Source organism: Saccopteryx bilineata, chromosome 4 (assembly GCF_036850765.1).
Source record: "Saccopteryx bilineata isolate mSacBil1 chromosome 4, mSacBil1_pri_phased_curated, whole genome shotgun sequence".
In the NCBI taxonomy this organism is placed as follows: Eukaryota; Metazoa; Chordata; class Mammalia; order Chiroptera; family Emballonuridae; genus Saccopteryx; species Saccopteryx bilineata.
Genome location: NC_089493.1, coordinates 20,018,496 through 20,162,674, shown reverse-complemented (window position 1 = coordinate 20,162,674; position 144,179 = coordinate 20,018,496). Strand labels below are relative to the sequence as shown.

Genomic DNA, 144,179 nt, shown 5'->3' with positions numbered 1-144,179 from the left:
TAGAGAGGGAAAATATGGTAGATTGAAAGGTGATAGAATTTATAGTATTTGATAACATATTAAATGTAAGTGGTGGTATGTAAGGAAAAGTGAAGTCTTTAGCTTGTGTGGCTGGGTAATATGATCAAGTGAAAAGGATTATGAACCTCCAAGCTGGTGAAATATAATATGCTGATAATAAATATATATATATATATGTAAAAAATACACTGAAAGGAAATATTTCAGATATTAACAGTGGTAGTCAGTAAGTGATACAATTATAGATTATATCACTTGTTTCATTGTGTTGTACAATGTTTTCCAAATTAAAGAAGTAACATGAATCACTTTTGAAATAGGGAAAAAATGCAATAAATGTTCCTTTAATAATTACAATTTGGATTAAAAAAAAGTGTCTAAGAAATACTTTGGAGGCTTGTCTTTGATATTGTTATGCTGTAAATGTACTGAAATATATGAAAACATATCAACACCTGACCTTAATATATTCCTACTTCAAAGAGGCAATGGACATTTTTTGCACTATTTATTTGCGAACATATGTTGCCATCTGAGAGTTATGGCTTTCACTTAGCAAGTCTTCTTCTGTTTCCTGGTTATCCTTTACCATGCTTCTGTCCATAAGTAAAGCAATTCATTCCCTGGAGATGGTTTCAAATTTGAATTACTAAAAACTTGAATCAGCGCTGCACATTCAACTGGATCATGCTCTTGCGTTCCCTCCTAAAAGTTCAATCCTTTCTGATTTTGATATCCGTTTCCTTTAGTTAGAGAAGGCCACCCCTCCCTGTTCCTTTTCACTCCTAAAAGGTAAGCAGAGGAAGAACTCAGGTACTTAGATTCCCACTGGCAGGCTAAATGATGTAGATATGAGCTGCATACCACAAAGTAGCCCTTCCCATCTTATCTCCTTTTATTTCTAGTACCTCAGTCATTTTCTTTCTTGGCTCAATGCCTGTTTCAATGTTGGGATTCCTGAGTTCTGCTGGGACTCAGAGATTATAGAATATGATCATACTCTAGTGGCAAGTAGACAGATAAAACTACTCACACATTTGCTAGGAGGAATAAGAAGGAAAGATGCACTTTGAGAATGTATTTGACCCAGGGGAATCATAATGATGAGCCATCTCTGGCAATGGATGACTTCTGATGAACCATTTGTCTCTGTAGAAGGCATTGCAATGTGATGAGGCCAGTAGCTAAGAGATCAACTAAACTTTTGAAACAGTGAACAGCATGCATCTGGGCCTTATATTCTATGTCCTTATTTTATAATTTCCCATCCAAGATCAAAGTGCAGAACACATATTTTATTATATTTAAAGAGAAAAAAAAGTCGACTGAGACTTAGGCTAAAAGAATTTGAGTTGTGTAAGAAAACGAGCAGAGGAGACAAAGATCAGAAAGCCTCCCTTTATGTCTCAGTTAATCAGCACATTCCATTATATCCTGAAAATTCATGAGGTTCTTCTTTGCCTGTAATTGCAGTGAACTTATATCTGAATTGATGGCTTGACTTCTCCAAAGTACAGATCAAGAAGACAAGCACTTTGGCATAAAGGAGAAATTGTCTGCATGATGAAAATGGGGCACAAGTTAGGTTGAGAATGCTTGGCTTTGAATTTTGTCTCTGCCACTTATTGGCTGTGTATTTCTAACCAAGTCACTTACCTTGAGTGACACTATAATGCAGGCGTAGAATAGAGACAATGTTTTCATGAGGTTGAAACGAAGCATTTAAAAATATATTAAAATTGAGGATAACATTGCATACCTTAGGATTTAAGACATAACATAGTTCAATGAGTCTTGTCATAGCCATGGTTATAACATTATAAAGAAACAGATGTGATCTTAATAAATCAAACTCAATAAACTCTACTTTTTCAACTTCAACCAATCTGAGGTTATATCGCCTCTATTTTCCTGAGTGGTCACTTGTTATTGATATTTTAGGAGAGTTTTGAACTGTTGACATACTTCAGAAAGTTTCTCAGAGATGTCTAATCTATGACTAGTTATCAGTACAGGTTGTGATTAAGTTGTTTTTGTGATGGCTGAAACAAAACACCTCTGGATTGCCCCCATCATAAATATTGTTGCTCATTGATAGCAATCTCAATGTTTACACATGTCACCTAAATGCATTTTTTTAAAAACTTAAGTGAGAAGAGGGGAGATAGAAAGGCAGACTCCCACATCTGGGATCCACCTAATGACCCCTGTCTGGGACCAAAGATCTGCCCATCTGGGGCCATGCTTGCAACCAAGCTATTTTTACCACCTGAGGCGGAGGCTCCAAGGAGCCATCCTCAGTGCGTGGGGCAATACACTAGAACCAAATGAGCCATGGCTGCTGGAGGAGAGGGCAGAGGGAAGAGAGACAGAGAAGGGGAAATGGGGAAGGGAGAGAAACAGATGGTCACTTCTTTTGTGCCCTGACTGGGAATCAAACCCAGTACTTCTACATGCCAGATAAACACTCTACCACTGAGCCAACTGGCCAGGACCTCCTAAATGCATTTTTTAAAAACTTCTCCAGATCAGACAAAACTTGTTTCAAGGAAAATGTGGAAATAATAAATTAGCAAGTGTTTAGCTCTTGTCTAGAAGTAGAAAACACTGTTGCGTAAGGATTAAAAGCTCAAAACTTTTCTTGCTCACCTGGCTGAATTCCACTGAATCATGATAGGGGAAAGGTAAGAGGTTGTCTCTTCGGATGCAGAAAACATGTGGTTAAATGTAAAATATATGGACTGCATAATAAAGAAATAATTATAAACCTATCAAAGAATACATTAAGAATTGCTGAATCTGCAGGGCACAATTTAAATCAGCTCCCTAGAGGATAGTGAATATCCCCTGACTTGGCCATCATTTTTATAGTATTTCCTCTACTTCTTGGTGGTTTACTCAGGCAATTCCCCAGTTCCCGTATTTTTGGCTACTCCAAACTGCACATCTCACACATTCCAATTTGCACCTCCACGAGCTGGCATAAGCCTTCACCTTCTGGCTACAGCTTTCCTATGAATAACTCCCCAGAGTGCTCTTAAAAGAGGTTGTGCATAATGAATGGCATGCAACTTCTATTAAATAGTCTTAGGAGATTGTGGATCAGTATGCACATAAACTTTCATTAATCCTTTCACTGTGTGATTGGAGTGGCATTTTCAAAAACTGAAGACTTTTCTATTGTTTTAGAAAATATGAAAGGTAAAGCCCAAGATTCTAGGACCAGGGGGGAAGAGAATAATTCAGACTTTTGTTTCTGGTTTACACGTTTCAAGTCCAATCCTGAGGACTTGTCTAGAGCCTAGCAGCTTGTATGACTGTAGACCTTAATTAAGTGCACTAGACAGCTTTGAAGAATGGCTTCTCAAGCTTCCACAGTCTGTTTTCATTTTCTGAGGGCAGAGCGTCTCTCTTTCCTTTACTCAATGAAGCCTATCACCATAGTACTGGTTTGCCACTCAGGCAGGGTCCTAGCAGGAAATATGAATGGACCTCTAATTGGGTCTTTTGGTGAAACTGTATGAAATGGGCCATTTACAAAAATGTTGACTGAATATAGGGGAGCAATACAGGATAGGGAAAGCACTCAGGAGAGTAACAGGGCAACATGAATATTATTTCTGAAAGAGTAATTATCAGCTGAGAGAGAGAGAGATCAGGCTATATGCAAAGGTCCGACTGAAGTGTACAGTATACAGAAGATAGGAGCCAAGGTGATACATGCACTGCATTTACTCTACTCCCTCTTTTCCTCTAATTCCTACAGGTGCCACCCATCAGCAGAACCTACCAGAAGCTAGTGACAGATGAGACTGTCACTGCAGCCCATGTCGATCTGCTTCCCAAGGCAGAGCAAGTTGGAGAGTGGAGCCAAAGGGGTCAACTGAAGACACTCTGCCTATTGGGTGAGTATGCTTTGTTTTCCACAGCCACTGCTGACAAGACTGGGAGTACCAGAAGTGTCTTGGTTACTGGGCTAAGGAGATCTCCAATTCTGAACTCATTACTCGTCCACTAGAACAGCAAAGGTTTGGGTAAGCTAGTCTCTTGGAGTCAAAAAGAAAGAGTTTGGACTAGTGTTCTTAGTCCCTGTCCGATGGTAGTGCGCTGGTTACTGATAGAGACCTTGCCCTCCCCTGGCCCATTCTTTTTTTTTTTTTTTTGTATTTTTCTGAAGCTAGAAACCGGGAGAGACAGTCAGACAGACTCCCGCATGTGCCCGACCGACCGGGATCCACCCGGCACGCCCACCAGGGGGCGACGCTCTGCCCACCAGGGGGCGATGCTCTGCCCCTCCGGGGCGTCGCTGCCGGGACCAGAGCCACTCTAGCGCCTGGGGCCATCTTTGCTCCAATGGAGCCTCGGCTGCTGGAGGGGAAGAGAGAGACAGAGAGGAAGGAGAGGGGGAGGGGTGGAGAAGCAAATGGGCGCTTCTCCTGTGTGCCCTGGCCGGGAATCGAACCCGGGACTTCTACACGCCAGGCCAACGCTCTACCACTGAGCCAACCGGCCAGGGCCTCCCCTGACCCATTCTTAACAGAGCTCTGTCCTGTTCTGTGTTCTGGGAGACTGACCTCTGCTGAGTGTGTCTTAGGACTTCTGGCTTCTGGTTGAAGTTTGGTGAAGAGGAGCTCTGGTTATACATAAAATGTTTGTTTGTTTTCTATTATCTAGTAAACTCCAAAAGATTAATGATTGTGTTTCTTCCTCTTTGGTTTTCTTCTTTTAAGAAAGTCCAGCAGAATAAGGCGATATATGTTACAATGAATAAGAACTAAATAATTGATTGGCTGGAGGTTCATAAATCTGTCTGAGCTTACATCCCAAAGCAAATTCCAAAGTCAGTTATGAATGGTGTTGCGGGGAGGGATTTATTTTCCACAGTTATTTATTCATTCAACAAATATTGACACCCCCACCCACTTTGTGCCATTTCGAGTAGGAATTGCAGGTGTGGTGAGAATGAGGGAAACAGAGCACTTGGCTTAAAGGCATTTAGAGAATAACATGGTGATTGAGAGCTCGGGTTTTCAAACCCCAGCAAATGTGAACCTGATTTTATATGACACTGCTATATGTATATATATTTAGCTTAAATAACTTTATCATACTTAGTTTTCTCATCTGTAAAAAGTGGAGATATTAATATTTTATGTTTTATGAGAATTAAATGAAATAAGCTAAATAAATCACTTATGACAGTTCCGGGTGTATAGCAAGAGGTCAATAAATATTAACTGCTATGATGACTCTAGGGCAGCAATTTTCAACCTTTTCCATCTCAGGGCACACATAATTACTAAAATTTTGCAGCACACTGAATATATATATATTTCTTTTTTGCTGATCTGACACAAAAAGGTGTAATTTTATTTATTCACACCAGATGGCTGTTGTTGTGTTAGCTGTTGTTATTTTTTTATTTGACAATCCAAGGGAAAAGAGGTCAGTGCCCCTGACTAACTAGTGAAGTATTGATTGCATGTTTTAAAAATTCTTGCAAGTTGAAAGTTGCTGCTCAGGTGTACTTCCTGGGAGGGTAGAGGGAATGGGGGTACTGATGATGCCAATAGAAGGGCACTTGCCTCACAGTTGAATGATTTCAAGGTTCAAGAAGCCATTTGGAAAAAAATTATACCAAGAGAAGGGATAATCAAAAACGCTTCTTGGGCTAATCAAAAAATCTCATTTTCAGGCCCTGGCTGGTTGGCTCAGTGGTAGAGCGTCGGCCTGGCGTGCAGAAGTCCCGGGTTCGATTCCGGGCCAGGGCACACAGGAGAAGCGCCCATCTGCTTCTCCACCCCTCCCCCTCTCCTTCCTCTCTGTCTCTTCCCCTCCTGCAGATAAGGCTCCATTGGAGCAAAGATGGCCCGGGTGCTGGGGATGGCTCCTTGGCCTCTGCCCCAGGCGCTAGAGTGGCTCTGGTCGCAACAGAGTGATGCCCCGGATGGGCAGAGCATCGCCCCGTGGTGGGCATGCCGGGTGGATCCCGGTCGAGCGCATGCGGGAGTCTGTCTGACTGCCTCCCTGTTTCCAGCTTCAGAAAAATACAAAAAAAAAAAAAAAAAAAAAAAAAAAAAAGCTCATGTTCAGAGTACATGGCAATATTGAGTATGTCATGATGTCTGTCTCTGAGATTTGCCTGTCATCCCAACCTTTAAGGCTCCATGAAGGATTCCTGTGGTATACATGGATGGGGGAGTGAGGTAGCAGAACCTTTGCTACCTCTCTAATAGAATGAACTCAAGTGAGGGAGAGAGACAGTCTTCCCAGTTCCCATACTTCACAGTTGGAGTCAATTACCAATGCTTAGGAGAAGCAATGGTCATGAATCAAGGAGCCCAGCTGAAGGGTCAAAAAGCAAGAGGAGAGAGAATAAACACCAATTATCATTTGGTACCTGTAGTAGACTATCCTGTTAATGCAGAAAAACCCCCAGGTGTGCACAGAAACAACCAACAGGGTAGAAATTACTAGGAGATTGGGATCAGGAACTCTCAGAGGTCAGAGATGCCCATTCTATTTCCCCTTTGGTGGATTCTGGTCATCTAAAAAGAATGTTTTAATGCCAAAATGTACCTCAGAAGTTGTAAAATACAAATATTACTTTTAGCATAGTAATAATAATGTAAGAACAATTCTGGTATCCATATGTTAATTATAAGGTTTATGAAAAGCAATATTTTAAAGTGTAGAGTGACAATAGGTCCCAATATTGGGATACAGTTATAAAGTATTCTTATTTTAGTCCCGTGAGTCTCTCTCTGATTGTAGTAAATCTTTATTCAGAGTTAGCATCAAAAGTCAGAGTTGGAATTCCTTTATAAATATAAAATGCACACTAAATGGTCCTCCTCCCATTCACTTCCCCGATGCAAGAAATGAGCCCTGTTTGTGGTGCTGCAGTAGATGATGGCAGCAAGAGCAGCCATTGTCATATGTGATTACCGTTTTACCCACAGACGTTAGCCTGTGAAATCTCCTGTTCCATGTGTGGTACCTATAATACAGTAAGTGTTTAATATCTCTACTCTTTTACTCCCATTTATTTCCCACTTAGCATTGGCTTTTTTGCCAATCGTTCTCCTGAAACTATGAATATCGTCAGAAACCAATTAATTGGCAAGCTAATGGTATATAATACTTGATCATTTTAGTCTACTTTTTAATGGTCCACTTTACTTTGGCTTCCTGGACACCTTTTTCTATTTATAACCACTGACCTTTCGATTTAATTTGTCCTACTTCCTCCTTTACCATCTCACTACAAATTTGTGTTTCCCGGAAGTCCATCCTGGGTCTTACATTGTTCCAAATTTCTGCTGTTTCCCTAGGTACATATTTAACCAATCCCTACAATTCTTTAATATCTGACTCACAAATCCACCTTATATCTCAAAACCCATTTTTTTCCTGAGCCTCATACTCATACATCTAACTATCTTTGCCTACTGAGTACTTTTATTTATTTTTTACTAGAGTGTAGCATACTCTACAAATATTTAACAAAAAAACCCCTCCTTATATTCACATTTTTCTTCATATACATGGAGGCATGTTTGAGTCTTTGCTCTCACACCCCACAGCAAGTTGCAACTATTGATATAAGTGAGTCTATTTCTCAATGACTTTCAAATATGATACTGTTACTGCTATTGTTAACTTTTGAAAATTTGCACAGGTTTCTATTTGGTTTCTTCTAACACTCACTGTACTGTCTCTGGAATGATTTTCAAATAAATATGATCATGCAATTTTCTGTCTTCAAAGACCATTGTTGACTCACAGTTGCCTTCAAAATTACATTCCAACTTTTTCGGGATATAAGAACCTTGGCATGCTGTTCCTTGAAGATATAGTGTTTTTAGTACTTTTATTCATCGAAGAAATTGCCCAATTGTTCTTCAATAGACAGATCTATTACCAAATTTTGGTGAAAACTTTCTGGAGTACTTCAAAAATGGTTGTTTTTATATCTTTTTGAATTCTTCCACACATTTCTTTATACCATTACTTTGAAATCTCACGGAGTGTAATTTGTTGGTTTTCATTTTTGAATTGCCTGTTTATCTGAACCCGGTGAGTCAAAGAGGCTCAGGATGCAGTTGAGTAATAAATGGATGAATGAAAAATAGTAAAATGCAGGGGCTGGTAGTAATTTTCTGCTCCTATGCTAGTTTTATGGGCTGATGGGCTTGGTATGTGACACCCCAATAGCTTCAGTTTCTCCTGACAGAAAATGTAGGGAACAAGGATTTATAAGGAAACGGTGTTCCTCTTTGTCAGGGCAAGAGGTAAAGAAAGCAATGGCATTTATCAGGGAGACAGTATGGTGCAGTAAATCCTTGTGTCAGGGGAGAATTGTGCCTGATAAGGCAGTTGAGGATAGTTTAGTCAATAACCCCAGAATGTAGGGTCGATTCACACTGAGATTCTCAATCCTCTTTGACCAAGGAACTGCTGCTTATCTTCAGAATATTTCTGATTTAGTTAAAATGTTAGAAACTATTTATTTTGATAAGGATTTCACAATATATGTAAAGGAAACCATCCTTTTGTATGCATTCAACTTCTACAGTGATATACATCATTCATTTCTCATAAAACTGAGGGGGAAAATGCAAATGTCTATTCATGTAGCAATCACATGACAATGCCTCTATTTACAATAACAAAGGAAGGTAGTTGATCAAGACTATACATTGTTATCTCTTTGTGATTTTTCTGGTTTGTTTTCCTGACAATGCCTGCTATTTACAATAACAAATAAAGGCAGTTGATCAAGACTATACATTGTTATCTCTTTGTGATTTTTCTGGTTTGTTTTCCAAAGACAATATGCTATTAAAAAGAAAGGCATTCCTGTGTACACACAGACATTCTGGTCTAAGTTGTTGTGGATGGATAAGAAATGACTGTAAACAAAGATAGTTTCTTCCTCTAAAACTTTGACCCATGACGGCAGAGATAAGTATAGTTCATTTAAATGAAATTCATTTTGCTGTCATACCAGTTATACTCAAAAATTGTATATCCAGCAGAGATTTTCAGGGACATGCTGTTTCTGGAACAGTGAACATTCTAATGCAAGCAGATATTGGAACTGTAGAACCAACTTCAACCAACACAGACAATATAGTCCAATAGAAGGAAGAAGGAAAAGTGAGAGAAAGAGAGAGAGAGAGAGAGAGAGAGAGAGAGAGAGAGAGAGAAAAGGGAGAAATAAGGAAGGAACGAGGGAGAAAAGATTAAAAAATAGTTTAGGACATCAACCCTTATGGAAGATTACATTATTATTATTATTATTTTAATTTAAAAATTTTATTAAGAAAATTATCTTTAATACCGTGACATTGATCAGGTATTAAGAGTACATAGGTTTCAGGTTAACATTTCTATAGTATTTGAACTGTTCATTATGTTGTATACTCATCACCCAAAATCAAATCATTTTCTGTCACCTTATATTTGTTCTTCTTTACACCCTTCACTCCACCCCCTCCTCCTTCCTGACAGCAAAACAAATAGGCAGCCAACTAAATGGGAGATGATATTTGCAAACAACAGCTCCAATAAGGGGTTAATATCCAAAATATATATATAGAACTCACAAAGCTCAGCAACAAACAAGCAAATAATCCAATTGAAAAATGGGGAGAGGACCTGAACAGATACTTCTCCCAAGAGGTTGTATAAATGGCCCAACAGATGTATGAAAAGATGCTCATCTTCACTAGCTATTCGAGAAATACAAATCAAAACTACAATGAGATACCACCTCATACCTGTTCAATTGGCTATTATCAACAAGACGGTTAATAACGAGTGTTCTATAGTCTGTGGAGAAAAAGGAACCCTCATTCACTGCTGGTGGGAATGTAAAGTAGTACAACCATTATGGAAGAAAGGATGGTGGTTCCTCAAAAAATTAAGAATATTATTATTATTATTATTTTTAATTGTGGCCATATCCAAAACTCCTTTCTCTGTCCTGTAAGAGGATGATACATCTACACCCTGTCAAGAACTATGAATGGTCTGAGGCTTTGCCCTGCTTTCAACCTTGCAGTTAGTTACCCCATTACAGTTTCATGGATGCTGGCAGAAGACAATTCCTGGGTCAGAGACAGAGGGCTTTATTACTAACAGCACACCAGGCAGCAGGCGCTTCACGTTTATATCAGTTCTGCTTCTCACCCCCTCTAAGTTTGACAGAGGAAAAAAAGAAGAGGTACTAGTAGATGGTGCACATATAGTGGATTTATATTCTAGATGAGAAACCCTGACATTAGCGAACCCCTAATTTTATATAGGACTAACAGCATATTTGCCCCTTTTCTGCCTAGAGGGTGATATCTTTACTGTTCGGCACAGTAAACAAATCTTTCCACTATCTGAGAGGGAGATAGGCCCACTCTCCATCTTTCAAGAATGTTTACTATACAAATATACTTTAAAAAAAAACTAGTCCTCACCTATACAAGAGTTTTCACAATTGTTTTTTCCAGAGCTTTAAGGCTTCAAAGTTGTAAAAATTTGTTCAAGCAATAATGTTCTAACATGCATTAATAAAAGATAAGAGCGACATATATCATGTGATCCCTTTCAATTTACAAAATACTTTCCTATGCATTATTGTGCTCAGTCATGTGCAGGATCAATGATAATGAAGCTAAATTTGTTTTAGATTTGTAGGTAATGATCCATGTTGGTAGGAAGGGGGTCTACAATTTTTATGGCAGTGAAGGTTGTAGGAATCGTAATAAAGTGTGTGTGTGAGTGTGTGTGTGTGTGTGTGTGTGTGCATGCCTGTTTCATGGTTTCTAACCAGGTCATTGTAAAACAAATATTTTAAAATAAGAATCACAATAATAACAGTAACAATGTGGATAATAACAAATTACTCACACACAAGCACCATTGGCTTTCTGGAAATGTCCCTAATCAGCATTATTAACACAGCATAATGACAGGATAAGAATATAGGTGTAACTTAGAATTTAAAAATAGAGGTGCTGGCCCTGGCTGGTTGGCTTAGTGGTAGAGTGTTGGCCCAGCATGTGGAAGTCCCGGGTTAATTCCCAGTCAGCACACACAGGAGAGCGACTATCTGCTTCTCTACCCTCCATATCTCTCTCTCTTCCCCTCCTACAGCCATGGCTTGAATGGTTTGAGCAAAGTTGGTCCCATTTCTACAGCATTTGAACTGTTCATTATGTTGTATACCCATCCTCAGTTGGGTGCTGAGGATGGCTCTGTGGCCTTGCCTCAGGCGCTAAAATATATAGCTTAGTTTCCAAGCAATAAAGCAGTGGTCCCAGACGAGCAGATTATCACCTGGTAGGGGGCTTGCCAGGTGGATCCCAGTCAGGGTAAATGCAGGAGTCTGTCTTTCTGCCTTTCTGCCTCTCACTTAATAAAATAAATCGGAGGTGCTAAATTTAAAAACATAAATATGAAACATTATAAATATAATGTAGGATTAAAAATTACTAAAATACTATCTGTACAGATGAAATTCTAGAAAGAGAACTTTTGCATGCTAGATGAATTTCATAAAGATCCTTAGTAGTTGTTCTTAGTTGTTAGAAGTTCAATATTATTTTTAAGATTTTTCTTTCCACTTCCTTGTAATTGAATCAAATCAATTATGAATCAGACACGTATACTGTCAGTGTTGAAAGGACCCTAAAGAATCTTCCAACTTAGTGAATCTCAAACATTAGTGCATGCCCCTGGAATCATTTGGGAATCATTGGGATCAGTAAAAATACGGAAGCCCAGGACCTCACTAATCAAAGGTCTGATTTCTTTGATCTAGTAATTATGATGAGAACCACTGTTCTAACTTAATTTTATAGGTAAAGACAACCTCTAGTCTTTATTTGTTCCTATTGGTTTCCATTGCTATTATCTTAACCTCAAATTTTGTTACCTCAGTTTCTAAAATAGTACCTGACAGTAGATTAACCTTACAGGATAAATAAGTTTTAAATTAATGAATCTTTACCTTTTGCTTGGAGATAATTTTTAATGCTGATAATTATTGTATTTTCAACCAATCCATGGAATTCTGTTGATTAATATTGTTTTAAAAGTAAAAGAAAATCTTAAATGAGAAAGGCATTATTTATCCATTTGACAGATGAGAAAACTGAGGAAGGAGGTGAGTGATCTTCATTGTTTCTTTTTACAGAGCATCATGAAAGAGCTATTGCTTAAATTAAAAAATAGTATGCTCATGAATACATTAATTCTTGAGCACTTTGTATAATTGGATATGTCACCACTATTATGCAACAAGAAATATGATATAACACAGAGAGAGTCGAAGAGAGAAGGATTGGGCAGTAATACATTATATCAAATAAGCAGAGATTAGAGCTAGACTCATGGGTTCAAATCCCCCCTATACCATGTGTGACCTTTAGTTGTATGCTTTGGTATGTTTACTCTTCCCTCTAAACCACATTTCTGTTATCCATAAAGTGATGATAGCAATATTTTATTTCAGCATTATTATCATACTCAAATGAAGATTAAGTATAAATGCTTAATAGATGACCTGGCAAATAGTAAACAGTCAATAAATGTTACTTATTAAGCTTACCATCATCATCATTAACATGAAAGTATTTTAGGAGATCAGGTTTTGCTAATCTCAAGATCAAAGAAAGATATTTATTAATTTATTAATTGTATTTTGAGCTCTTATAACAGATTATAATTTTAATGAAAGATTAGAGAAAAAAAGATTATCCAAATATATATAACAAAGAACAGGGTGACCAGTTCAAATTGCCTAAACCTATTTAAACAAGTGGTTTTCTTTCTGCTGAAGTAGATTCTAATATGTTTAGACTCTGTTCTCTTGCCCATGGGTATCTAAAAGGAATGAAGAAATACCTGGAGTTGTTCTTAAATCCATACATTTAAATATCTGCCCATTTTTAAAGTATAACAGTGAGACCATTTGCATACACAGTCTGAGATTCTTTGAGTTGGAAATCCGGATCCATCTTTTCTGCATTATGAGTACAGTATAATTGCATGCAACACAGTCAAGCATTTAAGAAAATGTTATATTCATAAGCTCTTATTATATTAGCCTTGTGAACACTTGAATTGTTTCTTTTGCCCTTCCCTGTCATGGTGAGCAATTTCATTGACTCAAGTATACAAATTAAGAGGCATCAGTAGGACTGGAAACTGGTTTACTGAGGTTGTAAATAGGCATTGCCACTGACCATAAAACTTCATTGGCATTAGAAGGATTTCACCATTTATTTAGGGCACTGCTTGGCTGCCCAGGTAAGGTCTCAGCAGCAGCATGGTCAAACACTTTCAAGAAGATTCAGGGCTCAGGAAAAGAAACATCCCTCTCTTGTCACATGATGATACATTTCAGCTCTCCTCTATCGAGACTATTGTAAAGGACACCTAAACATTATGGTCAATTGTATGAATAGTAACTTACATTTAGAAAGCATGAACCTTCAAAACTATGTAAATATTATAACAATAACATTAATAAATATGTATTAATAGAATTTGCAATGTACTGGGGACCATGGTAGATTCTGTATAGGAATTATTTTATTTACTCTTTATAGCAGTATCTGAGGTAGGTAGTGATAATATTTCCATTTTACAGATAAAGAAGATTAAACAATTTGTCCCAAATCATCCACCTAATAAAAGACAGTCAGAATTTGAAGTGAGGCCAATTGTCGTCAGAGCCTTAGTGCTTAAATATTCACCCGAGTCTATGCAGTATTTTCACTCATATTAGCTGTGTGCAGTTGATAAAGCATCTATAGTTTTTTTTATATTCTTTGTTTCACTTAGGAGAAATATTGATTGGCTTCTTATAGCATTAGGTTTGTCAGGAGAGGCTAAGGTATCCTAAGAAAACAAACAAATCCTCCAATCTCAGTGGCTTATGGCTTATTTTTTGCTTATATTATAGGTCAGGTGGTTCTCCTTTACTGTTCTCTTCAAATTATGGCTCAGGGTCTGAGCCTCTTCTGTCCTACAACTCCACCATGAGTCCATGTCCAGTGCACATATGTGAGAAGGATACCATGAAGAACACATATCAAATTTTAACTGTCTTTTTTCTTGCTGGTATTCCCATTGACAAAATTTTAGACACACAGTGTCAATACAATATAACTTCAAGAAGCCTTGGAAGTACAGTTTTCCTGGGTGATGAGGAAGAAAAGAGATGGTGATAAATACTTGGCTAAATGTGTTTCTCCCTAAGTATCAAATCACAGCTCTCTCTTACGTCTTTAATGTTTTTTCTTCAAGCCTGCTTCATGGCCCAGAAGAAAACCATAGAAGAATATGACTTCTCAAGGTGCTATTTAATGAAATTTTAAATCAATAGATTTCTTAAATTATACTCAGACCATAAATGGATATGCCAATTTGCACACGTAAACAGCCATACCTCAGAGATATTGTGGGTTTGGTTCCAGACCACTAAATAATGTGAATTTTGCAATAAACTAAGTCACAGAAAATTTTTTTTTGGGTTTCCCACTGCATATAAAAGGTATGTTTACACTATACCATAGTCTATTAAGTATGCAATAGCATTACATCTAAAAAGACAGGGTACATAACTTAATTAAAAATACTTCAGTGCTGAAAATTGCTAACCATCATCTGGGCCTTTGGAGGGTCATAATCTCTTTGCTAGGGGAGGGTCTTGCCTGCAATTTGTAAAAAATGCTACATCTGCCAAGTGTAATTAAATGAGGTAGGCCTCTTATAGAGGGCCAAGGATTCTCAATAGCATTATGTGTATATATTAAAACTTCTGTGTATATTTTAAATATGATAATTGGAACTCACTAAAGCCTTGGTTAGGGGAGGAGTGGCTTGGTTTTAGTTACTAGTTTCTACTTAATTATTTGTGTGTGTGTGTGTGTGTGTGTGTGTGTCCTTGTCTCGCAAGTGTAGTTAATTGAAGCTGGCATGTGCACTCTCTTTTCATTTACCCCCACACAGTGCTTTCTTTCATTAAGGTAGTTGTGGTTACTAGAGCAGGGAGGGATGGAAGTTAAGCTGTGTATGAAGAAATCTATTTCTGTAACCATCCTTCCTTCCTACCTGCATTCTAAACCAGGCGGAATTTACTATTTTTTTTTATTTTTGTGTCTTCACTGTATCCTGCTCAATCTTCTAGTAGAGCATAGTTTCTGTAGGGACAGTGAATAAATTAAAGCACACAAGAAGAGGTGTATATTTAAGTACAGTGTAGGTGGCTGTATGTTGAAGTATGGATGACACTGAGGTATGGATTAGGAGTCATCAATTTATCTGTGATGGTTGAAGTCATGTGTGTGAGTGAACCCAGGCACACAAGTACATGCATGAATATCACAGGTTCAGGTTGATGTCAAGACTAGTCTAAATTCCCACCAAAAAAAAAAAAGAAGCAGTCGAGATGAAGAAGTAGAGCTCTATAAAAATAAAAAATTTGAGGGAAGATAAGTTGGGCGTGTAACTAACACAGAATGACAAAAAACCAAGACAGCTCTTTGAAAACAAAAAACCTATATTGAGGAAAAGCACTCTTCGGAAATTAGTTAAGACTGTTTTATTTATTTATTTTTCTGCACAGTAATAATGAACTATCAAGACAGATTTTGTAAATTCTCTTTTCTTTAGAAATCTATCTTCCTTAAAAAAATACATAGAGAGTCTTTCCTTGCTTAAAATTCATCTTGTTGCTTTTCATTAGAATGTTTTCCTCTCCCATGTTGCTCCAGAAATGCAGGCACTTGGATGTATCGCCTCTGCCTGGTAGGGCTTATTTTTCAATTTACATAAATAAATAACCTGCCAAAACTAATTACTTCTCTTCAAAATCTAAATACATTATTTCTCCTCTTTTTCCAGTCTGCCTTGTTTTAATTATTTTCACATCAGTTGTCATTTTAGGAGCTGGTTTAGACTAAAAAGAGATAATCGGATGTGTCTCACTGTTTTAATTTGGCTAATTAAGATTGCTGCTTTTGTCTGGGTGTCTGGAGGCAGACATTTACAGCCTGTTCACAGTTTGGGGTGTTGGAGGGGGGAAGTGCAATCAAGGAAAAGAAGTAGTCATATATATTTATTTATATTTATGTTTAAATATTAAGTTCAATCTACTGTTTTTACTTACTCCCCTTGCTTCCCCGACCTTGTTCTCCAATGCTCAAAGAACTTTACAAGCAAATCAAGTAAGGCAGGTCAAAATCTTCACCCTTATAGTTCATTATTCCCGAATACAGAACACCTCAACTATTGCACCTGCGATTTCTACATCCTTCTTGTGTTTTGAATCAAGAAAATTGTGAACATAGCACATGACTGCTCCTGAAAAGCAGATGGTTAGCTGACTAACCACACAATTCATGGGGTGTAATTGCCTGGTTGGGAGAAAAATTATGCAGCAGCACCTGGAAAGTGAGTGGGAAGAAAGAGCAGGTGGGAAAATCATCTTTGCATCAACAATCCAGTTACTACATCCGAAGTACTTAAATCGGTGTTCTTCAGAGTAGTGAGTGCCAGCTTGGATTTACACAGCACACTGTCTTCCAAACCGATCACAGATTTTTTTTCATGCTTTGTCTCATTTATCTTTACTATATGATTGTATAAAACCAATTGACCATCTTAGAGTCCTTATTACAAATGGGGCATCTAAAATAGAGTAAATTTGTTACTGACCTCAAATTGTACAATTAGACCTTACGGTCTACCTGTGAAACTATGCTATGCCTTACATTTAAAAAATATTGTTGATTGATTTTAGAGAGAGAGGAAGGGGGGGGGGAGAGAGAGAGAAGCATCAATTTGTTGTTCCACTAATTCTGCATTTGTTGGTTGATTCTTGTATGTGCCCTGACTGGAGATCAAACCCACAACCTTGGTTTATCAGAACAATATTGTGATCAACTGAGCTACATGGCTAAAGCATATGCCTTACATTTTTTAATGATTTAAAGAGGTAGATGTCTGTTTCCAATGGTGCTATTATATATAAATATATATTTTATTATATTATATATTTATAATACACATATAAATATATACATACACATGTATATATCCATACACTTATATATATACATACATATACACATTCTATTTACTTATACACATATATACATACATATATGCTTTTTAATAGGAAACATGCATACACATGTTAAGTATATATGTACATATATACAAGCATACATGTGTGTATATACTTTTTTCTACTTAAGTGCAATGAAAGGGTTTAGGAAGAGGAAGCTATATTTAGCTTATTTCCTGAATTAACACAAGTAGTTTACTGTCTACTTTTTAGGTGAGATTTCTTTAACTATTACAACAGTTGCTATAGTAGTCCACCATAATAGTCAATTTGAAAAGTTATAGGCTCAGGGCAAGTCCTTTCTTAACACAATCAGAAAAGAATGGCTTCTGGCCCCTTTTTTAATCCATAATTTTAAAAAGTGTCCTTCCTATCATCTTTTCATAGTCTGTGGCTTCAAGTTGCACACTGTTAGTGAATCCCAGAGTTCAGGAATTAAAAAAAATATAGTGAGTTTCATACAAATATAAAAAACCCACAAATTAAAGATTTTACTTAATCATTATTAATGAGGGACTCAGACAAATGTTCTAAAAGGTCAAAGATGCACAAAATTATATGAAGGTAAGCAATGTTGAAATAGCTTTATGAATAAAGGAAACTGGCTTTTTCCACAAGAGGATAGAAAGAGAAATTAATTTAATTTCTCCCCTAGACAGAATTGATTTGCATTTCTATAGACAAGGGTTATTATTTTGTTTTGCTATCCATTATTCACAATTTATAGAGTTGCAAAGCATTTCAAAAGCAATGAAAAGCTTAAATCAGATCATTAAGCAAGGTGTACCCTAGACAATTCATAGTTTACCTACACTGAATGAACCTGAATATCGAGACACCTGAGTTGTCCACAAGCAACAGGCAGAGAGATTACTGGTACGAATCTCATCTAACTGAGACTGCTGCCTAAGCCATTCTTGCTCTGTTCAGTACACTATAAACACAGTTTCAAATACATGGCAAGATTTATCAGTTTTGCTATCAGTTATATCTGAAAATAATTGTATAAAAGGAAAAATGTAAGGATTTAGAAATTTGTAAGGAGTATGTCCACAGGAGGAAAAACAATAATAAAAGAGATTGCTGAAAAATAAGAGAGTTCTCATACAGAACTTTTTGTTCTCTTGCATATGAAAAATGCAAGAGAAAAAAATTGTCAATGTAGTTTGGATGAGAGACATCATCAAGGCTTACACGAGACCTAATTGCTTCCGTGGGCTTTTGAAACAGTCATCCAAGAATGAAAGATGTCGGTAATGTTTTCAGAAATTTATCTTTAGCATTTTTTTTTTTTTTGGCATACTGTTACTTGTTAGAAGATTATCAGGTAAGTCATTTGAGAGCATCTAGCAAGTAGGAGAGACAAGGGGCTATCTGATGTGGGGTCACATGTTGCTGAGGACTCTGAAATATGAAATCAACAGCTGACAGCCTTAGTGATATTTGCAGCTTACACTAGTAAATATAAAATGGCGATTCCTGTGCTATATATTTTTGAATGTGTCACATGATGAAAAAGAATGGCAAAGTTTGAAATCCGTACTACTTATCTATCACCAGCTTTAACAGAAAGACTTTATTTTTTTATTTTTATTATTTTTTTTCTGAAGCTGGAAACGGGGAGAGACAGTCAGACAGACTCCTGCATGCGCCAGACGGGGATCCACCCGGCACGCCCACCAGGGGCAACGCTCTGCCCACCAGGGGGCGTCACTCTGCCGCGACCAGAGCCACTCTTAGCGCCTGGGGCAGAGGCCAAGGAGCCATCCCCAGCACCCGGGCCATCTTTGCTCCAATGGAGCCCTGGCTGCGGGAGGAGAAGAGAGAGACAGAGAGGAAGGGGGGTGGTGAAGAAGCAAATGGGCACTTCTCCTATGTGCCCTGGCCGGGAATCGAACCCGGGTCCCCCGCACGCCAGGCCGACGCTCTACCACTGAGCCAACAGGCCAGGGCCCAGAAAGACTTTATTTTAATGTACAGGGGGTCAGGGTGGGGGCGGCTCTGTCAAAGAATTCCACACGGACCAAATTTGATTTTATGGACCTGTCACTCCACCGACAAGATTGTCCAGTGTATCACTCATGGACACAGAATCAATTTCCTGGAGAAGTGAGACAGGATTTTGGTCATATAGCTCCTCTTTTTTTTTTTTTAAAGAAGAAAATGGATATCTTTTTTTTTTTAAAGGATATAAATATAATAAAAATATATAGACAAATATAATTTACATGCTATGTTGCTAAGGAATATTTATTAGTAACTTTAAAATAGCTGCTGATAAATATATTGGTTTAATAGATTGAACATCTTACACTCCTTTTTAAGAAGCAATATACATTTGCAATTTAAATGAGGTTTACAGGACAAAGTAATTTTTTTAGTGTCAAGGCATGGCAAACTGGGTTTGTTTTTGAGACAGTTTGTGCCGACTCTGATGGGATAAACAAAGCAAAGAAATTTTTGGTATCAAGAGCCACACTAGTCTCTTTTTGATTCAGTTTGGGTGCAGAAGGGATGACATCTGACCATCTCCTTCCATTTCACTCTTCTGGAATTATGTGGGGTAGGCTTTAGAAATTGAAATCGTGTATTAGCACGCTTCCAGCATATTCTCTCCTTCTCTGAGGACAACGGCAAAAGGAGAAAAATCTGTCTCCATGCACTTAAGGATGTAAATATTTTAGCCATTCTCCAGTGTGCTAATATCACCTTAGTTAAAAACTGAAAGCTCTTACACCATTTGAGTTCTCTCCATGGTGTTCAGTGAAAGCAGCATTATTTTTTAATTACTTCCGTCTCCAGATTGCTTCTTTCCTCCATAGGCTCACACTTCAAAGTATCCTTCAGCATATAGACATTTCACAGAGGCATCTCATCCACTCCACTCTACATCTGTTCTACCAAGAAAGGGGGTGAACTGAGGAGGAGACGGGGAAAGTGGAAAATTCCAGGCTTGGCCATTAAGAGATAGGGCAAGGTCAAGTTGGCTAAACTGGGCCGTCTTCAATACAAGCTGTTTGCAGTATATCCTCTCTTGGATTTTTGTATCAAATAAAAAACGTTTTCACCTTTCACTAGCTATGCGAGTCACCTTTGAGTCGCATCTGAAACCTGTTTTGCTTACTTCGTTTTTCTTGTAAATGGATTTGATTGCACTTGTCATGTTTGAAAATGCATTGTGATTGTTCAAAGCTTTTAGACTATGCACAGAAAGGTTTCTAAAATGAAATTGTAGCTGTTTTGTAGGCATTCAATCTTTGGGATTTTATACTGGCTTTTAGAAATCTGGCTATTGACTAGCCTTCTAAGATAAAATATTCACCTAAACTCACTGACTAAACACAATTCACACAATATAAGCAAGGTTTTATAATATGAGTAATATCTCACTCACTAAACACAGTTCTCACAACCAGGCTATTAAGAAGATTTCTTATGGTTTCCTAAAATTCCTAGTCATGTCAAAATATTCTTCAAGGTTCTTATCATTTCTGGCTTGTGAGACAAAGAATTCTATAGATAAAAATATCAGTTTTGTTAAGCGTTATGAGTCATAGTATTGCCATTACAATTTTCTTAGTTTTCTTCCTTAGAAGACATTTTAACCTCTTTGCATGAACTAATTGAAGGTAAAATGGCATTTTTGTAAATAGGAACCCTCATGAGGTATTTAAGAAAATATTAAAATGAAAAGCATGAAATACGGATCTATGTATTTCACCTAGATCCTCCCTCGTGTGAATACATAGTAACCAGGTAATACCATTTGGATTCAGGAAGATGTGAGTGGGAAATCTTGGCTTTGTAGCTTTTATTGATAGAATTACATGAACTTCAGCTGAATTTACTATATGACTTTACTTTTTAAAATGTTCCCTTTTGCATAAGATGGGAAGAATCGTGTAGTTTCCCATGTCCTTGATGTTGGTAGAGGTAAACTGCTAGCATATATTAGCTCAATACCCAAGAGGAAGTGTGTACGCAATAAAAGTCTGGCCAGTTGGTGTAGGGATGGCCACCCACCTCCTGAAGCAGAGTGTAAAGTTTCCCATGTTTCTAATTAAAATAAAATTTACCTTAGCATTGTTATGAGGAAGTATTTTTTAGACATGTTCCAAGATGATATTACTATATATAGTTGTTACTATTTTTACATTATGAATTTTATTCTACTTCTTACCTAAATGTTACATTACAGATATCCCAGGAAAGAATCCAATGAGTGCATTTACCACATAAAGCTTTAAATCCACTGGGTCTTTGAAGACTGGTTGATGGAACACTGGAAATTCTAAACGGCCTCTAGGTGTTGTGAGTGGTTCTGGTGATAGAAAGAGAGGAGATGAAAATCGTAGTAGGAGCCAAAGCTCAAAATTTATCCTTATTATAAAAAAAAAAAACCTATTAAAATGGATGTGGAGGTGGGAACTTGGTTATGAGTGGGGAAGGCCCTACGGATTAAGATGTTTTCCTTCTTCACGGATCCTGCGGTGGATGCTGTTCCCTCCCTAATAGCCACGCCCCTTGTCTCTGCTGACAGCATCTTGCTTTTGAAGGAGATGGAAATGTCCTAGGTGCAGGCACTAGGCAAGACTTTATCTTTGTCACTTTCTCAGCAGGTTTATTTACAGATGGGTGTGTGACACTGTTGTGATCAGTGAGACCTAATCCTGTAGTGTTAGAGGGGGGATGGGGAGGGCTTTTGTCTTTCTGATAGAAGAATTAGGGGGCTGGCACCGCCCCTTCCCCCTTTTTTCCTGCCTTGAACAGTGATGCAAAAAATTATTTTGGAGCTGTGGCTATTTTGCAGCCTCCCTTCATGAGTCTGATGCTAATAGCCAGCCTGTGGAGGGTGACAAAGTGCAGAGAAACGGTCTCAGTGCTACATGGCTTCGCAGACCTACCGAATCAATGCCACCAGCTGCCTACTCATAGGATGATGCTGTTTGAGGGCAAAAAAAATTCTCGTTTTAAAAGCCCTGTTAGTTAGGTTGCCTGTTATGTGTACATCAAAGTAATCCTATATTATATTACATTATTATATTATATTATATTATTATATTATATTATATTTTCTGATTTTTAATCAAAATAAAAAACATTTTATAATTAGGTGAAATTCATAAACTATACTTATACTGAGAAACTGATTTGATTATCACAATAGACCTCAGGAAAAAGTAATTCTGTTCAATTTTTGAAATAGGAAATGTAAAATGTATGAAGTTTAGGAAATTGCTCAAGTGTTCCCAACCTAACAATGTCAGAGGTGGGCTAAAACTTGGCTTTTCTGATGCCAAGACTAGTATTTTTTTATCTACTGAGTACCCTACTCTATTCTCACCATTATTGGGATGTCATCGTAATACAGAGAAAACAAGAATCTTATGTCCGATTCTCTCCTGGTTTTTATTCATTTATTTATATTTCTAGTTATATATATGCAGAGAATGAAATGCTACCTTAGGCTTTCTGAATGCCTTTTTATGAAATATGTTAAGGAAAATAAAATTCTACGTTTTAGGTTATAAGCAACATTTTTTTGTAATATTTTTGTCTTGTACATTTGAAAGTCAAGGGACCCAAAGAAAAAAAAATGAAATGTAGATGAGCCATCCTAAAAGACTGAAAAATCTTTTGTTTTTGTCCTTCAAAGAATTTGCACTAACTTAAGTGATACAAGCTCCATGAGCAAAATAACTTATTTATATCATAAAGCTAGTGGGATATACCCGTTTATCCACAACAAAAGTTTGAGGAAAGACATCCCAGAAACTCTGAAGTCCAGAGCGAGCTCATTTAAAATTAGAAGCATCTTAAATCTGAACAAAAATGTTAAATTAATGAAGGTACATTGAAAGTTAATAAGGCATGTTAATGGCTATTTACTCTGTACGAGGCAGTGTGCCCGGATTTGGTAGTGATAAAGGTAGAACTGGTCGTTATAGAGTCTATAGTTCATGAATTTTTTTGCTATTAGGTGCATGCTATTTAGGGGTTATTGTCATTTATTATCCTTTTTATCATTTTCAATGTTCCTCTTTACCTTATTATGATGGGAGGGTGGGGTGCTGCTACTGATGTCTAGTTGTTGGGGGCCCGGGATGATGCTAAAAATCCAGTAATGTTGGAAAAGAGCTCCACAACCAAGAATGATCCCACCCACATTGGCAGCTCTGCCAAGGCTGAGAAGCTCGGCTAACAGTATTCACTCTGCTCTCTAAAATGATCAAAGCCTATTTATAGTCGACTGCGTACCATTTATACTTCCAGTTTAATACCTGGGCCCCTCACAGTTCCTATATAATCTGTCTTTCTTTGACTGCTGTTAAATTTGCTCTTGGTTTTTCATTCTTAGCAGTTGGATTAACTTAGTTTGAAGTTACAGTGTATAATATAGTACATAGTATATAACATACTACAGTACATGCTACATACACCAATGTACTTGTTTTCTAAAGCTTGATATATAAGAACCTAGATTACTAGGCAAGGACCTCTCTCTATGATGCTTTTGTCAATTTCCCTTTGTATTTTTAATGGTGTTTACCTTGGGGGAAGATGATAGATTGTAGTGCTTAGAATTAAATAGAAAAACATGTTTTCAAGACTTTTATATTACTTGAATTTTTGTGTTAATAAGAATGCATAGAAATATTCATTCCATATTTAAAATTTAGTAATCCAGCAAAGCAAACACACACACAAAAAATGATAAATTCCCAAAGTTTGTGATGCAAACACCTAAGTCGTTAGTTACATTGACTGTGCAAAGTTCAGGCCATTGGCTTCATCTTTTAGGGTTTCCTCAGGACTGCTTCACCTTGCTCTGTATTCTAATTGGGATAAATGCATTTTCTTTTCAGTCGCCTTTTGTGGAATTGGAGACTGAGCACATTTATATTATTACACTAACATAGTCTCTTAGACAAAAGTGTGTTCAAATTCCTCCAATATTATAGAGAACAAAGACATTTTTTTTTTGTTATTCCACTTTCTCCTGCTGCTCATGGGCCTTGGGGAGCTGCTTTTTGTTTTGTTTTATGTCAGATAATGTTTCTATTATGTCACTTTTTTTCCTGCCTTTGGTCTTCTTCCCCAGCCCACTCTGATCCTGCAGAATAATCTACAGTGAGTGTTTTAACTGCGCCTACTTCAAAAACGGAGCCCTCTGTGTGAAGATCTGAGCCGTCAGCATCGGGCTGCCATTGTAAGTGTTGATTTGCCTGCTTGAATTTCTTTTTATGATATTATTAACAAGTACATGATGTCTATGTTGTAATTGCACTTCTTCTGTGCCCATTCTGTTCGTTTACATCCCAGATTAACAAAATGGGTGAGTCCCCCCTTCTAATTTTCTTTCTCCTTCATATTTCCACCTTTTCTCATTATGTGTGCTCTTTTCATTAGCATGTCTGATTCTTACCTGAGTGCTAGGATGATGCACTCTGCAAGTTAAGAGCCTGGAAATATTCACTAGTCAAAGGACCGTCATCACCAGTTATTTTATCTATTAATTTAATAAATGCTGAGAGCTTGGTGTTCTATTAAGTGACCCATTCACAAATTCCCCACGACTATATTAATGCCACCTGCTTTCTTTCTCCCTTCCAATGAGACATTCATCTGTGGTCCCATCATCCTGTTTCCTACTGGTCCCGTGCTGCTCTTCTAGACGATGCAGCCAGTCAAGTTTAATTATTGTTCTCAGACCCTCTTTCCGTATCCATGATGCTTCAGTGATTTCACTAGCATACCATCTTCTTTCAACAATGTATGTGTTGCATCCTGTCTCTCTTCTTATGATTCTGCTTCTTTGATCTTGCCCATCTCCCTTCCCTTTTTTGTGAAGACTGATGCTAGTAAAAAATGAGACCATTGTACATGTCTTCTTGTGCATCTTTTTGTACAATATAGTTTATAGACTTAGTGACTTTTTTATTAAATTTTGTTTATTAATTTAAGAGAGAAGAGAGAGAGACAGGGAGAGAGAGAGAGAGAGAGAGAAAGAGAGAAGTGGGAAGGAGCAGGAAGCATCAACTCCCATATGTGCCTTCACCAGGCAAGCCCAGGGTTTTGAACCTGTGACCTCAGCATTCCAGGTTGACACTCTATCCACTGTGCCACCACAGGTCAGGCTAGCCTTGACGACTTTTTAATAGCTTCGAGATCCACAAAATAACTGGAATGGTGGCTCTCTTGCCCTTTAAGTAAAACTGTTATTGCCTAAATACTGATGACTGTCTTTATTTCTGCTAATGAGACACAAAGCAGAAAATGCACAGATAGACTTTAAAATGATTATTTATACCTGCAAAATTTGATAATGCTTAACTCCTCATCAACCTGTTTACTGTGGAACATACATATTCAAGTAAAAATCTAAAACATATGACTTTTCTGTGGCATGCATAATAATGGTCCCCAAAGATGTCCATGCCCTAACTCAAGGAACCTTTTGATATGTTTCTTTACATGCCAAAAGAGAGTTAGCAGGTGTGATTAAGGTAAGGTCCTTGAGGTGGGAAGATTATTTTATACTATCTTGCTAAGCCCAATGCAATGGAAATGATTGTTACCTGTGAGAGAGGGAGACAGGATCATGAGTGTCTCAGTATTTGATGTGCAAAAACCAATTCTGACTATTGTCAACTTTGAAGGTGGAGAAAAGGGCATGAGCAGACAGATGCAGGCAGTCCTGAGAAACTAGAAAAGACAAAGGTAATGGATTTCCTCTGAGAGTCTTCAGAAGCCTGGCCAACACCTTGATTTAGCCCAGTGAAACCCATTTGGAATTCTGACATCCAGGACAGTAAGAGAATAAATGCGTGTTGTGTTAAGCCACTAAGTTTGTGGTAATCTGTCTCAGCAGCAATAGGAAATGAACATACTGCCAAAGAGGCAGTTTCAACAAGTGATTTACTGGAGCAGTAGAAACTGTAGCTAAGTTCCTATAGAGTAATAGACTGAAATTACTTCCTGCTTTCACCTTCCCAAATGAGGTTCATTTTTATTTCAACAATCCAAATGTCCATCCCCTATTTTTCCCTTTAGGCTGGACTTCTGTTAATATCTTCAGCTACTCGCTGCCTCTGTCCACATTTGCTACAATGACCAACTCTCATAATAACAGAAAAGTCCCTAAGCTTTACTTTCTCTTTCTTCAGTAAAGCGGAGTTGGTGAACCTTGGGGCCTTTCCTTTCATTGGAGCAATAAATTCTTCCATTGAGATGAAGGCCTATTTTTATAGTCAGCCCCTTCTTTAATGATAGGACAACCTACCACAGGGCCAGTTGGGGCTGTTGCCAGAAGTACAACATCTGCATCTTCAAGCAAAAAGCATTTCATTAAATACACTGATTACTGTAGGAAGAAATATTTTTATTGCCCATTAAAACAAAGATATTTTGGAAATAAAGCCCTACATACACTTTATAGATATCATTAATTTTTCCATCTTAGCAGTTTTGTAATTTCCTCATGTCCTTTCAGACCAGGTCCCCATTCTAATATCCTGTGTCTTTGTGTAGTAGGCTGTTTAGTTGCCTTGTGCCATACAAAATAGAAAGCATGCCATTGATCTCACCTCTTCCCCCCAAAAAAACTTAGAGAAATCATCCTTACTGTAATGCCTGTCTAGCCCTTTCCTTTAGGATTGGCCAATAAAATACAAGCTGAACCTTTAAATTTGAATATCTGATAAGCAAGACTTAGTTATGTTAACATAAGTATGTCCCATGGCTCAGAGTGTAATTTTATTGGCTCAATCTGTCAACTGTAGGCTGGTGGTTCTCAACCTTCAGTGTGCATCAAAATTCCTGGGGGGCTTGTTAAGAAACAGACAGCTGGGCCTTACTCCTGGATTTTCTGATTCAATAGATTTGGGTGGGTTCTAATGCTGACAAATTAGAAATTTATTGGCATGTCTAACAAATGCCCAGTTAATGCTAAAGAGACCAGCACTTAGAGCAGTGGTTCTCAACCTTTCTAATGCCGTGACCCCGCAATACAGTTCCTCATGTTGCGGTGACCCAAAACCAAAAAATAATTTTGGTGGCTACTTTATAACTGTAATTTTGCTACAGTTATGATTCAGAATGTAAATACCTGATATGCATTATGTATTTTCCGATGGCTTTAGGCGACCCTGCCGGGGTCGCAACCCACAGGTTGAGAACCGCTGAGTTAGAGCATCACGGACTCAATTTAATTCCTCAGATTATTAGCTGTGGTTGTCCACCCTGGTTGTATATTAGAACCAACTGGAAACGCTTTTAAAAATTTCTAACACGTGGTCCCTATGTCAGATGCTCTGTCTACTTGAATTGATTTAAGGTGTGGTCTAGGCTTGGGGTTCTTAAACACTTCCAAGGTCATCTGAACATGCAGCCAAGGTTATTGTCATCAAGTGGGCATACTCTACCTCTGCTGATTCTCTCTTCAAAGTTTTTGGTAATCCAAACCTTATGACTTCCTGTCTTAAATGTCTTCCCAGCCTACCCTCTGATTCTCATACCTTCACTACCTAATTCATCTTGCACACAACTGTAAGTAAATCTTCCAGAACCTATCTCTGATTTGTGATTGTCTTTTTAAGATATCTTCAACATCACACTTTGACAATTGAATAATATCGTGTGTGTGTGTGTGTGTGTGTGTGTGTGTGTGTGTAGTTCTATCTTGGAATTTAAGATGCTGCACAACTTGTTTTTAGCCAACTTTGAAAGCATTGTTAAACTTGTTCCTTTCTACAAACCTGACACCTTGGAGAACCCAAGCTACACTCATTCTCATTCGTCTCCCTTTGTTCTCAAGTATGTCTCTTGCTTGCCTTTGCTCAGTGACCCTCCGTTTGTCTTCATCTGTCTCTCACAGGTAAAGCACACTATCTGCAGTTCTTCCTTTATCCCTCTCTTTACCTACCTGGAAGTGCCCTATTTTCTCAGAGCCCTCCTCTCTTAACAATCCTAAAACACTTGCACCAGCTGGGATTATTCAGTCATTCACTCAGTAGATTCACATACAACCAATATTTATAGAGTGCTCTTTCTGTGTGCTGCACTGCTTCAGTGCATGGGGAGCCCCTGCCTTTCTTTAAGTCCTAATATTCACGTGGGAGAGACACATAATCAACAACTAGATATATGTTAAGTGGTGATAAGTAATAAGAAAAACAAAGAAGGGAAAAGAGGCTGAGAGACGGCGGTCCTATAGAAGAGTTCTGAATCAAGTATTTTGGTCTCGAGATGCTTCTCTCATAGTTGACATTTTATGTGAGGCCCAAGGAAGTGGGGGAACGAGTCCCACTGCTGCCTAGGGGAAAGCATCAAGTCTTAAATACTTGAAGAGTGAACGCTTGGAGCAGCAACAAGGTTGATGTAAAAACTTCGGGGTCCATTCCAAGTGCAATGTGAAACCACTGGAGTGTTGGGCGAACAGAAGTGATTCCATATGATCTACATGCTTACAGGACATCTGGGCTGCTCTGTGCAGAATAGAAGTTGGGAGCAAGTCTGACAGCAGAGACAGCATTTAGGAAGCTAGGACAGTGATCCAGGTGCTCAGGAGAATAGTGTCAGTAAGGACAGGACAGTCAAGGGAGCTGGTTTTGTCAGATAGTGAAAAGAGGGTAAAACCGTCAGGTCTGTAATGAAGGCAAGTTGTAATGATTTGGTTGTTTGAATATTTATTTTGTTTGTTTACCTAGTGATCCACTCATTGTTAAATGAAAAGAAAGCATGGGGTTATTTTAAATGGAGAAAATGTTACCGTTTCAGTAGATATCCATGTGTGTATATTTTACATCATATAGAAGTACATTGCCTTGAAGGCTATGAAGCATAGTGCCTGAGTCCTTCCTACCCACCCCTTCCCGCAAACTTGGCTCGCTGAATGCTTTGCAGAGTGAGCCGTGAGGAAGTAAAGCAGGTTGCACTTAGGAAACATGTCTCATACATTGCCTACGGGGAATCTAAAACACCCCCAAAAAACTGACTTGAGTCATTAGTTGGGATTTCTTTTTTTCAGTCTCAATATTAAATTGTATACCTGAGTTACCAGTTTTCACTTAGAATTTTGTATCTTTTTCTTTAAAAGGCCCCAGGTATTATATAGTAAACTATATAAATATGTGCCTGTGTATTTAAAGTTATATGAATCATGTATTTCCTTCATGTCCCTAATTTATACTATATTTATGACATGCATCTGTGTGCACATGTAGATCTGTTTTGTCTTTTGTTACATAACATATTGCTATATGACTGTGCCACAATTTACTCATTCTTTTCTTGATCCAATTAGCTCATTTTTTTTTTTATCATTTTTGACTGTTCAAAGAAAGGAATATGATAATAGATGCCTTGTATCCACTTACTTAAGTTTTTCTATCTAGAAATAGGATGCTGTCTTAAAATTACAATTGAAAGACTCAGTCTTTCAACCAGTTTTTATTCCCTTTGGCAGTTTATGAGAGTACGTGAGCCTTGTTTCAGTCTAGTTCTCACGATTATGAACAGTGGTAAGCAGAATATGGACCACCAGCCACCTCCCCGGATGCACACCTCCTCCTAATCACCCGAACCTGTGACTATGTTAAATTGTACAGCAAAGAGGAATCACGGTAGCAGGTGAAATTACTGTAATCAGCTGACACTGTCCAAATAGATCCAATTTAATCACAAGTGTTTTTAACAGGACAAGAAAGAGGCAGAAGAGGAGTGGGGGATGGCTGTGTGGGGAGCCCTTTTCCTGCCATTGCTGGCTTTGAAGACCGGTGCAAGGAGGTCGGCCAAGGGGGCACAGGCGACCTCTAACAGCTAAGGTAAGGACTGTTTTCAGGGAGCATTGTACCCTGTGGCCACCTTGATCCTGACCCAGCGAGGTTCCTGCCAGACTTCTTCTTCTGAATTGTAAGGTAAGAATTTTCTCTTATTTTAAGCCACTAAGTTTGTGCTAATTATTAAAAGGACCCACAAAAAAAAAAAGGAATGTGCTAGTGAAGGTAAACATCTTTTGATGTATGCATGGGCAGAGGCGGATTTAATGGGTGGTGCACTGGGTGTGCACCCTGGGCCCCGACTTCTTAAGGGCTCCACAAAACCCCAACTTTACATTGTTTTCTAGTTACACCAAGTTTGGTTTTATATGTGCAATTTTAACATTAATAGTACATAATATTTTTTATTTATGTAAAAATATGGTTAACATGTATTTTTATTTTCCCTGTCTTTCTCTCTTTTCTTTAAGGGGCCCAATATTTTCTTCTGCGCCCGGTGTCTCAATCGACCTTAACCCGCCTCTGTGTATGGGGCATTCATGTTTCTTTCTCCGTTACCCATTGTTCATTCTGCTGTCAGAGAGCTTTGTCTTTTTCTTTTTCTTAATTAATATACAGCACTTTTAGAAATATTTCAGATAGGGATGGTCTGTCAGTTAATGTGCATTGTGTTTTAGGGTGCTTTTGAGATTTTTTTTTAATATGTAAAAAAAAACTATTAAAGCATTAATTTGGGGATTTAACTATTGATCATCAATTTTATAAAATTAAAAGTTAAAAAAAACACTGAGTTACCCATTGGATGTTTAGGTAAGTTTGGAATTGTCATCAATCTTATCAATCTGCCTAAAATGTATTTTATGTGTCATCTGAAGGAGGGATTTATTTACCCCATATTGACAGCCATGTGTTTAAGCACATTAACTGTAGTCCATTCTTCCTCACTCATATGCATTTGTGTTTCTAGATTGTGAGCACATTGAGGGAGGTGGTGTTTTGTCCATTTAATTTACTGCTATATCTGTAGTACCTAAAACAATGGGTGCTACTCACTCATTATTTGTTGAATGACTATTTTCTATATGAATTTGCATGTATTTCTCCCTTTTTTTTTTTTTTTTTTAACAGAGGCAGAGATAGACAGGGACAGACAGACAGGAATGGAGAGAGATGAGAAGCATCAATCATCAGTTTCTCTTTGCGCGTTGCGACTTCTTAGTTGTTCATTGATTGCTTTCTCACATGTGCCTTGACCGTGGGCCTTCAGCAGACCAAGTAACCCCCTGCTGGAGCCAGCGACCTTGGGTCCAAGCTAGTGAGCTCTTTGCTCATGCCAGATGAGCCCGCACTCAAGCTGGTGACCTCGGGGTCTCGAACCTGGGTCCTTCCGCATCGCAGTCTGATGCTCTATCCACTGCGCCACCACCTGGTCAGGCCATGTATTTCTCCCTTTAAAATACCCTAACTTCATGTTAATTAATTCAGTTTTCTAAGTACTTCTTTAAGACTTCGTTAATGCTTCATTCCTCCTTTTCACATGCATAAATCTGCAATATTGTTTAATGCTCAAACAAAACCTAACATTCTTCATGAATTTAATTTGGATCAGTCCAGACCACAGCTTTTTCAGATTTCTTACCCCCCCCCCCCCATAGCTAATAAGGATACTGTGACTTTAATTTTTTTACATTCCTGACATCAATTAGACAGCCGGATATAAAAGTATGTGAAAGTAGAAGTTCAGTTCATATCTCACTTTATTATGTCCTTTTCTGCCTCATCGAGCAACTTCTTTTCCTAAATTTGTATTACTCTGTCAAAGCTTTTGGAATTTTTGAGAAAATGAGATAAAGCATGGATGAGACTTAACGTGTCATACAAAGGCACTTGTTGAATGTTAATTTTATCTCATTATAAAGTGCAGATGCCAGGAACTGATGCTTGTGTATTTGTGCTCAACCAAGGTCACTTTAGGGTGATGCAAGGGGAGGCTTCCTGTGCTCTAGGCCCAGGGGAAAGAACGTGGGTTATGGATGCGTTTGTTCTGGTCACAATCTTGCTGTCCCCACCGTGTGTGGCGAGGTGTGTTCACCGTTTGAACTTCGGTCTTATTTCTTATGCGACAGTAACAATAATGTCAACCTTTCAAGATTATTCTGAAAAGTTGAGATAGTATTTGTCAAGTTGCTACTACCTGTTAGGGCATCTGGTAAAAGTTTATTCTCTCTGCTGTTTTGAGAGACCAAGATGTAATCATCTGCTATGGCACTGCTGCTTTATTGTTTGTGTGAAATTTATTTTAAGGTATGTGGGTATTAACAGTGTGATGTATGCTTGTATATGCAAGTTAACTCCAATTTACACCCTGGTGTAAGTTGGTTTTTACAGTACCTCTTTGAAAATCCACACTTCAGAGTTGGTTAAATAGCATATCATCTGAAGCATTCCAATCGATCATAAATCAACACCTTCAGAGGTAATAGCTTAGCACTCTTTTATGGAAATTTGCACAAGAGACGTTGTTTGTTATTTACACAGCAGCATTAGAATCAATTTTCCATGGGGAAATAAATGTATTAAACATGGGCAGTTACTTAAGATGTTTGTGTATCCCTTATGATAATTGCATAAATGAAGTGTAAAAACTTCTCAAACTTGACAGTGGAGTAATATTAATGCCACTTTGGGGATCCTGTGACTTTACTTCATGGAGAACTGACATCCCAGCTTACTAAGGAATAACTGGGTCTGTACCAGAGTCTCCCGGGGTCTGCCTCCTGCAATCTTCTCAAGAACCGGCAGGTCAGGAGACCATCACCCCTGACCATGTGGTATGACTCTTTTTGGTGTCCACTTGCCACAAATGCTTATATGGTTTCTAGAGGGACTTAGACTTGCTTTGATTTATTTAACTTACATGCAGCAAAGTTGTAAGAAAGAAATATTAGTTTGCATTTATCTATCAGAGAGAAGCTCCTCATATTTATTTGAAGAAACTTTGCTGCTACTAAGAGATATACTTTTTTTAAACGGTAAAAATATAATTTATATACTTAAAATGAATGTATATTGAAGACTTTATTTAACTCACTTATAAAAGAATCAGGATGATGTTATAACTGGTTCAAAGGAAAATCCAGAGAACGGACACATTTGTAGATATGGAATATTGAAAAGAACGTACAGACGGAGGTGGGCTGGGGGTTCCCATGACCACCCTGAGGCTCAGTGCTTTGCTGGGAACTCGGAAGCTGTTATTCACATGGTTACGAATTATTACAGCAGAAGAGGCATGATTAAACTCAGCGGAGGTGAAGGGCATTTAGGGCTGAGTCAGAAGAACCCAGGCATATGCTTCCAGGTGTCTCCTCTCGGTGGAATCAACTCACCTGAGCTTCGTCCATGATTTTATTGCGAGTCAGTCATGTAAACATGCAGTGCCCACATGACTGACAGCTGCTTAGACTCCAGGCCACGCCCTCAGCACAAAAATGTTTTCGCCCAAAAGTCATATTGTTAGCATATACTTATCTGCTTACACTGCTACACAGAGACCCAAAGAATAAAAAAAGCTTAGGAAATATTCTTATTGAGCAGAACATTCTAAACGTTCAGAGGTTATCTCCCTGGAGTTGACCAAGAGCCAGTGCTGAAAACAGGCCTTGGGAATGTGCAGGGTTTGAGCAACACAGGCCTTCTGAGTTAACCTTTCCAGCCCAAGTGTCAAAACAATCTTCTTCATGGGGGTGGGGAGAGAATATATTTCCACCAAACAGGACTTATTTTCATGCCTATACATAGTGATTATTCTCCACTGCTATCAGTTATCTACAACTTAGTGCTGCTATAAAATAGCTCCCATAAGATTAGACAACATCGAAGGCTATGTCAGCGATAATGCGAAGTCTTCTACTTAAGCACAACTTTATCCCTATAGCTCAAGTGCAAACTGGTTTCACTTGATCTATCCCTTTTAATATGTCTTGTGCTGTTATTATTTTTATGTATTAATGCATGCCTCTGCTTTCAGAATGAGTAGACTAGACCATCACTCAGCTATGCGAGAGAGCATATTCCAGAAACGTCTATGGCCGTATTCACATCAGAAAGGGAAACCATGGTTTGTAAACCAGGGCTTTTTCTGTGTGACTGAACTCTTGACAGGCACTTGGGGAAGTAGGTGCTAATACCTTTCAAAATAAGAGAAAAAATAGAAAGGCTAGTAGTTTACATTCCGGCTGGATTAAGCGCAGTTTTCCCCTTTTGTTCCACTGACACAACACATTCAGGTGAGCTTTTAGGAAGGCCCACCCAAGTCCTCTTCTGTAAGGCCTGAGCACACAGGTGTAGCACCTCTCGCACGCAGCCCAGCAAGGAACCCGGCTGCCTCTCCCGGGCTCTGCAGCCCAGCAGACCCGCTGAAGTCCTCCTCCCCTGGGGAGTTCATGCAAAATATTTTGGAACATGATGTTAATTTACAAAATTACAGATTTTGAACCTTATGATTTTTTTAAAAAGAAACTTGTCAGTGTTTGTAAGTGCCAATTATCCCCTAGCCTCCCATCTCTGCGGGCAAGGCGGCTGTTCTCTTAAGCCAGTAGTCGGCAAACCATGGCTCGTGCAGCTCAATCAGATTGAGGACGTTTTTAGCAAAGGCCAGTTTAGGAGTACCTTAAGTAAGTTAATAACAATGTATAGGTAGCTATATAGTTTAAGTTTAAAAAATTTGGTTCTCAAAAGAAATTTCAGTCGTTGTACCGTTGATACTTAACTCTGTTGACTAATGAGTTTGCCTCCAATTGTCCTAAGCCATCTCTTTTAACAGCCTTCAATTTATTCTTTGAATTAGAAGTAAACTGGGAGGTTCTTTCTCTATTTGAGGCTTTGCTTATATATTTTAAGGTATATCTTTTCACAGGCTTCAGTGGGAAACATAGTAAGTGTAAAACCTAAAATAGTTTTCTATCTAAAAAGTTAATGTGCGTATATCGGGAGGGCGCATGTGTTAGGGAGTGTGTGTTTGAGGGAGATCGATGGATAGATTGTGTAATTTCCAAAGCAACAGACGGTGCTACATACAATATAGGAACAATGGCCTTGCTTGCTTATTGTATGAGGAAAATTGTCTGTGCTTTTAGGAAAGAATCCTCTAAACAAAATAAATCTGTGTGTAGCTCTGTCATTTAGAAATGTGACAAGTTGTTTTTCCCTTTTAAAAGGGGGAAGAGGCTCTGGGCTTTTGAAAAACAGATGGATAATTGTTGAAACAAAAAGGCAGATATTTCTCAATGTGAGGAAAGGGGGCTGGTTATAAACAATAGGTAGATATGGTTCCATTTATGTGGTAATATATGTGCCTAGAGAAAAAAGATCTGGAAGCATATGAATTGTGGAGTTAATAGTTTTTCTGGAATTATGAATGGTGGTAATTTTCTTCTCTTTCCTCAATAATAATGATTTCTAAATGTTTTATGATTATTTTCTATTTTTTAATAAAGTAAACAGACAATATTTTTAAGGCTTAATGAAGTGCAGGGAGAACAATTGAATAGGTGTTGCATCACCTCCGTGGTGGCAGATGTCTTCAGCTATAGAAAGAAAACAATAAAGTGGGTGGATTCGGGTTATACATGGCATTTTATCCAGTTGCTCTAAAATCGACTTTTAACTTTGCTCTGTTGTTTGTCATCGAGATGTATCTAAAGTTTTAAAAAAAAATGTCAGGATCAGTGGTAGAGCGTCGGCCTAGCGTGCGGAGGACCCAGGTTCGATTCCCGGCCAGGGCACATAGGAGAAGCGCCCATTTGCTTCTCCACCCCTCCACCGCACTTTCCTCTCTGTCTCTCTCTTCCCCTCCCGCAGCCAAGGCTCCATTGGAGCAAAGATGGCCCGGGCGCTGGGCATGGCTCTGTGGCCTCTGCCTCAGGCGCTAGAGTGGCTCTGGTCGCAATATGGCGACGCCCAGGATGGGCAGAGCATCGCCCCCTGGGGGGCAGAGCACCGCCCCTGGTGGGCGTGCCGGGTGGATCCCGGTCGGGCGCATGCGGGAGTCTGTCTGACTGTCTCTCCCTGTTTCCAGCTTAAGAAAAATGAAAAAAAAAAAAAAAAATGTCAGGAGAATGTTCTTTTGGCATCGGAAACATGAAATCCTGCTATACTGAGGAGAAAAAAGTGACACCAGTCAGACTAAGAACAAAGGAGATGAACAACAACAAAAAAAGCAACATGGGTTTATTTTAAGACTACACAGGCAACTTCTTGTAGAGACTAATCCATTCATACTGAGAGGAGGGGATGAATAGGCTTAAAGGGTATACTTTGACATTTTGGGCAAGGCAGTTCTCTGTTGTATGGAGCATTCTGTGTGCCATAGGGACTTAGCATCGTCTCTGGCCTCTACTTACAAGACACCAGTAACAACAGTCAAGTTAGGACAATCAAAGGTGTGATTGTCAATTTCCAAATGTTCCTTGGAACGTGTCACTGTTAATGACAACCATTGCCTTAATGAACAGTTCTATAATGTCCGTATGTTCAGTTTTAGAAGTCAGGATTACTCTTGGCTGTGTCTGAGAGACAGACCCCAAATAATGGTTACTCAAGGGAATACAGTGCCCTATCTTTTTATGTAACTGAAGCTGGAAAGTAGGTAATTCAGAGCTGACCTCCTCCTGCATGTCCTTCACTTGGTTTCCTTTTTCAGCGTCCCCTCACCATTCAGACTGCTGCTGGACACCCAGTCATCACAGCCATTTTTTGGAGAAGAAAGGCAAATAATTCTGAGAAACCCGTATCCCCTTAAGGAGAACTTCTGGAAGTCCTGTACTCTTCTGCTTCCATCTTGTTGGGCAGAACGTAGCCACACAGCCCCACTGAGTTGCATGGAGGTCAATCATCATCCTACGGCTGAGCTCAGCTGCTGCCCAAGGCTCCATATGGGGTTGTTAGAACAGAAAATGGGTAAATGTTGCTGGAGTCGTATTCCCTTAAGACTCTGTGTAACATTACAAATGCACTTTTCTAGAAAAAGTTTCAATTCCAAATAAAATATTACCAAATTGCTACAGAATATCTGCTGCAAAATAAACATTTTTGACAGTGAAAATAATCTAATTGAATTAAGTGCTTTACAGAAGAGACTAAAAAACATTGGTTTTGTTGGATCTCTTCATATTTGAAAACCATCCTAAAGTGTTTATACCACTGCCGGGTAAGTATAATACGGTTAGTATTATTAGGTCTTTCTTCAACATTTGGTATTATAACAAAAGCTTACTTCTTAGCCAATGCTCTCCTGAGAGCAATGCCCGGGACAAAAGCTTCCCTGCAGACAGTTCATTTAGGAAGGCATTTTGGGGAACAGGGGTGAGAAGATGAGGTAGGGGAGAAAGGTAAGCCAATATAAGGATGTGTTTTTTGAGTTGATCACTGTTGTATGGGACAGGTGTCAGATTCTGCAGGACCTCCTGAAATCTTATGAAAGGTACTTCAAAACTGTTTGCATGGAGAACAGGAAAGGAAAACATTTATCCAATGGTTTCATCTTCATTGGTCAGCAGTAGCTTCAAAGGTGTTGACTTTCCTACACTCCTGGCTTGCTCATTCATGTCTTCCAGGTGCTTGCCACATCTCCCACTCTGTGGAGTCAAAGAAAAAAGTGAGAGCCTTATTGTGTGGGTGGGAAGTACCTCCAGACATCTCATGCGAAGCTGGATGGAAGGTGTCCTGAAACTGAGCCTTGGGCTCAGTGTCTGGAGTGACAGGTGGGACACAGAGAACTCGGGTGGTGCACACGGGCGGGGAAAGGGAGGCACTTACAATGATGATGAATTTCACTGTTTAATAGAACAGATGGGCCTTGATGACAGACCACACCTCAATTACCACTGCCCTGGAGAGAAGTTATTGGGTATATTGTTAATTTGGAAATAGTATATGGGAGATACCTATATACACACATATGCACACAAAAATTATATACCTATACATGTATATACCTGTATATTTCTCATTTTGATGTTAAATAGTCTTATTATAACATGTATTCTTTTCAAAGCCTTTAAGCCAGGAGAGTAGGAGCCATCACATATAAGTGCTCTGTATTTCTGCATTGGAGTCACTGTCAATGTACTACAGAACTTCACTCTGCTGTAGGGTCTCTTTTTGCCATTACCTGATCTCATGAACATATATGACTCATAATGGCCGAGAAAGCGTTGTGTGCTATAGAGTGTCAAGGCAGCATAAAAGTTTTCAAGGAGGAGTAAGTAGCATGCTCGTTGTTGGTTGGAGAGCTGTCAGCACCTTGAATGAGCGGGTGGCAGAAATAAATAGAAAAGAGCATCATTGATGGCGTGGAAATCCATTAGCCTTATAAAGCCATATTCCCTAGCAATGAACCTTGGGAGAAAGTTACTAATAAGTGTACATATACAGTAACTAGGAAGAATTATTCTTGGGAATATACCCAACTTCATAATATTTGAGAAAAATAATTCCAATATATAATATTGGAAATGCATTTGTATGGAAATAGATCTCTTACAACAATTGTTTGGAGCTGAATCCTTTAAGCTCCTGCTTATAGGAACATATCCCAGAAGTTGATTAAGATGTGAATATAGTTTGTTCTGACTGTAAGCTTCCCACTGGACTATGACTTAGAAAAAGTTTTTGACACAAGTCTATGATCTTAGCCACGTGATTTATAGGTTTAGCCTAAATTCTAATTAAGCGTGGGTAGTTTGAGTTCCTATAACTGAAGATTTCACTGAAATTAGAGTGAGTTTGGTTCAGCATTATTGCTTGTAGTCCAAAAGGAAACATTACCAGTGAATAGTTAACTGAACAGGACATTTTGAGTTGAAAGGCCTTTAGTTTCTATTAAACTTCCTTCCCCAAATTTTACAGCACAGAACACATACCATTCTCTAGATGCTTAGTAATGGTTGCTTAGCTTTCTGTGGAAGTTTTGGCTTTGAAGGAAGAAACAGTTTGGTTGAGCTAAAAGGAAGGGCAGGCAGAGAAACATCTGGATGTCACTTCAAAGAGCATTAGTAAAGCGAACAGGAGAGATCATGGTCACCAGAATTCTCATAGCAAACAGAGGAGGCGACAGGGGCGGTTTGCAGAAAACAGTGGGCTAAAGAGAACCAGTAACTAAGAACTTTGCATTAAACCCACCAAGTGCTGAGTCTGTAAATCTGAAGATCTAGTTTGTGTAGTAAGTACTTAAATAAGGGGGTGCGCTCTGCCAACAAATGCCTTCCAGCCTCTCGGAATTACTTCATTAACATGTGTCAGAACAGTCTAAGCCGTAGCAATAAAGAATGTTCATCTAATTCTGACTACCGGCCTGTATTCGTTCAGGAGTGGTGGGTGGTCACTTCATCCTGTATCTTTTCAGTTTTATTTCTCCATACCTCTGGAGCCTCATACACAACAGGCATACACAACATCTGCTGGCCTGTCTTTTTTCACTTTCATTGTGATGGACTCCCTGAGCTCTCAGCAGTCTCACTTTCCTTTGGATCCGGTGACTTCTCCATGTACAGTGGTGGTGGGGGTGGTGGATGAGTGAAGAAAATATTGGAGCTTAGTATCTAGAATCAGAGGGGCCTCTGCAAAGCTTTTAATGGGCCCCAATTTATCTTCTTGAAGAAAAGTGAGTGGCAGCTGGGAGTCCTTGGTGTCTATTTTATATTGGATCAATTAATTGTTCAGAAACATTCATTTCCTTTGGACCTCCGTGACCAAAGTATGTAGTTGATGTCAGCCTTGGTTGTGCGACTTATTTGATGGGATGTTAGCAAATGAAGGTTGAGTTGAGGCTTGAAATAGACTGGTACATTTGGTCTTGTCCTTTTGTGTTCCTGCCTTTCTGAAGATGCACTTGGTTAGCCTTAGTCTGAGGAACAAGAGAAAGATTCTTGGAGCTGACCTGAGCCAGACCCATGTCCTCGGATTAAGCTCAGACTAAATGAACAAAACTATAGCCAAAGGCAGGATTAACAAATAAATGCTTGTCTGTAAACCACAAAAATTATATGATGCTTAAGCGTATTTTAGCTGAGCATTTCAGCTGCGTTGTATCTACTAGGTTGAGTGCACAGCAGGAAATCTCCCTCCCATCTCCCAAGTATTTGTTTAAGGATATAAAGTTGAAAGTACGTAATGATTTGCTTTGTTCTACTAGTCGGAAGGAGAATTTTTCCATTTTTTTTGTGAGATGCCAAAAGAACGAAGAGTTGCTTATGAGTGCATTTCTGAAAGGGAATTACTAGCATGATTGAATCCTGGAGTCAGAAATGCCGCTCTGAGATGGCTGGGCCGTGACCAGGTTCACTCCTTCCTGGGGTGTAGGATATGGGGTCTTGTGGAGACTGTATTTGGCGTCAGAGCCTAATGGTTCTGAATGTCTATAAATATTTCTTACTGAATATAAGTTGCATGTGGAAATTCTTTCTAAATAATAATGGAGCTGCTACATTTTAAAGTTCTGAAGCATACAGCAAAGTTAATGTTCCTAGATTTGATCTTAACTTGTTGAAACATTATTACTGGACCAAAGTAAGAGCTGCCTCTTTTTCTTGTGGTAGATTTGTAAGCCTATCTGGAAGACCCTCATTCTGCTTCCCAGAAAAATATCTTTTTGGTCCCTGGCCCTGTCTTCTTGGAAGTTCTTTATTATGTCTCTTTCTTCCTGACTATACATGCAGTGGGCATTAAACATTTTGTCTCTCTCAGAAACTACATAGGTTCTCATAACCTGCTTTCTGATTATGCAGGTTAGAGGGACCAGTGGTAGTGTTAGGAATGGAACATTGGAAGAATTTTTTAAGGTTTATATTGGTTTCCTTGGGGGAAAAAAATCCAACTTATGTTTTCACATTAACCAGAGCCAAACCATGTCTGTACATAGTTTTTAATATGATTTTCTAGCATCTGAGCTTTGCTCATTCCCCTTCATCTTTATGTAATCTTCTTTGAAGATCTCTATATCATTCGGCATAAGGCAGGAACAAATAACCCTAAAGTCTCAGCAATTTAGAAAAACAAAGGTTTGGCAGAAACCTCTTACCACAGTAGTCGCTCAGGGCCACGGGCTGGCAGAGTTTATTGTTAATACATGCTCCCAGGTTCATTAAAGAAGGAAGAAGGAATTATGCTGAGCCATTGGATGGTTTTAATGCTTTTGTCAGGAAATGACATGTCAATTCCACTCACATTTCACTGACCACAGAAAGCTATCTGTCCACATTTAGCTTCAGAAAGAATGGAGAAGAGAAATCCTACTATGTGCATTTAAAGGTGACTAGCCCTAATGGCTGTTATTCTATCTGCCATCATGGATTTAGGTGGTACGGCAATTTCCTCAATCTAATCTTTGCAATGGAGCTGGCTTCCATCGTCTGGCGAAGAATTCTTAATGGAAAATGCTTGAAACATTGGGGGCCACAGAAGAACTTTTATCTTCTGTTCAATCTACTTCTTCAAGGTACTCTGTTGAAACTGTTTCAGCTTTGGTTGACAATGAAACTGACCTTTACAATACCAGGAGGCTCCAAATTAATGGATTCTCAGTTAACTCAGATTGGAGGTCAAATACGTACGTACAATTCTGTTCCCTTTTGCAGACTGGCTGGCTCAAGTCAGTGTTTCTATGTCTCATGTGGTGGCAAGTAGCAGTAAACTCACATCAACTCTTACTAATTTTTCCCATCACTTACTCTAATGTCACAGCCTTGGCTAGTTACCTTATCTTCTCCTTTGCAGTGTTGGGCAAATAAGTTTAATGTGATTTTTATGCTCACTTTTATTGTTAAAGATGGTTTTGCCCATAGGGAGTAGCTGAGTACCTGCATACTTGGGAAGGGGTTTGGTTATGCTAATGGGTGCTAGAGGAGGGGCTGTCCTGGGGAAAAGTTTTAAAAGGAGGAGCTAGGAGGCCATTTTAGAGAGGAGGAGAGACCACATTGCAGGGAGGAGAGAGAGGCCACATGGGTGGCAGAGGAGGCAGGCAGCCAAGATGGAGGCCTGCAGAGAGAAGGCGATGGGGAACAAAAGTGAATAAGGCTGGTGAGACCTTTGATTCTAGGAAAAAAAACAGAAAGAATGGGTTTTGGTGCCCATGTGTTTGTTCTTACTTGTTGGCCGGTACAAGCCTAGAATAAAGGGAAATAGACCACCCTTTCTTGGCTCTGTTGCTTCATTACCATCTACCCGAATCAAATGGAAACCTGCACAGGCCAGGCGGCTGTGATGGTGGCTGTGGCTACTGGCCTTACAGCAAGGATAGTTAATCATGTAAAAAATAATGGTTTGCTAGTGCATAATGTGCATAATAAGTCACCGGTTTCTCTGCCTGCAATATCTGAGTCCTTGATGTCTACCTCTTTGTAACTCCCAATAAGGAAACTCGATGTATTTTTGGTTTCATTATATGAGCACTCCACTTACAAGTGTTAAATTATACATATTAAAGAATTATTTTTTCTTGAAATGGATGGAAAACACAAATTACCATGATGTAAATAAGACAATTACTTCTCTCTCACATAAATGCAAAACAAATGTACATAACTTAGGGCTGGTCTCTTAGTCCATGTAGGCTGCTGGAACAGAATAGTCTAGATAGGATGATTTAGAAACAAGAAACGTATTTCTCATTCCTGGGAACTGGAAAGACTGAGATCAAGTCACCAGAAAATTCAGTGTCTGGTGAGTGACCACTTCCTAGTCTTAGATGGCCATCTTTTTGCTGTGTCCTCACATGGTAAAAAGGAGGGATCTCTCTGGTCACTTTTATAAAGACACAAATTCCATGTCTCAAGAGCTAATCAACTCCCAAAGACCTCCTCCCTTCAAATAGCCTCACATTGGGGATTAGGTTTCAACATATAAATTTGGGAGGGACACATTTAGTCTACATCAGCTAGTACAATATTTCTGTTCCACAAAGTCCTCTGGGACCCAGATTTCTAGATCATCACTTTACCTTCCCTAGGTGGTGGACTTCATATTTACAGTTCAGGACTATATCTTCCACTGACCAAGCAGCAAAGTGGAGAAGAGGGAGAAGCAAGAAAAGGACAAACAGCATGCACCAGGGTTTTGTAAAGAAGGCTCTCAGAAGGTGCACATGCCATGCTATTTATGCACTGTTGTGCAGAAGTTTGTCACAACAGAGACAAGGAAAGCTCTTCTCTTGGCTGTAAACATGCCTATTTGATTTCTTATGTGATGAAGTGAAATGGGCCACTAGTGTGGTCTGTACCTCAGATACCTTGATACTTCTCTGAGGTATATCTTTACTATCATCTATCATTATACAGGTGAGGAAACTAAGATTCAGAAACACACAATTAACTTGCTTAAGGTCATATAGCAACTAAAAACTAAGGATGCAACCCAAGTCCTCTTGAGACACAGTATAGTTCATGTAATTACTTAATGCAGTCTCAGTCAAGTGTATTCCTCACTGAAATAAGAGTAGGTGTGATCCCCTTCTGTACAGAACCCATCACAGAAGTACCTGAAACCCTTTTTCTGTATTCATCTTTGTTGGCTTCAAATTCATGTGTTGACTGATATTCTAATTCCCAAAGCTGATGGTCTCAGTAGGTGGGGCACTTGAGAGGTGCTTAGATCATGATGGTGGAGCTTTGGATGATGGGTTTAGTACCTTATTCAAGAGGCTCCAGAAAGACCCCTAACTCCCTTCTGCCACAAGAGGATACAATGGGAAATCTGCAACATGGAAGAGAGCCCTCAAATGACAGTGCAAGAGCTATGATCCTGGGTTTCCCAACATCTAGAACTGTGAGAAATAAATGTTTGCTGTTTATAAAGCTCTCCAGTCTATAGTACTTTGTTATAGCAACCTGACCAGACAGAGACACCTCTCACTAATGTCTTAGATCAATACAGTGACTAGAGAAGAAAAATGTCTTCTGTTTTTGAAAACTTACTTTCTTTTAGTGATTGTTTAGTGTTGGGTCTACTTGTTCTACTGTGTTTTGTCTTAACACAGGGTGGCTTGTAGGCCATGGTCTTCTACTCAGTTTATCTTTCTCTAGCCCAGCGGTTCTCAACCTGTGGGTTGCAACTCCGGCAGGGTCGCCTAAAGCCATCTGAAAATACATAATGCATATCAGGTATTTTCATTCCGAATCATAACTGTAGCAAAATTACAGTTATGAAGTAGCCACCAAAATTATTTTTTGGTTTGGGGTCACCACAACATGAGGAACTGTATTGCAGGGTCACGGCATTAGAAAGGTTGAGAACCACTGCTCTAGCCCAAGATGAAGGATTTTATTCAGATCATAGTCACTTACAATCAGATTCCTAAAGTTGATTTCAAGGCCTAACAGGCATCCCCAAACTATGGTCCGTGGGCTGTATGCGGCCCCCGGAAGCCATTTATCTGGCCCCCACTGCACTTCCGGAAGGGGCACCTCTTTCATTGTTGGTCAGTGAGAGGAGGACTGTATGTGGTAGCCCTCCAACGGTCTGAGGGACAGTGAACTGACCCCTTGTGTAAAAAGTTTGGGGACCCCTGTATCTAAAATGTCCAAATGGCTGGACTTCTTGGCTGCCTATAGCTTTAGAATTTGTAATGTGGGGTTTGTTTCTCAAAGGCATTTTGATGGTTCAGTGTTTTTACTATTGATTTCAAGTAAGAATACTCTATACTTGATTAAAAAGAATAAGATAGTTCTTGCCTAGAGTATTAATTAGCCTTTTATATTTTAATGGGGAGGTCAAGTGTAAGGACTGATGACAGGGTGGCTGGGATGATTAGCTTTTGTTGTACCTCTTGAATTCTTTACAATGTATACTTAAAATTTAATGTTTTAAAAGTTTATCTAAATCAAGTTTGTCAACCTTAATTGTTCAACTCACTTTCCAGAATACTAATTGCCAGCTCACTCTCCTGTGATTTTTAAGATTTCACTCAGAAATATTCAATATTTGAGACTGTAAAAATGTCAATAGAATGTGAATAAAACTATTAAATTAAAAAGAATCTTATGACCTTTTAAAGGCTTAACCTTACCACTATTCAACACACACAAAAATAATCTTATTTAAAGCCCTTAGATTTAGTAGTCTAAGTTCTTGTTGTAAGTATTTTTTTCTCTCTGGGCTTCTTAAAAGCTAACTGATTGTAGACAGACAGATTTAATATTCCATTATCAATCATTGTTCTTGTAAAAACCTGTGCTTGTAGAGATGGAAAAGGATTATTCCAGTGAGCCATCTAGTTCATATATTTCTGCATGTTTTTTCAGGGTGGTTTCAAATTTAAAAGGATTTGAATATCTACAAAGACCTTGTGGGAGAACTATTTTAAAGCTATTTGTAACCTTAAAGTATTTTTCATGAGCAAGGATAAAAAGTATGCTAAGATTAAGATATCTAAGAGAATTTCTTTCCCAGAACTGCTAGAACAAGGGCTGTCATTTTCAAGGTGGCTGTTTAAGTAATGGCATTGTTCTTGGGGGGAAAAAAAGAATCAGGAGGTAGAAGCTCACTCTTATTGTACAATCTTTGTAGTTATAATCACCTCCCAGCAAGAGCATCCAAGTGGACAGGGAAGTCTGTGGGCCAGAGTCACAGCTGGGACCACAACGATTGTGTTAGAATTGATCATTTGATCATTTGATCTCAGAGCTTCCTCTAGTTTATCTCCAGGATGGTAGCCCATGTGATGGTTTTAGCTTATAAGACACTCAGGAAGAGCAGACGCACATCAATATTTATACATATCACCCCTTTTTCTGCTGATCTTGGAGGTCAGGACCATGGGGAAAGAAAGTCATTCATCTTCATGTGAATCCGTGGTCCCCATTTTCCCTGGCACAGTCTAGAGAGCAACGAACCCAAAGAAATCTGTAAAAACATTTCCATGACTGCCGTGTGTTAAAAAAAAAACTTTAGATTTTCCAGACGGTGCATTTTGAGGACCTTTTTTTGTATTAACCCTTTGTGATCATTTAAAGCACTTTAATGAGCCCTTATTTCCCCTCTTTGAAATCCTATTTCTTACTCTTTCCCCAGAAGAAAACATACACACATACATACATACATACATACATACACATACAATGTCAAGGGAAATGTACTTTATTCCTAGACAGGTCTCCCATTCTATGTGCACCATTTGATTGGACTAATCTGGAAGGGAGCCTTAAATTCAGGCTTTCACTAATTTCTTAATGTTACACTTTTCTTCTGCCTGTCACCAAAGCACCCAGTTTTTTATGTTTGTCATGTATTCATTTGAAGTTGGTAGAAGAGGAGAAATGATATATATTGGACCCTTTCTCTAGTTTAGAGAGAATATTATTTCCTTTCTAGATCTATTTGTTTTTTCTATTTACCCAACTCAGCCTTCATTTAGCTGTCTACAGTTTTGTTGCTGTGGTTAAGTCTCTTTTACATGTTAATATTTACTACAGAAACTTCCAATTACACCTTTATTCTTCAATCATACCTTGTCTTTCACCAGGTCACTTTTGAGAATCACAATGAAATGAGTGGATGATGGAAGTACCACCTAAGGTGATGGTTCATGTAGTGTTTCTCCTGAAGCTAGCATCAGCACTATTGATTAAATTCACAATTTTGCTATATACTAGCTGATTTTGAAGTAAATGATTTATATTCTTTTAGCCCTCTTTTTTTCTAGTCTTTAATGTGACAGTAACTGTTCTAAGCATTTTGTGCTATTATTGTAAGAATAAAATAAAAAGAATGCACTTGTGTAATCTATAAAAAACCCTACACACAAACACACATATATCTGTGACAAGTATATTAATATGTCAGATTAATGGTTTTCTAAAATTATTATAACCTTTATAGTACTATAGAGTACTTTATAGTATTTTTAAGTATTATCACCACTATTTAATAGTTTCATTTATTTATCCATATTTTCATTCATTTGTATGTTTATTATGTCTCCCTTCCTCTAGAATATAAATTGTATTATAACAGGAACTGTTTTACATTTTGATTCGACTTTATTCTCAGATCCTAGAACACTTCTTGTCAGACTGATTGCTTAAAACGTGTATTGAATGTATAAATGAATAGATGCCAACTCTATATGGACAATGCTATTTACTATGTAAGGGAAATGGCTCACTTTAAAGAACTTTTTCAAATTTATTCCCAGAGGTTGCTCACCTGCCTTTCCCTTTACAATTACAGTGTGAAATCTGAGAAAATTGTCTTGTAAAAAGTCATGCCACAAGGAGAATGAACACACCCTTCCCTGTCTAGCTCCTTTCCACCACAATTTGAAGTCAAGTCTTTAACATGTATCATTATGTTTTGTGCATCTATAATTAGTTAGGTGAAAAAACTCATATGATATCAAAGATGCAAATCTTAAAAAATGCTATTGGATCGTGTGGATGTAGGTATTAGAATATTGTGGTACCTAGGAAAATAAATGTCTGCATTGGCAGCCTCTGACTCTCATTATTTTTATGCAAACAAAGCATGAAAGAGAAGATATATAGACCTACTGGTATTTAGTTTACACACACACACACACACACACACACACACACACACACCAGGAGTGTGTCTTACTAGAAGACATACCATTGTTGAATATTCATGAGAGAGATTCATTTTACCCCCTGCAGGCATAAAATATTTGTATAATTACGATGTCTGTGCATAATTATGTAAAAGCAGATATTCCCCAGAGGTTAAATATGCTAACATAGTAAGAAAGGTCTTACCCTCCCTTAGATTTTTATGAAACGAATTCAAGTCATTGAAAAGAGGTAAACCTCAAGTAAGACACAGTGCTTTCAGGTGGTCCAGAGGAACATAACTAGAAATGATGAGACTATATTAAATAAAAATGGGTTAATGGGAAACATTTTTAACTATGTTGTATTTCACTCCCTACCAATGCTTTTTGAAATGCTTCCAACCTAGAATTCCCTATCTAACAAAATTTATTAGATTGAAATTACCTTTCTGCGGACATGATGAAAGTCTTACTCCTTGAAATGCTCAATGTGACTTGGCTCACAGTTTCAATTTGTCTTAAAATTGGATGGAATGTAGAATGAAAAGAACATGTATTCGGTTGTCTTTGCTCTGTCAGTGACTGGTGTGTGCCCTTGGACAGTAGTACATTTAATGGTTTAACTAGTTTTACTTAAAAAATATCACTTTATATTTTCTATCATGGTTCTAACTATTCAGTTGACTCTTGCTTTCAGGTTAACTGTGTTCTCTTATTTTAAAAAGAAAGAAACATTTCTTTTTATTTTTCTGACTCCATATAGTAGAAAGGATAATGCCTTCCAGACTCCTAGAACCACAAATGCTTCAATAGAAAGTCTGCTTTAGTTGGTGTAATATTCACACTGTTAAATGCCAGACAAGAAAAGTTTGTTGGTTTGTTCCTTGTCATTTTTTCCTGTGAAGTCTCAAGGCACGCCTGCTGTGTGAGCCTTATGGGAGTGCAGTGTTTATGGGTAGATATGTTGTGAGCAGCAAATCAAAGGGAAAAACCTCATGTCTTTTGAAATAACAAATATATCCCTTTTTCTGATTTGGCCACACACCTCTATAAAGGGTCGGGTTGTACTTTGATAATATAAATTCTGATATATCTAGTAAAAATCAATCGCATTATTTTTAGGATAGAAATGACGAACTCATTGGGGTTATCAAGCACCTTTTAGGAAGAAGGGGTTACCCGTAAGCTGGCTGAATCTTTCTGTATGGACTCTTACCGAATGTTGCCAAGCTTCAGCAGCATGTCTTCCTCACTACCCTCTACTCATGGCCATTTTTACCCTTTCTGGGTAAAGAGGTGACTGACACTCCTAGCCTGGAACAAAATCTTTGTACAGTAGTGCATGGCTAGTGGCCGCCATCGTGGCCATTCACATGAAGGTTTCCATTTAATTCGAACAGACAGTAATGAATCAGCGGAGCCAAGAACTGGTAGGCCATCCTTTATTCTAGACTCGTACCTGCCAACAAGTAAAAAACACAATGGGCACCAAAACCCACTCATTCAGCGCTCATAAAGCTTCTGACACATCCAGTTTTTCCTAGAATCAAAGGCCCTATAAACCTTATTCACTTCTGTTCCCCATCTCCTCTCTCTCTGCACAAACTCTGCACAAACTGGCTTTCCCTTCAACTCCCCACCATCATGCTATCTGCCGCCTCTGCCACCACGTGACTCTCCGCCCTGGAACAGCGTGATCTTCTCCAACATGGCCTCCCAGATTCTCTTTTTAAAACTTTTCATTGCGAAAGTTCCTTTTCCAGCCCACATTAGCATAATCAAGCCCCTTCCCAAGCAGGAAGATAATCAGCCGTCCCACGTAGGCAGCACCATTTTTAACAATAAAAATGAGCAAAAACCAAATAACACAAATTTTACAAACTTATTTGCCCAACAAGTGGTACCTTCCCATACTTTTCTACAATCCCAACTTGGTCAGAATCCAAGGTCAAATATATCTTTGAACCTATTTCTTTTAACCCCTCACTATACTACTGTTTTTAAGATCTGAAACTCTTGATATTTCCAAGATCTTGACCTTTTAAGATCTTAGGAGCTGAATTTCTTGGTAGCTGATTTGGCGAATAGACCATACATACATGATAAAACATAAAGTATTGCATATAGATTATATTATAACAGGGCCTGATTCTCTCTTTAGAGTAAATAAGCCTTGGTATAATGGAGGTAGGAGACAGGTTTCTCCTCCAAGGGGTGTTTTACATACAGCCTCCTACAAAATACTGACTTTCTCATTGTGCCAATGTAATAATGGGGTATGCAAAATACTAAACTGATCTTTACATGTGGCCTACTTCAGAAATTTCTGCTGATTCCCCCATTTTTTAAGGAATATACTCCAAAAGGAGGATGGTCCATCATCTATAACTTTCAGTATCTGGGTCATTTTCTGTGATTCTTTTATTTCCCCTGTCCTTTCTCATACCACCACTCAGCCACAGTCCACTCAGTTCACCTAAGCATCCTGCATCTTTCTGTCCTCTACCTGTGATGTTATAGCTGCCTTGCTTTGCTGGACCAGAGTTGTATTCAATGCTTTTTATCAATATCCCGAACATCACCACTTGTTTTTGTTCTAAGGTTTCTACCTTTTTTCTGTCTTCCTTTTCTGCCTGCTCTTGTGTTTCCTATTAGTATAGCTACTCATATTTATCCAAGAGCATTTACTGCTCCCCTCTTTCCTCCCTTTATATGTGCACTCTGACCTTCCCTCCTAAATATCGCCTAAGGTGGTTTCTCTCTCTCTAACTGTATTGCTATTGCATGGTTTCAGTCCCTTGCCATCTCTTAGTGGACTTCAGTTGTCCTTTTGTTCTCTCAAATGCTTCACAATGTGACTATAATGTTCTACTGCAGAAATGTTCTACCTTTTGCATCTCATGGCACAAATAAACTAATTACCAAAACTCTGCACCACACCAAAAATGTTTTTTTTTCATTTCTGACCCCCCCAATAGGTAGACTTTTTATTCATTCACGCCAGTAGCTATTGTTGTGTTAGCTGTTGTCATTTTTTAATTTGACAGTCCAATGAAAAAGAGGTCGGTGCACCTAACTAGATAGTTACATACTGTATGTTTCAAAAATTCTGGCAGCTCCCTATGGCACACTGGTTGAAAGTCACTGTTTTATTATATCATATTCCTTAATGGACTTCTGGAGTCTATTGTTCTCTCAAATACATTCTTCATACTACAAACTAAAATGTTCTATCCAGAAATAGAGTTGTTATACTTTATTTAAAATTATTTAATGGATACTCATCACCTCTGATATCAAAACTGTGACATGTTTTGTAGAAAAAGGGACAAATAGTAATATTTAACACGGGATGGCAGGTATGGGCCATGGCTGTGGTAGGCAAACTTGGCTGAGTGATCACACTACCTCTGTAGGATGTCAAAAGAAAAGCCTTTCCAAGTTGTTAATGTAACTGAGAAAGTTCTCCATGAAGTGGCCCTTCTACAACCTGTGTATATGCCAAATCCAGTCCTCTATCTCCCAGTGATCCTGTGCCTTTATACTAAAGTTTCAAACTGGAATATTCTTTCTCTTTTTTCCTAACATCCTTACTCCAGCTTACCTGGAAAACCATCAATGCCCTTTGTCCTCTCCAAGTTAAGACTCCTTTGCGCAGTGCTCTAATAGTAAACATCACCTGCACATCTTGGCTCTTGTGGTGTTTTCATGATCATTTTATCCTCACTTGAACTCGAGCTACTTTATGGCAATGACATGTCATTGTATGAAGAAGATATTTCTGGGTTCATAAAATAAATAGATGTTAAATACCCATTGGTTGAATGAAAAAGGAAGGAATGGATATCACTAAATCAGAAGCCCTCCTATAGGTAGCTGAAAGGATTTGACCTTTACTTACCTACTACATACATACCTACCTACCTACCTGCTTACATAAATAAACAGATAAATAAATTAATTAAACAATATTATTTATACATTATAAAGTTAATGATATAATATATACATTATACATATTCACCAGCAACCCTGGGATTGTCCCACTTGTTACCCCTGGTCTGTACATTGTGTGCTTTCGGGATCTGTGTCCTACATTCCATATAGGCTCTTCCCATTCAATTCATCTCTTTAGCCCCTCTGCTTCTTTCCTTCTTTTTTTCTACTGATTCAATAAGATACATGATGTGCACAATGTGCTATATGTTGGGGACACATTAGAATCCTTGTCCTTGAGCTACTCAGTTTAGTGATGGTGAGAAACAAAGCAATCAATAATTATACTATGTAGGTTATCTTGTTAAATAGTAGAATAGGCTTGGAGGGGGCCATGCAAGTAGAGAGGAGAGAATTCCAGCCACAGAGTTTTCTCAGAGGAGAAAATTGAGAAGCGTCAGGTAACTAAAGTTAAGGATAAGTAGGAGCTCTCCCAGCACAGGTTGGAGAGAAACTCATTACTGGAGATGGAGAACAATGTGGAAGAGAAAGTGGCCAGGAGGGGAGAAAAACAACCTGGTTTATTTACGAAGCTGCAGGTGGTTGACTCAGGTTTCATGAGGAAGCATGTTTTGAAGCAATGATGAAACTTGTGAACTAAAGAAGATCTAAATCAGTATGGGCCACGTAGAGAGAATTCAAACTTTATGAGGAGGATGCAGAGAATATTTAATTTTGATAGTAACACCAATAGTAGTAAGGAGGACATATTAAAATAGGGGTAAAAATGGATTGGAAGTCTTCAAATCTTAGCTAGGTGACTGCCCTTTGGTTTTCTAAGGAGGTTCTTTAAAATTAGGATTTTATAAATTGAAAAGTGGGAATTTTAGATTTGTGTCTATATTGTGGAGTAAAATTATATAAATTTAATACTAAATAATTAAATTGTATATTACAAAGCTATAATTAGAAAAATGACAAATTTCTTCAGACAATGGGATTAATGTTATTAGCTTGCTCTAGGAATAGAAATAGAATTTTTTTCATTACATGTTTTTCTATTTTTTCTATATTATAAATTTGATAGAATTATTTATCTTTACAGGGCTGATATGATACTTAGTGGTAATTCTCAATCTTTTTTTTGTGCAACTATTCAAAATTGACTTAGTGAGTCGTATTAAAAAATAGTTCTTAAACATTACTGCAATGTATTTTGCAAAGTGTGTACAAGTACCAAAGCATGGCTACCCTCTCTTGCACATAAACTCATACTCCAAGAGTCATGCTTAAGTCTGTGTGTAGGAAATTTGAGTAGACCCTGGGAATTTCAATTTAAATTATGGTGGGAAAAAGAAGAAAAAAGCTAGCTTGTTATGTAAATGTGACTTCGAAAATTCTTCCTGCATTATGTTTTATTTCTTCATTAGGTCTAGCTGCTTCTGTTTCTATTCTTGACCAGTTTTATGCTTACATATGTCTAATTCATTTCAAAATTTAGAATTTGTGGAGCTCAATCTTAAATATTCATGAGTTTCTTTTTTTCATGTGACACCATAATCTTTTGATATATTCATAGAATTTCATTTATTTCATATGGAAATGAATACATTCTTAGTCTCATTAAATGAGTTTCTCTTGTTAAAGTTGCATTTCTTGCCAACAGCTAAGCGCATGGTGAAGTAGAATGGACACAACTTAGTTTAAGAGACTGCTCCAAATATATCACAGCTACTTACAAGCCATATATTGGAGAAATGTTATTTACTCTCTCTGATATTTGGTTCTACATCTTTTAAATGGGTATAATCTCATCTGCTTTTGTGGGATTATTAGAAAAAAATGAAACAAAATCTTTTATATGAAATTCATAGTATACTAGTTAGCTAGTGGCAGTCCTTAATTACCTTTTCCTGTTACTTCTATCAGGACTTCTACTGCTAATCCTTTCCTCCAATTATAGAATGGTGGTTCTCAACAGGAAAGGTACTACTTTGGAAGGAAAATTTGAATATCTTTGGGGGCTTTGTGGTTGTTATAAGATTTGGAAGACAGAGATACTTGACATCCTGCAACTGAATATTTTACTAGACCTATTTATAATTGTGAGATTATTAGTTTGTATACAAAGTACTTTTTGCATAGCTTTAATATGTGTTGGATTGTCTCTTGGATTGTCTTGGCATGTGACTTGTATGCATTCATGCAAAGATACCAGTCATATGGATAAAAATTTCCTAATATTTTGCTACCATTTTGGAAAATAATCTAGTGACTATTATGCCTTTTATGTTACAAAAAGACACATCCATTTTGACTGCCTTTTGAGCTTCCATATTCATATATACAGTATACACACATATACATACATATATACATATACATATAAATGTGTGTATGTGCATATATATTATATATATCATATATATATAAAATATATGAATTGTATATTGTATTATATATAGGTTTTACTAATTTATTATTCCTTCTAGGGAAGTTGTGCCAGGACCATTAACATATAGAAAAGATACTTTTATTTGAAATTATTCTTTATATGACTTTTAGGTCATTGAATTGATATAACTACCTGTGTAAGTAGACTATGTTATCTCTGAATTGCACTTCAGGATTTTGAATGGATGAGAATGGTAGATTTTTACTTAATTTGATGTGATAGTTTGAGACCTCCCTGGCCCAGGACATTTACTTCATTCTCTCTGGTCCTTAGTGGTAGACTATGCCCAGGAACTTTTCTTAAAGTAATCATGAGCTGTGTGTCAATGATATACTACCAGTTGGTTTTCATTATTCTCTTGACCTCAAGAAGGGTGACCCACCAGGCCTGCCTTCTGATTGCTGCCGACTCAGTGGTTCTGACCCTAACATCTGTGAATCTGAAAAGACTTAATGAAAAAAAGTCTTATGAAAGAATTACTTTTTGAGCACTCAAGCCATCTTATTACTCCATTATTGCCCTTTAGCTACCTGCATTTTTGTTCCGGCTTTCTCTGAAAGTGGGAATTTAATCTGTTCTCTTTTACACAACTGCCTTGTAAGTTAAAATAACTTGCATTAAGTCATTTCAAGTCTCCTTAATTTCCTATGAGAATAAGTATGACTTTTTCAATTTTGATGAGTAATATGAGACACAGCTTACAGCCAGTAAATTCTACAGCAATATCCCTACCTTCTTTGATTTATATTTTAGATTTTTAATAATACACTGTAGAAACCTGTGTGACATTTTCATTACTGTCTACATGCTTGGGGTTAAAGATGAAGCTTGAATGCTATACAGTGCATTTCAAAGAAGAAACAGAGTATGTATATTTCAGTTCTCAATTTTATGTTTCTTTCAAAAATATTATAAATTCCAGAAGGTTTGAACAACAGCTTTTTCCTGTCTTAACAACAAAAAATACATGTGTAAATTAATAGCTGTTTGTTGCAAAATACTGATTAGTGACATGTTGAAAATTTGGATTATTTAGAAATTTTATAGCTAATTTACTAAGTCAGTTTCTCTGGTTAGAATTATTTTTTACATAACCTCTCTATTGACTCATGTGTGTGCATATGTGTACATGTATCTGTGTATGTATGTATGTAATTTTTTTCTTCCAAAGAATATATCTTTATTTTGGGGGATAGTGATTACCCATTGTATGGTGGGAAAATTGTCTCAGTTTTTCAAAGTAGTTAAAGCAGTGCTTTCAATATTTCCTAGGGCCTTTGTGATGTGGGTGTGTGTCTCGATTTTGGCCCAGGGTTTCTAATTCTAGCCCCTCTGTCATAGGATTGTGAATTCCTAGAAGGAAAGCACCCAGTTTTGTTTTGTATACTTAGTCCCTAGCCATAGTTCCCATTATCCATGTCTATTCTTTCAGAGGTTAATTAATAAGACAACCTTAGCTAATCAGCTATTGCTCTACAGCAATGAGAAATAGTAAATAAATGGCATAGTTTTCATATATTTTGTATATTTTAGAAATTATTGCTATATTCAGCATCAAAACAGCTCTCCAGGGGCATCTTTTTATGTCCAGGAAAAAGTGCTATAAATGATGTGATTGTAATCATTAATTGGCAGTAAAGCATCTGAAATTACTGGCTTATACTGCCAAGAAGTGTCACCTGTTAATTTGGGCCTGATGTTGATATTCTTGGGATATTTTCTTTTGGAAAAGATCCCACCATTTTCTACACCTTTTTTCAGTGCTTCTCACATGACAAAATTTCCAGTAATCTAAAAAAGTTTGGGCTTCCAGTATATTAGAAAGAGTAAGGGGTAGAAAGATGACTTAATGTGAATCTGAAAGTCTTTTATTCCCTTGATCTCTTATAGCTTAAAATTTTAAAATTGTGTATGTGTATGCAGAGTTGGTTTTAGATAAAATGCTTTTCTCAGTCTAGTTAGTATTTGTAGACTTTTTCCTTAGATTCTCAGAACCATCGTGAATTGAAGAATTAGCTCCTATGTATTATATCTCAGAAAATCAAAAGCTAGCCACTCTCAGCCCTACAATAACAGTTGTCCCTTGGTACTACTTTTGTTTAGTAGTATAATTTTCCCAATCAATTTGGAGGGGTATCTTTTTTATTGAATTTATTAGGTTGCCATACAGTATTCAGGCATACAACTCAACAAACATCATCTGCGCACACTACATCATGTGCCCATCGTGCTAATGCAAAGTCTCTTCTGTTCCCATTTTGCCCCCACCTCTGCCCACCTCCATCTACCCCATTTACCCCCTTTCCCTCTGGCTATCTCCACACTGTTGTCTCTATGTGTTATATATATATATATATAATATATAATATATATATATATATATATATATATATATATAAATTTGTTTAATCCCTTTACCCTTCTCCAGCCCCCTTCTCGTCTGACAACTGCCAGTCTGTTTCTGTTTTCTTCTTCAATTTATTTTGTTCATTAGATTTCACATATAAGTGAAATACTATAATATCTGTCTTTCTTGAATGGCTTATTTCATTTAGCATAATAATCTCTAGGTCCATGAATACTGTCACCACACGTAAGATTTCCTTTTTTTAAATTTTTTTTTTGGCCGGATAGTAGTCCATTGTGTAAATGTACCACGGCTTATCAATTTTTTTTTTGTTTTATTTATCTACTGATGGGCACAGGGCTCTTGGGCTGTTTCCAAATCTTGGCTATTGTAAATAACACTGCAGTGAATATTGTGTTGCATATATTCTTTTAAATTAATATTTTGGATTTAAGTTATATTTCCAGAATGGGATCATTGGATCTAAAGCCATATTGTGAAAACTTCATACTATTTTTCACAGTGGCTTCACCAGTCTGCATTATGGAGTGATATCTTTTTGTATGATAATTACTTTATGCTGAGAAATAATGGATTTCTTCTGAATCATATAATTTACTTGTTTCAACTTTTATATATAATTAGGTCTAAAAATCCCCTTGAATAACTATTACATGGCGCTTCCAGATTAAATTCTAAACGAGAAAGCTAGTCTTCTGATGCACATATCAGTACTGTTGTGAGCTCAATGATGATGGGATATATGGAATAGAAGAAAGAGCCAGATAGAACAACACTCAAATCCAAGTACCACCTCTTAATTTTATGTTTCATGTCTTTAAGTCATTAATGATGCTCAGCCTCAGTTTCCTTCTCTAATGAATACTGGCAATAAAGAAAAAACTCCCTAGGAATATTGCTTATGTTGAGAAGTAGTGGAATGTGCTTCTATTATTAAACAAAGGAGTAAGTTTAGTGAGGAATAGTTCTTAGTATCAAACTAGGAAGATGCCATTACATGGCTTTATGACCTTGGAATCCCCTAAAGGTCAACATTATGATGATTAGTGATAATTTGAAAAATTACATGCTGCCACTGTATCAAACATCTTTTTAAAATGTATTTTTAAGAATTCACTGTGTTTCAAATCTGTATTTCACGTAAAACTTTGATATGGAATAAAAATTGTATTTGAATCATGTCAACATAATTCATTTTATTCTTTTCAGTGAACCCCTTGATCCCTTTATCAGGATTATGATTCTTAGTGAAAGAAGCCTGGCAACATTTGGACTTTTATTACAAAGGAAGGAATTAAGTTAAGACTCTCAGTATTATTAAACAAGAGAAAGATTCCATTCTGCCTGATTTCTAAAGAGCAGCATAAGGACTGTGATTATAAAGCAACACTGTAGGTTGGAATAGGTACGGGTTAAATTATAGGAGAAAGAAAGATGCTATTTGGTCCCAGTGAAAGTTATCCATTAAATTGGCAAATGAGAGCATTATGAATAGACTGTTTCTAAATGAAGGAAAAGAGGGTTGAGCTGATTGGAATAAGTATTTGGCTACCAAGGTGCATAAACTTGACGGAGGTTATTCTTTGTTATATCCTTGGCCTGTTTCAGAATTCACCAGCTAGGCATTTCTCACTTGCCACCTTGAATCACATAAAAATTTCTTATAAAATATTTTGAGCGTTGTCCATGTCTTCTAGAACAGCACTATGATCGGCAAAGTGCAAGAGTACTAGCAACACCATATGGGCGCAGCAGTTTTGGGTGATCAATTGGCTGCAGAAGGCTAGAAAAGGTATTCAGGATGTGATCAGTTCCAGACATTGTGCACTTGGATCATTGATTCAGTTCTGTTCAGCTTCCACATGGCCTACAAGCAGCACAGACCAATCATTCCAATTGCTTAGTCTTGCATGCAGGCAGATATTGCTGTCACAGCCAGAACAGATTTCTCAAGAACGTCTGCCTGGGCAGAGTTCTTAGCCATCAGCTTAGGGGAAGCAGGCCATTCTGATCTTGGGCTCCTTGCTTTTCACACTTTTGTGGCATGAACCAGAAGTCAAAATGTGAGATCTCATTAGTGGAAAATTAAGCTCGCATACAAAATGTCTAAACAGTATGATGATCTTATACACTGAACCTAAAAACTACACTGTTACCAATATTTGTATGTGTGATCTCACTTTTCTGCCTCAGGTTCTCTTTCTCATTCCAGTCTGCAAGTGTACTTTTATTGTGAAATATAACACTCATTAGAATCTCAAATAAAATGGATAGGTCGATTTGATTATCCCCACATGAAAGCAGGATAATAGTCACCCAAGTCAAGAAATAGTATGCTGTAATACCCCAGACAACTCTCTTGGATCCCTTTGCAATCTCCTTTTTCTCTCCCTTCCACTGACAACAGTTGCATGTCATTAATTGTGACTACTTTCTCCTTTTATTTATCGTTTAGCCACCTAAAACCACAAAACACGAACAGTTGGTTTTATTGTCTTTCAACTTAATTTAAATGCAAACCTATCGTATATATGGTGTTGTATTTGACTTCTTTGAGTCACTATTTTTGTTTTTGAAATTAATCTATGTTTTACTAGATGCAGTTCATTTTCCTTATAATATGATTATTTATATAACAGCTATCTATTTATATATTCTTTATTCTGTTTCACTGGTCAGTGTTTTATTTATAGTGTAGAGATTACTGTAATTTAATAAGAATATAGATTTGATATCTGGTTCAGCAAAACTCTGTATTCTAATTTAATAATATTCTAAGGTCTTTTACCTTCACACAAATTTTAGTATCATGTGTTATGTACCCCCAAAACCCTGTTAATATTTTTTAATAATTACATTGAATCTACAGATAACTTGGATAGCCTTGACATCAATATTAAATCTTCATACTGATGAATATGGGATAGTACCTATTTATTTAGGGGTTCTTTTTTATTCTTTCAATGTATTTATTAAGACTTTGTTTCTTCAGGAAATTTTCTCCATCAGTATTGTATAAGGATACATGTGAAAATAAGCTTAGGTCATACATTAAAAATTATATGTGTAGCCTGACCAGGCGGTGGCACAGTGGATAGAGCATCGGACTGGGATGCAGAGGACCCAGGTTCGAGACTTCGAGGTTGCCAGCTTGAGCGCGGGCTCATCTGGTTTGAGCAAAGCTCACCAGCTTGAACCCCAGGTTGTTGACACGAGCAAGGTGTTACTCGGTCTGCTGAAGACCCGTGGTCAAGGCACATATGAGAGAGCAATCAATGAACAACTAAGGTGTACAACGAAAAACTGATGATTGATGCTTCTCATTTCTCTCTGTTCCTGTCTTTCTGTCCCTATTTGTCCCTCTCTTTGACTCTCTCTCTCTTTGTAAAAAAGAAAAAAAATGTCTTTATTTAAAAAAAAATTATATGTGTATTTTATGTACTAGGTGAAAGTTGCTAAGCGCTAAAAACAAAAAAATGATTTTTACCTCCATAGTACCTATGTTTTCATCTCCCTTTCATTGTGTCACTTAGTACTGAATTTTTCACATACTTATGATTAGTATTTATTGAATTTAATTATATTTGAACATTTAATTATATACGTATTTTTTAATTTAATTTAATTTTATTTATTTTATTTTATTTTTTACAGGTACAGAGAGAGAGCCAGAGAGAGGGACAGACAGGAAAGGAGAGAGATGAGAAGCATCAATCATTAGTTTTTCATTGCAACACCTTAGTTGTTCATTGATTGCTTTCTCATATGTGCCTTGACTGTGGGCCTTCAGCAGACCGAGTAACCCCTTGCTTGAGCCAGCGACTTTGGGTCCAAGCTGGTGAGCTTTTGCTCAAACCAAATGAGCCCACGCTCAAGCTGCCGACCTCGGGGTCTCGAACCTGTGTCCTCTGCATCCCAGTTCGACGCTCCATCCACTGTGCCACCGCCTGGTCAGGCTAACTATATATGTATTTTTAAAATGAATTTATTGGGGTAACTGGGTTGGGGGGATGTGAAAAGATTGAGAAAAAAAGGAAAAACTCACGATACAGACAGCAATGTGGTTATTGCCTGGAAGAGGGAGGTGAAGGAAAGGTAGAGTACAATGTAGGGGATAAATGGTGATGGACAGAGACTTGACTTGGGGTAGTGAACACACGATACAGTGACCGTGTACACGTGATATGTTGTAGAATTAAACATTTAGTCTTATTTCTTATAGCTTTCTTTCAGAACTAGCTAGACTTTTGTTCTTTTTCTTGTTTCACTTGCTAAAATCTGCATAACTTTAGTTATACATATCTCAAAATTATATTACTGCTTGACATTACCTGAAGTAATTATCTTCAATATGAGACTGCTTACTGATATTAGGTTTCTGCTCATCCCTCAATGATTTTCTTTCTCCCCAAAGAATTTGTTATTGTTTTCTTGCTTTGGCTCTTTTCATTCCTTTCCTACCATATCATCGTTTTCTATTTTATTTTTTACTATTAAAATCATTTCCATTAAAAATATAGTATATAGTTATAGAAAACATGAAAAATATTTTAAAAGTTGAAAAAAAAGTATGTAATAATGTCAAGTTATTTATTGGGCAAGGTGATAAATTATTGGTTAAATGATTTGGGTTACTGAACAATATGTACTTTTTATAGACCAGAGCTGTCTGTAATAGCTGTGAAGTCAATTTTTCTAACAGTTACACCCTGTAGGAATTTATGCTTCTAAGTCGACATCCACTTACGTGACTTGGTAGTTCATGGGAAGTTCTGCCATGGCAAGGTAAATTGACAAATAATGGGTAAATAAAAAATTTACACTTGAATTTGAGATTCATTTGGCATTTTTGCACATTCTTCTTTGTAAATTAGGAAATTTTGATATTTATGTCCTCTGTTTCACAGTTGAGGGCTACCTTAACTCTTTTTTTTTTTTTTAGTTCTAAGTGAATTGCAATTCATTGTGTTAGTTTTCAAAATATAAATCAAATACAGATAATCCAGATTAGTGTTGGTAAGGCTCATAAAATAAATAGGCAAACTTGTGAAATTGAAATTCCTTGGTCAGATGATAAAATTATAATAAGACCTAACACCTATAGCACAGTGTTCAAGGTACTGTTCTAAGTATTTGGCATATATGAATTTATTTAAACTTCAGCTTACACCAAAAGATAAGTATACTATATTTTAGAGGAGGTTAATTAGTTTTCCTGAGGTCAGACAACTAGCTTTTCATTTGAATTCATATTGGATCTAGAATCTACTATCTTCACCGTTACATTTGGCTTCTTCAGAGTAAGTGGTTGTAGAGGTCCCAAGGAGTCAATTATAGTTCTGTTCTCTAGTCCAAAGGACATTTCTGATGCTCAGTAAAGAATAGACAAATTAATATTTACTGCTAACCCATGTGTATGTGGGTTGTTTTACGAGATATCAAAATAGTCTTCAGTACTCAATTATTTGAATGTTCAGTTAGTCTATTCTTCCTTTTGATTCCTTTAGGTGATAGATATAGTGGTTTAGAACAGGGTTTATCTTAAATTTATTTTCTTTTTCTAATGGAAGTCTCTTTCTGGAATTCTAAACTTTGTGTCTTTAGTTCTCTCTAATATTATTGTGTTACAGAATTAGAAGAGCTGGATCTTTCCTTAGGATCACTGAGATAAAAGTGTCCTGACTTTCTCTACTTCAGCATGACCACTCTAATCATATGAAGCTTTCAAAAAAATTTTGGTATTATTATAACCAAACACATTTTGAGACACTCAGTGTAACAGTAATGGCAATAATAAGTGTATAATATGGAATAGTATATTGGTTTAGGGCAGATTAAAAAAACCATAGCTACCTGGATTCAAGTTGTAATACCTTTTTTCAGGAATATGACCCTAAAGAAATTAACACAACATTTTCTGTGCCTCTGTTTTCCCATTTATAAAATGTAAATGATGATGCTATCAAATTGAAATTTATCTTAGAGTTGTTATAAGAATGAAATGAATTAACATGTATAAAATTAATGCTGTCTTCCAGAGAACATGCCATTTATGTGATACCTTGTATTATTAATAGTTTATGATTTTGAGTTAGAACAATATAGTTCTCATTGAAATACAGGCATACCAATAACTGTATAAACTATAATAATTACTATAAATAAAAAGTCATTGTACAGAAGAAGATTTGACGAGGAAACTTAATTGGCTCAGAGAAACAAGTGAGAAAGATGTGACATTCAAACTAAAAATGAGGAATGAATAGATGATACGTTGGCCGAGTAGAAGGAATGGAACCAGGAAAGGTGCTGTAAAACAGAAAGCATGGCCTGTTCAGAGAAGGGGAAGAAGAAGCCTACAGTAGCTTGAATTTAAGCTGGGAAAAGAAAAAAAAATGTTTTACAGAGTTAATCAGAGATATTAAGGGTCTTACAAACCATGCTCTAAGTGCAGTCTTTATTCTAATGAGGTGTACCCATGAAGTAGGTGACTAAATTCATCAAAAGAAATTCATAAAGAAAATATTCTGGCCAGGAGTTCCTGTTACTATTTCCCAATCATGTTTGGCCAATTTTCACAAATCAAATTGCTTCATTTTTCTTAATGACTTAAGGTTTTTTTTTTTCTTTTTGTTCCTTCTCTCATGTTATAGACCTTGTATGTCCTCCTCACACCTCTATGTTGAAGCCCTAACTCCTAGTATCTTAGAATGTGATTTTTTTTTAGCAATAGGACCTTTAAAGAGGTAATAAAGTTAAAATGATGCCAAGCATTAGGGCGAGCTCTACTCGAATTTAACTGGTGTCCTTAAAAAGATTAGGACACATGAAGAGAGACACCAGGGATGTCAGAAAGGAAAGGCTACACGTGGACCCAGTGAGAGTGAAGATGCTTGTCCGCCTCTGGAGGAACGAAATCGGCTAACACCTTGATCTTGGATGTATACCCCAGAACTGTGAGAAAACAAATCTGTTGTTATACCATCCAGCCAGCGGTATTTTGTTAGGGCAACCCTAGCTGATTCCTACCAAGCCCCATCCCTTTTTTCTTTCTTTTATATTTTTTAATGTTTAGGCTACAAATTTTCAACTGGCAATTATCTTAAGGACAGACCATTTGATATTAAAAATATGCTGGGTTGCTATCATATTTTGAGAAGACTCGAACATGCCATTTCCTGGAGGCTCTTGATTATAGCTAAAATAAATTCAGTGAGGGGAACACACATGAGTGTGAGATCTTTCTTGGGGCTCTCCTTGCAGCAAAGCTCCCACAGAAGCCATGGGGTCTGACTAATGCTGGTATTGTCCACAGCAGTCGGTGTGCTGCGATCGTTCTAATAATTCCTAGCATGACTCCTTCAATAACGAATGCTTCAGTTGTTTTCAGTGTTTCCATAAAAAGTAAATAAATAAATAAATAAATAAAAGATCACATGCAGTGTCAGCTCTCCAAATTATAACACAAAATAGATGTTTTGCAGTAATTTACATGGAATTAATTCCATCCCAAAGTTCTGGTAAAAATTAGAAGCCATTTAAAGTCTTAGCTCTGGTGGTTTATGTGGCACTAGACTCCCTCGATGGAACGGATCCCTTGTAAATCTTTGTAGTCCATTAACATTCTGTGTGCATTTGGTCTCTTGATGGCTCCGATGTTTCTTAATTGTATTTCTCCGAGGCGGTCCCAGTGGTAGGTTTCTTTCAGCTAACAACTGGTAATGATAGGCTGTCGTGGCAAAAAAAAAATAAAAAAAAAGTCTCAAATTAATTATTAATAACAATAGTAATGTATTTCTAGCTTCTTCCAAGAAAACATAAAAGCACATTACTTGATTCATTAACAGACCTTTCCAGTAAATGAAATATAATTTTATTTGGTCAAGTTTGTTCTCTTAAGTTTTCAGTTCTTATTTATGTCTTGTTAACCTCAGGAACCCAGGGCTGAGTTAATCACACCCTTCAGCCCCTGGAGTTCTAGTATTGATCTGCCAAAAGAAAACCCGTGCATTTTCATTGCTTGTTTGGTTTAATTTTTTTTTTGACAGATAGAGTCAGAGAGAGGGACAGATAGGCAAAGACAGACAGACAGGAAGGGAGAGAGATAAGAAGCATCAACTTATATTTGGGGCCCCATAGTTGTTCACTGATTGCTTTCTCATATGTGCCTTGACCAGAACGGGGGACTCCAGCCAAGCCAGTAATCATGGAGTCACATCTATGATCCCACACTCAAGTCTGCGACCCTGTGCTTACGCCAGATGAGCCCACTCCTCAAGCCGGCAACCTTGGGGTTTCAAACCTGGGTCCTCTGCGTTCTAGTCTGATGCTCTATCCACTGCACCACTGCCTGGTCAGGCTAATTATTCTTTATTCCTATTTGTCACTCTCATCACTCTTCCCTCTTAGGAAATATTTCAAAAGTGATTAAATAATATTTTTCAGTTTTATTGAGAAATAATTTACATATAATATTGTAAAATTTAACATATACAATATAGTGATATATATATATTGCAAAATGATTATCACAATAAGATTAATTAATACACCCATCACCTCATGTAATTACAATATTTTGTGGTTTAAGAACCTTTTAAATCTCTCTTAGCAACTTTCAAATATACAATACAGTATTGTAAACTGTATACAAACTCTAAAGTTTGTATCTTTAAAAAAAAATTTTTTATTGATTTTATTCAAAATTTTTTGATTGCTGAGAGAGAGAGAGAGAGAGAGAGAAGCATCAACTTTTTGTTTCACTTAGTTGTCCCATTTAGTTGTATACTCGTTGATGGCCTCTTGCACATGCCCTGCCCCAGGATCCAACCCATGACCTCAGTGCACTGGGAGGATATTTTATCCACTGAGCCACCTGGGCAGGGCCTTTATTGATTTTAGAGGGGAGGGAGAAAGAGGAAGGGGGGGGGAACATTCCTTTGTTTTTCTACTTAGTTGTGCACTCACTGGTCACTTCCTGTGTGTGCTTCACCAGGGATCGAACTGGAACCTTGGTGTTTATAGACGATGCTCTAACCAATTGAGCTAACTGGCCAGGGCCTGGACATTTGTATCTTTTGATAACTTTTCCCCATTTTTCCCCACCCAAGCCCCTGGCAACCACAAATCCATTCTGTTTGTGTTTTAGTATTGCTTCTCATAAAACATACATATTTTTTATATGTACAGTTGCTATGCGTTCTATGTGCTCTAATTCTCCCCGCCCTTAGCACTAAGTTTCTTAGGGCAATTTTTTCTTTTTTTTTATTTAAATGGATAAAATAGTTTATAACTCCTCATTTCAAAAACTACAAACAATAAAACCTCAATGTATATTATGTTCACTTCTTATCCACTCCTACCTCCAATTAATCAAGTAACGCTACATATGTATGAATGGGTATGCAATTTGCTGAGACATTAGCTCCGGAAAGTGCTACATATGGAACACTCAATCTCCAGAGCCCACTAAAATATTCATTAGAAAAGAAAAATATATTTCTGATTAACAGTCAAAATGTGATTGGAAAAAACAAAGTATGCTACAGGCCAATCAAAATAATTTAAGTGTTTTTCCTTTTTAAGCAGCTCTGTGGATTCAGCCATGGGGGTGCTTCTAGTGCAGAACAGATAAGCCTGAAACTGAACTGAAACCAAAACCTAAAATGGGCAACACAGTAGCTAGGACTCAAATCGGATACTTTGGCAATGTTTGCAATATAGATAGACTGTAGAAACAACGATCCTGTTGAATTCTGGGGTGCTATATTTTTTCTATTAGCAATCTTAAAGTTTTAAAAAGTCATTTTTTTATCTAGAAACTAGGCTATTATGCGATTGCACCCAAGGATCTCTTTTATTGCTCACTAACATCCCAGCATCTTCAGTAACTGATAACATTTTTCAGTCGTGACTGGAGAGCTACATTCACTTTGCAGGACTAACTTCGGTGCTCTAGGCCGCACTGAGTCCAAGGATTAGCAAAAATAAACAGATCTTAATGAATCTAGTTTTTTTTTTTTTGGGGGGGGTGCATTATATTTCCTTGTGCTCTCTTTTGAGGCACTTATATAAATATAATATCACCAAGGACTTCTTTTTTTTTTTTCTGAAGCAAATTGACAATGCTAAAGAATACATTTTCAACATCTTTTATGATTTCAAGTTATTGGGGTCTGTTAGTAAATCATTCCTATCTTTTTCTTTTTTTTTTTTCATAATTACCTAGACGTAAACAAATCCTACTCTAAAGCCTCTCTGAAAAAGAGTTTAAGAGTTGATAATGGAACCTGCCGTGCTGGCCCAGGACTTGTTTTCCCTGCATACGTGGGTGTATTAACCTTCCCAGATAATGGAGCTAGACAGACAAAGACTTGATTCCTAGGGAAGCTTGACTTGTGCTTTCTTGGGCAAGATAATGGACGTCCCTAGGTCTGTTTTCTTTTTTATAGGGATATTCTGAGGCTCAAATGAACATGACTGAAATGACCAACATGAACATGACTAGCACATTTGACAGGTTTTGAGGGAGGAAGGGCCACAGGGAAAACATCCTTTCTGATTGTGAAAGCCAGGGAGGATTTCTCGGAAACGGTGATAGTAGAAAAGAAGCCAAAAAAGATAAACTGAGCCATCTTCTCTATTTAGGAACAATAATATAAATGTCCACAAGTGAGTAATCCAACTCGGAGGAGTGGAATACCAATTTGAGCACATCAAAGAGAGAGCCAGGCATTGTGCCTGGGAGAGTTCGAAGCAACAAAGGCAAATAGATTCAGAATCGATCACAAAGTATTGGAACCACTGAAGCAGAGCATACATTAAAAACCCAGTGACTCTGGGATTGGAAGACTATCAGCGTTGTTAAGGACACATACAGGAGTAATGTTTTGTGCGATTTCATTTCCATAACAAATTGCTCTTTTAACACTGTGTTGTTCTATATTTAATTAGATTATACTTTGAGAGCAAGCTTGCAAGTAGAGAAATATTATCTATCTATTCTGGCCTACATTTCCTGTCTGTGTGAGTTACAGCTTGTAATAATTAGGGTGTTAACCAGGCAAGAATTAGACTAGTGACATGTCATTAATATGTATAAACTCAAAATTCTCATAAGAGTTTTGAAACCCTTTCCCGACTCTGGCCTATATACCCATGGGAAGTATGTCATCCCTGGCAGTAGCACATGCGAAGTGCAAATTACTGATGAACTTGAGCAAGACACAAGCTCAAACAGATGATTCCGCTTTGTGTGTTTCTTTGCGTTTTGTGATTACATCCTGCTGCTGCTATATGCGTGCCTTCCGCATCCTTCCATGTTCTGATATTTTGTTAGATGTATAAGCTATTGCAAACCTTAGCGTAAATTCAATGAATCTAATCATTGGAAACACTGCAGGCTGTCTAGTTCAATATTTCAGCCGGAGAACACGTTCTTTTTCTTGAATCCCTCAGAAGTTGGGAGAGTTGTTTTTCCCTCCTGCATGCCTGAAGTTAGGATTTGGATTCATACTTTGAATTCATCTAATTTGTTAGAGTTTTCTCCAACTTAAAGTGAAGTCCAAATCTATTTCTCCATAGCTACTACCTCAGTCCTTATTCTGTTCTCTGGAGCGACACAGAATAAATCAAATGTGTCTTTGCTTTGCAGATTTTTTAACAATTTTAAGAAGTTACCTCTGCATTCTGTATTTTATTCTACTTCTTTCCTAGATGGATGTGGTTCCTCCAAACTTTATTCTAACACATGTTCTTAGTGTTTGTTTTTTGAGTGAATAAAAATGGCATAAATTTAGATCCTCTATCATCGTATTTATTTTCTTCTGGATTCCATATATATTATTTTTATGTTTCTCTTAAAATACTATATCCAGAATGAAGCATTATGCTCCACACTTTTTCTGAATTCCCTAGAGTAGAAAAAAATAATCTTTTTTCTTGTTATAAAATTTGTACTACTTTTGTTACGTACATTTCTGTTGTTTGGGTCAGTATATCAAACTGTTGCTGCACATTGAACTTATATCCAACAATGCTCTATGCCCTTCTCTTATAATCTTCTGTAAAGTCACATGTCTCTCACATTGTCCTTGAGTAGTTGGACCACTGTAGGTAATGATTGTTCTAATTTAATATTTGGCAAATATTCTGAAATTGATTAAGACATCATAGATGTATTCACCATTGCTTTATAAATTTATGATTTATTTTATTACCATTATTCACCAGAAGGGTACCCTACAAAAAATAGTACTTGGAAAATATATTGTGTACTTATTGCCACTGAAAGGCCTGTGGTACCTTTCCTTAGAGAGGATTAATGTTATGTTGGCCAGAGGGGCTACCTAGCTAGAAATATCACCTTTGTATTAAAGAACATTTAGACTAATTTGTCTTTCTTTTGTTAACTGGAGGTTCTTGGTCAGTGGGAATTGATAGTGCATTTTACAATTTGTTCTGCTTAATTCTTACCTGTTTTAATCTCACCTGCTGTGCTACTCTGTAAAGACTTAAAGAAAACTACTATATTAAGCAATCCTGCTGTGATGTTTCTAGTATTTAGAAGCCTAATGCATTTCTGTAACATATATCCACAGGTGTCTGGTGAATATTTTTTTTTTTTTTTTTTTTTTCATTTTTTCATTTTTTCATTTTTCTGAAGCTGGAAACGGGGAGAGACAGTCAGACAGACTCCCGCATGCGCCCGACCGGGATCCACCCGGCACACCCACCAGGGGCGATGCTCTGCCCACCAGGGGGCGATGCTCTGCCCATCCTGGGCGTCGCCATATTGCGACCAGAGCCACTCTAGCGCCTGAGGCAGAGGCCACAGAGCCATCCCCAGCGCCCGGGCCATCTCTGCTCCAATGGAGCCTTGGCTGCGGGAGGGGAAGAGAGAGACAGAGGGGAAAGCGCGGCGGAGGGGTGGAGAAGCAAATGGGCGCTTCTCCTGTGTGCCCTGGCCGGGAATCGAACCCGGGTCCTCCGCACGCTAGGCCGATGCTCTACCGCTGAGCCAACCGGCCAGGGCTTCTGGTGAATATTTATTGATCTGGGATAAGTTAGTTACAGAAAGAAATAGATTTCTACCAATGCATTATAGACTTGAATTATTATTATTATTATTATTATTATTATTATTTAGAGAGAGGAGAGGGAGAGAGAGAGGAGAGACAGAGAGAGAGAAGGAGGGGGAGGAGCTGGAAGCATCAACTCCCATATGTGCCTTGACCAGGCAAGCCCAGGGTTTCGAACCGGCGACCTCAGCATTTCCAGGTCGACGCTTTATCTCACTGCGCCAGCACAGGTCAGGCGAATTATTTTTTTAATCACATCTTCCATCATTAGAATTGTTAACCTGCCATGATGGTGTCCCTTAGTTAATGACCTCATTTTTATGCAATGCTTTTAATAATTTTCTTCTTTTTCCCCTATGTGTTTGTTTATTACCTCACATAAAATTATATGAGCTACAGATAAGATTAAGAATAGTGGATAGAATAATGAAAACCCATGCTCACTAATCTAACTTTTCAGTGGTGAATAAATTGGATGAGGAGTCTAGCAAACAGGGAGGGTACATGTGTGCCATTCTGACACAGTGAAATTTTTACTATGAAAAGTTTTATACCGTGGATTTTTCTTTTTTAATATGCTTGTCAATAAATGATACTCAGCATTCCCTTTACTCTTATAATGTAGCATAGCGAGTCTACCATGGTCTAGGCAATTTGGCCAAAGCTTTGATTATCTACGAAGATGTATTAAAGAGCAGTCACCATAAAAGTAGAGTTATTTGAGGTGGTACCAGTATCTTTACTCAGCCCTAATAAAAAAAAATTGCTGGATCTAGAGATGATCAATTATTTCAAAAATATGTAGTGTCTCTCTGTAGAAAGATCATACTACTTTCCCTTCTCCTCCTCCATAAACCGGCCCTAATGAGATCCATATTGACCATGCTACATGTCTTGTTTAATAGAATGTGAACAAGCAGAAGTGATGTGTGTCACTTTAAAGTGGCAATTTTTGGAGCCATCTTGTGAGTTTACCTCTCTTTTTTCTACCAAAAGTATAGTACCTTCCAAATAATGTCAGTTCCTTCAAGTCTGGTTTCAGAATTAATAGAATGTAGAGCCATGGTTGACCTTGTGTTAGATGTGAATGTAAGAAAGAAACAGACCATTGTCATAAGCTATGTGTAATACCGATGCTTCACCACTTATAAACAGTCAGTTTTCAGTGTTCAGAGCTATGCATCACAAAGTTTGTGGTAATTTGTTATAACAATCACAGGAAACTAGTACACTATACATAATAGACCAGCATTTCTGGGAAACTTTTTAAATATCCAAGACAACATGTCTATAGATCGTGGTTCAAGTAAATCCACAGGGAAACTCATGCTTTTTTATTTTTAACAATTTGCCCAAAGGGTTGGGAATATGGTAAATGTGAGGATCTTTTAGGGTAGATTATCTGTAAATAGATGTTATACAAACAGATAGTTTCTCAGTGGTACTTACTGACTATTTAGTAGATTGTAGGTAAATATCGCAACATCCATGTCTCCAGTAATTTCGCACACAACTTTCTAGTGTACCTCAATATTTCTTAACTCTGTATTATCCCATAAGTTTTAAACTAAGATGAATTTACTATCTTAAAATTAATTTTACAAGAAAAACGTAATCAGGAGCCCTCTCATCCTCAGGAAAGATGACTCAGAACTTCTCATTGAATTCCAGGTTTTTATAGGATAGATCTCTCAAACTGTTTTCATTTATTAACAAGATGATATGCTCTTGAAAACATTTAAAATAATAAACTATCATGAACTATTCTGTTTCAAGTTATTCCATGGTAATGGAAAAAATCCATTCTTGTCTGAAATATTGCAGCTACATGAATCATTTTAATACTGAAAAACAACTTTGAATCTTTTTTCAGCCCAGATTCAGAGTTTCAGGTAAAGGAATTTCAGACATAAAATTCTGCATTTTTCTAACTGTAGTTTCCAAGGAAATAGGACCCTGTGTTTCACTTTTTAGCATAAGTCCAAGCCTAAACTTTTGTACATAGCACTACTTTGCATTGTTTTAAACCACTGCTTAAAACTTTATCCAAATGTCACCCTTCTACCAAATCCTGTCACATCCTATGTCTTCCTTTTTTTGTTAAACACATTGTAGTTTTTTTCTTTTTTGGGGGGGGGGGGGAGTGTTCTTCCTTGTTGTCATGATTTAATAATCCTAACCTTTCTGGACTCTAGATTGATTCTTACAGGTCTTTGGCCATTAGGATTTATCAACAACAGTTTGGGAAATTCTGGGACAGAAGAAGAGCATGAATTCTGACAACAATATACTTATTGTAGAGTGATGTGACCTAATGAGGAATCTTGGGGAGGAAATTTGAGCTGGACAGGAAGTGTGTTAAATGAATACAAGTAGGCAGAGCTATTCGAAGCAGTGTTTCAGTCAGATCAATAGTATGAATAAAGGCAACATTCAGTTGTTTAGCAATTCCTATTAACTTCACTTCACAAGCAATCTCTACTTCCACTAACCCAGCCCTTCTAAACGAATGCAGTGATTTTCTAAATTGGTTTTCTTCTTCTGCTTATTTCCACCAACAGTGCATAAACCATTCTGCAGACAGTTTACATTTTGAGTGATAATTCTGCCTTAAAACTCGTCTTTGTAAAAGTCCCCATTGACTCCTGCTAGCTTAAAATCCAAAGTCTTTCCATGGCCTCTAAGGCATTGTATAATCTAGTCTCTGCCCACTTATAGGAGCTCAACCTACTGCTCTTTTCTTTAGCTCTCTGTGGTCCAGACACACAGGTATTCTTTCTGTTTTTCCATCAGCCTAACAGGCTTTATATGTATTGTTTTCTGTGGCTGTAGAAAGGAAACGTCTGAGAGTAGAAGTTAAATAAAAAACAATACAATCATAATTTTATGATTTTGCCATAAATATATGTATATAAAATGCATATGGAAACAGACACTGAATATAGGAATGAAGATTTGATTGTTACAATTTTTACATGTAAACATAAAAAATATTGTCTTAAAAATTTATATAAGATGCTTTCTTCAATTTAGGGGAAAATCATTTAAACAAGGAGAGTGTCAAAGCAAATCTATTGGACTACTGATAGCACTAAAAATGTTATGGTTCAGTGATTCAAGTTTCTCTCATATTTCCTCCCTCTTTACCTGCCTTCACTGAAATTAGCTCAAAAGGGCAAAATCATCATCATCATCTAGAGTCAAAGCCTTGCCATGGTAGTATGAATATTGTATAATGATGGGACTGAAATGAATACACACAAAATTATCGTTCACAATTGTGTTACTTCTACAAATGATGTATTAGACTTTTACTGCCAAACTCATTCAAAGCCCATAAATTTGCATATATTTTTACTGATGTGACCTAATTAAGAAGTGAGTTGAATTTTTTTAAAATCTATGTTCTAAGACCTCATTCAATTAATGTATGCTTATTTGGCTGTCTCTCAGGACTCACTGAAGGCTTTGTTTCTATAAGCTGATATACTGCACAGTTTAACTCCAATCTTCTGACTACTTTCTACCTCATCTGTAAATTTTCTCCTCTTGCTGGTTAGTAGTGTACTTTACCATGATGGCAATGATGTCTCACATCCACATGTATTTTTTATATATTTAGTCAAAGGATCCACTATAGTGTGGTATTATGGACTAAATGTTTTGTCCCCTAAAATCATGTTTGGGAATGACAGCTGTCAGAGAGGATGGGGGTTAAGGGGTTCGGTAAAAACAATGAAGGAGTTAAGGAAATAAAATCAAACTTACATGACTGAGACAATAGCATGGAGATTGCAGGAGGGAAAGAGGGGTAGGAGGAGGTGGAGGCGGGTAGAGGGGGGAGAGATGGATAAATAGTGATGGAGGAATATTTGATTTGTGATGGTGAGCACACAATGTAATATATGGATGATGTATTATAGAATTGTGCACCTGAAGCCTATATCATTTTGTTAATCAATATCACCCCAATAAATTTATTAAAGTTTTTAAAAAATGTTTTAATTCATGTTTAAACCTTAATTTCCATTATGATGGTGTTTGGAGGTTGGGAGCATTGAGAATTATTTAGATGAGCTCATTTTGGTAGGGCCCTCATGATAGAATTAGTGTCCTTATAGGATGAGAAAGACCAAAATTCTCCTTTTTACCCACCTTATGAAAAAAATTACAAGAAGCTATCTGCACACTAGAAGGAGAGCCCTCACAGTGAACAGAAACAACCTATACCTTGATCTTGGACTTCCCAGCCTCCGTAACTGTGGAAAAGGCTCTATAGTATTTCATTGACAGCCCGAGCTGACTCATATGATGCAGCTCATATTTGTATCAGTGGACATGACTGACTACATGGTATAGAAGTGCAACCATTTGTTAGCTTAGTTTTTATTAGTATTCTTCATTTTAGAACTTTAAACATTCCCATTCTCATGGACTCTATTCTGATACATTTATATTTAGAAATTTTAGGTCTATCAGTATTTATAATATTTGTAATTGCATTTCTAAATTTCTAGTGTTTATCATTCTAAAAAAGATAATTGTTCATTCCCTTTTTGATATTTTTATTCTGATTGGCACATAGTTACTAAATGAGTCTAATTAAAATCTAAGCAAATTGTAACTCTGCATCTTCATGTTTGCTTCTATATGGATATAGAGACGACTGTTACCTTACCATAACAGCGGCAATAATTCATAGGAAAACTCACACTGTCTTTAATAGACTCTAATTATCCCCTCTCTCCCACAGTAATAATAAATACTTTCAGATTTTTAAACTATATGTTTTGGTATAGAAAGTGGATTATGTTGCTTTAAAAGTTATATACAGGTTGGATAGAGTAAACTTAATGTCAAAGGAACTAGGATAAATTATGTTTATCATTATAAATAAAAATTTACTAAGGATGAACAGAAAATAGAAATACCACTAGTGTTATTTTTGGGATGATTGTATTTTTCCATATATAAGCAACTCACATATACTTTACACTAAGAGTTGTCTAAAATAATAGATCAATATAATGTAAGTACTAAGAGGAAATCAAGTCATATTTAACTCTAAATTCATTTGCAGCTTGAAGTTCTGACAGACTAGCAAAAAACATGTTCATGACCAGAGTGAAAGTCAAAATCATTCCCTAAAAACAGATTAATTTCAGACTCAATGATACAGGCCTATTTTAAATTTGTACTTAAATGAAGCACAGATATCCTGACCCTGAGATCCTTTTGTTTTCTAAAATAATGATTTCTCTCTTTTTTTCTTCTTCTTCTTTTTTTTATTAATTTTAATGGGGTGACATTGATAAATCAGGGTACATATGTTCAGAGAAAACATCTACAGGTTATTTTGACATTTGATTATGTTGCATTCCCATCTTCAAAGTCAAATTATCTTTTGTCATCTTCTATCTGGTTTTCTTTGTGCCCCTCCCCTCCCCACCCCCACCCCGGGTAACCAGCACCCTCTTGTCAATGTCTCTGAGTCTCATTTTTATGTCCCACCTATGTATGGAATCATATACTTCTTAGTTTTTTCTGATTTACTTATTTTACTAAATATAATGTTATCAAGGTCCATCCATGTTGTTGTAAATGATTTGATGTCATCATTTCTTATGGATGAGTAGTATTCCATAGTATATATGTACCAAAGTTTTTTAATCCACTCATCCACTGATGCCCAGAACAGGTGGAGAACTGCTACTGAGTGCGGGTGCACAGCTCCATTTGGCCTGTGGAGCCGAGGCTGGCAGCTGACTCGTGAGCAGGCTTCTCGTGCAGGGGCAGCCAAAAGCCCGGAATCAGGCACAGACCCACAGCTGAGCAAAGGTGCTCACTCCTGCCTGTGGTGCCAAGGCTTGCGGCCTGGGCGCTGTGCATAACCCCACCCGTGGGAGTAGAGTGAAGGCCTAGGCAACTGAGGCTTATAGACCCAGGCATGTGATCTCAGCCCCTCCCGTGGAGGAGAGGCAGAATCTGCATGACAGCCCCAGCGGGCTGGCACTGGCAACACCCATCATCATAGGAGTTCCTGGAGAAGAAGAGAAAGAACAAGGGACAGAAACTTTGTTCAATCATATCATAGCTGAAGACTTCCCTAAATTAATGCAGGAAAAAGTCTCACAAGTTCAAGAAGCACAGAGAACTCCATTAAAGAGAAACCCAAAGAAATCTGCACTAAGACACATCATAATTAAACTACCAAAGCTTAGTGATAAAGAGAAAATATTAAAAGCTGCTAGAGGAAAAAAGGTTATCACCTATAAAGGAGCCCCCATAAGGATGACATCAACTTCTCAACAGAAACACTTGAGGCCAGAAGGGAATGGCATGAAATATTAAAAGTAATGCAGAACAAGAGCCTACAACCAAGACTACTTTATTCAGCAAGGGTATAATTTAAAACTGAAGGAGAAATAAAAAACTTCCCAAACAAAAAACACACACACACACACAAAGAACCAAAACCCCCCCAAAACCTAAAAGAATTCACTACAACCAAACCAATTTCTCTCTTTTAAGCAATCCTACCCTTTACCACACACAATTGAACTGTGACCCAATATAATCTAGAATTTGCTTTAAATATGTTATTTTAAAAAAGATTGTCTTTTGTATTAGTTTCTAAATGCTGTGAAGGAGTTTAAGGATTTTCAGTCATCGGCTTATGCATTTAAAAAAATTATACTCAAGCCTGACCTGTGGTGGTGCAGTGGATAAAGTGTCGACCTGGAAATGCTGAGGTCACCAGTTCGAAACCCTGGGCTTGCCTGGTCAAGACACATATGGGAGTTGATGCTTCCAGCTCCTCCCCCCTTCTCTCTCTCTGTCTCTCTCTCCTCTTTCTCCCTCTCTGTCTCTCTCCTCTCTAAAAATGAATAAATAAAAAAAATTATACTCAATAAAATTTTTTATGCTATATAAATCTATGCATATTGACAAATTCATTGATTATGTATTCACCACCACACTCAAGATGGAAAACAATACTGACACCCAAGGAATTTCTCTACTTCCTTTTTGTAATCAATCTCATCCCACACGCCAAGTCCCTGGCAACCACTGATCTATACTCTGTCACTATATTTTTGACTTTCATGAAATGTCATATAAAGAAAATCATAAAATATATACTCTTTTATTAGCAAAATACATTTGGGAACAGGTGGGAAAATTGATATTCTATTTGGAGTATAGAAATTAGGAGACTTTGAAAGATTCCAACCTGTTTAGGGTACCTTGAACATTAAGTATATGTATCTAGTGATAAGATGAAAGAGTGGAGAATAAGAAGCAGAATCATGAAAGATTATTAAGTAGCCTTATATTTATCCCTCAGTTATTTAAAAGTATTTATAATTATATACTTTTAAGCAAAAGAATAAAATGGTTATATTTGTATTTAAGGAGAACCCTATATTGATAGTACAAAGAATGACCATGAATAGGTGGAGAACGGAGGATTTGAGGAGGCAATTAGCTGAAGCAGTGGACAGATGAGGGCCTGGAGGAAGATCATAATGGCAAGGATAGAGAAAGTAAATTCAAAAGATACTTAAAAATTAATTATTTTTATTTTTTGGGCAAAAGAACTTAATATACCTCCCTTTTTATTTGATAAAATATAAACTATATCATTAGATAGAGATGTCATTTTTCACTGAGAATGATGACATGTCTAGGTCAGTTCTTCAAGATGGGAAGGAAACCAGATAGATTTAGGGAATAGAAAAAATTCCCCAGAAGGCTAGCTTCTTATATTTTACAGTGTGCATTAAAGAAATTGAATTTCTAGGTATAATTGGTTTACAAAAGAAAATCCTTTTAAATTTCCTGTTTTTCACTATAATAAATCTACAGATCTTTTGACGAGCATGACTTTTATGTAAGAAGAAGGTAAAATTCAAGAGTTTGACATCTGAGATTTTTTTGCATAAAGGAGCTAGACAATTTACTTGTCCAGTTATTCATCTCTACCTAGACTTAGCTTCTGAAATGATGACAGGAGTTTGACAAACCACAGAAATAACAAGAGAAGACTGGCGGACAGATGTCCTTTGGTCTTGTATCACATCAAGAATGGTTTGTAAATGACGTATGTAACTGGAAAATAAATGCATTTATCAGAGAAATGGGTTAGAACCAGAAATAAAATGTATTTCAATATATGGAATTTTATTTTGAAAAACAAAATAATAAGTCATTCTCTTTCTCCTTCTTTTCTGTTTATTTTATTTACTTTTCTACTGCCATTTCCCTATCCTAGTATCACTTTGACTCCTTTGTCATTTGTTTGGAGTTATAACTTTAATCATTGTTTTCCAATATATCACTCCAAAAGCAGTGGCTTTAAACAGCCGCTGTATTTTACTTACAATTTTGTGGTCTTCTATGGAGTTGCAATCAGAAGTTATGTCCTTCATTGGGTGGGAGATGTGTGTAGCAGACTACTTAGACTTTGACATTGGCCCTCATCTACATCTTCTACTTTTCATTGTTAATATAAGTATATTTTGAATTTCATATTTCATTCATTCTGTCCCAAAGCCACATAGAGAAAGTAGTCCTATTTATTGCATTAAAAATAAGCCTGAATTTTTATGACCTTTTAGCTAATCTTTCCACTTAGAATTATCATGGATAACTTCTGGAGATATTCTTAAAATCAGTGGGCAAGGACAGCTTGTAGTTATGTACTTTTATTTGGAATGACTAAAGATGTAATGAAGCAAAACTTCTTGGCTACTATGTTGGCTTCTCACATCAAAGACCATTTTATTAAATATATAAAAGCAGATTTGTTATATTTATTATTTAATAGGCATGTGAACAATTATAGGAATAGTCCTATAATCAGAGGGTAGAAAGAGTCATGAGGAAGGTGAATGGATCACATGTGATTTATAGTTCTCCAGATGGAAATGATAATATGTGAATTGGGTAAATTTAAATTTTTCCACTTTCTAATTTCTTCCCACCATCTCTCAACTTGCATGTCTGTTGTATGATGGGGTGGAATGGGCTTTCTAAGAGGATGGAGGCTTAATGACTTGGAGAAGGCCTAGGCGTTGGGAGAAGGCACATCTTTGGTAAACCTGGCCTCGAGAAATATAAAAATACAGAGTATTGGAGTACTTGGTATCAAAGATATGTCCAACAGAAAAGGATTTTGTTAAGGACAATGTATGGTTAAGATATTTGGTAAGAGGTGAGGTGATTGGAAAGAAAAGCCTCAAAGCCTAGAAATATTGAGTTGCTTTGTCTATTTGAAAAAGAAACTTCAGAATAGCTGTATTGAGTGAAAAAAATAATAGGTGATGCCAAGACGTTTGAGGACTATCTGAAGGTTTTAATAAGTCTTGCTCTAAGTTCTATAAAGTTTTATTTATTTATTTATTTATTTATTTATTTATTTATTTATTTATTATTATTTTTGTATTTTTCTGAAGCTGGAAACAGGGAGAGACAGTCAGACAGACTCCCGCATGCGCCCGACTGGGATCCACCCGGCATGCCCACCAGGGGGTGATGCTCTGCCCCTCCGGGGCGTCGCTCTGCTGCAACCAGAGCCACTCTAGCGCCTGGGGCAGAGGCCAAGGAGCCATCCCCAGTGCCCGGGCCATCTTTGCTCCAATGGAGCCTCGGCTGCGGGAGGGGAAGAGAGAGACGGAGAGGAAGGGGGGGGTGGAGAAGCAAATGGGCGCTTCTCCCATGTGCCCTGGCCAGGAATCGAACCCGGGTCCCCCACACGCCAGGCCGATGCTCCACCGCTGAGCCAACCGGCCAGGGCCCCCCCCTTTTTTAAGTGAGGATCACCAGTACCTATTTGGTTTGGACTTTTATTTTTCTTCTTGGCCTTGCTCTGTGGCAGGTTTATTGTGATTGTTATTCAGTCCTCGTCATTAAATGAGTAGCAAAGGGGCTCTAAGAACAGAAACATTTGTGTTCTTCTTCTAAGGAATACCAAGAAAAGGAGAGGCCAGGGATGGTGACCCCTCTGGAGCAGGATTGTAGTGGAGGTGCTAAGGTGAGCTCCTAGACTCTTAGCTAAAAAAAGTCAATGGTGATAGATTGAAAGAGGGAGGGAAATAAAGGTGTGACCTTCAAGAAGACCATCAGAAGAGAGAAACATACATGGAGAAGGAAAATGGGTGGTCAGAGTAGAACCGAAAGCAAAACTCAGAATTGGAAGAGGGTTGGGTGCTTCTTTTAGTCAAAGTTTATTCATTCGTTTCCTTATTTCATTTGTCACTAAACTATTTATGCACAAATATGTTACTGCATGTGGGAGCGATGTCTGGAATATTTGTGTTTGATACATTGAGATGAAAGGGAAAACTTCTTGGAGAGAAGGCTAGCAACCAGCATCGACTTTATAGTAAGGGGTTGGTTTACTCTTGACGGTGTGAAGAAGCAGTCTAAGAAGACTGCACTCTTGCATTTATTGCTGCACTACTGATTATAATATGGTCTGACTAGGTGTCTGTGCCCACAATGAAAATGAGCTCTTTGAAGTTAGAAGCAGTTTTCTTTATTTATTTGTATTTACTGTGCCTAGTGTGGTATCAGGCACAGCATAAGACATGTTTGTGTAAGTGCAAATGCCCCCACTTCCTAACCAACATGGAGAGAGAGCTTGTAATAGTATTTTTAATGGGTTTCTTTCATTTGATAAGGATAATATATATACTGGGAAGGCCAAAAAAAAATTTTTTTTTTCTGTTGGTCCTTTTTGGTTCTTTTCTTTGAACCTTCTATGGCTGCAGAGAATTCTGGAGAGATACAATTTAACCTGTAGTAACTCAGTTCTAACTGGATCCTAAACCAGTCCTGATCAGGTTAGAAGACATTAGCAGCTACAAAAGTAGCCATTAGAAGAGTCTAGAGTTACTTGTGTTCCTCTAGAATTTATAGGCTGTGAGCTTGACTTTTTTTTTTTTTTTTTTTTTTTTTTTTTTTTTTTTTGAGAGAGAGAGAGAGAGAGACAAACAGGAAGGGGAGAGAGAAGCATCAATTCTTATAGCACCTTAGTTGTTCATTGATTGCTGTCTCAAATGTGCCTTGACTGGGGGGCTCCAGTAGAGCCAGTGACTCTTTGCTCAAGACAGTGATCTTGGGCTTCATGTTAGTGACCTTTGGGTTCAAGCCAGTGACCATGGGATCATATCTATGATCCCCACACACAAGCCGGCGACCCTGCACTCAAGCCGGGGACCCTCGCACTCAAGCTGGTAAGCCCGAGCTCCAGTGGGATGAGCTTGTGCTCAAGCTGGCAACCTCAGGATTTTGAACCTGAGTCTTCTGCATTCCAAGACAACACTCTATTCATTGCACCACTGTCTGATCAGGCTTGACTTCTAGCTTTATCAAGAGTAAGGGAAAAAGAGTTCTTTTTCAGAACATTTATTATTTTTTAAATTACATTTAATTTTTTTTAGAGCCTTATATTATAAAGACCAATTTTTGTGTGTCTGGGAGTTCTCTGGTATGAAAGCTTTGGGCTTTTTAAGTTATATAACTACAGGGATTTCCTGTTGTTAGAGTATCTTAAAGTACATATAGCTTGGGAGAATTCTTCTGCATTGCAGAATTCAGAGTTGTTTTTTTTTGTTTTTTTTTTTTTAATTTAGAAACCCGAAACTCATGGTGGAAGTTATATATTAGGAAATAAGAAGGAATCTAAAAACACAAGACTTACATCCTTCAGAATTAAGATGCCTCCCGGACACCTGATTACTAAGTTGTCCATTAGGGAGCCAAAACTGAAGTAGAAACTATTAAAAACATACAACGTTCTTTAATAAGGGCATAGAGCACTAAATTTCAAATCAGCCATTAACAGCTAATTACAGTATCATTTACTTGTTCCATATTTTATTAATCTGTTGGTGGCAAAGTTGAACACGGTCTGGGGCAGGATTTGAGTTAAGAGGTGGAGCAGCTGCTAGCTTTTCCTTCTATGACACTTGCCAATGCTTTCTTTACAGTGACCTCTAGTTTAAATTTATGTGACTTGCTTAAATGTCAAACAAGCTAAGTGGTGCATTTCATTAATGAAAAATTAATGAAAACCTTGGGCTGGCACGTACCACTTGTTTACAATATATATAATTCATTAGGAAGACATCCGTCAAGTCCGGGCCTTGGCACGGGTCTGGTGGCATTGTGAGCAGGCTTTATTCTCTTCCTTGCAGTTAAGGAAAGTGCAAGGCTGGGAAAAATTCACATAAAACTGATTTAATGAGTCTTTAGGGGAAGTTTTACAGAATAGGGTACATGAGTCATAAATATCACATGTAAAATCTATTTGGCACAAATTATTTAGGGTTGGAAATGGCTATAATTTCATTTTATAATAAAAATTGCCCTAGTGTTTAGATCAGGAATAGAGTTCCAGGCCAGAGTTCCACATTCTTCTCAGAGCTTTGCCATTAACTGGGCTCAAGCTTGAACAATCACCCTCGGGTTTTAGAAAACTAATTTATTTTCTCTCTAAATGAAGGTGAAACTGGGGACCACATCCCTAGATGTAGGACATAATCACTTATTTTCTGAAAGTCTCTAAAGAGTGAATATCATTTACATATCCAGTTTTGTATCTAAAACTTGCCTGACCCTGACAATCTGATTACAAAAGATGATAGAAATGGGTTTTTTTAATCACTTCAAAGAAATGTGGTTTTTTTCTTGATATTCAAAAAGCTGTGACGATATCATGGGTCTCCTCTGTTTCTATCATTCTCGCCTTCTTGCTCAAATCTTTTCTCACTTTTGCTACTCTCGTTTTCAATTGTTTATACAGATATTATTTGCAAGGCGAGGTAATAGGCGCTGGAGGAAAGACGATCTGTCGGTCATGTAGGCTCCAAGGGGACAGGGACTCTGTTTTATACAGTGGTGTTTTCTCAGCACATACAAAAGACTTAATAAATAGGTGGGACTCCAAAATGTGTGTTTAATATATATGTGAAAAACAGAATGGTGCCCAGTCCTGAAGCAGTTTTGTTTTTCCCTCCTAGTGGAGAAATGGAATAGTCATCTACAAGCAAAATATACAGAGTTGATTACTGTGTTGGTTAATTTCATGTGTCAACTTGATTGGCCTTCACGGAGGCCCATGTAGCTGATAAAACTATTTATGATATGTCTGTGAGGGTTTTTCTTGAAGAGATTAGTGTTTGATTCAGTAGATTGAATAAAGAGAACTATCCTTACCCATGTAAGTGGGCATCATTCAACCTTTTGGGGGCCCTAACATAACAAAAAAGGAGAAGGAAGTGTGAGTTTCCTCTTTCTTCTAGAGCTGGGATGTCCATCTTTTCCTACCTTTGGACATCAGAGCTCCTGATTCTTTTGCCTTTGGATTCTGGGATTCTCAGGCCTTTGGACTCTGATTGAACTATACCACCAGATTTCTTGGTTCTCCAATTTTCAGGCAGCAGTGTTGGCCTCCGTAACTACCTTGGCCAGTTTTTGAAATAAATTTCTTTCTCTCTCAGTGAGAATTTCTCTTGGTTATATTTCTCTGGAGAGCCCCAGCTAATAGTTACCAAATGATAAATCGTATCATGTGAAGTATAAAATTGAGAAGACAAAACATTCTCTTCTGACCTGGTTACTGCAGAGAGTGAGATTTCCATTGGTTTTTAAAGAGTGAGATTGTTCCCTTTAGTGCTGATGGCCTCTTTGTGGCAGAAGCTCTCCAGAGTTTTAGAATGAACTTATAAAATTTTAGAGTGGACTTATAAAAAGCTGGATCACAAAATGGCTTTCTGTTGCAGTTGAGAAAAAATATCTCTGCCTGACATATAAGTGTTCATGGGTATCTAAGGAAGAAGTTATAGAACAGGGACAGGGAACCTTTTGGCTGAGAGAGCCCTGAACGCCACATATTTTAAAATGTAATTCCATGAGAGCCATACAACGACCCATGTACATTACGCATTATCCAATAAAAATTTGGTGTTGTCCCGGAGGACAGCTGTGACTGGCTCCAGCCACCCGCAACTATGAACATGAGTGGTAGGAAATGAGTGGATTGTAATACATGAGAATGTTTTATATTTTTAACATTTTTTTTATTAAAGATTTGTCTGCAAGCCATATGCAGCAATCAAAAGAGCCACATCTGGCTCGCAAGCCATAGGTTACCGACCCCTGTTATAGAAGAAAAGAAGGGGGTGGGCAACAACAGAAGGAGGGATAATTTATAGTAGGCAAATCAGAGCTTATGATATTTGTGTAGGCGTGAGTGATTGAGGAATGTGGCTACAGTTGAGGAGAGGGGTGAGTGAAAGGGGCTGTGTTAACAGAAGCACAAACTCTGGAGTCCAACCTTTGATGTTCAATACCAGCCATTGTCACTGATCACCTTTGTAACTCTGGGCAAGGAGTCCAGTTCATTCTGCCTCTCTTCCCAATGTTTAAAATGGAGATAACAATACCTCCTTCATAATATTTCCAAGAAGATTAAATTAATATTATAAAATGTTAGGAATAGTAGTTGCCACATAATAAGTGCTATATTTATGTTTATTCAACATGATTAATAAGGCAATTGTGGAGAGCTCAGGTGTCTTGTGGGATAATGAAGCCATTCAAAGTTTAGAGCAGATATGAAATGTGATAATGGGAGGATTACAGCAAGATGAATTTGATATCAACATCTACACACAAAAGGCTGATGGATTAAAAGTTATGGAACAGAAAGGTAGTTGGTGAAACCATCAGTCGAGGAATGAAGCATCCAGAGTTCAATTTCATGGCTAATACTGCAATTGCAATTTGGCTGAAAATTTAAAGGGGGAAATGCTTGAATAAAACAGAATAGAGTGGTGACTCCACATCAGGCATGAGATCTGTAGTCAGTAAAATATTATTTCTGCCTTTGCTTTATCTCCTCTCACTTGTCTTAAATAATGGGTCTATATCTCAGCAGCATCCTGCGTTTCAGAATCTTTGGGTAATGCAAATGATAATGCTCGTCGATGTGTTATGGGTTCAAACATGGCTGCCTGTGGAGACTCAGGGGTCTGGTAATTTCATTGATAAACAGGATGTGTCCCCAGCAACAGGCGCTTTAAAATCTTCTCAGGGCAATCTCATATATAAGTTAGAGAGCAATTGATAATGAAGCAATTTGTTTTGTGTTCCTTTTTTCTTTTCTATCTTCCACCATTTTTATACAACTTCCTAACACATTGTATATATGTCTGTGAAATGTCAAACCAAGTGGTATCCTGAATCTACTTTTTCCCCTACTGTTAAAATTTCTTTTCAGCAATTAGAAGAATTTAAAGCTGACAGTTGTGATCACTGATTTCTTTTCTTCCTTATGAAGGGTTAATGCAATTTTGATATTTGCCTTACAGAGGATGTGTTTCCTGGATTAGGGAGATGATGAATATGAGTTGAATCATATCTATAATAACAATATAAATATCTAGATCCATCTGGGATATTGTGCAGTTGGTTTTAAGGCACACAATTTTTTTTCCTATGAGATCCTTAAACAAAAATATTTTCATGATTGTAGTTAAAAATTAATTGTTAGCCTCATTTTTCTGTGTCTTTTTATAATATCTCTACTTCCAAGTCAATCTTGGTGAAAAAAAGTGGGACTTTTACTAGAGGGTATCATGGGTGGTGAAATAAGGAGAAAAACAAAACCTGTACTTGAAGTAAAAAATGAGCGTCCAGAGGTCTATGTCCAACATGTAAATATATCCTGTTTTCCCCACATAACAGGCCTGCACAGGGTTTCAGATTTCAGTTAGTTTAAAACAGGGTTTTAAAGTAGTCAACCTTTTTATACCTATCGCCCACTTTTGTATCTCTGTTAGTAGTAAAATTTTCTAACCACCCACCGGTTCCACAGTAATGGTGATTTATAAAGTAGGGAAGTAACTTTACTTTATAAAATTTATAAAGCAGAGTTACAGCAAGTTAAAGCATATAATAATAATTACTTACCAAGTAGTTTATGTCAGATTTTCGCTAAGTTTGGCAGAATAAATCTTTATAAAACCACTTACTCTAGTTAAATCTATCTTTTCATTTATACTTTGGTTGCTCTGCTACCACCCACTGTGAAAGCTGGAACGCCCACTAGTGGGTGGTAGGGACCAGGTTGACTACCACTGGTTTAAAACATTAAAAGTGGGATGCCACTTTATGTTAAATCTCAAGTGCCAAATTTTTTTCGTCTTTGTAAAATGAGAGAGTTTGGTCATTCCCATAAGACACCAATAAGCTGGAGCTGAGTAGAAGCTGCATCTTTAGATGTAAACTTCTGGAGATCTTTTTTGCCAACTGATTGTAAATACTCCATGAGTGGATCTTACTCTTTCTTGTGTCATTTCCTCTGGCAGCTTGCAGTGGACTTGGCTAAGGAAGTAACGGCAATGATTTTATTTTAGGTGAAACCAGGTAGTATGGGTTAAAGAATAACATCGCCTTTTAGCCTATTTGAATGTCGTAAAGGATGAGGGTATTATTTCCTCTTGCTTTTGTGAGGGCTAAAAATAAAATATTATACTTTTCCTTTCCCCTTCTACATTCTTCTGACTGGGCTAATAACCAAATTAACAGAGGCAGATTAACAGAAGAAAATCAAAGTTTAACACATGCATATGGGGAATTTACTTAGACATAGTAAATCCATAAAAATTCTCAAGGCAGTGAGGCAGCATTGTATATATAAGACATTTTGGACAGTGGAATAAAGGGGGTAACAAGGTGTTAGATTTCAGAAGTGAGAATGGGCAAGTTATAGTTAGTGGAGGAAGAAGGAAGTACGTGGCCAGAAAATCCTTGCTAGCTGTCTCAGGAACAGTGGAGCACAGTGGCTATCTAGCAAGCTGGCCCCCGCCTGAAGCATTCTACCTACCACACTTAATTCAAATTAGGCTGAGGCAGCATTCTAACTTCTTCCCAAGCATGTCTCTCTGTCTGAATCTATTGGGCAAGAAAAGGGAGCATGTCAAAGTTTCTGAGTCCTTTGTACTTTTCATAAACAACTTAAAATTAATATCTCTCAAAGCATCTTAGGGGTGGCAGGATTTTGGTCCCTTCCCTTGTGTTATTTTCTTAGCAGGATACCATGACATATGCAGTCTAGATGAAGGATTTTAAAGTTGTCTCCTTGCTGAGTTGAAATCTACTCTCACTCCTGATCAAGAAAGGGCTTGACTGTCAAAGCAGTAAAACTGCAAGTGAAGGACATCGGAGTGGCAGCTGCCAACTTACTCACTGTCTGTCATCATCAGGAAGCTGAGAGTCATCCAGAGTCATTGCAACAGCAGGTTCTCAGATATCAGCAGATGGGGCAATCTGTCATGCTCCCACTGTAGAGGGCAGGAGGAAGGTTCTTTATGCCATTTGAGGGTGCCAAGTGCCACATCTCTTTAAAGAGAGGCTAAGGCCTGTCAATCATGACAATCATTGTAATGCAAGAAGGTCAGATAGGCTTGTCTTTGTGTATCAGAAATGCCAACCTTCTGTCAATGATGAGGTCAAAAATCTGTACCAGATTAAAAGCATTTGTGCCAGGAGCTTCACACTTCCAAAAGGTCAGCGTCAGTGCCAATCAAAATTCATGGACAAAATGAAAGCTCAGTTCTGCCTACACTTACATAAAACTGCTTTCTTTTTTTTTTTTTTGCTTTTATTTTTTTTCCTATATAAGCCAGTCCTCTGTAACTTTATCATTAAACATTCATAAATAGTCTCCCGTCACTCTATGCAACCATGGTACAAATGTGGTAATGTTGCCCTTTGAAATGGAGCCCTTTCCTGGAGTCGCAAGAAAAGCATTTCAGGGACTCTCGTATGAGAGGATGAGAGGTAATAGTTAAGATTTATTGAAGTAGAAATAAAAGCCTGCCCCCTCCACACCTAGGTTTCCACTGTGAATGAAATCTAGCCTTGTCTTCATCAAGCCCTGAAAAAGGATCAGAGTTCAGAAATTCTGTGCCACTGGTTCAGTCCATACCAAAGCTTAGTCTGGTTCAGTCTCTGTTCCCCTCTGGCTAGCTTAGTCTCTGTTCCGCATTGCTGTACCCAGACCCATGCTTGGCGCATGCACTTGGGCCTGCATGGCTGCTAGGTCCTCATGGTTGCTCCAGAGAGAGAACCCATGAAGGAACAGGCAAATACAGTTAACAAGCAAGAGGCCGTTGTTGCTTTGATTATATTACCTCTGGCTTTCAAACTGACCAAACTCACTCTCTCAGTCCTCTGCAGGCTTCTCCTGGGTCCTCCCCCTGACCAGTCTGGTCCTTCCCCCGGGCCAGATTCCTTCCCTTTATGGTTGCTATCTTGGCTCCTACCACTCATGCGTCCGGATCCAGCAGAGGAACTTCTCCTGCTGTGTTTGTTCCTTCCTCAGTAATCCTCTCTAATGACCAGTCACAGCCCTTCCTGCACACTTTAAGTATTAGGTCCAGAGGGCAGAGACTGCAGTGGTCCCTGGAGTGTATGATGCTGTAACTTCCAACCTAATGAAGCTTAGCCAGTTTTGCTCCCTTCTCTTTTGTTAACATCTAGCTACCTAAGCTAACAACAATATTTTGTCTAAACAGGTGATTCCCAAATGTTTAGAATGAAGTTCAAGAATTTGCATTTAAAATAAATTCTCAGGTGATTCCCATGCTCCTGATCTAAGGACTATACATTGGAAACCATTGCCATCCTTTATAAATTGATATATACTACATTTCTATATAATACTTCTGTTTCTTTTATTCCATACTTCTTCTTCTTCTCTTGTTTATCTATTATTATTCCAGAATTGTGCTGTTTTAATTCTAAGTGTGGGTTATATGACTTAACATGTGATAGGGAAAATCTTTTCTTCTTGTTCTTCTTTGAAAAGTTATCTTACCTCTGCATTAAACTTTGTTCTATGAAAATCTAGCAATTATTTTATTCTTCCACTAGCCTATAAACATAAGTTAATTGGAATTGGATATAATTTTATTAAGGAATTTGGAGAAAACTTATACTTTTGCCATGTCATCTAGTTCCCACTCTGAAGAGGGGGTAGCTGACCATTTGCTTCTTTCCTCTTTCACCCTCTTCATTAGTCTGAAAATTTTCTCCATAGCAATCTTTATTTGGTTAATTACTAGAAACTCTAGATGGATGCAAAGATAAGAGATAAAGATACTGTAAATGGTATTTATTGTTTGGTTTTATTGCATTTGCAATCAGTGTTAGTGGGGTATAAGAAGCTCCACTAAGTTTGTATTTTGATACATTATCCTGTGGTCGTGCTAAATTCCTTTATCAGTTTTAATGTTTTGTCTCTTGATATTTGTGTATTTGCAGTGGAAATGATGGCAAATACATAGGCCTCTTTCACCTTTTTTGCTCCTTTTGCTTCACCATGACCTTTAATTGAATCCTGAGCAGTGACAGGAAGAGAAAGCACCTATATAATTTTTGCCACCTTAAAGAGGATGTTTTAAAAATTTCTCTCTCTTCAGGTCTGATACATGCCACAGGTTAAGGTAGCTAAACTATATAAGGATAAAAGAGATTCTTTCTTATGCCTGAATACTGATGTTTACTAAATGTTTCCTTAGTTATTGAGATAATAAAGGGATTTAGCAATGTTCTGGGCATCCCGAGGGATGAGGAAGAAGTCTAAGTAATAGTTCTTGGTAAGATCTAATTTTTACCCATGGAATGTTTATAGCATAGTGAATGACGTATAGTATATAGAAGGAAGTACCCTAATGAATGAATGATGAAGAACAACAGTTTATACGGTAAACAGGCACTATCTGTATAGTTTAGTGGTCTTCATATATTCTGGTGTACAGCTTATGTGAGTTTTAAAAACTTTACCTTTGACTTGAGTAAACTTCAAGACTCATATGATGAGTGATTCCAAACTTCTGTAAGTCTTTGTCTCTATTTCTCCACTTATATCCTGTTTTTTTTGTCTCATTTTTTTCCTCCATTTAGAAGGACTTTTCTATCAGCCCTTACTTTTTGAAATCTTCCCCCTCATCTCAGTTTCAGTTTAAATACTTTCTCATTCCAGGACTCTCTAATATATATAGAAACAATAAAAATCATTCTCTCCATTCATCGTGATCTTAGATTATTTCTAGCTCCTATAATAGTTTCTACCTTGCACTAGTTTGATAAACAGGGATCATGTTATCATGTGTGTTAGGTACTGGGGATCAACAAATGAAGAAAAAATTACCATAACTAGGTCAGAGTCTAGTAACAGAATGAGATGTACTTATGAACAAAATTTAATGTGATAAATCCAATAATCCAGGAACTGATAAAGCAGAAAAGAAAGAATGAGTGGTTTTATAGAGTTAAGGAGAACTTTCAAGAGAAAAATCATACCAGAAGAGCGAAAGTGGGAAGTCATTGCAGACAGAAGATACTGTGTCTGACAAGGCACTGAGACATGAAACTTTGTTTCTATAAAGTTACGAATAACTTGATAATTTGGTCATATATAGAATACATGAGCGAGTCAGCAACAGACAACTATTGGTGGGAAATGAGACTAGTGTTATATAGCTCTCAGTTTTTCTAAGTCTTAATAGGTTTTATTTTTATTGAATCTTTTTTTTTAGAGACAGAGAGGAAGGGAGAGAGAGAGAGAGAACCATTACTTTGTTGTTCTACTTATTAATGTATTCATTGGTTGATTCTTATATGTGTGCCCTGACCAAGGATTGAACCTGCAATTTTGGTGTATCAGGACAATGCTCTGACCAACTGAAGTACCTAGCCATGGTGTCAAGACTCAGTTTTTAATGAACTTTTTATAACATGCTAAATATCTTTAAATTCATGCTTTAGGAAATAAATACCTATTAGACATTTGCATGTGGAATAAAGCAATCAGATTTATGTTTGCCAAGATGAGACTGACAGTGCTGTGAGTGATTTATTAAAGGACTAGGGGAGGAGATACAAGTGGGCTCAACCAAAGATGAACCAGGAGTGCAGTGGAGTCTTGAAGGAGGCCATGGCACCTGCAGGGACAAGAGAACATTTAGATGATATTTGGCGGGAAACCCAGGAAGACTTTCCTCTGACTTATTAAAAGCAGTATCAAAAAGTGGGAGTTTTCTTTCTTATATACTATTCAAGGTAAGGTTTACAGGAGGAAAGATCAGTTTTATTGGAATTGTTCAAGTGTGAAGACATAATTAAATGGATGCAAAAAGATTAAATGCATGAGACTGCAGCTTTGATCTATATGAGAATAAGGTAAGAGTTGTAGATCTTAAAGATGTCTGTCTATGTGTCTATCAAGTCACTATACAGATGGTAGCTGAAGTCTTGGATGAAAGTGTTTAATACTCATCAAGCAAGCATGTATATGACAAGACCACTAAGGCTAAAACCCTAAATGGCACTAAATTTAGTATACAAATTGAGTAGGTGAACCCATAAATGCAGCCCAAGAAGGATACTCAAAGATACAGAAGAAACACAAAAAAATTAGTGTTAACATAAAAAAAGAAAATTATCTGGAAAGTTTTAACACTCTCTTCCTAAAAAATTCTGTCATAATTCTTATTGGGTTTATACTATACCTATTTGAATCTTCCATTTGCTGGTATATCAGTTCCTTGACCCAAGTGTCTTATTGATTATATCTTTCAATCTACCTTAGCCACTAACAGAGCCATAACATGCAAAAGCTTTTCAAGTGTAACTTGCAATCAGAGAGTTGTTAAATGAATTTTATGGTTATAACCACTCTTTAACAAATAAAAGAGGAAAAGTGAGGGTACAGTAGAACTAAATTTAAAAACAAAACATCAGAGTGTAGCAGATAATACAGGAGCATGCCATGAAACTCCTGTTAAGAAAGCTCTCTTGGACCTGGCGTGGTAGCTGAGTCGGTGAGCATTGTCCCAATATACCAGGGTTGAGGGTTTGATCCCCGGTCAGGACACATACAAGAATCAACTAATTAATGTGTAAATAAGTGGAACAACAAGTTGATTGTCCATCTATTTGCCAAGCAGGCACAACATCACCCTTATTAAATTCCTCAAGCACTTCCTCTCATCATACCAAGGACATTTATAAATTCTGAAGTCCTCCTTTTAGGATAGAAAGTGCTTGAAAGTCAGGATCTTCTATGTCTCTTTCTTCACTGTTTCTTCATTGTTCAATAACTAGAACAGCACCTATTATGAATTAGGTACAAGATGCATATATTTTGAATAAACAAATTATAAAGTAAAATGAATTAACAAGTCCTCTATATTATATAAGTTTAGTGTTAACCAAGCTCACCTATTATCATACATATATCCTAAACATTTTATTGCTTGAAATAAATTCAGTTATATACCCAGTATAGTTTTAACAAAAAAATCAAAACTTTGAGAAAAATAGAATCAAACTTTATTTTTTTATAGCCACTATATTCTTTTTTGATTTAACCATTGTATAACTTTTCACAGATTAGATGGCATTATACTTGTTAAAATTAGAATTAAATGAACAAAAATAAGTGTTTTTAGCTTAATTAGCTTTTTAAAAAAATTATTATTCATTTTAGAAAATAGAGAGAGAGTAAGAGAGAGAGAGAGAGAGAGAAATGGGGGGAGGAGCAGGAAGCATCAACTCCCATATGTGCCTCCACCAGGCAAGTCCAGGGTTTTCAAACTCAGCATTTCAGGTCAATGCTTTAATGTTTTTAGTTTAATTAAAATATACTTTCTGAGATGGAATTCCAATCCTCATTTGTATTCAAATAATTTTACTGTTTTCTGTATTATTTTCTTTTATACACTACCTTATTTTCTGAGACTATTTTTACTTCCTGTTTTTAAAATTTGAGAGCAGATGGCCTTGCTAGAAGAGCAATAGCCTATAAAAAATGATGTATGCATGACCACATGAACAGATTTTGATGATATAATCAAACAAAATTTATATAAACGGAATCGACACAAGTATAATTATATGTCCAATTATGTTCTGCATAGAAATTATACAGAAATGAAAGAAGTACATATAAAATGTAGCATTGAATTTATATAACCAGACCAAGTTTCTAAATGATATTTTTTACTTTCCTAATATCTCTAGTTACCCCTCAGTGTAAAGAACATCTCTTTACCCAACAAATAAGGCATTTACCCTTTCATAGGCAGAATGCGTGCGCATGTGTGTGTGCATGTGCACGCACACATATAAGGATTCTTTTTTTTTTTGTAACAGAGACAGAGGCAAAGAGAGGGACAGATACGGACGGACAGACAGGAAGGGAGAGAGATGAGAAACATCAATTCTTCATTGCAGTTCCTTAGTTGTTCATTGATTAATTTCTCATATGTGCCTTGACTGGGGGGGGGGGGGGGCTACAGCAAACCAAGTGACCCCTTGCTCAAGCCAGCGACCTTGGGCTCAAGCTGGTGAGCCTTGCTCAAACCAGATGAGCCCGTGTTCAAGCTAGTGACCTCGAGGTCTCAAACCTGGCTCCTCTGCGTCCCAGTTTGACGCTCTATCCACTGCACCACCACCTACCTGGTCAGGCCACGTATAAGGATTCTTTACAGTGTCCTGTGGAATACAAGTCTGGGTAGGAAGCCACTAAGAAGAGAAGAATATTAAATTTGGTTTTTGATTCCATGGGATCTAAGCATTCTGTGGTCAAAGGAAGTATGAAATAAAATCACATACCCACTTCACCCCTGTTCCTCTCCCTGTTCCTCTCCCTGTTCCTCTCCCTGTTCCTCTCCCTGTTCCTCACCCTGTTCCTCTCCCTGTTCTAACCCTGTTCCTCACCCTGTTCCTATCCCTGTTCCTCACCTTGTTCCTCTCCCTGTTCCTCACCTTGTTCCTCTCCCTGTTCCTCTCCCTGTTCCTCATCCTGTTCCTCTCCCTGTTCCTCTCCCTGTTCCTCTCCCTGTTCCTCTCCCTGTTCCTCATCCTGTTCCTCTCCCTGTTCCTCACCCTGTTCCTCTCTCTGTTCCTCACCCTGTTCCTCTCCCCGTTCCTCACCCTGTTCCTCTCCCTGTTCCTCTCCCTGTTCCTCACCCTGTTCCTCACCCTGTTCCTCACCCTGTTCCTCTCCCTGTTCCTCACCCTGTTCCTCATCCTGTTCCTCATCCTATTCCTCTCCCTGTTCCTCACCCTGTTCCTCTCCCTGTTCCTCTCCCTGTTCCTCACCCTGTTCCTCTCCCTGTTCCTCTCCCTGTTCCTCTCCCTGTTCCTCTCCCTGTTCCTCACCCTGTTCCTCTCCCTGTTCCTCTCCCTGTTCCTCATCCTGTTCCTCACCCTGTTCCTCACCCTGTTCCTCACCCTGTTCCTCTCCCTGTTCCTCTCCCTGTTCCTCATCCTGTTCCTCATCCTGTTCCTCATCCTGTTCCTCTCCCTGTTCCTCTCCCTGTTCCTCACCCTGTTCCTCTCCCTGTTCCTCATCCTGTTCCTCTCCCTGTTCCTCACCCTGTTCCTCACCCTGTTCCTCACCCTGTTCCTCTCCCTGTTCCTCACCCTGTTCCTCTCCCTGTTCCTCTCCCTGTTCCTCTCCCTGTTCCTCTCCCTGTTCCTCATCCTGTTCCTCTCCCTGTTCCTCACTCTGTTCCTCATCCTGTTCCTCACCCTGTTCCTCTCCCTGTTCCTCTCCCTGTTTCTCACCCTGTTCCTCTCCCTGTTCCTCTCCCTGTTCCTCTCCCTGTTCCTCACCCTGTTCCTCACCCTGTTCCTCACCCTGTTCCTCTCCCTGTTCCTCTCCCTGTTCCTCTCCCTGTTCCTCACCCTGTTCCTCTCCCTGTTCCTCTCCCTGTTCCTCACCCTGTTCCTCACCCGGTTCCTCTCCCGGTTCCTCTCCCTGTTCCTCTCCCTGTTCCTCACCCTGTTCCTCACCCTGTTCCTCTCCCTGTTCCTCACCCTGTTCCTCACCCTGTTCCTCTCCCTGTTCCTCTCCCTGTTCCTCTCCCTGTTCCTCTCCCTGTTCCACATCCTGTTCCTCTCCCTGTTCCTCTCCCTGTTCCTCACCCTGTTCCTCACCCTGTTCTACCTACAGTGTTCTAACTCAGTCTTGTTCAAAACAAAAATAAAAAAAAGACCCATTAATCACAATGGTGTCTAATGGGAACTCCTGGGAAAAAAATAACTTTATTGTGAATATCTATCTATCTATCTATCCATATACTTTGTAAAGGTCATGGTTGTTATTTACCCTTTCTAGAAAAAGTAGAAAAAACAAAAAATGTTCACACATATTTATAGTTAAATCCATGAAAATTATTTTTAAAAAAATCAAGATCTTTTGTTCAATGTTAACTAAACATAAAGAAAAAAGATTTCCTGACATGTTAAACTATGAAAATATTTTGACTTACTACTTCAGAAATGTGATCTTTAGTTATATTGTAGAACACATTGTGACTGCAGACTATAAACCTTACATATTATAGGAAACTGAATTTTCAGGTAGTCTATTGATTTTTTTAAACAGGAAATTGAGTTTGTTCATATCGCTTGTAAAAGGAATAACAATTCTATCATTATGAAGCCACCAATATGTAAATTATGTAAATCAATGAACATCCTTGTATTAATCCACTGGTGTGGTATGTGAAAGCACATGGATTTAGCCAATTATGCAAGTGCTCTTGTTAGACAAAAAGCACCACATTCTTTTCTTTGGAATATTTTAGAAACACCTTTATTTCAGGTATTTCACAAAGAATAAGATGGATCTAAATATAAATAGGACATATGATTTCACATAAGAAAATGCTAAAATGATAGTCTATACCTAAATCTTTATTTAGCCTATGAATTTTAACCCCTGGGTTATCTCATTTTTTTTTCTAGTTAATATCTGGGGTAAACAGTAAGGTACAAGCATCAACACAATTTATTTTTAATTTTCTTCACTGATTTCTCTTTTCTCCATTTTAATTTGTTTGTTTTCTTCCCCCTGAAAATGTCAAGACTATATTAATGAGATACATTTTTGCTCCAAGTGTAAGAAACAGATCATAATTATGCATGTTCTTAACTAGAGTCCTAACTCTTGATTTTATAATCCATGTTTTTATCTTGAAGGCATCTAGGATCAAGCTGAATTTTATGTCTTTATTTTTAGAATTTGTTATATGCTATCTAGTGAGGTCAATGGCGACCAGACAGGAAGTCATAGGTTTAGACATATTTTGTGTCATTATGATAGTCCAAGGCAGTGGTGGTCAACTTGGTCCCTACTGCCCACTAGTGGGCGTTCTAGCTTTCATGGTGGGTGGTAGCGGAGCAACCAAAGTATAAATAAAGGTAGATTTAACTATAATAAGTTGTTTTATAAAGATTTATTCTGCCAAACTTAGCAAAAATCCGACATAAAGTGCTTGGTAAGTAATTATTACTATATGCTTTAACTTGCTGTAACTCTGCTTTATAAATTTTACAAAGTAAAGTTACTTTCCTACTTTATAAATCACCATTACTGTGGAACTGGTGGGTGGTTAGAAAATTTTACTACTAACAGAGATACAGAAGTGGACGGTAGGTATAAAAAGGTTGACTACCTCTGGTCCAGGGTCTGGTTCTAATATAACTCTGTTGTATTAAGGCCCTTTGAGTTTATTAATATCTCTGGAAGTGACTACTCAATTCAAAAAAGGCTGATGTATAAACTAATTTGCCACCTTGTTAATTACAACTGTAAAAGGGAGCCAAATACTCCCTAGAAGGAATGGGCATTGGCTGCCAAACTTTTCTTAGAGGTGTACGTGAGGAACATGGCATTCGAAGCAAAGGGGGATAGTTGGGTGATCTTGGAAACAGCTCGGTTTGACAGCTTTATGTATCCATCTCCTGGCTAAGGGTATACTAGCCAAACCCACATGCACTTTGCTTTCAGGTCAGAATACGTTCTTCTAATCAATGCAGAAGACACATGAATGATTTGTCACTTAGGAATTTTCATTTGTCCAGACATTTTAGAAACTGTATTCATTCTGTCAGTGCAGTCTTTCTTTAAGCGGGGAACATAGAATTGTTTTAAGTTTTTGTGTAATGACAGTCACATTCCAAACTTGCTTCCAGAGTCCATATTCTTATTTCAATCAAGCATTGATGTTCCTAGACCTCCTTTACTTTTCCCACGCCTAGTCATTTACAATGCCTTTTCTAGGTTTTCCTGCTCCAGCTGACTTGATTTCACTTCTACAGCTGTTAATGTTACCACTATTCCTATTACAATTCCTACTACCACAATATCTACCAGTTAAAGTACTGAGCATAATCCAGGGGTTAGATTATATATTTTTTTACACCTATAGGAAGTAGGCATTATTATTAATATTATTATTTTTAAATTATTACTTCCGGCCCTGGCCAGTTGGCTCATTGGTAGAGCATCACCCTGATCTGTGGGTATCCCAGTTTAATTCTTTTTTTTTTTTCATTTTTCCGAAGCTGGAAACGGAGAGGCAGTCAGACAGACTCCCGCATGCACCCGACCGGGATCCAACCGGCACGCCCACCAGGGGGCGATGCTCTGCCCCTCTGGGGCGTCGCTCTGTTGCATCCAGAGCCATTCTAGCACCTGAGGCAGAGGCCACAGAGCCATCCCCAGTGCCCGGGTCATCTTTGCTCCAGTGGAGCCTCGCTGAGGGAGGGGAAGAGAGAGACAGAGAGGAAGGAGAGGGGGAGGGGTGGAGAAGCAGATGGGCGCTTCTCCTGTGTGCCCTGGCCAGGAATTGAACCCGGGACTCCTGCACACCAGGCCGATGCTCTACCGCTGAGCCAACCGGCCAGGGCAACCAGTTTAATTCTTGATGAGGGCACACAGGAGAAGTGATCATCTACTTCTCCACCTCTCCCCCTTCCCCTTCTCTCTCTCTCTCTCTGTTACTCTCTCTCTTCCCCTCCCACAACCATGGCTGAATTGATTCAAGTGCATTACCCAAGGTGCTGAGGAGGCTCCCTGGAGCCTTTGCCTTAGGTGCTAAAAATAGCTTGGCTGCGAGCAAGGCCCCAGATGGGAAGATAATTGGGCCCAGAGCGGGGTAGCCAGGTGGATCCCAGTTGGGGACATGGGGGAATCTATCCTCTATCTTCCCTCCTCTCACTTGGAAAAGAAGAAAAGAAATTATTAACTCCCATTTTACAAATGAGGAAAGTAAAGCTAAAGGTAAGGCTTAAATAAGTCTGAGGCCAAATAGAAAGTGGTTGAGCTGAAATTTGAACTCAAATATATGCGCCTTTAAATCTGGATTCTAATTATAGTGATTTTACTCTGATGATAATGCTCTTTCATATCTATAGATTGAAATAGCACTGAGCCATTTCATATGTGTTATATATATATATGGCAAACTAGAAAAATTAAGTAGAATCTGAAAGATGCTTTGGAACTTAGATTATTCTAGATAAAATATTATGAAGTAGGTAGCTACTGTAATTTATGTAGCTCTAAATCCATTAGGGCACACTGACCCTGGTGAAATTGCTTGGCATGTTACACTTGTCATAAATATTCCGTGAGAATATAGAGTATGGTGAGTGTGGATGGAGCTTAGCAAAGCATAAAGCAGCGGAGACAAGGTGCTTGCCCCAAGAGCTTGTGATCTAATTTAGATGGAGACAGAATACTAGATTCCTATAAAATACTAACAGACTTGGTTGATATACTAACAGCATTGGTTGACTGACTCACAACTTCACTCATAGTGCTATAAATCAAATGGTAACACTCTAGACATCAAATGAGAAGCTGGGTAGTTTACAGTTTGGCCTGTCTCATAGCTAGGTGTTTTATTTTGAAATAATATGGGAAATAGCCAACAAGGTGAGAAAAATGTAAGATAGGACTTTCTGCATTACATGCTATACAACACAATCTCCTGGAAGGGGCAACTACAAGATGTCATATTCAAAGGAAACTTTTTGTTCAGTGAGGCAACCTCATTTCTATACCCCGGAAGGGTAATTTCAAAAGAACTTTAAAATGAACATCATTTTGATCAGTTACTTTATTTTTAATTTATATAGTAACACTTAGGGTACTTCAAGAAGCCAGATAAAGGAATAGTGTCAGTCAATAAGTTGCAGTGAAACATATGGTTGCTAGAGAGCACAGTGGTCCAGAATAATATGTTACAAGACTGTGGGACTTTGCATTTGCATTGTTCACTCTGGATCACACACACACACACACACACACACACACACACACACACACACACACATGATATAATCATCCAAAAAGTACATTCCGTTCACTTACTTGTTTGCTGAGATTGGGAGAAAACAAACATGAGACTCGGGTCCGTCTAGACTTCCTCTTTTGGACCAGTTCTCCTGCTAAGCCCTTGCATTTATTTCTCACCTCTTGTTCCTTCGTGGAGTAGGTACATGTTAGCCTCCATCCCCCATGGGGAATGCACATGGGTGAACCAACCGTTCTGAGTGGCCAAATTTAAATCGGTGAAAGTAACAAAAACTCTTGTTGTGGCCAGAGAGTTAATTCATAACCAGCTAGTCCGCTTTATCAGTAATAAAACTACCATTTTTCTTTCCATCTGTCGTCTCTTCTTGTGTTTTCCTCTAAGTTCGTTTAAAACTTGGAGGAAAAGAGGAAGGGTGTGATTAAACTTTAGTACACATAGCAAATGTTTATTGAAAAAATGAGCCAGGGAAATTAGCGAGCTAACTACATTAAATTTGAATTTGTTGGTATCTTCAGTGTCTTAAATCATTATCATGAAGATATATAGAAATCATCAAGATTTTCTGTTAGATCTTTTAGATTATGGGTAACTTGAAGTCAGGGTCTAAATTTTATTTATCTTTGTAACAATTGGGGCTTATGATTTCAAGCATACAGTAGATGTCACCTGTATTTAGTGTTAAAGCAGTATATATAGGTTAGTTCTAAATTATGCATCTAATTATATACATATAATATAGAGATATTTTTATAAATTAACTTTTTATATTAAAGTATATCTATTCTACTAAGTAAGATCACTATTAAGCTCTTTTTTTAAAAAAATAGATGAATGTTGTGTACCTTCTCCAACACACAACTATTCAATAGAGAAATTTTAAAATCATTTAAATTCTCTAGAAATTGTGCTCAATACATACAGTAAATGGAGAAACACTCACTCGAGAAAATTTACTAAAAACAGTGAGAGTCTGCAGTATTTCTGTTATGACCACTCACCTTCCCCCAGATCTGCCTGAGTCTACTCTGGTCGTTCTAATGGGATGGATGCTGTAAGACAACAAAGACTCCCTTCCCCTCCAGCCTAGCACTGCTCCATCTCAGAAGAGCCATGCCATGATAGTATTACACATCACTGCCAGCCCCATGACACAGACACTTTATGCCAGACAGGCAGGGTGGAGATGTCTGGCGTTAGCATCCTCCTCCCAGGCCAAAATTGGCCCCATTCCAGGCTGGCAGGTTGAGAATATTGGGCCCCGATCACCCTACCAGAGCTGGCTCTGTGGGTAGAAGTTTTGTACTAAGAGGGCCAAGTCAAAAAAGAAAAAAAGACTTGCCCTCTCAATGATAACATTAAGTATAAATAGATTAAACAATCCAACAAAAAGCTAGAGATTGTCAGATTGGATGGAGAAAAATGATTACATATACAAGATTCAAAGACAATATGTTAATCACGAAGGGATGGAGAAAGATTCAAAATGCAAAGAGCAACCATAAGAAAGGTAAAGAGGCCTGACAGGTGGTAGCATAATGAGTAGAGCATCAAACTGGAATGCTGAGGTTGCTTTCTTGAGCCCAGCATCACCAGCTTGACCCCAAGGTTCAGATTTGATCCTCAGCTAAGGCACATTTGGAAAGCAATTAATACACAACTAAGTGGAGCAAGGACTCAATGCTCCTTTCTCTCTCTCTCTCTTTCTCTCTCTCTCTAAACAACAGAAAAAGATAGGTAAAGTTATATCATGTCAGATAAAATAGATATTAAAATAAAAATGTTACTAGATAGAAATGATATTTCTAATAGTTAAAGGTTCGCACTTCAATAATGATAGTATTTTTATAGAATCATGCAAACAATAATACAATCTAATTTTAGAACATATTCATCACCCTCCAAAAATTACCCTGTAAGCATTAACAATCATTCACATGCCCTTCTCAGACCTAAAAACCACTTTCTGTCTCCTAGATGCATCTATTGTGCATATTGCATATAAGTAGAATCACACATGCTGTAATCTTTTGTGACTGATCTATTTCACTAAGCACAATGTTTTCATAATGTATCCATGTAGTAGCATGAATCAGTACTTTGTTCTTTTTTTATTGCAAAATAATATTCCATTATTTAAATATAAGGTATCTCATATATCCTTTCATCAAATGATGGCTGTATCAGTCAGAATTCAACCAGAAAAATAAGACCAGTAGAGATAGAAAGATACCTATTTTATAGAATTGCCTCATGTGATTATAGAGACTGGCTAAGCAATTGCAGAATTTACAGGGCAGGCCATCCAAAAGGGCAGACAGAACTCATGGACATGACTCAAGCTGTTGTTCACAAGCAGAACTTTTTTTATCCAGGTAGCTTCAGCTCTGCTCCTTTCTCTCCTAACTTTGTAAAATCAGTAAATAAAATCTTAAGAAAAAAAAGAAGATGAAGCAATAGACAGACTAGGATTGGGAACATTTAGCCTCTTTAAATCTGTCAAGAATATAAAATTGGGAGCAAGACTGAGGAATAACTTCCTGACTGAGGGAAGAAGACTCATCCAAAATGGAAAAAGAGATATTGTCTAGACCACTGGGTCATTTGACAAAATATGTAAGTGTCTATGCATTGGCTTGTAGTGTTGAAACAATGTTGAATTCTTGATTGCGAGCTTATATGGAAGTTCTACATAATCATTTTCTGGGAGAATCTGGAATATTTTGTATGGAGAGGCAAATGTGGTAAAATATTAACAACTGGAGTAGTCCTACAAGAGTTTTTTTGTACTGCTGTTGTAATATTTTATGTTTGAATATTTTACTTTTATTAAAGATGAAAAAAAATTTTTTTTGGGGGGGTTACTCTTTGATTCTTGATCCAAATTTAAAAACTTAAAATTGAACTGGTTTAAGGAAAACAACAAAGGGACAAAACAGGTTAAATTCGTTTTAGTTTGTTTTGGATTCCAAGCATTACTTGTTTTAAAAGTAAGAATCTGGGCTGAGGAAATCAGGAGTTGATACCGTGAAGTTTCTACTCTGAAACCTTAACTAATAAAAAGTCCAGGACTTCATAAAAAAGTATTTGAAGGACTAGACAGGTGTCTTTCTATGGTACTTAGCATTGAAAACATTCTGTGAAGAAAGTTTTTCACAGTCTAGAAGAAAAATATTTTGTAAATATTTCCAGAATCTTGGCTGTTTTTTCTTACATTGTTTCGTATAACTGATTTCTTTTTGAATTACTCAAGTGATTCTTTGTTCTCACACTGATAACCTTTAAGTTCAATGTTTGGTGAGGACTCTTATTCTTGGTCCTAGCAAAGAATGACTTTTGGTGTTTATATTTCTTTTTTAGATTCCTTTATTGCATATGACTCTAGTCATGGGGGAATCCAATGTTCTTAAGAAGAAGCAAACATTTATTTTGTAATATCAACTCAGTATCTGAATTGGCATATTCCTTAACATTTGATTTGACATTGTTGTTCCATAGCACAGAATTAGCTTCTATTGTGATTTTGGAAGCCCTTCAGCATGAAAAAAAAATCAATATGATATGAAAAGGCTAATATGCTGTAAATTATATTGTTATGACCTGGCCAGAAAAGCTACTCTGTGACTTCATTCAGTTTCTGCTGTGAAGACAAGTCCGATGGACACACTGCCTAAGGCAATTCCGTGTTTATGTACAAAATCATGAATCAGGGAAAATTGTAAATTGACTCCCTAGCATGTGATTCCAGTTTTTAAAAAAGAAATAATATCTTCACATATTTTTAAACCTCTCCTTAAAAAGTAAAATTCCAATTTATTTTACTCATAAATTTAAGGTGGTTCTTGAGTTTAGCAATAATATGCTCTGTGGCTAGTAAAATATTATGGAAATAGTATATATTTTAAATTTAAATGGACATTGGTCAACTTCTGTAACTTCATCTTAGAGTATTTAATCACAAGCAAATTAAACATACTTAGCCTTCCTTCTTACAATTTCCCCAAGGTATTGTGTGGAAGAATTATGTTGTGACACGTTTATAAAATACTGAACATGGTGCACTGAACAGCCACGTAAAAAATGTACAATTTTCCTCCCAATTTATGTCTCTTGAGATCATTCTCTTAAAATTTTGTTTCTTGTGTTTTCTCCTGGTTTCACACTGATATTCTGTGGGATTTTATAAAGTTGTTCTTTGCTTCAGTACATATTTAACTTGTGAAATCTGCTCATTATTTTTAGGTTCACCAGGTCAAGAGGATGGGTGCCTTTGAAGGCAGGAAAGGAAAAGAAGTAGACATGGCAAATAAAAACGATGAGAATTGTAGGAAATCAATTAAAGCTGAACTCTGTCCTCTAACCATACCCTGTAGTTAAAATATATGTTTTGGGGAATATTAAACAGTTTGATGTGAGTCAGTACTCTTCTCAGAGTTCATATGTGAAAAGGAGTTCATCCCGTATTAGCGCAAACTCAGGACACGGGAGGCTGATGTTCTGTGATTGGAGCTGTCTGTCTACAGTGACGCCCTTGTCAAGTCTGCCGCAGTCGCAGCTTCCTCAAGCTCTGTGGTCTCGACCTAATGAAAACTCTCTTTCTAGGTGTATACTTCATCAATCATCACTGAAATGTTTGCAAAGGAATCCAGAAGGAATCAAGAGCCCATCAGAGTAAGTGTGCAAACAGAAATGAGCGATGCGGAGGCAGACTGAATGGGGACGTTGCAACCTGGATTTGCCTTTTCTGAGCCCAAGAATATTGATTTTGTGCTCTCGGTAGGCCAAACATTGTATCTTTCAGTGGTTTGAAAACCAAGGCTTAAATCAACAACAAATAAACTTCTACTCTGAGTTAAGTAATTCATACAATTTACTATATTTAACGCAAGAATTTGAATGCACAGTATATTTTGATATTACCTTCTTGCTCCTTTTAAGGAAGGAGCTATTAAATTTTCTTTCCCGGTTTGAATGAAACATTAGTTTACCTTTCCTGTATATATATTTTTTCCACTCCTGCCCTCTTGAGAGTTTCTCAGTCTAGGGAGAACTGATTTAGTGATGCAGTTGTTCATTCTTTACTTGTTGCCTGCATCTTCCTACTTATCCAATCTATTGAGTTTTTATTACCAAATATCATGCTGTTTATTCCTAAACTAGGTAAACAGCTGACAAGCATGCCGTATATCCCAATTTTATAGTCTATCTTATTTCTTACAAGATACTCACAAAAACTTCAAGAAGTAGGTGTTATCCCACTTGATTTACAAAGATGCTAATGAGGCCAGGAAAGTTAATAGATCCACTCCAGAACTTAATTGCATGAGTCAGACAGCCCGAGTTTCAACTTGTCAATCTGTTCAGAAAGCACAGGCTCATTCTATTATATTGTACCCTCAGCATAATTATATGGATGACTACTATTTGTTGGAGGTTTTCTAATTGCTAGAAAGCATCCTTACTTTAGGGGGATCCAAGAAGAATACGTGTGGTATGATGTAGTCAGGAAGTATACCATTCTTACTCGGAGAGAAATTTTTATAAATTGACATAATAGTTCTCAGTGATATAAAAATGTTCTTTATGCATCAGGTTCTGTGGAGAAAAATGAAAAGAGGCAAATACATCTGGGTCAGTGTGTAGGAAAGGTTGTAAGGAAGTATGCAATTGCATTATAATAACTTGATCTGTTTTCTTTTTCTTTTTTTTTTTTTTTTTTGTATTTTTCTGAAGCTGGAAATGGGGAGAGACAGTCAGACAGACTCCCGCATGCGCCCGACCAGGATCCACCCAGCACGCCCACCAGGGGCGAAGCTCTGCCCACCAGGAGGCGATGCTCTGCCCCTCCGGGGCGTTGCTCTGCCGAGACCAGAGCCTCTCTAGCGCCTGGGGCAGAGGCCAAGGAGCCATCCCCAGAGCCCGGGCCATCTTTGCTCCAATGGATCCTTGGCTGTGGGAGGGGAAGAGAGAGACAGAGGGAAGGGGGGGTGGAGAAGCAAATGGGCGCTTCTCCTATGTGCCCTGGCCGGGAATCGAACCCGGGTCCCCCACACGCCAGGCCAACGCTCTACCGCTGAGCCAACTGGCCAGGGCCACTTATCTGTTTTCTACACTAGACTATGAGTCTTGTATCCTGTGCATGAGGCTCTTGGTATGGGCTAAATAAACATTTGTTGAATTAATTAATGATAAGTAAATCAAAGGGTTAAATGTCAGTTAGATTTTTTAGAATGGGTAGCAATTATGGGCCTGGTCTAGAAGAGCAGAAAGTGACATCCAAGTAGCACCTTGGATGCAAAGGCAAACAGGGAGTACCTAAGGTTCTATGCAAGGGTGGGCTGCAATGAATAACTCATTCATCCATTCAACAAGCCTTGATTCAGTGTTTACTGTGTTCCAGGAACTATTAAAGGCACCAGCAGTGAGCAGTGCACACATTTCAGTGTGTTTGAATGAGATTATCCACAGGGAAAATGGTAGGAAATGGTGTCTAGGGATATAGCTGATGGCTTTGTGTCTTTTGAACACCTGGGTAACGAGTTTTGATTTGTACTGAGAAAAACCTGAATCAAACTCAGATATTCAGAAGTAACTGGAGAGTAAATTAAACTGGATTTTATGTACTTCATTAAATTTTACTTTGCAAAGCGTATTCTGCCATGAGAAAAGTAATTACACTGATTGCTAAACATTTAGTAAATAGGAGAGCAAAATATTTGCTATCTAGAAAAGTGACATGTTGAGTTGGAGGGCAAGGGGCATGGAGAGAGCCCCAAGTCAGACTGAGGAAGGCTGGGAATTACCCAGTTTCGAAACAGGGAGAAACAGATAGCAAGCAATTGTTCCCTAGTAGAAACAGTTCTGCAGAAGTTCCTGTGAGTCAGGGATGAACCTGAGGTTTTCTTTTTATACAATATTAGCTACGCAGAGGGTGGAGACATGGGCTCAGAGGGGAAATGCTGAGGGAAAAACAGGTATAGGTTCATAGGTAGAAGAGTAGCATGCCCCTATTTTGAACCTGGTGGTTTGAGTTGTATCTGGTAGGGAACTAAAAACCCAGGTGTGGAACTTCTGAAAATAGGCTGATGCCAGAATATATAATTAGAAATCATCACAATAGAAATGTTAGCCAAAGCTGGGAAGGCAGATGTGCCCACCCAGGGAGGAAGGGGAAAATAAGAAGTCAAAAGCGTGGAAAGCCAACAGTTAATAGGAGAGAGGAACGAGACTGGAAATGAGCAGGCAGAAAGAAAGGGGGGCATCCTCACCAGGGCTGCAGCATAAGGCATCTGATTATATTCCTTTATAAGCCTTGCGGAGCAATAATTAATGCTGATGAGCTGAGTTGTTTGCGGATCACAGATTCTGGTGTGCCCTTGACACTGGGAATTACAAGGCTCCCCTGAAGATCTGAGAACAAAAAGCTGCTTCTGTGAAATTCAAAAGCCAACTTTATGAATAAAGCACTCAAGTTTGTCTAAATGGAGTCAAAAAGAAAATTATTTTTCTAGTTGCTGCTGATACTTTCTTCCATCATCTTTGTTGCAAATGATTAAGATCCAGATGACAGAATAAAAATAGTTCTCTCCAAAATGACTTGAGAAGTGGACATTAGCTTTTAACTCTTTAATCAATAGCTAGAGAAAGGAAAGAGATGGTGTGTCTCAGAAAGATGAGGTTGATTACTGTCATTTTTCTCTTCTACCTTTCTACTGATGCTGGTTGGATTAGTTCAGATTAATGCTTATTTCAGTAACAAAATTCTGTTTACTATTAAACAAATGTCTCTTTCTCAGCACTTTAAAGCTCCTACCAATTTATTATCCTATTTGAGAAGTCCTTCTGTGTCTGGAGAAAAACGCCAAAGAATGCTCAGATAAAATGAATCAATGCTCATTCCTAAATCTCTACCAGGTTGCTGTTGACAGTTAGGGACAGTCTAGTTCAGGGGTCTCAAACTCGCGGCCCGCGGGCCGCATGTGGCCCGACAAACAATTTTGTGCAGCCCGCAGACTAATTCACGAAGTTCAAAATATTTTGGATAAAATTAAGTAAGCCTAGGGGCCTACTTGTATTTTTCATTTCTCTAGCATCCTAGCTAGATATTAGCTTAGTTAACAGCAGTTGTGATGCGAACTACAGTTTCTGGTCATTTTGTGACACTGAGTAAACTGCATGTACGATTGTGCTTGTTGTACTGATTTTTTTTGTTTTCAACTGCAGTGAGAAAAGTGTTGCGTAACAGTTGCCTTTTGTAGACCTAGTGCAGCCGCCGAACGGCTGTGATCTTGCTCTGCGGCCCACATGCTGAGTTGAGTTTGAGACCCCTGGTCTAGTTGCAAACATGATGGGCCAATAATTTGTGTGTAGAGACGTGTTCTCTTCTCCAACCACCCCTGGGTCAGCAGTGGTATCTAAATCATACCTAGAACCTCAGATCAGCACATCTACAGATAACCAGTCTGGCTGTGCTTCAAGTCAAGAGACAGTTAGGAAGATGGTGGGATGTACTGAACCTGGTGCCAGAGACCTAGCTTTCACCACTTATTTACTGGGTCCCTCGGCAAGTTACTCCAGGCCCATATCTCTGTGCTTCAGTTTTTGTTGTTGTCATGATTTTAATTGTAAACTTGAAATGGTAATAAGATGATTTTAGAGAAGGTAACCAGACTCTCTGTGTTCTAGAATCGTCATGAGGATTAACATAAACAAACTAAATGATTCATCAGTGTCCCAGGGCTGTACAAGCATAGTATATTAGTGGCATCACTCATATATTCTGTAGCCTGCTGTTGTTAACCTCTTGATGTTTTTAAAATCCTTTTAGATAATTTAATCTTCAAGTATTTGAAGTGATTTCAAATAAGGTGTTATTATAATGGTATTTAATAGAACTGACCTTCTATTTTCCTCTTATATTAATTTTGATTATTCATTTGCATATTGTGTTTGGCCAGCCTGGACACTCACAATCTTATATAGTTTTGGACACATTTTTTAAAAATTGATTTTTGTAATTTTTTTCTTCATATTTATATCACTATAATGTTATGGTTCTAAGACCATGTAGATTTGTTATTTTTTCTTTTTTTTTTTAAATGTGAGAGGAGGGGAGATAGTGAGGTAGACTCCTGCATGCTCCCCAACCAGGACCCACTCAGGAACCCCAACTGGGACCAATGATCGAGTACTGACCTATTTTTAGCCCCTGAGACTGAAAGCTCCCAAAGGAGCTTTCCTCAGCACCTGGGGCCACACTTGAACCAGTCAAGCCACTGGCTGTGGTAAAGAGGGAGAGTAGAGGGAGAAGGAGAGAAAAAGAAGTAGATAGTTGCTTTTCTCGTGTGTCCTGACCCCGAATTGAACTCGGGACATCCCTGCGCTGGGCCAACACTCTATCCACCGAGCCACTAACCAGAACCAACCATGTAGATTTTAATCCCGCCTCCTCTGTTCATACATCCTTTGAAATTAAGCAAATTATGAAAATCTCTGTGCCTCAGTTCCCTCATCTGTAAATCATCATGGTTACAGTATTTTATAGAGCTATGAGGATGAAATGACTTAGTATAGACAAAGTGCTTAGAAAAATGCCTGGTATGTAAGTGTTTGGTTTAAGTTTTCTCTTTAAAGAATGATGACTTTTACTAAATAATAGATTATTTCAATAACATTTTGGGAATAAAGATAAAATTACTGTCATGCTACCTTTAAACTACTTGATACAACTAGTAGATGTAAAATTGGAAGTATTTTGAAATTTCTTTCTAAGTGAAGAAATAAGTTGATTCTTAACAATAATGTGGGGATACATACACACTTGAGTCCAAAGCCCAAAGGTCAGGGTTCCCCAAACTTTTTACACAGGGGGCCAGTTCACTGTCCCTCAGACCACTGGAGGGCCAGACTACAAAAAAAAAAAAAAAAAAAAAAAAACTATGAACAAATCCCTATGCACACTGTACATATTTTAAAGTAAAAAATACAAAACGGGACAAATACAATATTTAAAATAAAGAACAAGTAAATTTAAATCAACTGACTAGTATTTCAATGGGAACTATGGGCCTGCTTTTGGCTAATGAGATGGTCAATGTCTGGTTCCATATTTGTCACTGCTAGCTGTAACAAGTGATATGACGTGCTTCCAGAGCCACGACGTGTGCATCTCACGTCACCGGAAGTAGTACTGTACGTGAGCAATGCCGCACTTTGCAGCAGCGCCACATCCTGTGCTCCTCTCACTGACCACCAATGAAAGAGGTGCCCCTTCCAGAAGTGTGGTGGGGGCCAGATAAATGGTCTCAGGGGGCCGCATGCGGCCCGCAGGCTGTAGTTTGGGGAACCCTGCCTAGGTTTTTGGGTCACTTCAAAAAAAGAAGAAGAATTGGTACATTAATTTCAAAAGAAGTAATCACTGAATAAAAACTATTGGAACAAAATTGTTTTTCAAATTCCTGTATTCCCCCTGATAATAAGCTCAAATGGTTTGTTTGTATAGCTCTTAATTTAAGGTGGCCAAACTCAAACTAATTTTTCTCCTGCTCATTCTTTAACTGACAAATACTTCCTCTGCTTATTTTATATTTCTGATTTTATTATTTTCCTAGAGTCTCTATCATTTTATTAAATATAAATTATAAATTATAAATTATAAATAAGTGAATAAAAACAAAAAATGTAAACTTGATTAACATTAAGTTCAAGAAAGAAAATATGTAATAAAGAGCCAGGTAAAAAATTCTTCCCTTGATTCACTCATTCATCATTATTTTTTTTATGTTTAAATTATTTTGCTTAATTGTCACTTTATTTGCTTCCTTAGTTTTTCTTTGATTATCATATATTCTTGTTTCTCTTTCATCCTATACTCTTGGAATAAAATATATAGTTATCAATTTTGAAGTCTGGAAGTGTCATTCAACACTATATGGTTCAACGTTATTTTAAAATAAAAAAAAAAATTGTCCAGAGTGATTTTGTGACTAACTCAAGATCATGATAGTTTCTGGTTGCAGAACCAATAGTAGTAGCATTAGGTTTTCCAGACTCTCATATTTCATTTTACCTCAGTCACTCATATTTTCTTATGCTTATTGCTTTTAAAATCTGTTTTAAAATTTTTTGTTGCATTTTTCTTTTTTGTTATTTTCCTATTTTGTTTTCACCATTCTTTGTTAAAGAGTGGTACTGATGAATTTACTTGTAAATAGATAATGCATTTATGGAAAACAGAATGGAAATGACAAAAATAAAGCTTTTTTTAATTTTCATATTCAATCCTTTATTCACCATTGATTTAATCATCTCTCCTACAAAGTTTACAAATAAATCTGTCATTGCCCTCAAAGTGGGAATTTTTTCTTCAGCTTGGAAAACCCATGAGTATGTCTGTTGCTACTTTTATTCATGAAATAAAAATGAAAAAAATGAATAATTACACATATATTTAATTTAAAGAAAGTGTTCAATTTATCAATAAAAATTTCTAGCTATGCATCTAGTCAACCAATATAAATGTGTATTTTTTAAAGAATTAAACCAGTAAAAATAATGTATCAGCCAGATGATAATAATTCAAATACATATACATAAACACATGCACACATTACATAGTGAGATTTGTAAAAATAGTAAGGTTAAATCATAGAATCATAGGCCTAAGCCCTGGCCAGTTGGCTCAGTGGTAGAGCATCAGCCTGGCGTGCAGGAGTCCTGGGTTTGATTCACGGCCAGGGCACACAGGAGAAGTGCCCATCTGCTTCTCCACCCCTCCCCCTCTCCTTCCTCTCTGTCTCTCTCTTCCCCTTCCACAGCCAAGGCTCCATTGAAGCAAAATTGGCCCAGGCGCTGAGGATGGCTCCATGGCTCTGCCTTGGGCGCTAGAATGGCCCTGGTTGCAACAGAGCAATGCCCCAGATGGGCAGAGCATCGCCCCCTGGTGGGCATGCCGGGTGGATCCCGGTCGGGCGCATGTGGGAGTCTGACTGCCTCCCCGTTTCCAACTTCAGAAAAATACAAAAATACAAAAAAATAATTGTAGGCCTATCTGATTGTCAAAAACCATAACCCAAATAAAATATTGAGTTACTTCAAATTTAGTTAGACAATTTTGTGGTTACTTTAGCAAATATATAATGAAGTATGAATTAGTTTACCAGGATAGAGTTTTGGGCTTAGTTTTTGTACAGGGAAAAAATTCATATTTAATTATGATTTATATTTAACAGTAGCACAGTGTTTGAGGGTTTATTATTCACTGTTCACATTCAGTCCTACTAAAAACATGTAATGCAAATTTTCTGTAAGGTAGGGGATTTCTTCTTCTTTTTTTTGCTTGCTTGATATTTCTAGCTTTTCATTCCCAAAATTTTTATTAGACTTTCCTTGATAGTCATTTTCATAAAGTAATACAGTAATATACATCTATTAATTAATTGAATTCAGGTAATTTTGTACCTCTTAGCATGGGCATTTTTGATAGAAATGTCTTTGGTCTTTCTGGATAGAGTTTTTCTAGATCCTTAACATGCCTTTTTTATGGTAATCATTGTGTTGGTTGTTAAGGGAAATAACTGGGTATAAATGCTTACTGACATAGTATAATACTTATGGTTATAATTTATATAATTTCTCCATATGACATTGGAATAGTGGGCGATAAGCCACACAACAGACCACAATTAAAGGCAAGTGTTCATATTTCAAATATGTCATTTGTATATTCATATTTTTATATATAGAATACTATTTTAAAGATAGTGAATATATTCATTTTTCTCACATGTGCTCATATACGAGATAGGTCTTACATTCTGCTTTATGAGATAACTGATATTTTTAACTGTTACAATCAATTGTTTATCTTGTAAACTCTCAAACTCAAGAGTACTCCATTCTCAAACTATAATAATCAGGAAAAGAATTTTAAAGTAGAATATTATACATTAGTGGTTCTTTAAAATGATTTCATACTAACATTCTTCTCTAGTTTCTCTGGCTCTCACTGAATTTAACATTTCTTAATTTCAATGCACTCCACTTTGGTGTATATGTCATTTAATTTTTGTTTTCATATATGCTACCCTTTTTCAACTTAACTAAATTATAAGATGCTTGAAAGTAGGATCTATGATTTACATAGTAATTCTTTTCCATTCCAGCACTTAGCATAGTGTATGACTTACAAATTGCATAATAAATCCTTGACAATATATTGCTGTTTGGGCTAAAAGATACCTTAGGGATCACCTATTCATTCATAAAATATTGGAACATCTATTGATTTTAGTGTGGCATTAAGGATTTGGGCTCTGAAATTACAGATCATAGCTCTGTCATTCTTAGTTGTGTGACCTTGGGCAAGTTTGTGAACAATTTTTTACCTATCACATGCTTTAACATGGGGATAATTTAATATGTCTAAAAACCAATAGGATTTATTATTTAATATATATATAATTCATATAATTTTAAATATATATATATGGTTGATAGAACTGGCTATCTCTTATGTGATAAAACACAATAAAGTTACTTTTCTGTGACCATGATGATGTATAATGACAGTGATAATGATGATGTCAGGAACTGAGTATATATAGACAAAATTGTCCTTTGTTAAAGAATGAAATTTGCTGTCTGAAAGTGAGAATAAATAGGGGACGCAGAAAACAATACAATATGATGTTATAAAGCAGGCATTTGTGGAATAAAATGAAAACCTGGGGGAAGGGTATGTATAGTTAACGTAGGGACAACAGTAAATGCCTCTCCAGTTGAGGGTACATTAGAGATCCTTTAAAAAACTAGCAACTTGGCAGGTACACAGAGTGTTAGTATTTGTAAAATTGGGTAAGTGCATTCAAATAGAAAGACTTAAAGTTGCCAAGTATAGAGCATGGAGAACATGGGATATTCTGAGATCCAATAAATTCAATTGCACAGGATCGTTTTGTGAGAAGGGTGTTTTATGAAGTTAGATTGAGGTAGGTGGGGATAAGCAAATAAAAAACAAAACACTAATAATGACATAGTTATCATTGATTGATCAGTTACTACTGTAAAGCACTCTGCTAACTGCTAGGTATACATAAGGTATTTGATTTAATCCTCTTAATCTAGCAAAGTAGGTACATTGTTATTTGCATATTACAGAAGGGGAAATCACTGCTTATTAAAATTCAGTGATGTACTCAAGTTTGGACAACTTTAAATATACCCAAGTTAATATAATTTTAAAGCAACAGAACCATTTTTTAAACCTGAGCAATTTGATTGAAATCCGAAACAAGGATTCTTATATAGAATAAAATGTCTGTACTACATAGTTCCTAAATAAATATTTTGCTGAAAATTCTGTTATCAGTACCAAGTAAATATTTGAACTCATTAAAAAGGATCTTAAATTTGAGCCTGTGCTCAGACCCTTAGACTGGCAACACTTTATGCAAATATAAACCTGGACAATGCAATGATAAAAAAATGCAATAATAATATTTAATAAAACTTGGAGATTATAAAAAGATTTACGTAGAAGATTTAAGGTGGAAGGTAGAAGGCCTTGCCTTATTTTTATAGCAGAGAATCACTAACTACTGAACATAAAATATGAGTTTAAAAGCATAATGTATAAAGCAACCTTTTTATTTTTTCTTAATTTTATCATTTTATAATCTTACATGTTAATGGCCACCATTTAATATCTTCTTTTTCCTCAAGACATTTTTATAAGGAGGCCAGTGTTTCCTCCAGTTTCTTAACTTGTTTTTTTAGTAAATGAAATGAAATCAGATAATTTTATAATAATAGTTACAAAAGCATAATCACAATAGTATACAATGTTTTTTATTATTAATAGTTCTATTTGCCTCTTTTACAAGGAAAGACATCTGGGATGATATTCTCCAACTGTAAAAACTTTAACAGATTTATCAATTACAGTCATTGGTTTGCTTCTCCTATAAAAATCTTTAAGTCATACTGTATCATAATTTTCTTTCATTATTGTTATATGTCATAATTTTCTTTCTTCATTTTATGCCATTTGTATCATCTCTACACCATTTTGTTTCTTATTTTTACATTCATCAAGTTTAAGTAAAAACACTGCATTACCAGTACAACTGGTTTAATATTTGCAAAGACAATTCCTCTTGGTAGACATCTTGGGAGGGATTTGATGAAAAATATCCAAGACACAAAACACAAATTGCTGTACCAAGTCTGGGATAACAGTTGAAATGATGCACGCAGAGATGGTAGTGCTGCCGGAAGCCGGTCTGCACTTTCGTACACCCAGCTGGGCAACGCTTGCGCTGCCGGATGCGGAGCAGATGCGGCTAGCAATTGTAGTTGTAAAGTCGAATGGTTGTAAGCTGCATAGGTCATAAGTTGATCAATATTTGTAATTTGTATGGTGAATATGCATATGTTATGCACAATACATTTATTTAAAATATTTTATTTCCAAGGTGGATAATGAATACCCAAAATAAGGTAAGCTCTATCACTTATTTTGAGGCTGTACCTGCTGGTGAGACTGAGCTTTTGCTATCCTAACAGGTCTGTCTTTCAGAGGCCCCACAGGAGTATCCTCCATCTCTGGAGGCTACAATAGACCAGAGCAAGAAATGCACAGACATAGGATTCCTTTTTTCTTAATTCATTCTTCCTCTGACTTTACACCCTCAACAAAACCTTGCTTTGTCAAGAATGTTAACTCTCAGTTCTTCCTTAGGGTTTGCTCTCTGACTGCCCTTGAAGCTTCCTTCATCCCTCTATGGTGATTATTGACCCCCAGTCATGTTGAACTCCCTGGTTCATTCCCCCTTCCTGTGCAAGGGCTCCTTCACTAGGAGTCCTCCTCCAACTCCACCATTAGACTTTGTCTCCATCTGTTCTTTGCAGGTTGCTTCAGGACTCTGCTAACTCCACAGGGACAATTGAGTGTTACAGCTGGAAACCATACACACAGACTTCAGGGGAAAGGATGGCTTTTGTTGCCACACCTGTTAGCATCCAAGTCTTCCTCTGATGGTGCCTCCCTACCATAAGTGTGGTGGAACTCATAAGGCCCACTGCTCTGCAATACTAACCACAAGAAAGAAAGGGTTCCACAATGTTTGAGGTTTTTCTCTTTTGTCTTCCTGTCCTCAACTCCCATCTATAAATAGTTGAGTTTTACCTGACAGTGGTCTGATTATTAACAAAAACAACATAGGCACACTATCCATTATTTTTTTCCTCTAAATTTCTGAGTCCCAATTTTACCAAGAAGTAATTTTTTACTTGCAAGGCATGAGAGCTTTGGAGTATGAGAAGAAATTCTGCAATCAGAATCAAGTTCAATAAATTTGCTGCAATTAAAATTTTCAGCAGCATTGTTGAGATTGCCAAATTAATGCAAAACATGATGACTTCAAAGCCCTTAGGAGAAAAAGTAAGAATAAACTGACTTCACTAAACCATACCTGACCCCACCCCCAGATTTGCATTGAAGGACAGAAAAAAATATCCACCTTACCTGAACTGAGTTAGATGCTAGGGCTGTAGGGATATATTATATGACACAGACCTGCTCTCAAAACCTCATATCTAGTAGGGCAGGCAATTGGAAAAATAAAATCCAGGGAGATAAAAGAACAATGAATGAGAGTTCAGGTCTGTTGAGAAGAACATACTAACAAAGCATAAGGTCAAGGTGCATTTCGAGGAGAGGTGACCTCTCAGTGGAGTCTTAAAGCATCCAATGAAATGAGCCAGGTAAAATCTAATAAAATCCTCAGTGAGGAGATTAGGTTTAAACTTCCCAGTAGAATCCTTGTGAATGAAAATGCTACCTCCTATCCTTTAGGAGCTTTTCTCCTCCCTGAGGCAATTATAGAAGCACATTTTTTTCTGTAGAAAAAAAAAAAAGAATCAACAGGATTTGGTTTGCAACTTGGCTGGACCCTCAGAAAACTGGAGTCAAGCCTACAGCTAAAGGAACCCTCTAAGGAATGAGAGGGGGGGTGTGGATAAGCAAATCTGGGCTTCTGCAAGATGACTGCTTGTTTTCTGACTGAGAGAAAGAGATGAAAGTAAGATCCCATGTCAAAGAGTCTTTCCCGAGAGCACAGAGATGCTGAGTGAAGTCTCAGGGTTATCAGTGCTGTGGGTAAATGGTGTCAGCCTTGGCATTTTCTCACTGACAGAGACAGAACTCCCCTGGGAAAAAGACACTGATCTTACTTTTGTTCATTTGTTTGGGGGAGATGTCCTGCCAGGTCTTGATAAATGTGTTTAGAAAGTAAAAGGGATATGGTTATTGTGCAGTGTCTGCTTATTGAAATGTGGGTGTTCCTTTTCTGCATTTCAGAGTGGGTCCTGAGTGGTACATCTTTAGGACACAAACCATCAGGAAATAATCACTGTGGCCCATGTCTATTAAAGTATGTCTATCATTACCCCTCAAGCCTGCTTTATTCATTAGCCAGGCCAGGCTGTATTTGTTTGTATAGGATTTTAAGAAACATACCTTGTTCCCTGTAATAGCTGGTCACTGATGTATGAAATTCCTTTACGTGAGATAAACTTCCTATTCTGCAAGCTGCAGCTGAGGCTGCAAATGCAAATATCCTTATGGAGATAAAGCTTTCCATTTTAATACTTGCCTGTGAGTAAATTTAATGAAATCTTCTATTTTAAGAGCAAAAATTTAAATGTGTGTCGAGACTCTGGGCTCTTGTGTGTTTGTCTGGATATGAGAGAGGAAAAGAAAGAAGAGGGAAGGAAGGAAAGAAAGAGAGAGAGAGAGAGACAGACAGATAGACACCAGATAAGTTACAAGAGTAGAAAAGTGAGGAAGGCTCTCCTGAGAGAAAAGACCAGTATCTAATTCAGACTCTGAGAAACCTTCAAGACTCTTAGGTACATCGAGTTGTTGGATAGCTGCCATGGTGCCATTCTGCACATAAAAAGAGGTGATACTTAACAATAACAACAAACCTATAAATAATTTACTTAACAATGGGGTTTCTTGGAGAGAAAGCAAGATTCTGTGGACGATTGCAGCTGTTGGTAATGCAGGTAACTGTCCATTTCAGCACCACCATCCTACCAAAGGGAGGTAGGTCTGCAAGACACTCATTTTGGGGAAGAGTGATGATAGTAATTTGAAGTCAACAAAGTTCACAAAGAGGGCAAGGTGAGAAAATGGAGGTCCTTATAAGAGGAGAAAAAGAGATGGAAACAATTCGAAGGGAAGAAATCTGTCTCATTCAACAATGAAGCTTCTGAAAGCTGGGCTCGTGAACCACCTTGTTTGGCATCATTAAATGGCTGGGCCACTGACGCAGTGAGGTATCAAAAATATCTGTGGCTTTACTCAGGCAAACCTAAATTTAAATCTAGGTGCCTCTACTTACTATATATTTTACCCTGATCCTCCTTAATAAGCTATCTAAGCCTTGATTATTTTCATCTTTTTTTTTTGTTTTGAGTGTCCATTGAAATTTTTAAATTGGATTCATTGGGGTGACATTGGTTAATAAAATTATGTAGATTTCAGGTATGCAATTCTAAAATACATCATCTGTATATTGCATTGTGTGTTCACCACGCCAAGTCCACAAAGATATAATACTATCTACATCATGAGAAGATTTGCATGAGAATATCAATAGCATTTAGCACAGGGAGAAATGGATCTAATTTAATTATTGTTGACATCATCATCATCGTTATCATTATTGTCATTATCGGAAAGAAAATCATCAGAAAATGACCATGGGCTTCTGACAGTGCTTCTGGTGCATTCTGCCAAGTAAAAGCAGAGCAAAATAGTAACAGTTTTGTTTGGAAGATCAGTGTGGAAGCCCTGCTCTACTGCTAGGTGGCAGGGTGATGCCTTTGAAAGCTTGTACTTTAGTCAGGTGGGCTGGTTCAAGTTCTGATACCCCCACCCTAAATTATGTAACATTTATAAATCTAAGTTTGTTTGTTTTTTACATAAAGATATTTAATAATAGTACCTACCTTACAAAACTTTATGAAGATGAAGTGAGGAGGTACCTATACCTTGCAGAGAGTAAGCACAATAAAGGTTCATTGTTAATACTGCTCTGTGTCCTGTGGCTTCTTGAGTGTAAACTGCAAAGTAATTACAATGAAAAACTAAGTGTTCAATATGGTAAGGGCTCCACAGCCGGGAAGTTCTATGTTTATAGATGGTGATGGTTTACAATCTTGAAGCTTCAGGTTCCTGATCTGTGAAATGGACATACTAACAAATAATATCTGCCTTGGATGTGGGAAGTGAAAGAATCTGTCAGGAGCAAAGGAGGAGGACAAGAATGGAAAGGGAAGGCAACCAATGAGTGGAGAATTGTCAACCAGGTACCAGTGAAGCTGAATTCTGTGGGAGAATTGTAGAGTTTGTGTAAAATGGACTCAAGGGATGGGCAAGGGAGCTAAGATATATGTAAATGAACTCCTGTAAGCCGTTGTTTGAGGGTTGCTCCTGGAGTCATTAATTTCCCTGCCTAGATGGCCTGTCAAGCAGGTAACAGAGTGGGCTCCAGCATTATGAGAAAGCCCCCGGGCAACAAAAAGCAGGTAATATGCTTAAAGGTTGGGCACAGCAGTGCCTGATGCCAGTATAGAGGGAATGTGGGCAGGTAGCATCTGCCACTTATAGTATTCCTTCTTCCCTTCCCCCAGTATGGCAAACACACATGTGATAAATCATATCCTGCAACTTATTTATCTGTTTGCAAATTCATTGCAAATATTTTTCCAATTTTAGAGGACACATTGTTTAGAAACATCAGTGTCTTTTTTTTTTTGCCTTTCTTTTTAGTGATCCACTTGTAAAATCTATTTCTCTCCTTATTGGAGGCAGAAAATGAGATGGTCCTTTCAGGCGGCTACCATTGGGCTGTTTACATAGAGCAGTGAATTCTAGTCTGATGTTGCCTCCAGAATAAAACAAAAACAATGCAATTAAAATTCTCCTTCTTTGATTACTTTATGAAATAATTAGACTTGCCCTGTATACTTTTCTTGCTGGCTTAGTGCCATATCGGCATTGGCTTCTTTGCAAGCTTAATACAATTACTTTCTTGTCCTTTGCTGAGCTCTGTTGAGAGTATTTTAGGAAGTACTATACTGACTAGGACACACACTCATATTTCTTCTTTCAAAACACTCTACTCTCAATTCTTCTGGTCACCCAATGAGTATTATTATTTTGTTTATTTTTTCCCCTCACACCCAGCAATTCTCTCACACAGCTGAATCTTACAATTCAACTTTATTCGGACACTAGACCTGATATAGCATCTGATCCCACAGGTTAAGGGCTCATCCCTCAATTTCCCCCCCCACACACACACACCAGATGTCACTTGGGTTTCTGACTGGCTATAAGTGGGAGGTCCCCATTACTCTCCTCAGGCAATTTGCTAAAGTGGCACATAGAACTTAGAAAAGAAAAAATGGTTTACTTACTAAATTACTAGTTTATGACACAGGAACAGCCAGATAAAAGCGATACTCAAGGCAAGGTCTGTGAGAAGGGGGAGGAGTTTTCCTGCCCTCTGTGGATGTCCCACCCTCCCTCACTTCCACACGCTCACCCACCTGGACGCTCTCTGAACTCCCCCAGGTCAGGGATTTTTATAAAGGCTTCATTATGTGGGCAATAATTATTAAAATGACACAAAAATTATTTTAAGGTAAACAAATCCTGTCAGCCTTAGGGTTTCCCAAAAGTATTTGAGGTGAGAAACAAGACAGAAAAATTGATAGATGACTTCCTACATGAGATACTATTATATACATATACTTAAGTTGTGTTAAAGGAGTCTGATTAAAATGGCCAAGTGCCCTGAGTACAAGAAGGTGAATTTTCTGCTACTAGAATTATATGCGTATGGTTGTCTCATGATAATCTGTACTTAAAAGACAGTAACATTAGGAAAATAAAGTTCTGTGAGGGTTGCTGGTGACATTTTCCACTTAGTTAATAGTGGTGAGGCAGCTGGTAGACAATGCAAATATTACATTTGTGCTAATGTTATTGTGCTTGGAGGGTCACAGATACTTAACCACACAGAATAGAGCAGAAGAGGTTCTGTTAGCGAACTAGCCATCTGTAAAAGAATTGACATTAGAAATGTAGAAAAATCTATTGATAGTTGCAAGTGGCCAGATAATTTATATCTTTACTTCGTTTCTCTTACTTAATGAGATAAAATTTACATTAGTAACGGGTATAGAGCGCAAAAAATTTCAAGAATTTGGTTCAGTGAATGTTTAAGGATGTATACACACATTTTACTAGATGCAAGATTGGGATATATGATATTTCCAGCACCTAAAAGGGACCCTTATGCTTCTTTCCATGTCAGTAGAGGAACCACTGTTATAACTATTGCTTTAAGTTTGTTCTTCCCAGTCTTGAAATTCATATATACACACACACACACAGAGTAATCTTTTATGTCCAGCTTATTTTGTTCAACATAATGCCTGTAAGTGGCAGAAATACTACATCTGTGTTCTTACATATTGCAGTTTATTCTTTTTAAAATTATTGCATGATATAAAATTGATATATACCTCAATTTATTCATTTTACTATTTGTGAATATTTTTATTGTATTCACATCAGCAGCGATTTATTTACCCAATCCTCTCTTCTATATTGGCTTTGTTTCAAAATTTTAGTATTGTAAATTACATGGAATAAATTACTTTATGCATAAAGCTCAGCCCATAGATTGCATTTATCATTATGAACAGGTTAATTAGGAATTTCCCTCTGAAAGAATTATGAGTTTCTTTTTTTGATGATGATTATGAGTTCTGTAATATTATCTACTTCTACCTTTAATTTGGTTGATTCATTTATGTCATAGCACTGCTAGGAAAGATAATATATTACTTTTTAATTTATCTGAACTTCTTTGGAAGTGAATTCTAGAAATCATATTTTTAAAAATAGCTGAAGTTTAAAACTTCAAGTATCATGAAAGGGAAAAAAATAATAATCTCTGTTTAAAACATTATCTTTCTAAAATATATTATTTACTTCCTTTTTTGAGTGGACTTTATTGGATATATATTAAACCTCCTTCATGACTCAGGTCATTATTATAAAAATCAATTAGTGGTCTTTAATTTTGTGTAGGTAAAAGTACAATTTCTTGAGAGAGAGCTGCACTATAAGAGTATCTTTTCTATAAATAGTGGCCATGGAATATTGGATAAACAGCTTCTATGGAATCTCAGGCTTTTCTCTTCTGTAAAATGGAGATAATAATACCTACCACAAACAAGTGATATGCAAACTAGAAGCAATACATATGAGATGCTTAAATCATGACAGACTCATTGTAGATGCTGGTGAGTGACAGCTATGAAAATGTTGCACTTGAAAACTACAAGAAATGGGCTGTTTTTCACTGCAATAAATAATATTTCCACTTTTTCATGACTTTCAATGACATGTTTATGTGTGTATAAAAATGTATGTTTATTTCTATACCTATATATAATACTAAATATATATAATACATATATGCATGTGTATTTCCCTCCACACTTGCTGTTGGTAATAATATCTCCTGTATGCCAGCATATTGCTTACAAGAAAAGGGAGGGGACTATTCTTTATTGATCTTTAACTATATGTCAACAGCTTTCTTGCACCTTATTTAATTCTCACAGTAACTCTGCTAGCAGATGTTGGCACCGCATTTATGTCCAATAGAGAGTCGGGATGTTTCATTTGTCAAGGTCCTGAGAGTCTTTCACTTGGGATCTCTGCTGCTTTCACCACACCCCCTTTTCCTACTCTAGCGTTTGCTGAGCTGCTCTTTCATTAACAAATGGGACAGCTCTTAGAAAATGTACTCTTCTTGTGAACCGCAGTAAGACATATAACACTGTAAAGTTCTTTCCAGCTCTGAGCGTAGGTGATTCTCAGACACAAAACTAGAAATAAGTTAGCTCAGAGTCTGGTTTCTTCTGATGTTTTTCTGTAAGTAGGTCACACATCTAATTAATTAGCAAAGACCTACTTAGTGATTCACACCTGAAGCCCATTAGCAGCCCAGGCTTTGTGTCTATAAAAATAAAATAGCACCCACTTTTTCTTTTCTAAATGGCCTTTGGAATTGCTCATCCCATGTCTCTAAAAGACTCTTAAGTTTTCTCATTGAGGAAAAAAAAAAAAGAGAAGAAAGGTTACTTTTAAAATTATCCAGGAAGCTATATGAAGCTAAATAATTTTTCTTTCTTTTTTAGGGTAGATACAAATTCCTGAGTTTATATAATTCTAAAGAATGCCCCTGTAATATTTCTTTTTAAGAGGACTAAATAGAATAAAGCTCAATATTACAAAAAAAATTAAATTTTATATAAAAAAATTGTGAATAGAGGAGGAATGAAACAATTTGATTCTTTTTTCTATTTCTTGCCTATAAATATGGTGGAACCAGCAGGCTGCTAAAATGTACTAAATGCTATGAAGGATACATTCTATGTTATTTGGCAAGAAAAAAATCCTTTCATAAGGAATGTGAATCTCTACAAAAGGAAATCATACATTCACTTTCACAAAATCTTTGTACTCCAAACAAGCAATTCTTTTGATTAGATAAGCATTTTAATACTATTTGGAAAGATGATTTGATTGAACAGAGGTAAGAGCTTATTGATTATAGTTTTTCTTGTTCAGAATAAGATTCACTACAGTAAGTTTAGTTGGGTGTTTTCATTTGGTAGAAATAATCTGATTTATTTATTCCTCTTTGATGAAAATCCTAACATGCTCTTTAATCTGGTTAATGCTTATACTGTATATTCCTTTGGAGAAAATAACTTCACAATGGCTTCTTGAGGGAAAATTCTCTTAGAGCTTGTGATTTAAAAAAAAGGAGTACCTGAAATAAACTTTCAGAAGGAATGTACTGATTTTCACAAAAGACTGTGTCTCTCTCTCCAATGAAGTCAAGCTGGAGAGCTAAAAAAAAATCATTTTTCTTATTATGAATTAGTTATTTTAAACATTAGCATTCTTGTTTTCTCAGTTTTTAACTCTTTCAGCTTAATCTTTGGTTCAACTCTGAAGGAAGTAGAGGTAGAGAAAATGACAGTCTAGTGAATATCAGGATTAAAAGATTACTTTTTATGCCATTATACTCATTCCCTTAACAAATATTGATGCAGAACCTAATTTTGCCAAGAATTTGGATGGAGCTGGAATACAGAAGTGAAAAAGATAGTTACCACTTGCCTGAGCCTTACATCTCAATAGAAAAAACCAGGGCATAAATAAGTGTCTAAGGTGATGTTATATAGTGGTACTTAATTTCCATGAAGATAAACAAGATGATGAGCTAGGAGGGTGACTGAATGGCTCCGTGTGTGTGTGTGTGTGTGTGTGTGTGTGTGTGTGTGTGTGTGTGTGAGAGAGAGAGAGAGAGAGAGAGAGAGAGAGAGAGAGAGAGAGGAGAGAAAGAGAATTTGAAGAGGTGACGATAGTTGAACTGAGACTTAGGAGATGAATTAAGATATTTGTGTAGAGAGCTAAGTAAATAAGTTAATTTCTAGATTTAGTTGGATAAGCAATTACTTGAAGGACCTGTAGGATTCCTCCATTCCCCAAAATAGTTTGCTTCTTCAATGTTCTCATGGGATGATTTTAGTTGAAAATAAGCACAGTAATCTAACTTCAGGGAACCTTTCCTTCAACCAAGAAGGCAGAGCCCTGTCTCACTGCATGCTGCCCTCATGGAAGGGTGTCCACCTCAGCGATCTCTACCTCTGTACAGTAGAAACAGGATCCTTTTCCTCCCTCCCTCCCTTGCTTCCTCCCTCCCTCCCTCCCTTGTTTCCTCCCTCCCTCCCTCCCTCCCTCTCTCCTTCCTTCCTTCCTTCCTTCCTTCCTTCCTTCCTTCCTTCCTTCCTTCCTTCCTTCCTTCCTTCCTTCCTTCCTTCCTTCCTTCCTTTCTCTCTCTCTCCCTTTTCTTTCTTTCTTTCTTTCTTTCTTTCTTTCTTTCTTTCTTTCTTTCTTTCTTTCTTTCTTTCTTTCTTTCTTCTTTCTCTGTTTAATTAATTGAGAGACAAGGAGGCACGTGCCCTTGACTCCTGCATGTGCCTGTACTGGGATACACTGGGCAAGCCCCCTACAGAAAGAGTGTTCTCTGCTCATTTGGAGCCATTGCTTTATTGCTTAGTAAACAAGCTATTTTAGTACTGCAGGCAAAGCCATGGAGCAATCTTCAGCACCCAGGGCCAACTTATTCAAACCAATTCAGCCATGGCTGTGGGAGAAGAGAGAGAGAGGAGGAGGAGGAGGAGAGGTGTAGAAGTAGATGTTCACTTCTCCTGTGTGCCCTGACGGGGAATCAAATCTGGGACATCCACACATGGGACTGATGCTCTACCACTGAGCCAACCAGCCAGGGCGAGGATCCACTTCCTGCTATGTGTCCAAACCCAAACCATAACTCTCTCTAATCAAGTTTTGTCCCATATGCATTGAGGGGAGGTCAAAAAGAAGAAAGAAAATCAAATAATTCAATTGATAATCATCAGTCAATCAGGCAGCTGTGTATGTAGAGTTCCTCTCTGTGTCAGACAGTGCCTGAGCTTTAGATGAAATCCTGTGGAGCTTCCAGACCAGCATATTCGATAGTCCCTGAGGAATCATCATGGATTAATGGGCATTGGAAAAAGAGGGGTGAATGTTTCATAGAAAAACTATGAAATTAATTAGTGCTTTGCAATTGGATTCCTCCCACCCCCAACTACTTTTTCCTGATTTTTTTCTGATTTTCATCTCCTTAAGCACAGATCTTAATCAATGGTCCACTGAAGAGTGCTCCTACTAGCATCTAATTGCTACATTTTTAGGAATTCAAGGAGTTTAACATCAGTTTTATAGCTGTAGCCATGCACAGATGGGGCAAATCAGGCTGGCCCTACAGAGAGCTGGTTGTTAAATTTTTACCAGCATGCCACTGGACTCTAAGCATCAGGAAGGATTTCTCTTTCCTCTTCTCTTCACCACCAGTAATATCTACCATAGCCTGAAGTAGCTCTAATAAGCGGCAACTAGGGAGTTGTTACTCCTTGGTGTCAGTGTTCACTTTGGACTGAGAAATGAATTTGGGGAAGGAGCTGATACTTTCTGCTTTGCACTAAGCTATCAGTTCCTTCAACAGCTCCCAAGGGAAGACAGGCCCCCGAGTGTTCTTCCTGAGTGGTTGCTCTCCTGGGTGGCCTTTGGCTGGTTTCCAGGCCACTGCCTGCTGCCTCATAATCAGAGTGCCCTCTGGTATCTGGAGAAGTCAAATTGGCAGAACAGGTGTGAATGTAGAGCAACAAGTCCCTGGGGTGCATCACTGTAATGCTGTGTTTCTATGCATTTTTATGTACCAGGTATGTTGGGCAATGTGTTTCTTGTTTCCTTGTGTCCTAATTTAAAGAATGCACTATTTTATTGGTAGTGTCTTCTCTGCTTTTTTTTTTTTTTTTTTTAGAAATTTTACCTAGATATAGTTTCATTTTAATTCTGCCTTAAGGGTTCTGTCCTAAATGACATCTTGTATCCTTTGAGTCTGCATCCTGTTTGTTCTAATAATCCCAAAGTTTAACATCAGGTCTACTAGTACATTTCCCACTTTGATGACTGACTTATGCTTTTGTTTCTTGTCTATGTCCTTCTAGCGTGGCTTGTTTTGGAGTTCACGAAAGATGTGTTTCCATTGTCAGCACTTTTCTAAAATGTGACTTTGGGGAAATGATTAGATCCTGCTGCCTCATGATTCTTTTTTCATTTAGCTATTCCAGTTTGTCCTGCTGCTCTTGTTCACTTCTGTTAGGACATTTGCTTCTCTTCCTCTGGGTGACATTTCTGTTCTGTCACTTAGTGGTGATTTCGATATTGATCTTTTTGAGTCTGTTGAGCTAGTTAGAGTTCTGTATTGAAATGATTACATATTAAAGACATGTAAATCAGCCTTCAACGAGCTCTTCTGTAGAATGAGGCTGTACAGGTTTCTAACGTCTCTCCCTCTGCCTCTGTCTGGCATCCTGCCCTCCCTACCTTCACTTTCAACCCAACACGCTTTCACACAGACCTTTTCCAGGGTGCACACTGACTGCGCTGTCTGTGATCAGTATTTCCCTGCTACATTAGCTTCAGGTACCACCTGCTATTTTTGCTTCAGTGAGAGAAACCCAGAATAGGTTATTTCTGATGTGTTGCCAGTTACATTAAAGGGGGGAAAATAGCAAAGGAAATAGAAGGACAAGATGCAACGAGAGCACTGGGGGGATAGTGTTGATGTTCTCATACAACCCATTTGTTTGTTGACAAGTTTGAATAAAAATCTCAAGCTGCGTTTCTGAGAAATGTACATGTCTCTGCTTTTCAGTCTTCACTTAGTCTGTTTGGTTTCTCTTGACCCTCATTACTTGGTGTATGACCTGTATTCCTCATTTTCCCAAGTATTAGTAAGCAAATGAAAGTGAATGACTTCTATAACCATGGATTACAATAGGTGGATCCAATCCTGTTGCATTTGGTTACAAGGATCCAGCTCCACCAGCCTTCTATCTACCCTCTCCTCCCCCATTCTCTCCTTCCTCCATACTCTCCTCCCCCATCCTCTCCTCTCCTCTCCTCCCCTCCATCTTCTCTTCCCCCCATTCTCTCCTTCCCCCATCCTTTCCTACCTCATCCTCTCCTCCCCCCATCCTCTCCTCCCCCCATCTTCTCCTTTTCCCTATCTTCTCCTCCTCTTTTAATCAGGTGGTCAAAAAACCATGCAGTGATGGCTCTATTTTGGCCTCCTTCTTTAAAAATTTTACTTCCCCCATTTGAGAAATGTATTAAGGTGATCAGTCATCCAACTTGACCAGAGACTTTCCGAGATTTAGTACGATCAGTCTCATGTCCTGGGGAGCCTTTCAGTCCTGGGTACACAGAGATAGTTGTTCACTCTACTTCTGATTCATCAGCAGAGGGACATAAAATGAATGTTATACCACATTGGACTGCATTCAGTGTTTTAATTGAACTTAAGTCTGTTACAGCCTATTAGTCAAATTCAGCCTGGGATCTGTTTTTGTACAGCCTATAAGTTTACATGTTTCTTACATTATTACAGAGTCGTTAAAAAAAAGTGACTATATAACAAAACACGTATGGCCTACAAAGCCAAAAAGTTTCCTCTCTGGCCATTCACAGAAAAAGATGGCTAACCCATAGATTAAACACATCTTTCTTTGTTATGCAACAGGAGGGTTTGTAATGCTCAACCCAAGGTCATGTTGCTAGTGAGATGCAGGAAGAATAGACTAATCTCTGATTTATCAATCAGATTCTAGAAATGACTCTCACTCACATAATTTCTTTAACTGTTAATATATTCTTTGTTCTGGAAAAAAAGGCAAGCAATGCATATGGCACAGAAATGACAGAATTTTTTTTTAATAATTTTATTTCTTTAATGGGGTGACATCAATAAATCAGGAGACATATATTCAAAGATAACAAGTTCAGGTTATCTTGTCCTTCAATTATGTTGCATACCCACCACCCAAAGTCAGATTGTCCTCTGTCATCTTCTATCTTGTTTTCTTTGTGCCCCTCCCCCTCTCCCTCCCCCTTTCCCTCTCCTATTCCCCCCTCCCCCCCCCCCCCCGTAACCACCACACTCTTATCAATGTCTCTTAGTTTCACTTTTATGTCCCACCTACGTATGGAATAATACAGTTCCTGTTTTTTTCTGATTTACTTATTTCGCTTCGTATCATGTTATCAAGATCCCACCATTTTGCTGTAAATGTTCCGATGTCATCATTTCTTATGGCTGAGTAGTATTCCATAGTGTAATGTGCCACATCTTCTTTATCCAGTCATCTATTGATGGGCTTTTTGGTTGTTTCCATGTCCTGGCCACTGTGAACAATGCTGCAATAAACATGGGGCTGCATGTGTCTTTACGTATCAATGTTTCTGAGTTTTGGGGGTATATACCCAGTAGAGGGATAGCTGGGTCATAAGGTTTTTTGAGGAACCACCATACTTTCTTCCATAATGGTTGTACTACTTTACATTCCCACCAACAGTGTATGAGGGTTCCTTTTTCTCCACAGCCTCTCCAACATTTGCTATTACTGTCTTGTTAATAATAGCTAATCGAACAGGTGTGAGGTGGTATCTCATTGTAGTTTTGATTTGCATTTCTCTAATAGCTAAAGAAGATGAGCATCTTTTCATATATCTGTTGGCCATTTGTATTTCTTCCTGGGAGAAGTGTCTGTTCATATCCTCTTCCCATTTTTTTATGGGATTGTTTGTTTGTTTGTTGTTGAGTTTTATGAGTTCTTTGTATATTTTGGATATTAGGCCCTTATCTGAGCTGTTGTTTGAAAATATCATTTCCCATTTAGTTGGCTTTCTGTTTATTTTGTTATCAGTTTCTCTTGCTGAGCAAAAACTTCTTAGTCTGATGTAGTCCCATTCATTAATTTTTGCCTTCACTTCTCTTGCCTGTGGAGTCAAATTCATAAAATGCTCTTTAAAACCCAGGTCCATGAGTTGAGTACCTATGTCTTCTTCTATGTACTTAATTGTTTCAGGTCTTATGTTTAGATCTTTGATCCATTTTGAGTTAATTTTTGTACAGGGGGACAAACTGTAGTCCAGTTTCATTCTTTTGCATGTGGCTTTTCAGTTTTCCCAGCACCATTTATTGAAGAGGCTTTCTTTTCTCCATTGTGTGTTGTTGGCCCCTTTATCAAAAATTATTTGACTATATATATGTGGTTTTATTTCTGGACTTTCTATTCTGTTCCATTGGTCTGAGTGTCTGTTTTTCTGCCAATACCATGCTGTTTTGATTGTCATGGCCCTATAATATAGTTTGAAGTCAGGTATTGTAATGCCCCCAGCTTCATTCTTTTTCTTTAGGATTGCTTTGGCTATTTGGGGTTTTTTATAGTTCCATATAAATCTGATGATTTTTTGCTCTATTTCTTTAAAAAACGTCATGGGAAGTTTGATGGGAATTGCATTAAATTTGTATATTGCTTTGGGTAATATAGCCATCTTGATTATATTTATTCTTCCTAGCCAAGAACAAGGTATATTCTTCCATCTCATTATATCTTTTTCAATTTCCCTTAACAATGGTTTATAGTTTTCATTATATAAGTCCTTTACATTCTTTGTTACGTTTATTCCTAAGTATTTTATTTTATTTTTTGCAATCGTGAAGGGGATTATTCTTTTGAGTTCGTTCTCAATTGTTTCATTGTTGGCATATAGAAAGGCTATTGACTTCTGTATGTTAATTTTGTATCCTGCGACCTTACTGTATTGGCTTATTGTTTCTAGTAGTCTTTTTGTGGATTCTTTGGGGTTTTCGATGTATAGGATCATATCATCAGCAAAAAGTGATACCTTTACTTCTTCTTTTCCGATATGGATGCCTTTTATTTCTTTGTCTTGTCTGATTGCTCTGGCGAGAACCTCTAGTACCACATTAAATAAGAGTGGAGAGAGTGGACAACCCTGTCTTGTTCCTGATTTAAGGGGGAAAGCCTTCAGTTTAGTGCCATTTAATATGATGTTAGCTGATGGTTTATCATATATGGCCTTTATCATGTTGAGATATTTTCCTTCTATACCCATTTTGTTGAGAGTCTTAAACATAAAATTGTGTTGTATTTTATCGAAAGCCTTTTCTGCATCTATTGATAAGATCATGTGGTTTTTGTTCTTTGTTTTGTTGATATGGTGTATTACGTTAACCGTTTTACGTATGTTGAACCATCCTTGAGATTCTGGGATGAATCCCACTTGATCATGATGTATTATTTTTTTAATATGTTGTTGTATTCGATTTGCTAGTATTTTGTTTAGTATTTTAGCATCTGTATTCATTAGAGATATTGGTCTGTAGTTTTCTTTTTTTGTGCCATCCTTGCCTGGTTTTGGTATGAGGGTTATGTTGGCCTCATAAAATGTGTTTGGAAGTATTGCTTCTTCTTCAATTTTTTGGAAGACTTTGAGTAGAATAGGAACCAAGTCTTCTTTGAATGTTTGATAAAATTCGCTGGTATAGCCGTCAGGGCCTAGACTTTTATTTTTGGGGAGGTTTTTAATGGTTTTTTCTATTTCTTCTCTACTGATAGGTCTATTTAGGATTTCTGCTTCTTCTTGACTCAGTCTACGAAGGTTGTATTGTTCTAGGAATTTATCCATTTCTGCTAGGTTGTTGAATTTAGTGGCATAAAGTTTTTCATAGTATTCTATAATAATTCTTTGTATATCTACGGTGTCCGTAGTGATTTCTCCTCTTTCATTTTGGATTTTGTTTATATGAGTTCTTTCTCTTTTTTCCTTGGTAAGTCTTGCCAAGGGTTTGTCAATTTTGTTGATCTTTTCAAAGAACCAGCTCCATGTTCTATTAATTTTTTCTATAGCTTTTCTGTTCTCTAATTCATTTATTTGTGCTCTGATTTTTATTATCTCCTTTCTTCGGCTGGTTTTGCATTGTCTTTATTCTTCTTTTTCTAGTTCCTTAAGGTGTGAAGTTAAGTGGTTCACTTGGGCTCTCTCTTGTTTGTTCATATATGCCTGAAGTGATATGAACTTCCCTCTTATCACTGCTTTTGCTGCATCCCATAGATTCTGATATGTTGTATTGTCATTTTCATTAGTCTGTATATATCTTTTGATCTCTGCACTTATTTCTTCTTTGACCCATTAATTTTTTAAAAGTATGTTGTTTAGTTTCCACATTTTTGTGGGATTTTTTTCCTCTTTTTTGCAGTTGAATTCTAGTTTCAAGGCTTTATGATCAGAAAATATGCTTGGTACAACTTCAATTTTTCTGAATTTGCTAATGTTATTTTTGTGGCCCAACATATAGTCAATTCTTGAGAATGATCCATGTACACTGGAGAAAAATGTATACTCATTCACTTTGGGATGAAATGTCCTGTAGATGTCTATCATATCCAGGTGCTCTAGTGTTTTGTTTAAGGCCACTATGTCTTTGTTGATTCTCTGTTTGGATGACCGATCTAGAGCCGTCAGCGGTGTATTGAGGTCTCCAAGTATGATTGTATTTTTGTCAGTTTTTGTTTTAAGATCAATAAGTAGCTGTCTTATATATTTTGGTGCTCCTTGGTTTGGTGCATATATATTAAGAATTGTTATGTCTTCTTGATTCAGTGTCCCCTTAGCCATTATGAAATGGCCATTTTTGTCTCTGAGTACTTTTCCTGTCTTGTAGTCAGCATTATCCGATATGAGTATTGCTACACCTGCTTTTTTTTGGATGTTATTTGCTTGGAGTATTGTTTTCCAGCCTTTCACTTTGAATTTGTTTTTATCCTTGTTACTTAGATGAGTTTCCTGTAGGCAGCATACAGTTGGATTTTCTTTTTTAACCCATTCTGCTACTCTGTGTCTTTTTATTGGTGAGTTTAATCTGTTTACATTTAGTGTAATTATTGACACTTGTGAGTTCCTTATTGCCATTTTATATCTTGCTTTCTGTTAGTTTTGTGTCTTGTTTGATCCTTCTCTTTCGTTTTTCTATCTTTTGTTTTTATTTGGTTGTATTCCATACATCTTTCCTCTGTTGCTATCTTCTTTATCTCATGTGCTTCTGTGGTGGTTTTTTCAATGGTGGTTACCTTTGAGTAATGAAAAGGGTCCCTACCCTGTTCATTGTAGCGAACTATTTTGTGAGTACTTTTGCACTCCATCGTCCTTTGCTACTGTTAATCTCCATTTTCTCCCCCTCTTTCTTTTTGTTGTTGTCACAGTTTAAATTTGGTTTTATTGTGTTCTTCTTGGAGCGTTTACTTGTGGCTCTGTTTTTTTTTTTGTTCTTTGTATCTGATTGGAGAACCCCCTTTAGTAATTCCTGGAGTGTGGGATTTCTGATGATAAATTCCCTCATCTTTTCTGTATCTGTGAAAGTTTTTATTTCTCCTTCATATTTGAAGGATAGCTTTGATGGGTATAGTATTCGTGGCTGAAAGTTCCTCTCTTTCAGGACTTTAAATATTGGGGTCCACTCTCTTCTAGCTTGTAGAGTTTCTGCTGAGAAATCTGATGATAATCTAATGGGCCTTCCTTTATATGTTGTATTCTTCTTTTCCCTGGCTGCCTTGAGAATTTTTTCTTTGCTGTTGGTTTGTGTCAATTTCATTATGATATGCCTTGGAGTAGGTTTGTTGGGGTTAAGAAAACTCGGAGTTCTGTTTGCTTCTTGAACTTGAGGCTTTAGTTCTTTCCACAGGCTTGGGAAGTTCTCATCTATTATTTGTTTGAGTATGTTCTCCATTTTATTTTCTCTCTCTTCTCCCTCTGATATACCTATTATTCTTATGTTATTCTTTTTGATGGAGTCAGATAATTCTTGTAGGACTATCTCATTTTTTTTAATTTTTGAGTCTCTTTCTTCTTCTCTCTGTTGTGCCTCAAGTTGCTTGTCTTCTATTTCACTAATCCTCTCTTCTATCTGACCTGTTCTATTAGCTAAGTTTGTTACTTCGTTTTTCAGCTTGTGAATTGAGTTTTTCATCTCTGTTGGATTTGTTTTTATAGTTTCAATTTCCTTGGACATATATTCTTTGTGTTCATTGAGTTGTTTTCTGAGCTCCCTAAATTGCCTTTCTGTGTTTTCTTATATATCTCGGAGGAATTTTAGTATTTCTATCTTGAATTCTCTGTCATTTAGCTCCAAGGTTTCCAATATATTAAATTTTTTCTCCATAGATTTTTCCTTATCTAGCTGTGTTACCTCTCTTTCTTTTGTATCCATGATATTCGATTTTCTCTTCCTTAATGGCATCTGAGGGTGGTTTTGTTGATAGTATTAATGAGATTTAATAAAGAATAAAAAGTTAAAAAAATAAAAAAATAAAAAATTGAAGAGTTATTTTTTTTAAAAAAAATTAATAATGAAATAAAAATAAAATAAAATAAAAATTTTGAAAAAAGGAAATTATTTCCCCCCTCCTTTTTTCCCCTCCTCTCTTCTCCCCTCTTTCTTGAGAAAATATTGTGGTGAACTGTGAATTATAACAAACAATGCCTGTGATGGAGGGCCTGAATTGGGGAAAAGTAATAGAGGGGCAAAAAAAAGAAGAAAAAAAGAAAAAAAAAAGGAAAAAAAGGAGGTATGGACCCACAAAAAGCAAATAAGGAAAAAATTTGGGTCAAGAATAAAATGATTTGCTTTTAGGTGTTGGTTGTCTAACAGTTATGATGAGAGGAATAAGAGGAAAACAGAAAAATGGGGGGACAAATTAAAAAATTACTATTGTATTTAGTGGAACAAGAACTAGATAAAATGGAGAGCCAGGGATGGGAGCACTGCTAGTGAGTTAAAAAGGTGAAGTAAAAAACCCCCAAAAGGCCACAAACATAAGTTTGAGTCCCAGATAAGATAATTTGTTTGTTATTGAGGTTTGAATGAGAGGAGATGTAAAGGAGAAAGGAAGAAACTAATATAGAGGGAGAAAAGAAAGAGAGAGAGAGAGAAAAAAAAAGAGGGAACCACTAAAAGAAGAAAAAAGAAAGGAGAGAGAGAGAGAGAGAGAGAGAATTAAGAGTTTTGGAGTGCAACCCTCATAGAGAGAAAGGAAGAGGAGAGAAAAGATAATGGGAGATGTAACACTTATGGGTAGTGTAGTTCAAGGAGAAGAGAGAGTAAGACCGGCAGAGAGTTAATCGGCCAAATTGGAGGAGGAAAAAAAGTATCAAGAATGAAGATAAGAGAAACAAACGAACAAATATAATAAAATGGGATAGGTTATAAAGTCTGCAGATTATTCTTTATTTTGAGAGGTTATCTTCTTGCTTTTTCTTTTATCTCCCTCTTCCTGGTCGGTGACTTTGTACCCCGGGTTCTGCCCCTTTGGCACGCTCAGGTAGTGGTTTGCAGTTGATAAGTCTCTATGGCACTGTCATGTATTGTGCTTTAGTCTCGTTGGCAGTCGAGGCTCATTAGCATTTATAGGCTCCGACAGTGAGAGAGTCCATGTTCCTGGAGCCTTTCTCCTAGTCTTTCCTTCCTCAATTAGTAGCCTGATAATCCAGCTATGGGGTTGCTGCTGCCTCTGCCTGGATAGTAAGAGGCTCAAAGAGCTGGCAACTCCCCACTCTATTTCCACTCAGCACAGGGCTCTGGGTAAGGCTCAGTCAGTCAGTCAGCTGCTAGCATAATCAGGTGGGCTTTCCGCCCACTCAAAGACCTCTGGCTCTGCCACTCTGTCCGGTAACACAGGCGGGTGCCCACTTCCGGGGTGCTTGGAGGAAACTCTCACACACTATCTGCTCGCGCAGACCAGGATATCCGGCCAGTAGTCTCACGCTCTGAGTGAAACCCCCAACCGCATGGAAAAGTTGCAGTGTTGGAATTGGCTCTCGCTCTGTCCCCGTGCGCGGCTTTTGCAAGGTGCTGGGGTGGTCCGAGATTCCGCTTTGGCCCACACAAAGGCCCTTGACTCTGCCCCTCTGTGCGATAACATGGGCGCGCACTGCCGAGGCACTCAGAGGAATCTCTCACTCCCTATCTGTGTGCGCAGACCAGGATATGAGGCCGGTCGCGTTTCCCTCTGAGTGAAACCCCCACCAGCACGGAAAATTTCCACCGTTGGAATTAGTTCTCGCTCCCTCCGGTGCGCGGCTTTCCCAGGGCACTGGGGCTGCCCAGAGATTCTGCTTTCGGCCCACAGAAAGGCCTCTGACTCTGCCTCTCTGTGGGGTAACACGGGCACCCACTCCCGGGGCTTAGGAAGAAATCTCTCGCCCACTAACTGCGCACTGACTAGGAGATCAGGTAAAATGGCTGCCCCGCTTGTCTGTCTTTGGGTTTGGCGCAAGTGTTAGCTTGTATTGCCCGGGTTGCCACAGGATCAGTTTTTCCTCGGCTTGGATCTCCATGCCACAGCCTGGTTCGGCCATTTGTGCCACGGCCTGGATCTATTCACCCCCTTTGCCCGCCTCAGTTTCTATATTCACAGTTACCAGAGAAAGCCGCCCTGTTTAGGTTAGTGAGGAAGGCGGAGCATTTCTTATTCCCTATTTCCTTCAGGGTTTGGCTATATATTTAGCCAATTTTTCACTTGACCATACCTTCGGGTGTATTGCGAAGCATCTGGAGGCTCCAAGTATAGGTTTTTCTGTTTCTGGTTGAAGATCTTGTTGAGTTTTGGGGGAGATTTATCGGTATCGCTTCCTACCCCGCCATTACTCTGACGTCATCGAGACAGAATTTTTTAAAAGGAAAAATTTGCTTTAATTCAAATTAACAGCAGTAACCAAAGGATGGTTTTTGTGCATAAGTGGCTAATAGTTTTCTAGCACATGCTGTGGATTATCTATCTATTATAAATGATTAGTTTAAACCAGTCAGACTTTCTTGTCCAGGGATAATTTATATCCTAAATTGGCCCAGCCTAAACGGAAGGATTTACATTCCATGGACATTAAAACAAGGTGTATGTACCTGGGACCTGGACTTGTGTGTAGGTTTAAAAATTTGGTAAGTCTAGGGGTTTTTACTGCTTGGTGTGTGAAATAGGCATTTTTTTCTTCCCTTTTTTCCTCCCTCCCTCCCTCTCTTCCTTTTTTCTTTCCTCCTCTTTCCCTTCTTTCTTCCTTCCCTCCCTCCCTCCCTCCCTCCCTCCCTCCCTCCCTCCCTCCCTCCCTTCTTTCCTTCCTTCCTTCCTTCCTTCCTTCCTTCCTTCCTTCCTTCCTTCCTTCTTTCCTTCCTTCCTTCCTTCCTTCCTTCCTTCCTTCCTTCCTTCCTTCCTTCCTTCCTTCCTTCCTTCCTTCCTTCTTTTTTATTGTTGAGATGAAGATGGGAAATGAAATCTTAAAAGTTGAAACCTGTTGATAGAGTTGCAACTGGCAATGGGTCACATACAGTATGATTTATATTCTTAAATTCAGAATAATTATTATTGGATCAGATTATCTTTTTATTACTCTTGTACATTGTAAAAGGTTAACTCCATGATAATTATAATCAAAGACTGCCCTGTGTAGTTTTCTTCTTGTTAGGATAACAAGGGTGCCTATAAATTGTCAAAACACTTAGAAATGAAAATATTAGGTTGTGATATTTGTTTCATTTTATATCCTAATAGAATATTTAAAAATATATATTCAAATGTTTCCATTTATTTTACATTGAGACATATATATACGGAATGGGAATGTTTTAAACAGTAGAACTGTGAAGGTGAATTTTGTGTATTGCTCTTTGAAATGTAAGCTACCTCCCTTCCCTTTAGAATATCCTTTGCCAGAGCTCAAATGTGGCTTTGTTTTCGCAGTGGTCAGCAGCCAGATTACCTATGTGTGAGAGTGGTCTGCTTTTCTACTTCTTCATATTCTCTAGCTAAATTTATTATTTTTTAATTGAAAATGATAATAAACCTAGGTTAACACAGAGGCTGTTAACCAGTGGTCAGCAGATGTCTGTTTTTTGTTTTTTTTTTTTTTGGTGACAGAGAGAGGGACAGACAGGAAGGGAGCAAGATAAGAAGCATCAGTTTTTTGTTTTAGCACCTGAGTTGTTCATTGACTGCTCTCTCACATGTGCCTTGACCAGGGGGCTACAGTAGACCAAGTGACCCCTTGCTCAAGCCAGTAACCTTGGGCTCAAGCTGGTGAGCCTTGCTCAAACCAGTTGAGGCCACACTTAAGCTGGCGACCTTGGGGTTTAGAACTGGGTCCTCTGTGTTCCAGTTTGATGCTCCATCCACTGTGCTACCACCTGATCAGGTGGTCAGCAGATTTCTTAAAAAGAAATCATTAAGGATCTGTAAGGATGAACTGTTTTAAGGAGGTATGTATTGAATAGGTATGTATTAGGGGAAGAAGGCTGAGCTCTGCCAGTACTCTCAAGGGAAGCCTTACTAAAAAATCCTATAAAATATCTATGTATTTATTATATAGATAAACAAACTGAGGCACCCATGGTTATGGGACTGATCATGGCCGCCTAACTAGAGGTCTGGTGTCAGGACCAAAATGAAGGACAACTGACTTCTAGTCCAGGGCTCTTGTCTCTTGATGAAAACTTTTGTTTGAGTGTGTATGGTGTGTGTGTGTGTGTGTGTGTGTGTGTGTGTGTGAGATAGTAAAGTAGTTCTCAGACATATTTTTCCCCCAACTCAGTCTGACTCTTTTTGTAGGGTAGGCTTCCCAGGGGTGTGATTGATTTTCACAAGTGGCTTGGGAAACCCTGTTCTTCTGTATGCCCTGTCACATATCAGGGTCGGGCTCATATTATGGGGATGACATTGACAGATGATGTTATAACTTCAAATATTTAAATTTAAACCAATGAAATTTAAAATTTAGCTTGGAAATTAACTATCACTTAAGTCGCCATCTGTGGATAAGTTGAAACCTGTGCCAGTCTAATTAGCAATCAGGAATATGGTAATTGCTTTTGGCTTATGAATGTGGAAAATCTCTCTGGAGTAAAATTATGCCAAGTTCTGCATTACTAAGTCTTTATTTCTTTCAAATTGACAGTGTTAATATTCTAATACTATATATTACTTGGCATTCTGCTTGAGGATATAAAAAAGTTTGTTTTTATTTTTTAATCACAAGAATATTATCTATCATCTATCTATCTATCTAACTATCTATCTATCTATCTATCTATCTATCTATCTATCTATCATCTATCTATCTATCTATTCATCCTTAAGTCTAGAGCTGGACACTACTAACATTCTGGAACACATAATTCTTTGTTGTGAGCAACTGTCCTATATATTTAAGAATGTCTGACAGCACCTTAGCCTATACCTACTAGTATGCCTTTTCTCCATAATCCTGACATTAAAATGTCTTTAAATTTCACTCTGGAATGAGAACAGAGGCGTTAGAGTATGTATTCCGTAAACTGATTTCTTGAACATAATAGAACATATGATTAATGCTTCTAAAAAATGACTTCCTAAAGTTAACAGAAAAATTTTAGGGTTCATGCTTAGTTCATATGCTGGCCAGGGCATGGAGATGTCCTAAGTTGCTTTCAGACCTAGTGTTGATATTATGATCCTTAATCTGATAGCGACTTCCCAAGTAGCAACTCTCAGTGTTTGCCTACCAAAGTCCCCTCTGTGGAAAGCAGTTTCACCATTCTTTGTGTCACCTTGTTTGAGGAGCAATGAAATCCAATTATCCTTCACAATGATTTGTGAAGTAGCAAATGGGGTTGACATCTGTTCAGCAAATTCTGAAGACAGTCCAGTTTTGTTTTTTCCCCTATGGAACTGAAGTCATCACTGATTTTGTCCTTCGGCCTTTCATTGGTCTCTTGTAGTCTAAGAAGGAAACTGATGGAAGAAAAAAGCTAAAAGGAGAGAGAAAAGGGGTATGGATAGAAATGACCGGACAGAGGCAGTGTTTGGCCCTCACATTTTCCTGAGACACTGGTCTTCAAACCACCAGTGTTTTTAAGGCAATTTATTCACTTATTAATTTAACTATATTTATTAAACCTCTATAATGTGTGAGGTGATTTTCTAAGTAGGGATGATAGGCATGTGGGCATGTGAATAATACACACAATTTCTCTACTCTCTTGGAGTAGCTAGACAACAAAGAACTAAATTAACGTATAAGAGTATTACTGAGAGTCAGTCAATATTGCTCTGAAGAGAGAGAGAGAGACCACCATGATAAAGAGGGGAACAAGCAATGTTCCTTTAGGGGATGATGAAAAAAAACCCCAACATTTAAACTAGGTTAAAGGAGCCAATCCAGCAAATGCTGAGGCAGGTGAAGGTGACTGGAATATGTCACTCTAAGATAGACCATTTTTGCATAAGGATTACTTTGAGCTGAAAGCAGTTGAGAAACAGCAGAAAACAGAGAATTCTCCTTTTGTGCATAAAAGCAGGACATAAATTCCCCTTTGTACAGGTGACCTGAATTTCCATTTGTCAGCGTGTTTCCCTGTTGCATATCAGAGAGAGAAGAAAGGCGCTTAAGCACGGAGAGCACCCAGATTTCTCGCAGTGGTGGGCAGGAGCCCTCTCTGCATCACAGGCTGTGCCAAGCAGTCCTGACCGACCACATTTCCTAGTCACCTTTTCACAGTTTGCCTCCCCAGAAGCCCAAAATCGTTCTTTAATTTTGTCTAGTCACTTTTACAGTTTATTGCCCTTTGTTAAAGTGGTATATAAGTTTCTAACTACTTCTTAAAATTTTAATTTCTGTGTAGCTTCTCTGCATATAAAGTTAAAATATCAATCGAATGTGTGTGCCTTTTCTCCTGTTCAACTGTACTTTATTAGTTTAATTCGCTGTTCACAAATACTAAACTTAAGAGGGTAGATGAAGATTATTTGCTACATCAGGAGACTATTTCTAAGAGAGGGGAATAGTGAGTTAAATAGTCTTTAAATCAAAAGCTGCCGGGACATGTTTGAAGTTCAATGAATGGGGTTAGACATTAGAATCATGGGTAGCTTTATAATTTGTGGAAAGACATTTGAGTATGAATGTGTATATTTGTTTTTTCTATACAGGGTGGGGCTACAGTAGGTTTCCTGTTGTTTATGAAAAAATAATGCAATAATTAATAATAATAAAAAGAAGAAACTCTGTTTTGCATGGTCACAACAGTAAACCTATTTTGCCACACCCAGTATATAGTGGTTGAAGGAGTATACAGAGCAAAGGCTTATTTAAATAAACCTGAATACATTAAGAAAAATAATTGCTGTACTGATTTATTTACCTTGCCTCCTAAATCAGTTGTACTTAGAAGGGACTGCCCTAGGTGGAGCCATTGTAACCACTGCATATCCTAGCATACTGTTTTATTTAGCTATAAATTCTGTTTTTAAAGAGAAGTCTGTTGGAGGCTTGTGCAGCATTTGCATTTTACTTTTCATTCAATTTCAGCGATTTTTTTTTTTTTAGCCAACCGACTATGCATTACAGAAATCCTTGGCAGTGTAAGCTAAGGAAAGCCATGTTTGGCTGTTTTAATGTGCATTGTGTTAAGGCTTTTGGATTGTTTGTCAAAGCTGAATTATGAAGGTTTGATGATCAATCCCTAAATTAAATGATCATTTGAATTTCTTTTCAGACTGTTTTGTCTCTTTTGACCCAACATGAACTGTCAGATTTTGGCCTTCTCTTTCATGCAGATGATCTCTTTTATACAAAATTTTTATTTTAAAGCCTGTGTGATATGAGTTTCCCTCTAAAAGGTTCTACCACACAGTAAGCACATTCTAAGTTACTAGGGGAACAAATGGAATGAGAAAATTTAAGGGAAGAAAGAGGAAGATATAAAAAGAAATGCTAGACATTCTCTTACTCTAGTAACAGTTGATTTGTTAGCTATTAACTTAAATAAGCAAATAGCTGCTTGTCTAGTCACCTCTTCACAAGTTCTGTGCTCACACAGATTTCCGAGGTGTCTTTCAGATGAGCCGCCACTGCTATCAAGGGACAAAGAGGGCTAATGGAATGATGCTGCCTTCTTAAGGAAGCCAATGGCTTTGACGTCTGAGAATCAGTACCTGAGAGGTCGGTCCCTCTGCTGGGAGTACAGCCGTCATTTCCATCCTAGGGACCAAACCTCTCCAAACTCTGGTCACACTTGTTAGGAACTTTGACTCACCAATCTTTCTCATTTCATAAAGAGTGGTCCTTGCTGCACCTTCTCCCTACTATTATCTTTCTGCATCTTGTGCCCTGTACCTGCACCTCCTATGAGGCTTGACTGTAAACAGAAACCATTGGATTTCAAACATACCATCCATCATTAATCATATCACGGGAACACCATGCCTCCTGACTTTTGATTCTGAAAAATGTGCTCATCCCAATCTTTGGAAGTCAGTGAATGTGAATGAAAGGAAAAATGTGGTTATATTGTGTTGTGGAAAGATTGAGCCTTTCTGGTTAGTGCAAGGGAGATAAGCGTGCATGAGAATTATCCCAGGGATCGCTTTTTTGGAAGCTTGGTTGTATTTTGCCACAGAAATGAAAATAAAATCACTTTTAGTTAAGAGGCATATTAGGGTTGAATTATATTATTTTAGTTAAATAGTAAATTAGTTTCTCCCATGCTGTTATTTCTAAGAGTACATGTATTTTAAATTCCAAGCAGTAACTGATCAAGCGCCATGCGGAAGGCAGCAGAGTCATTGACTGTAGACTGCTTATACGAACACCCCAATCATTTCTCTGTCTCCTTCTTGTGTGGATAATATACGCACCGATGTCTCCTGTGTACTCTAAATGTATACAGGGTGAAAGTTCAAAGAACATATTCTTTAATTAAATGTTACCACAGGCTAATTCGGTAACCATACAGGAGACATATGGGTGAATAAAGACTTTAGCCCTGTCCCCAGAGCGCTCGTTTTGAGGAGGAAAAACTCAAATCAGTAGACAATAATAGAAGAAAAGGGATGTAACTCACCCAAGCACAGTTTGCTATGAGAGTTTACTGGAAGGGGCATAGTTCTGCCTGGTGGGGCTGAGGAAATATCCACAGGAAAGTCGTGTAAGCCAGGTGTCCAAGTATTAATGGGAGTACACTAGAAGTAATGGGTGTGTGGGGGAGACTATCCTGCGCATGAGCAAAGACAGCAAAGGTGAGTTTCCTGTTTGAAATGTGAGTGTGATTTAGTTTCTGCTATTCATCTCCCATGTTTTAACCTCCTTACTACAGTCCAAACACTGCTGTGCCTTTCTTTTTAATCTTTTGTTAACATTTTTCAGTTCCTCTACATATTTTTAAATAGTCAACAACACCATTATACTGTGTCATAAATGCTGATGTCCCTGACTCATTATTTTCTGGATAGGGCATGAGCATAGAAGACATGGAGTTCTAGAGCACTTATCCTCACAGTGCCCTCCCACAGCCCCCAAGGATTATGCTTAGATAGAAGCAGGAAAGGCTGTCCTCACTGAGTCTCTTGCAAACCTATGTGCCATCCATTCTGCATTGTTCTCACACAGCAGCATGAGTGATGCTTTCTCTTCCCTGTGGTTTTGCATATGCTGTCTCTTCTGCCTAGAGCATTTTCCATAACCACTTACCCTAGCTTATTTGTATTTATTATTCAGATGCCTTAAATATAGTTTTTTTATTTTAATTCAATTTTTAATATAAACCCTTGTGAGAACTATAATTATTCATATTTTTAGGTAAAGAAGCTGAGTGAAAACTTGGAGAGAAACTTCCCAGGGATTTCACTGTTTAAATATAGAATCATTTTGGAGGTTTGCCAAAGATTTTATTTATTTTCCCCCAATATACTTCTCTTTATAAATCATTTAGCCTAATATTATTGTGTTGGTATCCTCTCTGTAAGAGCTCTTTGTAAACTACATCTTTAAAAAAAAATACAGAAGTGCATTTGCCAAGAGCCAATGAACAGATGATTCAACAGGTTCAAACTTGAAAGGTAGACTTTAAAGGCTTTGAGAAACTTTTAACCTTGACATTCTCCCAACCTAATTGACAAGCCTGGTGTTGGTTACTTGCTGAGATAAGAGGGATTTTCAGTGTATAATGTACAGGTCATTGGTTTTAAGTTGGGTCCATTATAATTTATTGGAGTCCTGACAGTTCTAGGTGATATAAAGAAGAAGGATTGGCTTTATTAGGTGATTTCCCCGTCTTCGGTAGTGCTGCTTTAATAGATAATAATGGTTAACAACTTGATGACATTTCCCTGATTTTATTTTAGCATTCGGAAGGTGATGAATTCTAGGACTCTCTAATGTTGAAACGAGCTCATCGCCCAGAATAGTGAGTCTGGGAGTCGCAAAAAGTCCATTTTTCATAAACTTTAGCCTTGTGGCTTTCATTCTGTGCCTCTCCAAGTACAACCTGACATTTGTGTCTGATTGGATGAGAGCTCTTAGAAGCAATTAAGAGTACATTTGGATACTCATCTGAGTGTTCCAACTTAGTATATATCTACAGAAACAAAAAGTCAAGTGATTTACAAGGTTTGAAAAGAAAGCCTTAGTACCAATTCATGTTTATTTTTTATTTTATTTTTTTTATTTTTTATTTTTTTTGTATTTTTCTGAAGTTGGAAATGGGGAGGCAGTCAGACAGACTCCCGCATGCGCCCGACCGGGATCCACCCGGCACGCCCACCAGGGGGCGATGCTCTGCCCATTTTGAGGCATCGCTCTGTCGCAGTCAGAGCCATTCTAGTGCCTGAGGCAGAGGCCACAGAGCCATACCCGGGCAAACACTGCTTCAATGGAGCCTTGTCTGTGGGAGGGGAAGAGAGAGACAGAGAGGAAGGAGAGGGGGAGGGGTGGAGAAGCAGATGGGCACTTCTCCTGTGTGCCCTGGCCAGGAATCGAACCTGGAACTCCCACATGCCAGTTGGCTCTACCACTGAGCCAACTGGCCAGGGCCCCAATTCATGTTTAGAGCCAGACATATATAAGAAGCTTGGTGACTCCTTTTTTTTGGTTAAATTTTCATGGTACCTGCAAGTACCTTGTCCCCTAAAAACTCCTCTAGTTTATCCCCAAGTTCAAGAAATAAAACATGGGAAGAATTTTTCATGTCATGATCTGAGATGAGGCTGCAAATAGACATAGAAATAACAGCTTGGCTCACCATTTTGATTTGACACATGTTATTGTAATAGGTCTTTCCCTATGGTCTTTGATGGCATAGGAGCGAAGGACATTAGAACTTTCACCACCGGAAAGTAGAAAGGTGAAAGCTGGTGCCCAGAAGACAAGCTGGTCATTTTATACTCGTTCTAACAGTACTCCTCTCCCCTCCTATTTAGCTCCCATTGTTCCTTCTCTCTTCCTTTGGTCTTGCAATCATCCCTCCTCAAACGATTTTCAGATTTTATAATAGGGCTTGTTCTTCATGCAAAAGAGTGGATATCCTAGGCAGAATTCCAAGAATGACCCTCAGTAACCTGTCCTTTGAGTGTAGGTAAAGCCTGTGAAATGATGTATATATGTCTTGATTATATCATCATGTAAGGTTAGAGAATGAACCTAAAGCAATCCCACAAGTCCTTTATAAGCAGAGAGTTTCTCTAGCTTGTTGCAGAAGGTAAAGGCATAGATTCAAAGTAGTCGGGATAAGATGCACTGTTGTTGGCTTTGAAGATAGAGTAGGGCCTGACCTGTGGTGGCACAGTGGATACAGCATCAACCTGAAAGGCTGAGGTTGCAGGTTTGAAACCCTGGGCTTGCCTGGTCAGGGTACAAGTTGGAGTTGATGCTTCCTGCTCTTTCCCTTTTTCTTTCCTCTCACTCTCCCCTCTCTCTAAAAATTAAAAAAAAAAATTAAGGCTGACCTGTGGTACTGCAGTGGATAGAGCATCAACCCAGAGCACTGAAATCACTGGTTCGAAACCCTGGATTTGCCTGGGCAAGGCAAATACAAGAAGCAACTACTACAAGTTGGTGCTTCCCACTTCTTCCCCCTCTTTCTCTAAAAAGAATAATAATAATAAGAAGAAGAGGAAGATCAAGGGGGCACATGACAAGGAATGCTGGTGACCTTTTAGAGCAGCAAGTGGCTCAAGGCTGACTGCCAGCAAGGAAATAGAGTCCTCAATCCTA

The 144,179-nt window shown here is 37.7% G+C and overlaps 1 protein-coding gene across 1 annotated transcript; it reads right to left on the bottom strand.

Annotated features, from left to right (window-relative positions):
• Positions 1–34,489: 34,489 nt before the first annotated feature.
• Positions 34,490–116,465, bottom strand: LOC136335392 (sodium/potassium/calcium exchanger 1-like). Its single transcript, XM_066276668.1, has 6 exons — positions 116,355–116,465; positions 114,057–114,137; positions 113,748–113,868; positions 93,579–94,364; positions 37,626–37,772; positions 34,490–34,608 (listed from the first exon to the last, which is right to left on the bottom strand). Exons 1-6 carry the CDS (start codon positions 116,463–116,465, stop codon positions 34,490–34,492), a joined length of 1,365 nt encoding a protein of 454 aa, XP_066132765.1.
• Between the last annotated feature and the right edge of the window lie 27,714 nt (positions 116,466–144,179).

What these genes read in the sequence shown, in the direction of transcription:
- LOC136335392 (XM_066276668.1), bottom strand. Translation starts at nt 116,465, where the DNA reads ATGGCAGCTATCCAACAACTCGATGTACCTAAGAGTCTTGAAGGTTTC. An exon ending in CAACTGTTATCCCAGACTTG is followed by an intron (nt 94,365 to 113,747) that starts GTACAGCAATTT and finishes CACTGTAGGTAG; the next exon opens with AACAGGGTGAGGAACAGGGT. An exon ending in GGAACAGGGAGAGGAACAGG is followed by an intron (nt 37,773 to 93,578) that starts GTGAGGAACAGG and finishes TCTATTAAACAG; the next exon opens with TGAAATTCATCATCATTGTA.